Consider the following 118268-nt stretch of genomic DNA (forward strand, 5'->3'; position numbering starts at 1 on the left):
CAGACGACCCAGAGGTTAAGAACACACTGGTCTGTGCTCACGCAGTTGAGGAATGCGAAGAAGTAGTGCTGGAATTCCTACAGCACTTCTCATCCTGGTTTCGACTAAAAAGGGCGGTTGCATGGATGCTTAAAATCAAGAGTCTTCTGCTGCATCTGTGCCGCAAAAGGAAAGAGCTGAACGCAGTTAAAGCTCAGTCTGAAGTTGAAAAGGACATGAGAGGTTTCAAGCACAGCCTGCTTCAGGTGGGCACCAACAAACTAACTGTGGAGAACCTTGCAGAAGCTGAAGAAGCAATCATTCGCTTTTGCCAAGCAAAGACATTTTCCAAAGAGATCGCAGCAATTTCTAAAGGTCAAAGTGTGAAGAGGACTAGTAGTCTTTCCAAACTGAATCCAGTACTTGAACAAGGCATTCTCAGGGTCGGAGGACGACTCAGTAAAGCTGCCCTACCGGAGGAGTTCAGGCGCCCAGCAATCCTAAGTAAGGATCTTCACATCGCCAAGCTTATCTTCAGAGAAATTCATGAGAACTTGGGACATTGTGGTCGTAATCATGTCATCTCAAAGCTGAGAACAAGATTTTGGGTTCCTGGTGCCAACTCTGCAGTAAGGCAGATACTCTCTAAGTGTATTGCCTGCCGACGTGCACATGGAGTTGTAGGACAGCAACAAATGGCCGACCTTCCTCGAGACAGAGTTCTGCCAGACGACCCTCCATTTACTAACTCTGGAGTGGACTACTTTGGCCCATTCGAGATTAAACGTGGACGGAGTGTATTAAAAAGGTATGGTGTTATTTTTACCTGCCTAACTACTCGTGCAATACACTTGGAGATGGCAGCCTCACTGGACACAGATTCCTTTATTCATGCCCTTCGTCGCTTCATAGCCAGACGAGGCCAGGTAAAGATCCTTCGTTCTGACAATGGAACTAACTTCATTGGAGCAGAGCGTGAGCTTAGGAGAGCCATTAATGAATGGAACATGTCCAGTATTGAAAACCATCTACAACAACAAGGCATTCAGTGGATGTTCAACCCTCCCACAGGATCCCACCATGGAGGTGTATGGGAGAGATTAATAAAGTCGGTGAAGAAAATTCTAAATGTCACCCTGAGACTGCAGACACTAGATGAAGAGGGCTTACACACACTCCTGTGTGAGGCAGAGGCCATTCTTAATGGTCGTCCGATAACTAAAGTGTCCAGTGATCCGAACGATCTGGAAGTACTCACTCCCAATCACCTCTTACTCCTCAAGACCAAACCATCTCTTCCTCCTGGACTATTCAACAGACAAGATCTTTACGCAAGGAGGAGATGGAAGCAAGTGCAATATATGTCCGAAATATTCTGGAAACGTTGGGCAAGAGAATATTTGCCACTACCTCAGGAAAGGCAAAAATGGACCCGTCCGTCTCGCAACTTTGCCGTTGGAGACATCGTGCTTATCGTTGACGAAACAGCGCCACGCAACTCCTGGATTGCAGGAAAAGTAACTCAAACCATCTTAGACAGGACAGGAATGGTGCGTCAAGTAAGAATCAAAACCAGGACAAGTACACTGGACAGACCCATTACCAAGATTTGCCTTTTGCAGGAATCGAGCTGAATCAATCACTCACAGAGACTGTTAAGTTTGTTCCTGTTGTTTATGAAGTACATTTGGGTACTTTGGCTCCACAAGTTTAAATAGATAATTGTGCAATTGTGTCACAATTAGGGGCCGGTATGTGGGAGCCAAGTTAAGTTAGGTTATATATATATTATTTATTTTCCTGTAAACCTTATTTTGTTTAATTAGTAATGTAATAAGTAATGTTAAGGTTAAAATTTAAGTAAAATTATTTTACTACATTCCTGTTTTCATATTGGGATCTTGTTGTGAATAGGGTTTGAGTAAAAGCTGGGTTATAGTTCAAGCTCGTCACTTCGTGACTTTATGCAAATTAAGTGCAGCACTGGGGAGGGAGGGGGAGAGCTGGATAGCGCAGCAGCGTAAGACAGAGCCACACGGTTTTGCTACCGTAGTCTTGTTTAATGTGGAGGAAACTTAGGCCTGGATGCTCTTGTAAAAGGATGTGAACCTGTAAATAAACCTTTTTCTTTTTCCTTTCTACATCGGAGTACTGTGGAAGTTTTTCCTCTTTGAATTAACGGACACGAGTGAAACCCGGAACATTAACCTTGTGGCAGCATAGCAACTATGTGACAAATGATGTTTTGCCATATGATTAATTACACTAACTGCTGTCAAAGAAGCCAGTGTTTGTAGTAATTTAGCATTTAGCCCTAATTAGCAGGTATCAGAGTGAAAAAGCTTTCTTTTAATGGGTTTTCTCACATAGATTTTGCACCCACAGCAGAGTGAACTCTGCCCTGCTGACTGTGTGTTGGTGTGAGAGGCTCCATATTTCACACCATGTGTTATAAGTCACACTGTGTGCTAAAATAGACTTTTTTGTATTGAACAAACTGCAGAGATTGAGGCAGACTCAGCAGCACCATCTGTCACACATTTAGTCTGACACAGTACACTGTGAATCAGAGGATCAGTGTTTGAAGGAAAAAATGATAGATTATCAATCACTGATAACAGTGTGATGATGAGAATAGTAATAACACCATTTCCAGCTCTTGAGTTAGAAATAAGGCAGAGAACAGTGAATGCATTTATGGAGGAAAAATGACTTTTCACATGTCAATACTCCATATTAATGAGTAGCAATGAAGTCAGAGTTCCTTTGCCAAGAGGTGTGAGTGGATGAAGAATTAAAGCTGAGGACTTTCTTATTTCTTCCTTGTCTCGTTGTTTATTTCTACTGGAAAATTACTGCGCGCTCAAAACAGGTTTTTTCCAGCAGCTTGTAAATGACCAACGGGGCACAGAGCTCAGAAAGTAGAAGGCTGTTTTTCTGCTGTATCCATATATAACATGAGATTTCAGTGCATGCTGTTCACAGCGCTTTGCCCTCTTCATTCAGCAGTGGTGTGTAGCACAAAAATCAAGAAGGGGGTAAAAGGAAAAACCAATAAACTGACAGAAGAACAGAACAAGAATCTAACGTGCACAGCTGCTTCAGCCATAGTCACTCTTTAGTTATATCCACGCTCTGTATAACAGCTATCCATGACTTATATAGGTTTCCTCTGTCAGTGACCAGAGTGGGTTAACAGAACATCTCTGTAACAGCTTTGTTTCCTTCTGGTAGGTTTCCACACTGACACGGGAAGAAACAGCTAAAAACCATCTTTAGTTTCACTGCTTTACACAAGATTCATACTTTTACATAAAGTGATATTTGGAGGGCCAGAGAAAATGATTGTGAGGAATATTGTATCAGGAAGTCATTGTCCTTCCATTTCTTCACTACACAACAGCTTCCTCATGGACCATTGAGCCTTTGCAAGAACCAGCCTGGAAGTCTCATCATCACTGTGGTCAGTCATAAACGGCTGGAGCTGACATTACAGTTTTTCATGGTTTTAACCAGCGTCCCACTATGAGTACCAGACTGTAGCTTCAAGGATCCAAATGTGACAAAGAAAGCATTCATTATTCATCAGGTACCACAATTCTCAACATTTACAATGCTTGCTGAGACAGTTCCTCTCACAGCAGGTCAGTAAAAACAAGGCTTCTGTCATGGATGGCCGCTGCACAGGCAGGGAGGAGGACCCCAAAAGGCAGACCCAGGACGGGTGTAGATAACTCACACACGTTTATTTACACAATAGTACACGATAACCCTGAGCTCTCCCCGGGAACACACCAGATGGGGGAGAGATGCTAAACAGACTAGACTTCACAACTCAAACATACCAGCATACAGAACAGCGGATAACAATCATCACTAACAACAATGACGCGACAACAAGCATGGAAAACACAAGCCTTAAATACACAGAAGGTAATGAACAAATGGAAAACAGCTGGGAGGGAAGTACAAGACAAACTAAACCCAAAGCACACAGACCAGGAACCTACCAAAATAAAACAGGAAGTAACTTGACACCCAGACTAAACACCTAAGGACAGCACATCAGTATGGGGAGACAGACACCATAATAACATCAACTATACATGAACATAAACACTGGGCCACCGGCCCAGGACCATGACAGCTTCATGTAGAAGCATCCCTATGAAATATGTCATGATTAGAAAATTGATGGTGGTGACAGACAGTTACAAAGAAATGTAGCCTTTCCTGTCACTAAATGGTTAATGTAAAGCAACTGTAATGAATGACATTTCAATAAAAAACGAATAAAGTCTAAAGATGTCTAGAGCATCTAAAGCTATTCTCTTCCTTTGGCAGCCTCAATAAAGCGTTAAAGTTGTGATAGTCAGCAAATATAGAATGAAAGCAATAAATAAAAAGGATCTTGTAGGTTGCAGAAGTGAAGCTGCAGAATTGAACCTGTATGGTCCTAATCTGAACCCACATGCTTGTTAACTAACAGGCTGCTCATCATTAAACTCACTGCCACTGTGAATCAAGTCTGAGAAAAACAACAACATAAAAACATGACACATACAAACACTTTGGTCACTCAGTCTCAGTTTCCTGCAGCCAGAAATGCACAATGCCCCGATCCTCTCAACACACTGATTGATTTTTTTCAGCCAGATGAGAGAAACATAGTATTAATATAATAAGCAGCTCCAGGATGAAGAGCAGCTCGTTCCACCACAGGATTCATTCCAGCACGTTGGCCTCCAGTTTGCATTGAGAGAAGGCCTGAAGCTCAGCCAATCACAGCAGAGAATGAGGACAGGAAGTGATCAGCGGACACAGCTGCAGTGAGTGGAAGGTTCAGGTGAGGGTGTGAGGCTGCTTCATGCAGGTGTGAAACTATGAGGAACCTGAACGCCTCCTCTTCCCTCAGCAGGGATCTGTGGCAGTGAGAGCTCAGTGAGAGCTGCAGGAGGAACAAACTGATTCACTGAGAGGGTCAGCTCTGTTTGTGCTGCTCACACTCTTTAACACACTCAGCTTTAGTGTCAGTAACAGCAACAAATCATCATTCATCTACTGAGTGTACAAAGTTATTTGGAGCCCCTTTTGGGCCCCCGTCATACCACTTCATTGTCCCCTGAACTTAACTGTTATTAATTAATGCTGGAGGGTTAAAGTTGATTATTATTTTTTTTAGGATGCATTACTGTTTCAGTGTTTTCAATTCAATTTTATTTATACAGTCAGTGCCAACTCACAACAAACAGTCACCTCAATGCACTTTATACTGTAAGGTCATCCTAATCTTAAAAATAGAGAGGGTGTCTGTCTCCTGAATCCAAGCTGGGAGCTGGTTCCACAGAAGAGGGGCCTGAAAGCTGAAGGCTCTGTCTCCCATTCTACTCTTAAGTATCCTAGGAACCACAAGTAAGCCAGCAGTCTGAGAGTGAAGTGCTCTGTTGGGGTGATATGGTACTATGAGGTCTTTGAGATAAGATGGGGCCTGATTATTCAAGACCTTGTAGGTGAGGAGAAGGATTTTAAATTCTATTCTAGATTTAACAGGGAGCCAATGAAGAGAAGCCAATATGGGAGAAATCTGCTCTCTCCAAGTTCCAAGTTTTAGAATTTGCCATTTCTACTGACCTTTGCAGCTAATATGACAATAATAAAATGATAATAAAAGAGCTGTGCAATATATTTTAGCCTCTTTAATTGTCTGTAACTTGGTTGTACAAAAGCACAATAATAAAAACAAATAAATGGAACACAAAACTTCTTGGAATTGAAGCTCCAAATTTAATATCATTACTGAAAAACACATTATTATGAATATGATGATGAGAAATGAGTATTATCATTACTATTATTATTATTAGCAGTAGTAGTATCATAGAATGGATGGATTATTATTATTATTAGTGGAGAGTGTTACTACTTTATGGACCACATGTACAATATCCACTGAAAGAAAGGACACACTACACAATGTGCTGCCAGGTTTTTAGCTAATACCTTTAGGAAGCAAATTTTGGAGAAAAATGGCCCTTCTATTAGTGTTCTATTAGCTTTTAGGACAGCCTGATAATAATGAATTACAATAGTCCAGCCTAGAAGTAATAAATGCATGCAGCTTTTCAGCATCACTCTGAGAAAGGATGTTTCTAATTTTAGAAATATTGCACAAATGCAAAAAAGCGGTCCTACATATTTGTTTAATATGTGCATTGAAGGACATATCCTGGTCAAAAATGACTCCAAGATTTCTCACAGTGTTACTGGAGGCCAAAGTAATGCCATCCAGAGTAAGTATCTGGTTAGACACCATGTTTCTAAGATTTGTGGGGCCGAGAACAAGAATTTCAGTTTTATCTGAATTTAGAAGCAGGAAATTAGAGGTCATCCAGGCCTTAATGTCTTTAAGACATTCCTGCAGTTTAACTAATTGATATGCGTCATCTGGCTTCATTGATAGGTAAAGCTGAGTATCATCTGCATAACAATGAAAATTGATGCAGTGCTTTCTAATAATACTGCCTAAGGGAAGCATGTATAATGTAAATAAAATTGGTCCTAGCACAGAACCCCGTGGAACTCCATAATTAACCTTAGTGTGTGAAGAAGACTCCCCATTTACATGAACAAATTGGAGTCTATGAGATAAATATGATTCAAACCACTGCAGTGCAGTACCTTTAATACCTATAGTATGCTCTAATCTCTGCAATAAAATGTTATGGTCAACAGTATCAAAGCTGCACTGAGGTCCAACAGGACAAGAACAGAGATGAGTCCACTGTCAGAGGCTGTAAGAAGATCATTTGTAACCTTCACTAATGCTGTTTCTGTACTGTGATGAATTCTGAAACCTGACTGAAACTCTTCAAATAAACCGTTCCTCTGCAGATGATCAGTGAGCTGTTTTACAACTACTCTTTCAAGAATCTTTGAGAGAAAAGGAAGGTTGGAGATTGGCCTATAATTAGCTAAGACAGCTGGGTCAGTGATGGCTTTTTAAGTAGAGGTTTAATTACAGCCACCTTGAAGGTCTGTGGTACACAGCCAACTAATAAAGACTGATTGATCATTTTTAAGATGGAAGCATCAATAATTGGAAAGACTTCTTTGAACAGTCTAGTAGGAATGGGATCTAATAAACATGTTGCTGGTTTGGAGGAAGTAACTATTGAAGTTAACTCTGAAAGATCAACTGGAGCCAAAGAGTCTAAACAAATACCAGCAGTGCTGAAAGCAGCCGAACATGAAGATGGTCTTTGAGATGGTTATGAATAATTTTTTCTCTAATGTCTAAAATTTTATTTGTAAAGAAATCCATGAAGTCACTACTAGTTAACATGAAAGGAATACTCGGCTCTACAGAGCTCTGACTCTTTGTCAGCCTGGCTACAGTGCTGAAAACAAACCTGGGGTTGTTCTTATTTTCTTCAATTAATGATGAATAGTAAGATGTGCTAGCTTTACAGAGGGCTTTTTTTTATAGAGCAACAAACTCTTTTTCCAGGCTAAATGAGCATCTTCTAATTTAGTGAGACGCCATTCCCTCTCCAGCTTTCGGGTTATCTGCTTTAAGCTGTGTGTTTGTGAATTATACCACGGAGTCAGGCACTTCTGATTTGAAGCTTTCCTTTTCAGAGGAGCCACAGTATCCAAAGTTATACGCGGTGAGGATGTAAAACTATTGACGAGATAATCGACCTCACTGGGAGCAGAGTTTAGGTAGCTGCTCTGTACTGTGTTGGCACTGAAGAGCATAATAATGAAGGAATTAGATCCTTAAACTTAGTTACAGCACTTTCAGAAAGACTTCTACTGTAATAAAACTTATTCCCCACTGCTGTGTAATCCATTAAAGTAAATGTAAATGTTACTAAGAAATGATCAGACAGGAGGGGGCTTTCAGGGAATACTGTTAAGTCTTCAGTTTCTATGCCATATGTTAGGACAAGATCCAGAGTATGATTAAAGTGGTGGGTGGGCTCCTTTACATTTTGAGACAAGCCAATTGAATCTAATAATAGATTAAATGCAGTGTTGAGGCTGTCATTCTCAGCATCTACATGGGTGTTAAAATCACCCACTATAATTATTTTATCTGAACTGAGCACTAAATCAGATAAAAAGTCTGAGAAATCAGACAGAAACTCTGAGTAAGGACCAGGTGGATGATAGATAATAACAAATAAAACAGGTTTTTGAGTTTCCCAATTAGGACATGGAGGACATTTTAGAGTCTGTACCTGTTGATATGACCTGATGTGGTCACACAGCTGTATTGTTGGATTTAGACCTTTCCAACAAACTCTGTTTGGTGTTTCTGGGACAATCCAGGGAAAAACTGCTGAAAAGTATATGAGAACATTGATTATGGATTATCATATTTCTATTAACTGTGTTTGAAGAGCAGTATCAACATATTCACATTCTGTTTGTCAGATAAGGAGAGAAGCCCCTGCCCTCTGTTTTGGATGAGTCAATCCTGCCTCCTCAGCACCAAAGCCAGAGAGGTTATTTCCAGAAAGAGAAACCAACTGACTCCAAGACCTCTATAACCATCACCCACACAGTAATCAAGGCAGTTCACATGAATGAGTGAACCACACAAAACCAAGTTAAGGTGTTTTTGTTTCTATTCTTGGTAGTGTTCCCATTGGTAGTAGACACTGTTACAGGACAGCCATGAGGCCATCACAAATAGCTGAAATGACAATAAAGGTTTTGACCAACAGGGGGGGGGTTTGTGTGCACATGAAGCCTCAGTAATTAACCTGTTTTTGAAGCAACTGGATGGAAAGCTTCAAAGCTTCATTTGCCCATCACTAATTACACTGAGTACCTTCTGACAATAACAGACTTGTGTGGCAGTCACTGGGCTGGCCTTGTTTTCTTGTTGCCTTTTTCTGCATTTCTAGTGGGTGGAGCTGACCCAATTTCAGATTAAGCACACCTGAGCAGGTCAAGCACAGGTGTGCTTTAAAGCAGCCCTGCCAGCTGCTCTTGGCTCTCCTCTTTTCTTCATGGAGCCTGCTTGGCTGATGAAGTGTTTGGGTCTTGGGTTTGGTACCATCTCACTCATATACTTTCTACACATTCAAACATGGCATATATGTTGATATGCTGGTAAGCATTTGAGCTGTATTGTTTACACCTGTGCAAATTAATTTGGTTAGTTGTGACTTTGGGCTTGCCTGTGAAGAAAGTTTGAGTTAATTAGTCTCAGGTTTGGTAACTTGTGATGAGCTGATATTTTGTGTGCCAAGTATTGGTGTTTGGAGACCATATCATCTGAATGACTACACCACTTGTCTGTCTGGTTACTCTGCGAAGTTCTTTTCTGTTAAATGTTGTCAGCTGTTAATATTCTGGAGGTTGAGTTTTTGTGCTGTCTTGTATAAACTCAGTTTAGGACACTTGGAGCCATGTTGATTATTGGATGTGTGTAAGTTAAAATTGGTGCTTTCCCTGGTAGGCTGAAGGAACGATTCTCCTTTGGGATTCGTTCATTAAAGGTGTTAGTGTTGCAGTGAAAACAGAGCGGTTGGCTCGGGGGCACGTCCCTGCACTGTAAGACATTTCAAGTCAGTTAAACTTGCAAATGAAAGTCCACCTGCTGCCTTAAAATCGCATGTTAACTCAACTAGCAGTTTTTCATTGTTTCAACTCAGAAATGAAAGTTTAAAAAGTTGATTGTACTACACTGTTGTTGTTGTCTTAATGTAGTTCTTAAAGTTGTCAAAGTTGATTTAACTTTTTATCACTTGCTGTCTCAACTTGATACTTTGAGTTAAATCAAAACAATAAAATTAAAACAATATATTAAATGTCATCAATATAATATACTTTCTTTAGCTAGTTGAACAAACACACATTTCTGCATGATTGTAACTCACTGTTTTGAGTTCAAATAACTTACTATATGAAATACAACTCTCCCATTCAAGTTAAAAGAATTTAAATTTCAAATTTGTTTCAACTCTCATGATATATGACAGAACACACCAAATGCTTGCATTTATCCAAAATTACAACATTTATTAATAAAAAAATCTTCATAAACTTTAACACCATGCTTTCACAACCAAACAGCAAACCACATGGGAGGGGGATGGAGAAAGTAGGGTTGTAAAAAGAGAAGATGGGGTTGTGGGAACAGAGAGCGAGCAAGGGAGAGAAGAAGAAGGTTGTAGACATGGAGAAGGTGAGGTAGAGTTGTAGGCAGGTTCATAAAACCTTATGAACAAAGAACAAAAATGCCCAACTTTGTAAGCAATCAAAAAACATTTGTGATATTTAAACAAGTTAAATTTTTACAAGCGATATCTAAGCTGGACTCTTGCAGAGCATTGGTCTGGTTTAATGTTCATGATGACCTTCTGGAGGAACTCAAAGGAGTACCTCATATTTTGTGGGTACTCAAGGTTAAGGCAGTAGATGGTGCCCAGTAACATGGCAAAGCCAGTGGGCACATCTCTGATGTCATGTAGGATGATCTTTTCCTCTGCTACCACAGCCACATTGAAGACCTCTAAAGGGAATGCATCCTGTAGAGGGCCTTCGTGTCCAATCAGTAGTCCAACTTCCATCGCGCTCATTATCATGTCGAGAGTTTCGCCATGAGCCTAAAAACAAAGACAGAGGCATCTTTACTTCTCCAAATTTAAAACATCACTGACATAATAAATAAAGACTATATCTGTCTTTGAAGTGAGTGAGTGTGTCAGTCAGTGAGTGTTGTAACTAATGGAACTAAAACGCTGTGTATCAACCAATAATAAATAAAATGATTCCTGCAAGTGTAAGGTGTATTAAACTTGACTGAAAAAACTCAGGGACATGAAACTAATACTGTGTTGGGGTGATGGCCAAACTGCTTGAGAGACCACCATAATGATCCAGAATTCAAAGTCAGACAAGATTCCTCAGGAAGGATCTTTAGACTCTTCTTGGTGTAAATGTTTGCTGATGCTAACTTTTAATCACATTAGCTATTAAATAAATTAAGATTTCATTAGGACATTAGAAAAGAGTATCATAGCATGATTGACTAGTGGGTTAAATTTTTTCTATTGATTGCGTGTTACATAATAGATGTAAATTATTTAAGTCAATTTGCATGTCCCTGAGTTTTAGGTGCCGGTTACACGAAGCCGTTTTCACTGGAAACGGTGTCGTTTTGATGCGTTTCAGCCTTTCGTTTACACGATGGCGTTTCAGAAACGATCCGCGTTTACACGAGGACATGTGAAACGATGAAAACGATGTAGTTCCCATGCCAGGCCACAAGTTGGCGTTGGTTTTCTCTTTGCAAAGTTTGTTTACGCAAGACGCGCATGCGTGGAGGGACACAGTAGGTAGTGCGGCAAATTGTTCATTACTTACAAAAAGGCCAATGTGAGAGGTTTTGTGTGGACCGATGATGAGGTTGGATCGCTGCTGCACACAACGCTGAATTACAAAACGGTAAAAACACAGGAAAAGCATAAGAAGCACTCGTGAATCCGCGAGTACTGTTTATCAGTTTGCGCGTGCACGAAAAACTGGCCGTCGCAACCATAGTGCGCATGTGCGAGTCGAGCGTTTTCAAATCACCCCGGTTTCAAGTGTTTACACGAAAACGCAAGCCGGTGCGTTTCTGAAACGCTCCACTCTGGACCCCGTTTCTGAAACACATCGTTTTCACTCTGTTGTCGTGTAAACAGAAGGGCGAAACGCATCAAAACGACACCGTTGTCGTGTAAACGCAAGGCCGAAACGCATCAAAACGACACCGTTTCAAAATGAAAACGGTCTCGTGTAAACGGCACCTTAACCATGGAAGAGTAGTACAGAATATGTAAATATAGGGGCTTACATTACACATCCTGATTACGCTGGAGGAATCTTCTGAAAAGTAGCATGGGAGACCAAGAAGGGCAGCTGTTCTTTGGTTTTGGTTTGTGTCCTGTCAAAAAAGGAAATGGTACATGAGTGCAATACCAAAGCTGGAATAATAATCTTAGTACACATTGATAGAAAATGTTCTGTATACAGTACATACCTCCTTTTGAAGGCAATCCAGAACGCTGCTCAGGACCAACCTCCTGCCCGATGCAGCAGCTGCTTTGTAAAGTTGTAGAAGACTGGGCATGAAGGCATCAAGTCCACCCAAAAAGGATTCCAGCAGGTCTTTGGTGACAATTCTCCGGAACTCTGCAATTAGCTAAAGCAGATGGGTAACAAAATAGCACAGAAAAGGGCATGAGTGAGGGAAAATATAAGCAGCTTAGAACTGTGGGGAGAGAAAGTTATTGCAACAAAGAGTACATGTTTATTCACTAAATGCACACAAAATGTAAGATTTTTATGCCGTATTCAGTTGGCAAAGCATTACCTGTCGCTCACTAAACAATGCAGGCCATCTGTCCTTGACAAGAGAAATGAGAGGTTCATCACTGATTATTTCTTGTCTCCGCTGTGCAAATGTTGCGGTCATCAATTCATCCAGGACCTGTAAATCTGGATCCTTCTTCTGCACTTCTAGAGCCATGGTTTCACGATCCTTCTCTGCTTTGACTGCAGTTTGTCCCTCAGGTGGCTGTGGCAAATAATGGATCTCTCCCTTTTTTGACTTCTTGAGTGGTTTGCCATTTCCTTTTCCTCTTTTTCTTTTATTTACCAGAACTTCTGGGCATCCAGCTGCCATCATCCTCTGACGATAATTGCCCATCTTGAATACCAAGCTGAACTTCCAGCAATACCATCCTTGACCAGACCCTGGCTCCCTCAGGCAAGGGTGCTTGACCACAAGAGCTTTAGCCACACTTTCTATGTTGTCTCTAGTAGGATAGGGAGTGATTTTGGTGATGCAATCAGCCAGTCTGTCCAGAATTTCACTTTTCACACTCTTTGAGACAACAATCACAGCTCCATCACTGGCATAGGCATTATTTGCTACCCTCAGCTGATACTCAACATCATGAGAGAAATGTGGAATAACAAATGGTTCAGGCCATTCTGTTGGATCTGCACTACTTGGGGGACCAGGGCTTGCAGTACTACTGCTGGAGGGACTAGGGCTTGCAGTACTCTGGGAACCAAGGCTTGCAGTATCTAATGTTGAGTCAGAAAGTGGTTCAGATAACACAAACAGAACTTTCAGTGTGGCTCGTTCGGTTGGTAGATCCTTGATATCAGTCAAATTGCAGAGCTCATTCCCAAAGTCTGGATCTTCAAACTGTAAAATAAAGTTCCCTCTGAGTCCCAGAGTGTTGCGCAGCACTGTACATAGCTCATCGACGGATGGGGGAATATCTTGTAGGGTGACACGTCTTATTTCCTGAGGTGAGACTATGACTCGGAGAAGCATCATTAATGAGGCAGCAGTAACCGAAACAGAGAGGAAAAAGCAAGAAAAGACTTCATATAATAGTAAAAACTCAATCTAACATAAGTTCTAAATAAACAGTCAAAACAGTACAGGCTAGATAAAAGGACTTCTATCTCACACACACACACACACACACACACACACACACACACACACACACACACACACACACACACACACACACACAAATTCCACTACTACCAACACATCACAGCAGATCATCATCCCCTGAATTGGACCCCCCCCCCCCCCCCCCACACCACCTCATTTCTTCGTTCCTCTTGAGCCCTTGACCACTCCTGCTCATTGTTGCCTCACCCAAGTTTGATCTAACCCACCCCCCAAATTTCCAAGCTCCAAAGATTGAGTGTGTCTTTACATTTTAGCCAACCTGCCCAATCAAAGATTACCTTAATGTAACATGAACGTGCTTCAACAGGGTATGCAGCAAGGGGGGTGTAGTCATTGAGATTGTCAGGGTCAACAACCACAGCTGCTGCAGGGTCTCTTCTGGTGAGCTGGTAACACCTTAGATGCTCCAGGACGGTCACTGTGAATAGTTCCAAAATCACGAACTGGACATCATTGTTCACTTCTGTAAACAAAAATGCCATTTAGGAACTATATATTTAAAAAATTGGTTTCATTTTTTTTTTATCATTCAAGATAAAAAAAAAAATGAAACCAATTTTTTAAATATATAGTTCCTAAATTCTTAAATTGTTTAATCCTTAAAAATGTGACAATGTTTGCACTTTGTGATTTTTGCAAAAAATATGCCAAATATTACTGCTATTGAATTTCTACATTCTGACCATTTTTCATTTTAACATGCTACAAAAAAAAGCCATTTGCTTCTATTCTAAAATCAGTAGCATGATTGTCCCACATACTTTTTGTTCGCAGCAGACCTCCTAACGCTTTGTACTTAACAACACTAGAACTACATCAACTAGACTAATGAATTACAAACCGGACTAACAATTTATTTAACAATTAAGTGGCTGACAGTTTATTAGCAACAAAAAATATAACTACAGACATTCAACATGTAATTTCTAAAAACCCTTATTGTGTTAAGGTTAGCTAAAACGTATGCATTACATTGCAAAAACCCTGCAAGAATTACAAACTTTAATTTCAAATATTGACTTTTGATTTTGTTCTTAAATATTGCTCTTGACTATGTTTTCATCCAATGTTCAAATAAAGAGCACTTAGGACTGAAGCTCAACAAATTGCTGTCAGGATATGAACCAACATTAAGCATAGTGGAGCATCGTGCTGAAACTAGCTGATGACATGCCATCCAGTGTTAGATAAATGTCAAATTTCCACTAAACCATTTTAGATATAAAAATATAATTCTATTTAAAATGACTTTCGTTTTAACTTAATTAACTACTAATGAAAGCTCCTGTCTATGCAAAACACACTGAAGGGGCATCGAGAGCGGAAATCTCTGTTTAATGTGTTTTTGAAAAATCTCTTGTACCATCTCTTGAGGAATTTGGTTACATTTTACTGCTGTCATACATTAAACATTATTTTAACATGACAAAGTCAGCATCTGCTCTGCTATCTGCTGCAAGTACCCAGCAAATGTGCCTCACACACGCGCATGCACACAGGATGTGAAAAAGAAGACATTTCAAGGGAAGAAAAATGTGCTCAGAGTGGAGTTTTTTTACTCTACTGCATGAGCTGTACTAACACAAATTCTAACCAGCATAAAATCAGTTATCAAACAACATTAGCAAATTTTCCTAGTTTAGTGGTCAATACAAAAGGTTAGCAAAGCATGAGCGCTGTGCCCCATTTCTGATAAAGTTGTTTGATATTGAACATTCACAGTTGTATGGCCTTGACTGTTAGCTGATTAGCTAGCTCATGCTTCGGTGAAGGAACCGAGTGAAGAAATATAGCGGCACATGAACACAACGTTTATTGAGGTCAGTTTAAAACATTATACCAGTTATCTAACATGTTATGTTTTTTCAAAAAATGTGTGACCGAATACGATTAAATCTGTCCAACATGTGGGGGGTGGGGGGCAACTAATATCCAAAGCTGCAAATGTATTTTTCATGGCTACTAAAAACACAATCTACATAGTTACTGTTTTTATGTTACTGTACCAACAGTTAATAGAAAAGTAGTTAATTTAGGTTTATTAAACTTACCTGGCACTGATGCAGTTTGAAGAATCAAGGCACCGCTCCTCTTTGCCGGTATAGACAAGTGTTGTATTGCTCCGCCCTTCTGTAACAGGCCGTTGTCAGCAAAATAATCTTCTTCCGCTGGTGGAAGTAGTCCTTTATAATTTACCGTGAAATGTGTATATTTTGGACGGAATTCTATATATGACTTATCTGCAGTGTATGAATTATTATTCCCATTATTTCATGTTGCCTTGTTTGAAGAAGACAGTTACTCAAAAGTCACTGCAATTTTTCTTTCTGTAGCTGCAATTCCACACTCCCGCCTTTTTCCCCCCTCTCCTTTTTTCAAATTGATGACTTACAAATCCAAGTTCAATCAAATCTGACAAATTCCCAAATAGTCAGTACAACTTTAACTTTAAGTTTTACTTTCCCGCCTTTTATCCTCTCCTTTTTTTTCAACTTCTGACTTACAGATTCAAGTTCAGTCAACACATACAAATCTGACAAATTTCTCAAAAAGTCAGCACAATGGATAGCTGTAAGTTTTACTTTCTAAAACTCATAATGTAGAGTTCAAAATCAAAAAATTGTCAGAGCTCATGGTGTTAAAGAAATGTAGTAAGTAGATTTAACTAAATGAGGCTGCTATGTTTTACAGTGTGGAGTCGAGGGGGTCGCTGTTTGTGCAGTTGCCTTTCTCGCTCTGGTGGTTTTGAGTGCATAAATACCCACTGTGAGTAATTGCATGAAGACTAGGCTTAAGCTTAGTAAGTTTTTTGGGGGGGGTAGGTAGTTAGTGGGAAAGTACTAATTGCTGTTGCACATCAAGGACCAATACCTCATGGTGGTGGTTACAGTTGATGTATTTGGTCAGTCTCCATTGGAGGAACTTTTGAAACCTGTTGAACGTGTTGATATTGGAGATGAATGCTTTAAAGATGACTGCAAAGAACTGTTAAAAGCTGTTAGTAGATAAAGTGTTGCCAATTCAAATGCAGACTCTACTTGACAGTGTTGGTCAGTCGGTCACATCCAAGTTTGATGAAGACAGAGATGCCTGTTCATTTTATTTTGTGTGGCTGCCAGAAGCTGTCTGTGTGGTTATGCTGCAGTCTGTTCTGACTGGAAAAGGCCACAAAACGCTGCACTGACTGCAAATGATGGTCAAATATTGTAGTTAAAGCTGCAGTTCTGAAGGTATGAGTTGATCCTGGAAGCTTAAGGCAACATTTCAAATCATGGAGGGGTAGGGGTGAGCACCTTTCAGGACCTGTGTGATCTGATGGTGTTGGAGCATTTTAAATATTGCCTTCTACCTGCAGTTGTCACTCATATTGCTGAGCAGGAAGTAATGACTGTCTCTGAAGCTGCTAAATTGGTAGATGAATATATTTTGGCACATACAGGGCAGTTTGGTAGGAAGTGTTTCAGTCGGTGCTCCTGCTAAAGCTTTTGGTCAGCCTATGTTTTCTTCATCTGTCTGCAAAGGTCAGTCATGGTGTGATGCTGAATAGTTTTAGTCAAGCAAAGCAAGTTGACAGACTTGCTAGACCTGCTGCACTGAGCGTTCCTGCAGGAACAATACCAATGGACACTCTGTACACCATGTTGTGATGTGACTGTCAGCTACGTTATTTGGGAGTCTCCTTGTTACAGTAAAAATACTGTTCTGTTAAACTCTTCATAGATTCAACTAAAATGGGGAAACTCTGCATGAGATTTGAGTGTTGAAATAGTCATGGATTGTTCAACAACCCTGTCAAATATCTTAGACTAGAATGTGGCACTCAAACACAGAGGCAGTACTTCATTTTACCAGAGTGAACACTTGGATACCTTAATTATAAGCCACTAGCATGTGAAGCTACATGGACAGAAACACTAAATGTGCTGTCAGGTAAAATCACAGCTTGATGCTGTCAGCTCAGTCATCAGTTACTAGCTAGCATCAATGACAGGAACATTAGCTGTTGGTGAGGCTCTTTGCTTTTAAAGATTGCACAGTGAAGCCCAGGGTTATTTATGATGGCAGCTTTCAAAACCCTGTAGTTGGATTCAAAATGGCTGCTGCTTGGTGGCACGGACCAGCTGGGGGGAGATGGGCATGGTCGACTGCGACTGGGCTTGGAGTCCAGGAGGGTAGCCAACAGGTAAAGCAGCATTGCCCCAAGGACCCAGATAGAGGGCCTGGTCCTGGAGAGCTGTGCTCCTTAAGTTTGTCTCCATCATGGGCTGGTTGTAGCACTCGGAGTGTTACCAACAGCTCCAGTTCTGTTTGATTATGGGAGCTACTTATGAGGGACAGGTGGGGAGATGTTGCTTAAAGGTCCATGAAGTGGACAGTCCTTTCTTTCTTTGTCTCTCCTCCTAAATCTAGCTCTTGTGTTCTGAAACCAAGTCTTCACCTATAAAAAGGAAAAACAGATTAATGAGCCAGACATGAACATGAATTAAATTTAATATACTTGCATTGTAGCAACCTTCAAAGAATAAAAACACTAACCTGTTTGTAAGTCAGTCCTGTCATCTCTGCCAGCTCTTCCATTTCATCTGGTTTGCGATGAGTCTGCAGACTAAAGTGAAGATTAAGAATATGTAGTTGCCTCTCTGAGAAAACCACCCGGTACTTTCTCTTGGGTTTTTCTGCACTCTTCTCTGGAGCAGTGAAGGAAGCATGCAGAATCAAACCCGTGCTGCCATCCTCATTCTTTGGGACAGCAAGAACCTGTTTCTCCTCTGTGGCAGGGCTGCTGTTGCTTGTATCATTATGGAGAGCATTTTCAGCCCATGAAATGATGTCTGCCAGGGGGAGACTCCCTTCAGGGCTGCTGCCAGAACTCCACCAATCTGAGAGGGTAAAGAGAGCGAGGCCAAGTAAGAACAAGTCTATACAGTCCACATGGGTCAGTATGGTTCATTATGGAGAGCATTCTCAGCCCATGTAATGTCTGCCAGGTGGTGACTCCCTTCAGGGCTGCTGCCAGAACTCCACGAATCTGAGAGGGTAAAAAGAGTGAGGCCAAGTAAGCACAAGTCTATATGGTCCACATGGGCCAGTATATTTAATGACATGTTGGCACAAGTGACTTTAGAACAGCAATGAGATTCAAAGGGATAAATTGAGCAGCATACAGAATAGGGTATTTTCTCAGAGGTTGGCCAACTCTGTTAAAATTGGCTCACTGGGCAACAATGCTGAGTACATACCTGGTGAGAAGCAGACCTCCATGGGAGAGCTGAAAGTCATCTGTCTTCCAGTCTTCCATCTTTGCAGCAGATTTGGTTCATGCAGACTAAGTGTCTTAAGTAGCTTTGCTCAAATGGTGTAGAACCTACCAGGATGGCACATGTGTATTATCTCATTCTATCATCTGGATCCTGATCTTCCTAGTGATGGTCCAGCAGGGATCATTCCTTTGGATCCAAATCCACTGGCTACTTCCAGCTGCTCCTGAAAGGGCTTTGACCTTCTGTAGAGCCTGTTTAAGATCCCTGGGTTTTCTTAGCAGCTTGATGGTAGAAGCTGCACTAAACCCTCTGCACCCTACCTCCACAGGGAAACTTTAGGTTTTGTCCTGGTCAAAAAACAATTGGCCACCACCACTTGGAGAAGGCATTCAACTGCATTCCTTGGGGTATCCTGTTGGGGCTCCTATGCTAATATGGGGTTTGATCCATTGTTATGGACCGTTCAGTCCATGTCAGCTATAGCAAGAGCTTGGTCAGCATTGCCAGCAATAAATTGGACTCATTTCCAATGGGTATTGGATTCCACCAGGGCTTCTCTTAGTCACCAAATCTAATTACTTTGTCTATATAAAAGATAAATAATTTCTAAGCATAACCAAGGGGCAGAAGGCTTGCACCTTGGTGGCCTCAGAATCTCATCTCTGCTTTTTGCACATGTGATCCTGTTGGCTTGATCAAATGTCTTCCATGTCACACTGGAGTGGTTTCCAGCAGAGTGAAGCTACAGGTTCTGCTATTCCAACCCATCGTGGTGGAGAGCTGAGTGTAAAAGGCAAAGCTGTTTCACCAGTCACCTGATCTCCCTACACTCACAAGCTTTCAGTAGTGGTAGAACCAGACTGCAGATACAAGCGGCAGAAATGAGCTTTGTCCAAACGATAGTGGGGCTCTCACTTAGAGGGTGGAGAGTGTAGTCATCCAAGAGGCTCAGTAGAGCTGCTGCTCTTTTACATGTAAAGGAACCAGTTGAGGTGGTTCAGAATGTGACTGCGGTGCTTCCCGGGCATCACTTGGAAGAGGTGTTCCAGGCATGTCCGTGGCAGACCCAGGACGTGCTGGATTGTCTTGGATGGCCTGGGAACACTTTTGTTGGCTGGGGAAAGGGAGGTCTGGGTTTTTGTGTAGCTGCTGCCCCTGCAACCTGGCCCGGATAAAGGGAAGAAAATGCATGCATGGATGGCTCTACATAGGGTCTGTTTGGAGAGTAACTCCAAAGACTTGACATTTGTTATTTAAAAACAAAACTATTTCCTTGTATGTAAACATTTGCTGTATAAATTCATATGTGCCAGGATTCTGGTGTCTGAGTGACACGTGTAGCAGCAGTCTCTCTCAAACATGTAAAGAATCACCTTTAATGCTTCAACAGGTTGGATGTGAGTTTATTTTCAGAGGTAAGAAATGTCCTGAATGCAGGCGGGCTGGGGTTGAAATTCAGCCCGGGAGCTTGGTTTGGAGAGGCCTTTTATCTGATCGTACAACGGAGCAGCAAAAAAAAAGGGGGGGGAGATCGTCAACCCCCCTTAGCTGGTGTCTCGCCCTTCACCTCTCCTAATGGTGTGCTGGCTGGGCTGCAGTGTTAATTTTGACAACAAATTCTGATTTAGTTTTAGTCATAATTTAGTCATCTGAATAGTTTGTCAAGTTTTAGTCGACGAAATTATCTTAAGAATATAGTCGACTAAATCTACAGTCGATTCAGTCGACTAAAATATAAAGGGTGTAAAATACAAATGCTTTTTCTTCAGTTCCCTTGAGTTAGTCATTATACACTTACACAAAATTAAACATTTATTAAAAGTTACAGAATATTATTAATATTAGTGTTTCACCTGCTTCCACACACCTGATCATTAACACCACCTACTGAGATAATCCGAGTGTTTTACAGCAGGACGCTCTGAAAGGTACAGGGCAGTGTTCAGGACTAAGATTAGGAAAGGCTAATCCACCGCGGTGTGGAGATTTTCTCTAAACACAAACTGGGAAAAACACTTTACCCTGCAGGACATTAAAATGCTGACCTTTGCATGGAGATCTGGGTGACTGGTTTGCAGATGTTTAAGATTTGTCGTGTTTTTACCCGAGGTAAACATTAAATAAATGTTTAAATGATATTTTACATAACTCAGTTCTATTGGAAGTAAAGACAAATCACAGGCTAGTTTGTCCTTCCTGGGTTTAGAGCAAATTTGTGCAACTGTGCGTTTGATTGGATTTTTTTTCCCCTAACTTGTCCCGCCCTGTCACAAAATTAAATCAGTTCTGATTGGATTTCGTCCCTGCCAAGCATTTGTCTCGTTTTCATTCATTGACGAAAGTGTCAGTTAATTTCGTTATCGGTTTTTTTCCTTAGTTTTTATTCAGTTCTCGTTTTCGTCATGGAAAAAAGGGCCGTTGACAAAAACTATGACAAATATATCAACAAAATTAACACTGCTGGGCTGTTGTGTTTGTAGCCCCTCCTGATGAAAAAAGAGCCAGCTCTTAGAGCAGAAACGTTCGTGATCGACCATCACTGCCTGCACCTGTGAACGCGCGAGTGCTGCTGTGCTTAATTGGGTTTAAAAAAAATAAATAAATAAAAAATTCTGATCACCGGCCGATCCGGCCTGGAAACGACCGGCCATTCGGGAAACCTCCCGAACCTCCCGATGGCCACCCCGCCCCTGCCTGAATGTGATTCTTCTGAGCTGAAAATGAGTGACTCAAGACTAATACATATTTTAATATTTTCCCCCTGTATAATGTAGTTATTGGTCTTCACTGAGTGTCACTGCAAAGACTCTGTAGTATTACTGAGTATTCAAACTCTAAAGGTACTATTGATGCTTCTGAGAGACTATGGCTGCCTTCCGCCTGGTCTTGGAGCTACAAAGGCAGACTTTGCTTGGGCCGAGTCCTGCTTTATGAGACCTTTTGGTCACTTCACTGTTGCACCTTATCTTGTTTGTGGTGTTGCCTCAGAGATCCAGCAGTATGTTCTGCAGTGCTGTTATATTCCAGTTCAAACAAGTGTCCTATGCTTGTTGTGTGAAATAGATATCCAGTTTGGTAACTCTGCACTGCAGAGACACCAAGAAGTAGGTTTTGCTTTACTGCTTTTAAAATGTAAATGTGGAATCTCCTAAAAATACATATTTAAGGGGTGAACCAAAAACAACTGTCCATGGGCCAGATTTACTAACACTCTGCTCCACAGCTAAACCCTTGTTTGATGTTTAAAATCTGCTGTTGGGACTTAATGAAGACTTTTAGGACTGAAATTAGGGAACACAAATATTTTGGTGGCTGGCCTTATTGCGTATGTATTTTTACAAGTTTCTCTTCCACAGCACAAAACCTTAGAACCTTAGTTCAGCCTGTCACAGGTTGATCTGTGCTTCTTCCTCACACTAATACAGTTGGTGGATTTCGTTCAGTAGGAAAAATGGTTCCAACAATGTTAGTGGTTTATTTTTAGTTTAGTTCTGAGACTTGTTAATCTTCCAAATTAGAAGCTGTAAAATATCAGTCCCTGCCTCCATATCTGCTGTCAGTCATTGAACATCCAAATATTTTAGTCTTCAAGAATCCATCTTTGTTTTGAGCTACATTTTTCTCTATTCATAGTCAAGAGTTCATCTCCAGAATCTGAAGGATCTGTCCTCTTCAAATGGCTCTTGTAAATTATCCAAGAAAACCCTCTAAGAGCAGTCCTACCTTCATCCTTTCAGCTATTTCTGAGAAAACTAAACATGGTGGGGACCTGAAACTTTGCATATTTTCATATTGATAAGAGAAAATCAAGTTTGTGTCTAAAGCAGCCATCCTCAGACTTCTGTGTCCTGGTTGGAGATATGAAAATCTTCTGCAGCCCAGCCAAATCACAGCTCCTCACCATAAAAGCAGAACAGTCAGGATTCCTTTTGTCTTCTTTCATTTTGCTCTTCTGATTTCTTGTTGGAATTAGTTTGACTTTCCAACATAAGTTCACTGCAAATAAAAGGATTGAAGTCATTTTAAACCTCATGGTTTTGTTTCATTAGTTCATGTTCGTTTTCCAACCTAACTTTCATTTTAAAGTTACAGCCAAACCTTTGAGATTCTTTGGTTGGGAACCAATTTCAAATGCTTTAATGTAACCATTTATGATGACGGGCAGCTTTTGAGATTTTTGTGAATAAATTGTAAATATCTCTAGGGATGACATCCCCATCCCCCCCCCTATCCTTCATGGTTACAAGGGAAGCAAACCATAGATGGATTTTTATGGACTGGATTCACTGCTAAGTTGTGTTGAATTTCACTGTATTTGTGTAGTCATCGGTAATAAAGTCAGAGCTCTGTGAATTTGAGGCACCTCTTCAATTTTATTAATCTCCATGCACCTCAAGCTGTCCTGAAAACCCTTCATCATGTTAGCTGCTCATAAAAACATGGAGGCAGGATTTCATTCTACCAAAGTCCTCGTTTATTGGAAAACTCATTTCAGACACGACATGCAAACAGCCTCTGTTTTAATGAAGCAGCATCAACAGAAGGATATTGAAATGGCAGGAGGATCAGATTTACAGAAAAACCTCAGACAGTATAAAACATGGATGTAGCTTCCATGTTGGCAAAAACACAGCCAGTGTGGAAGTGCGGACCATGAAGCTGGTATCAGATGCTGCAGTCTGAACAAAATGCATTCACTCCTGTAGCAAATCCAACATTTTTCCCTGTTGGAAAGCATCCATCCCTGTTGTGCTAACATATCCCCTTTCATCATAACTGTGATCCCATCACCAAACTCATCTGTGATTGTTTGAATTCTCAAAGCACCGCTCTTCTATTTTCCTAACTCCTCATCACTTTTCCTACCCACTTTTCCTTGACCTTGATGAAAATCCCATCGAAAAGAGGTTAGTAAAAGAAGCTGGGAGGTACTTTAGGAATGAATGCATTTCTGTTTTCTGAGCCACAGAAACATACTTCAACTGTTTTCTAAATTCAGTTCCATCATTTCTTCATTCTGGTGATTTTTATGGACAAATGAGTTTCTTTGCTACATCAAATTTATGATGGAAATCTTATTTAAGCACACGTAACCAAAAGCTTTTCAAAAACATAGGAGGTAATGGTACAAAAAAAGCTTTAAAGCAGTAGGGATGGTTCAGACTGAACACCAAACAGTGTTTGGAAAGGTCTAAATCCAACAATACAGCCATGTGACCAAATCAACAGATACAGACTCTAAAATGTCCTCCATGTTGCGTGTGTGTGTGTGTGTGTGTGTGTGTGTGTGTGTGTGTTCAGGAGAGTCCTCAGGGCGGCTTCTCTCGGTGGATGGAGTGCTTTCATTTAATGTGTAACTACTGTTGTGTTATTTGGATTAATGAACACTTACTTTGTACCTCTGAATACTCTCCTGAGTTGAAGGATCTTTGAGGGACATGTAGTTTTGGGTACTTGGATCCTTGTGGGACAGATTTACTAACACTCTGCACCACAGCTAAACCCTTGTTTGGTGTTAAAAATCTGCTTTTGGGATTTAATGAGGAATTTTATGACAAACACGTGGACACAAATATTTTGGTAGCTAGCCTTATTGAACATGTATTTTTACAAGTTTCCCTTTCCCAGCACAAAACTTTAGCAGAATATTTCAATGAATCATCCAAATGTGATTTATGAAAGTTTAAGACCAAATATAAGTGAAAAAAGCATGTGTTACTTTGGGTGTGGGATCTGTGATAGTTGGAGTGTTCATTTATTTGGAATGAGAGGGGAAAATGTTATGAGTGTAATTGTCACCCGAGGATGGCTCAAAGCTGTGAGCTCAGTGCTGAAACTTTGACTCTGTCCTGTAACTCTTCGCTGAGTCTTCACGCTGAGGGTTCACAGGTTTGTGCTGCTGCAGACGTTAGTAAATCTGAACTGAATATCCAGATGACAGCCCTGAACACTCGTTTTGCCTTAAGTAACTTTATTAAATGAAACACTCTGAAAGTGATAATCTTTAAATACAATTGGATTTTTTTTCCTTGTTGACCTGTGTCTGATTTCTTATCCTTCAGCTGGCATGATTGATGTGAACATGAAGAATTTAATCCAGGTATGAATGAAGATGTCTCAAAATAAAGCAAATTATACCAAAACTACATCCAAATACTGACTTTCAGCACTAATTTAGAACTAAAGTCAGAATATTTGTTGGTGCAGGTCATTTGGAGAAGGTTCATGAATAACAAGGCTAACTGCCCTCATCAACCCCCGCAGACACTTCGTCTGGCCCATTCAAAATCAGAAAAGACACCCAGTTCAGCCAGAGGCCACTAAACATACGCTAATGTGTCTGTTAGAGTCCCTGCCTCACATCCTGCTACCACTGATGGGATTAATTACCAAGTCAATGCAGACAGAAACCTGGGACCACAAACGGCACCAGGGCCATAAGGAACATAATGGGGGTAAAGGTGTTTGTATTAGGACGTGTTAGACTCAATAAAAAGAAAGTTGGTAGGGAAACATGTACTGGCCAACAGCATCCACCCAGCTGCTGCTGGAGGTCCCAAGCATTTGGGATTGTGGAGGTCTCCAACTTCTCTCTAAGCCTGTGTCAATGTGGCTTTAATAACACAGAAGTCAGTTCTGGGTTGAAATTAAAAATGGCTCAAAGTCAAAAATGTAAGCAGCAGAGAATCTGCTGCAACAATGATGGGCTTCAAAGTGGCTTTTGTTGAGATTTAAGCAGAGACTAAAATCCTGAGCCTTTGTGCTGTTTAGCAGAGAAACTAAAGTGTAAATAATGGATCAACTAAAGTAAGAAAAGCAAAGCTAATTCAACAAAACTACACAATCCCTTTAGTGTAGCTGTCCAGTTTGCCTTTATAATAATACAGCTAAATTTGCCTTGTGGCCGCCTCAGGTTTGTAATGTTAATCTTTGTCAAACCACACAGGTTTATCAAAGTCTTAGTCACAGGTTTATCAAAGTTTATCATTTATAAACAGACTCAGTATTGTTCTTAAGTCAGTCTTTGGCCACCTTTACAACTTATGCTTTAAATCTTCCAAACAATCATGACTCCATGAATCTGAGTCTGTGAAATTATACTTTGTCTTTTCTTGATGAATCGGTGAGTAAAATCATAAAGTCATTCTGGGCATTCAGAGTTTAATATTTTGGAAAGTGTAAGCTGGAAGGATTTGGTAAGACTCATTTATATGGCTGCTTTCTAACTGCAATTTATTTCCTTTCAAACCTGAGAAATCGTTTTAAATGAATGCAAATGATGTCAGCTGATGGCACCGGCACGACTGCTTTGTAAAGCGACTCACAAAGAACGGCTCAACACCCCCCACCCACCCCCACACACCTCCTTAAAAGCCCGCTCAGGAGCACTGCTCTTGAGTCAGTCTTCCGACACAGAGCGCCATCCTGCTTGGTTTGAAGTTTTTCTTGTGTTGATCTACAAACACCAAATCTGCTGCAAAGATGGAGGACTGGATGAATTTCCACTTTTCCATGGAGGACTGCTTCTCACCAGGTATGTACTCAGCATTGTTGCCCAATGAGCCAATATTAGCAGAGGTGGCTAAACTCTGTGTTTAAGGCCTGATACCAGAAGTCACCATTTCTCCCTCCACAGCTGAGCAGAGAGTCCTCTTCAGGTCCGTCTTGGTTTTGAAAGACTTTCCAAATATCCAAACAGTTTTTTAACCTTCTGTTTTTAAAGTGGTGCCATCTGGTGACAAAGTTTAAGAATGCAGCCAAACTAAAATGCAGAGAAAGTTTGTGGGAGTGTGAAACTGTTCTGTATAAACTTCATCAAATTATCTTTGTATCATTTCTGTTCTAAAGTATCTTATGCAAACACATCAGTAACCATACTGACTGATGTGGACTGTATAGACTTGTTCTTACTTGGCCTCGCTCTCTTTACCCTCTCAGATTGGTGGAGTTCTGGCAGCAGCCCTGAAGGGAGTCTCCCCCTGGCAGACATCATTTCATGGGCTGAAAATGCTCTCCATAATGATACAAGCAACAGCAGCCCTGCCACAGAGGAGAAACAGGTTCTTGCTGTCCCAAAGAATGAGGATGGCAGCACGGGTTTGATTCTGCATGCTCCCTTCACTGCTCCAGAGAAGAGTGCAGAGAAACCTAAGAGAAAGTACCGGGTGGTTTTCTCAGAGAGGCAACTACATATTCTTAATCTTCACTTTAGTCTGCAGACTCATCGCAAACCAGATGAAATGGAAGAGCTGGCAGAGATGACAGGACTGACCTACAAACAGGTGAGTGTTTTTATTCTTTGAAGGTTGCTACAATACAAGTATATTAAATTTAATTCATGTTCATGTCTGGCTCATTAATCTGTTTTTCCTTTTTATAGGTGAAGACTTGGTTTCAGAACACGAGCTAGATTTAGGAGGAGAGACAAAGAAAGAAAGGACTGTCCACTTCATGGACCTTTAAGCAACATCTCCCCACCTGTCCCTCATAAGTAGCTCCCATAATCAAACAGAACTGGAGCTGTTGGTAACACTCGGAGTGCTACAACCAGCCCATTATGGAGACAAACTTAAGGAGCACAGCTCTCCAGGACCAGGCCCTCTATCTGGGTCCTTGGGGCAATGCTGCTTTACCTGTTGGCTACCCTCCTGGACTCCAAGCCCAGTCGCAGTCGACCATGCCCATCTCACCCCAGCTGGTCCGTGCCACCAAGCAGCAGCCATTTTGAATCCAACTACAGGGTTTTGAAAGCTGCCATCATAAATAACCCTGGGCTTCACTGTGCAAGCTTTAAAAGCAAAGAGCCTCACCAACAGCTAATGTTCCTGTCATTGATGCTAGCTAGTAACTGATGACTGAGCTGACAGCATCAAGCTGTGATTTTACCTGACAGCACATTTAGTGTTTCTGTCCATGTAGCTTCACATGCTAGTGGCTTATAATTAAGGTATCCAAGTGTTCACTCTGGTAAAATGAAGTACTGCCTCTGTGTTTGAGTGCCACATTCTAGTCTAAGATATTTGACAGGGTTGTTGAACAATCCATGACTATTTCAACACTCAAATCTCATGCAGAGTTTCCCCATTTTAGTTGAATCTATGAAGAGTTTAACAGAACAGTATTTTTACTGTAACAAGGAGACTCCCAAATAACGTAGCTGACAGTCACATCACAACATGGTGTACAGAGTGTCCATTGGTATTGTTCCTGCAGGAACGCTCAGTGCAGCAGGTCTAGCAAGTCTGTCAACTTGCTTTGCTTGACTAAAACTATTCAGCATCACACCATGACTGACCTTTGCAGACAGATGAAGAAAACATAGGCTGACCAAAAGCTTTAGCAGGAGCACCGACTGAAACACTTCCTACCAAACTGCCCTGTATGTGCCAAAATATATTCATCTACCAATTTAGCAGCTTCAGAGACAGTCATTACTTCCTGCTCAGCAATATGAGTGACAACTGCAGGTAGAAGGCAATATTTAAAATGCTCCAACACCATCAGATCACACAGGTCCTGAAAGGTGCTCACCCCTACCCCTCCATGATTTGAAATGTTGCCTTAAGCTTCCAGGATCAACTCATACCTTCAGAACTGCAGCTTTAACTACAATATTTGACCATCATTTGCAGTCAGTGCAGCGTTTTGTGGCCTTTTCCAGTCAGAACAGACTGCAGCATAACCACACAGACAGCTTCTGGCAGCCACACAAAATAAAATGAACAGGCATCTCTGTCTTCATCAAACTTGGATGTGACCGACTGACCAACACTGTCAAGTAGAGTCTGCATTTGAATTGGCAACACTTTATCTACTAACAGCTTTTAACAGTTCTTTGCAGTCATCTTTAAAGCATTCATCTCCAATATCAACACGTTCAACAGGTTTCAAAAGTTCCTCCAATGGAGACTGACCAAATACATCAACTGTAACCACCACCATGAGGTATTGGTCCTTGATGTGCAACAGCAATTAGTACTTTCCCACTAACTACCTACCCCCCCAAAAAACTTACTAAGCTTAAGCCTAGTCTTCATGCAATTACTCACAGTGGGTATTTATGCACTCAAAACCACCAGAGCGAGAAAGGCAACTGCACAAACAGCGACCCCCTCGACTCCACACTGTAAAACATAGCAGCCTGGTTTCAGAACACAAGAGCTAGATTTAGGAGGAGAGACAAAGAAAGGACTGTCCACTTCATGGACCTTTAAGCAACACCCCCCCCCCCCCCCCCCCCCACATGTCCCTCATGTAAGTAGCTCCAATTATTAAACACACGTGATCTGTTTCTATTTCAGTCATTATCTGGGGAATTGATTGGATTTCATGAAATGTAGTGCCTTTAATTTGAGACAAGAGCTCTGTATTGTGGTTTTACTGACAGTCTGCCTCTCTGTGATTCAGCTTCAGGGCTATGGACAGACCCCCCCCCAGGGAGCAGTGCAACCAGCCGGGGATGGATACAAACTTTGTTCATAGCCAGGGCCTCTATCTGGCTTCTCTGGGCAATGGTGTTGTACCTGCTGGGCCCCCCTCCTGGACTCTGAGCACATCACAGTCAGCTGTTCCCAGCTTGCCACAGACGGTCGGCTCGTCCGTACCTCAAACGTTTCCACCATCTTGGTTGCGAAACCCCAAATGTGATGAGGAGGGCTGAATCTGCACACTGGCTTTCAGACAGAAAACAGACTTAAAGCACTTCCACATGGTTGCATTTTTCCATCGTGGAAGCTACATCAGTGTTTTATATTGTCCGAGGTTTTTCTGTAAATTTGATCTTCCTGATATTTAAATATCCTTCTGTTGGTGACGATGTTTGTTTTTAGCAGTGATGTGCGGTGAGGTTTGTGACGGTGAGGCACTGACTCATTTGGAGTCGGATGTTCACATGCATGAACCCAAATTAGAAGCTTATATTTTTAATTATACTAATGATTAATTGTGCTTTAATCAACTGCATACAGTTCAAAATTGATGGCAAGAATAACATAATATTTAATGTAAGGTCAAACTCTGGCACATCAGCATGTGTAGCACATGTGTAATCAATCATGTATATTGGCGATATAAAGACAGACAGCAATGGGCATGCACCAAACGCCTGCTTCATTTATTGTATGTGACACAGCGCCCCCAGAGGTGAGCCAGGGCACTGCACTGGATCACCCCGCATTTCTTCCGTGTGTGTGAACAGGAAGTGCATAAATTCCACGATTTTGACCATTAAAGTGTTGAAATAATTCAGAAAACACTTTTAACTGTTTTATAAACTGTTTTATAGAACAGTCAAGTGGTCAAATGTATTTTCTCTTATTATTGTTAGTATTTTACTTGTCATGATGACAGGGTGACAGATGGAGGGTTTTCAGGACAGCAACAAGTCTTGAAGTGCATGAAGCTCAAACAAAGTTCAAGAGGTGGCTCAAATTCCCAGAGCTCTGACTTCCTTTATTACTGATGATTATAAAACACGACCTAGCAATGATTACAGTCCACAAAAATCCACCAAGAAAAATCTTTTATTTGCTTAGTTTGCTTCCCTTCTAACCATGTGGATCATTCTTAAAATTATTTACGATTTATTTGCAAAATCTCAAAAGCTGCCGAAATTAAACCCTCGAATGAATAACATAACAGTCGACCAATTCTGCCTCCTCCAGCAAAAGCACTCCACCCACCAAGAGAAGTCACCCTGAAGGCTCTCCTGAATCGACCCACACACACACACACTCACACACACACACACACACACACAGTGCGCATCACGACATCCATTTGAGCTGTTTAGCTTCACAGCTAACAAAAACATGAATGTAAAGCTGAACACTGAACTGATGTACTTTCTCAAAAGGATGATCATCATAACATCAAAGATATCAACCTTCTAAAAACTACTATTAATCCACTGTGATTAACTACAGTGTGTGCACTGGAAAATAGTGATGGTGTTATTCTCAGCATGTGCTTTTTACTTCTTTAATTTGTGTGAAATGATTCTTCAAAGCACCCGTGGCCATGAATGGCGTCAGCGGCTAAGAGCATGGATGGAAGGATGGATGCAGACAGTGGAGTGAGCGCTCAGGACTGAAGCAGCAATACTAAAGTTTCACCACTGAAACTCCAGAGACTGCAGAGAGAAAAATAAAATCACATTTTATGGTTGGAACCAAAACTGCTTTTTTCACAAATAGTGTTTTCAAAACATCAACCAAATCTCTGAAATCATTTAAAGTATCCGCTGCTGTAGTCTAACAATAGCTAATAATTAGTGTTGTAGTACTCGAGATCGGTCTTGGTCTCGAGACCGGTCTCGAGACCGCTTTTTGATGGTCTCGGTCTTGTCATGGACTCGGCCGCATTTGGTCTCGGTCTTGTCATGGACTCGGACCTTGCGGACTCGGGATTTTATTTCAAGACCAGTCAAGACCACAGCTGTGGAAATATCACTAAATTGCCAGAATACTGTCCAATTTATTTGTTAACATCTTTGCTTTTATTGGATGCAAAACGTACTGATTCAAATCCCACAAAGATTGAGCTCCTCTGCCTCTCAAAGGAGCGCACCTCACAGACTCCGCCCCGGCTAGGTCGCTGCTATTATCGCTGCTTACGCCTGTATCATTTCACCGCAGTTTGCAATCTACCACAGAGCACGGACAGTTTCATTCACAGTGTGTACGTTTGATCTCACTATGGTCACGCGTGTGCTGCATAAATCGAAATAACCGCATGAACACGAAGAGAAGTAAGAGGGAAAATGAAGATCAAAGGAAAATTTCAGGCTTCCGATTCAACAAAAAAATCCCAGCATGAAAGGTAAATACCAACCTTCATGTATTTTGATACACAAACTAAAAATTTAATGCAAGTTTTAGGGCTGCAACGATTCTTGGAATAACGCAATTCGATTATTAAAAATCCTCGACACAAATTTGTTGCTTTGATGTTTTGTTTCAGCTCTGCAGCTCAGGTGTCTCCGTGTAAGCGGAGCATTTCCAAAAAAACCAAAAACGACCCTTTAACACGAGTGGATCGCTGAGATGTTTTTTCACGCCCCCACTTCTCTGTGCTGTGAGTGCGCATGTTTGAATGTGCGCACGTGTTGTGCAGAGGATGTCAGCTGTTATTTTTTTCTTTACGTCAGCTGTAGCCACCAGAACAGATCAATAACCACAGTGTACTGGGGAAAGGGGGGCTGCCATTAGCACTAGCAATCGTTCGGTGCCCCCTCCACCACCTTCAGTACAGAGGGGCCCCTTCAAAATGTTTTTATCAACCACCTGATCAGCAACATGAAGAAGAGAGAACTTTGTAGCTGCTCCATCCACCCTGTTTGTTTCACACAGAGAAACATCTGCAGTACGGAAGTTAAAATATGCTGATGAATTGTTAAAATGAAAAATTATTTCTTATCCAATTACTTGATTAATTGACGGAGTAATCAATTGAATACTTGATTACTAAAATAATTGATAGTTGCAGCCCTACTTGTATTCAGAAAGCCATAGTCAAACATTAGTTTTCAGCACCAGTAGAGCTATGAGAGGCCTTCAAGAATAAAATATTACAGTTCCCAGCAAGATGATGTCACTTCCTATTGTTGCATTAAAAACGTGATAGTTTATGCTCACAATATGGTGGCTGATATTCAAATGTAGGAAATGCTATTAGCAGCTGAGGAATCTGGATTATGTTTTTGTTGTGTATTTTTTTATGTGATTTCTGCAAACACAGTGGAAGGAAACGGCACTCTGGGACACATTAAATACTTGATGTATAAATGTAACTTTTCTGGATTATATGCAAAAATTATCATTCTATCGATCTAATAAGGCCTGATTTAGAGTTCTGCATTGGTCCTTTGTGTATAACTGAAAATCCTCTCTGAAGCAAACCTGACATGCACCTCGAGAAATGTAACTACACGTCCAAAAAAACTGATTACTGCTTTCTGGTTATGTCTTAGGCCCCATCACTCAACTAACAAGTGGGAGCGGCATTTGGTGGTTAGCATTAGCTTACTAATTAGCATTAGCATTAGTGCTGGGGTGAGGAATATTTCTTACTAGAACCCGGAAGTTAACCATGGCCACCACCAATGGTAACAGCAGAGAAGTAAGTAAGTTGTTTCTCCGCCATTAGTACATTGAGCTAGTGGTGGGCAGATTGATCCTAATATCGATAATATGGATGCCAACGTTGGTATTGGTATTGATCAATATCAGTGTAATGAGATCGATACTTTGGCTTCAGTTTCTCTCCTGTATGCAGTGCTGAGGTTTCATCAAAGATGCGAGCTGACTGTCTAAGTGTCGCTCCTGTCACAGCACAGAGAACTTTGCTCCCCCCCTCCCCACAGTGTTTTGTTATACTGTCATGTGATGCATAACATATTTTATTTGGGAAAAAAAAGGATTTTGCTATGAAACATTTAAATCAAATTTAAATTTAAATTTGTAGAAAATTAGTGAATGAAGGAACATTTTTTATTAAATTTTTTTATTATACTTTCTGAAAAATCTACCTGGAAAAAAGTTTGCATTTGTTCTTGAGTGATGATTTTGTACACTTCCAGACAAATCCAGACATCAATTTATGGGGAAAATTGTTTTGTTCTATTGTTTTAGAACAATAACTTTTATTTTGATAAAGTATTTTCTACTTACATATAAACTTTGCCCAATTCTATCCTGGGTTTTAACTAATTAATGATCCAAAGGAAAAAAATCTCAAACCAGTTAAACTTCATGGAAATTCTTCATAATTATTAAAAAGTATTGGTATCAGTATCGGTGATAATGGCCCTTTGTTTACTTTACATAGGATCGATACCAAATCTTGAAGTGTCGCACACAACTACACTGAGCAGCATACACCAGGAGTGATTGACAGTGCTAAGACCCTCCTCCTGGCTCTGACTGGTTGTTTTTGACTGGGAGCGGTTCAGGGAGGAGGTGGATGAGCTCCATTTTTTTCGCAGATTATCGGTCTCATACTGTCGTGATATGGTGACAGTTTTAACAAATATGTAAAAACCAGATTTTTTATAAAAGTTACATCCTGCAGCTTTAATCTGTATAAGATTAAAGGCTTTAGTTCTTACTGTTGATGAGTGTTTGCCATTTTTTCAGTTTTACACATTTAGCTATGTGGTTTTGAAAAAGCACCCATTTTTACAAAGATTGTTGGTTTAAAAACAACACAACTTTATGCATAGTTTATGAAAGGCAGAGAAAAGTTAAGACTATTGTGATGAACTATGAATAATTGTTTTACATTCTGTGATAAATGATGGAAGTCACCCAGGAGTATTAAATAAAGATGGTTATATTTATTTGAGCTGTGAGTGTTTAATATCAGGATGATTTTATGGGAATGCGGATCTTTCAGATCAATTTGAGAAGTGATTTTGATCATGTTTCACATTTTATTGTGTCATGTAGTGTCAGGCACTGGTCTTGGTCTTGTCTCGGTCTCGCCCCCCCTCGGTCTTGGTCTCGACTGGTCTCGGACCCTAAAAGTCTTGGTCTTGTCTCGGTCTCGGGTTAGGTGGTCTTGACTACAACACTACTAATATTGAAGGTTCTGCATAAGCTTTCATTAATGGAGCAGTAATGTGAAGAAGTACCAGTTAAGATCCTCTTTAACAGAAGGTTTGAAACAAGCCCTTATTTAAAGACTCTAACCCTTCTTTAAGGTTCCTTTTTACAAAGTGCTTAAAATGTCTTTATTCCATGTTGTGAACATCAGTTTCCAAGAAAAAGTCAACTGAAGTGATGCTGGACTGAATCACTCTCTGATTGGTCAGTGATTCTCAGAGGACCATCTTCTCCCCTTTTCAATGACCTGAACATGATCTGCATACTGAGAGTCTCCTCTGGTGTCCTCAGGAAGTGAAGGATTTTAGCCGTGTTGGCTGCATTCAGGACCGCAGAGCTTCGATTCAGAGTGATCTTTAAAACTGCTGCACTGAGATGCCTTTCTGCTGTGATCTGCAGGCTAAAGAAGGAAATCAAACTATTATAGAACACCAACTTCCTTCCTGTTCACAGCATTGATGTTCAAGATGGGCACATCTTCATTGTATACATGTGTACAATGATAATAAAGTTGAATCTAATCTAATCTAATCTAACATGGAAACAGTACAGAGTGTCCTCGGCTTGGAGCGGGCCACAACAGCAACCCTCAGACAGAATCAGGAAACCCAGGCTGCCCGCAGCCACTCATGAGTATTGAAGACCCGAGACCAGACATCCCGATGACAACCGTGTGTCCATCCCCAGAGCAGGAGGAGGGCGGTCCCAGCCAGGGCCCCCACAGCCAAAGGGCAAGAGCCCCAGAGATCCAGTGACAATGGGCAGCTGCCCCCACCACCGCACGAGCCAGGGGAGGGCCCCAGGAGCCCAAGACCCACCCGACGCCAAGCAGAGGCCCGCGCAGAAGTAGCCAGCACCCACCCAAACCACAACCCCCAAGGTAGCAGTCCAACAACCACGTCAAAGCACCCAGCCTCGTGCCCCAGAATCACTGAGTGCCCATCTCCCGGGCGGGTAGCAACGACCAGTGGGGAGCAAACATGTCTCACAGAAGCAACCCAGGACCAGCCATGCATGCACATATGCACACATGCATGCATGCTCACACAAGGATGTGCATGCATATTTTGTTATGTCATGCTCTCATGATTCTGCCATTATGCAACAGAATGTGTGCACACTTTTACCACACTTTTACCAGCTATAGTATTAAAGTAATGCTTACACAGCTAGGTAGTGTAAAATTGTGACACTTACATCCAGTCTAATTTGGTGTCTTTATGTTTTCAAAGCTCTTGTGGGTTCAAATGGTTATTCATGGAAGCAGCAGAGAAGATTTGCTCTTCATACACTCAGAAACTTTGGTCTGGGCAAGAAGACCCTGGAGTTATCCATCCAGCAGGAGTGCCAGTATATCTCAGAAGCTTTCACACAACACCAAGGCAAAACAATCTTTGCTGTTTTACTGTTGTATTTGGTTTTTTAAATATTTCACTGCTTATTACATGGACTTGTTTAGTTTTTCCTGCAAAATGTAAACAAATTAGTGCATGGGAAAGAAACCGAGTTAAAAGAAAATCACCATCCTCTATGATAGAGCTGAAGTTATGAGACTGATTTGCACAAGTCAATAGCATTTGCTTACTTTGATTTGATATGGGGTGCATCTCATGTGTCATATCCAAATGTTCTGTTTTCATTTACAGGAAAGCCCTTTAATGCCCAGCCACTGATAAACAACACTGTGTCAAACATCATCTGCTGTTTGGTGTTTGGGAATCGATCTGAGTACACTGACAAGCAGTACCAGTCCATTACTCATAACTTCAGTGAAATGTTGCGCTTACAGGGAACCATGTCAACACAGGTAAACCTCTTTTGAACATGCCACATGATGCAATGATCATATTAAATCAGGATTTATACAAAATGCATGTCACATTCACTTATATCTACTGTGAATTGATTTCCTTCTTCGGTCTTTCTCAGTTTAAGTGGAGTGTGAATCCCAGTGATCCTGGGAGTTCTGTTTTTAGGAGCACAGTCTCCTGGTAGAGTAGAGAGTAGAGTATCTGATTACAAATATCCTAATTTTTACATCAGAATCCATCAGCTCATAAAGGGAAGTAAGTGCAGCCATAGTGCTTCTTGAAGCAGTTCTTGACATTTTTAAGCCATGTTAAAACTCCTTATTTAGCTTATCTGGGCAGTTATTTTCAAGCCTTATATTGCTATAAATGAAGGACAACCTTTTATGCTTTAAAAGTAACAATTTATTATTTTTTTCTTTAGAACTTTGTACATTTGCAAATATTTACAGTTTTGATTCAATGCTGTGAAGTTGTTTCAACATGGTGAGGAGAGGAGGGTGAAGAGAGATGGAAGAGGCATGGTGTGAGAAGGGGTGAGTGTGAAAGAGATGGGGTAATAGACAGAAAAGGGAATGGGAGGGAGAAGGAAAGAGAGGGAGGAGGAACAGAGGAGGGAAAGAGAAAGAGGAAGTGGAGGGGTGAAGGTGGAGAAGATGATGAAAAAGTGAAGAGAAACTGCTGCTCAGTCTGAGAGAAACCATCACTCTCCTCAACCTTTGCATTGTTAGGACACACTTCACATCACATTGTCCTCTTCCAGGTTCTTTAAAAGGGGCTGCTCTTCCTCGTCCACTTTCAGTTTTAGTTTCTTCTTGGCCTTGTCCACTTTCAGGCTGAACTTCCTCTTTGCCTCGTCCACTTTCAGGTTGAGCTTCTTTTTTGCTTCTTTTATTCGCCTTTTCATACTGTTTTTCCCCTCTATGTCCGTCATTACGTTCTCTGCCATGTCCATCTTTATCAAACCTTCTATTTTTTGTTCAATTGCTTGCTGTACTGCCAGTAATTCCTTCTTCACGTTTTCTGCTTTCTTCTTTAGGTTTTCTTTGGCCAGCAGCTTTTCTTCTTCAGGATCCTCTTTCAGACAGGCATTTTCAGCCTTCATGGCTTTAAAGGACACAGTTTCAAAGACTGAGGTGCTCAAAAGTGTTGCTGTGAAGATTTTATTGTTCATCGTGGAAATTAAGCTACAGATAAGGACAGAATCACATAAAAACTCTGCATTAGGCCCACATTTTTGCAGTACTGCTTTGTAAGGGTTTGCTCCAAATACAAATAAATCTGATGCCTTTTGCACAGGTGAGTGTGAGTTATGAAAAAATGCTTTAACTGTTTGGAAAACTGAATTAAGAGTGGTGAAAATCACTTTTCTGCTGTGACAAATGTGCCAAATCAATTGAGAAAAACTTAAATCAGGGGAAGAAATTAGTAAGAGAGGAAATGAAGCTACCTGTCAAATGTTCAGAGCAGAGCTGATGCTGTGTCTGACCAAAGTCTTCTGCAGTACTTTGTATATGTGTTGCTGTAGCTTCTGATGCTGCTGATGTTGCCTAGCTTTTGTTTTCCTAATTTGAAAAATGCTGAAACTAAGCGATTGAACGTTCTGTCTCTTTTGAAATTTGGAGCATGCCCCACCCACATAGAACAGTACTCTCAGGTGCTACTGTTGCCTAGCAGCAACACCTGTTACTGACTGATGGACACCCCAGTAATAAAGAAATGTTATTGGTTTGTTTCATTCATCCATTTCCTTCTTCATATCTTTTTAAGGGTTGCAGGGGGCTGGAACTCATCCCAGCTGTCATAAGGCGAGAGGCAGGTTACACCCTGGTCGAGTCACCAGCCGGTCATAAGGCTAACACACAGAGACACACAACTATTCACACTCACACCTGTGGGCAATTTAGAATCAGCATTTAACTTAACTCCACAAAGTACATATCTTTGGACCATGGGACAAAACCAGAGTGCTCACAGGAGACCGACACAAACACGGGGAGAACATGCAAACTCCACACAGAAAAGGTGCCGGCCAAGGTGGACCCGAGCCCCGGACCTTCTTGCTGCGAGGCAACAGTGCTAACCACCACACGACTCACTTCTTTCAATCTTTTTTTTAAAGAAAACATGTCCATGTATTCTTGAGCTGGAATCATCATCACTACACTTATTTTTCCTTATGTAGCAGAGCCAGGGTCCTCCTAAGGAAAGTTGGAGGGTTTCGTGCATCCTGGTGAACTTTTTCACCAAATGTAGTTTAACATCTCAGATGTGTTTCAGCAGTATTTCTGCTCATGTTAAAGCATTTCTGTACTTTTACGTCCTTCTTCCTTCCTTCTAGCTTCTCCATCGCTCCGTCACACTGTGTGTATGAGTGTGTGCAATGGACACTGAGAAATATGAACTGCATTTAAACAATCACAAGTTAAATCTTATTGAAACAAACAAACAAAGCTTGGTGACTGTTCCCCCAAATATTTTCCCCTTTGGAAGTTATATTTCTACCACCACCTCTGCTGTTTTCTGTTAGATTTCAATTCTTTGACTACAATGTCTCTTTCTATGTGGTGCACACAGACGTGGATCTCTCTTTGAATGTTAGTGTTTATTTATTCATTAAAAGATGACTTCATCAGATTTAATAACTGTTCTCCTGTTTTGTAGATGTACAACGCAATGCCCTGGCTGATGAAGTGGCTGCCTGGACCTCATAAGAAGATGCTGACTCTGGTACAACAGATAAATGACTACATAGAAATCAGGATCAGAGAACACAAAGAAAACCTTAACCCAGCATTACTATATTGATGCCTTTGTGATAGAGATGGGAAAGGAGAGCTTTGGGCTTGAATTCTATTGTGTTTGTTCTGTTTGGTCTTGTAATGAAATATACCAACAGATTTTAATTTCTGCTGTTTGTGTCTCTGATAGGATGAGAACAATGATTCAAGTTTTACTCTCAGCAACTTACGTGCTTGCAGCATGGACCTTTTGCTGGAACTGAAACTACCACCACTACTTTACACTGGGGGCTGCTTTTCATGATCTATTACCCTGACATACAAGGTGTCTGCTAGGCCTCATCGCAACTAATTTTGTACTGAACTGACACCATGTGTGTGCCATCTTCCATATAGTAACTTCTGACTCCAAAGAACCAACATGGTGGCCAAAACCAAAGGATGACTTCACAGTGGCTGTGTCCATCTTTTAGTCTGTTTTTGTGCCCTCACTGTTTGGTTTTTCATTTCTGTGCTGCTGTAGGTACTTGTAGTGAGACAATATGGTGGGCCAGATAAAAATCAATTCCCCATAAATGAAAGGCTTCTTCTGCAATGATTCATAAATACACACAGTGAGACTCTTATGGCCCTTCAGTAGACTGATGACCTTTCAGGATGTACCCTGTCTTTTGTCCTATGACAGCTAGGATAGGCTCCAAATCCTAAAAAAAAATCCAGCATTTTATCAAAACATCTGGCATCACCTGGTAAAGTCACACAATCTTCAAAACCAATTTAGATTTTTTTCTGTTTTAGTATTTCAGTTCTTACAATTATTGTTAATATTTTTTCAGGGCACCATGATCCTGGCTACCCTGGACTCAGTCCTACATGATGAGTCAGTGTGGGAAACTCCACACTCTTTCAACCCTCCACACTTTCTGGACAGGGATGGTAAATTTGGCAAGAGAGATGCCTTCCTTCCATTTTCTGCAGGTTGGTTGGATGTTAACACCCCTGTTTTAGACAAAATATCATGGTAAATGGACTAGTTCTTATATAGCGCTTTTCTACTCAGTACGAGCACTCAAAGCGCTTATACAATGGTTCATTGGCTTGTTGCAGAAATGCAGTAAAATCTGTGATACAAGTGGATATCTTGTAAATTGCTTGAATAAAACTTGTGTTTTGTGAATTCTCAGGTAAGCGTGTGTGTCTTGGAGAACAGCTGGCCCGGATGGAGTTATTTTTGTTTTTCACCTCCATCCTTCAAAGCTTCTCTCTGTCACCACCTGCTGGAGAGCAGCCCAGTCTGGAGTTTAGGTTGGGAGGCACCCGTTGTCCCAAACCTTACCGCCTCTGTGCTGTAACACGTTGATACATCAGCTGCCTTAACCCGATTATGTCTTTTTCTCGGCACAATGAATTACTGTCTTCCATCACATTTGTCATATAATGCATTATATATATCTGCCATACTATTTTCATCCTATAGCATCAGTAACAAACAATTTGTAAATTTTCTTCATTTTACCCTGGAGACCAAAAACTAGTAAAATTAAGTGAGGGGAAAAGGAGAAATGACATTATTTCACCACATTCCAATCATGTCTGATCCATGTGCACAATTAAATCAAGTTCATTCAAAAGACTTTCTGTAAAGGCTGATTGGATTGAGGGTAACAAGTTTTGAAGGTGTTTTACTAAAAATGGAACTGTATGTTACTCTAAGAAAAATAAATGTGCTGCCATTTTGTGCCATTGCAGCTGTACTGTGTGAATCTATGTAGAAATCTTTTTATCATAGTCTGATATTTGCACTTTTTAGCTTCATTCACACTGGGCAGAGGACAGACTGAAGATTTTGCTGGTTTCCCTCAAAACAAAATATTATTTATTAAAAAGTAGGTAAATGACTATTTTTTTTAAAGGGAACCTCACCATTACCTGTGAATTTACTCAAATTTACCATAAGATCCAGATAAAGAAAAATGCTCTTTTAAAAGAAAAGTGTCCAGGCAGATTTAGAGGGTTTTGCATTTGGACTCTTCATGTTTCTACATTCATTTAAAAAAATCTACAACAAAAACGCCTTCTGAAAAGTAGATTGTGCATAGATAAACTCATTGCTCTCATGTAACATTTTATTGTTTCCTGTGCTCGTCATATCTATAATGAAAACAACGGCACACAATTGCGGTGTCTCCATAACAACCGTCAAAGGAGAAGAACATGTAAGTGCAAGACTTGCACATCACATCAGTAAAACTTGTATAAATTTGAAAGGAAAACTGATATATCAGATATATTACTTAGGATAAAATTAGATCATTTTATTTTTTTATTCTTTTAATTTTATTTTAACTTTACAAGAGCATCTCGCCCTCACACTGTGTGCCAAGAAAGATTCTGGCCCTTGGATAAATGTAGTTGATGACCCCTGCTATAGAAGAACCCCTCTCAGCCCCTTGTAGGAAAGACTTCAAATTATTATACAAACTCAAAAACCAAAATGTTTCTCATGCCCACTATGTTTTGTGGCATCAGGTCTGACACAGAAAAAATGCAGATGCAGACTCACATTAGTATTGTACTTGTCACATCACAAGTATGCACGTGTCTGCTTGGGTCCAAGTACTGAAAAAGTGTTTTTCATTGGAGGAAGCCCCCATCCAAACATCGGTGTCCTTTCATTTTGTTGTGACTGCGAAGTTGTCCACACAAACACTACACTACAAGGGTCGTCATGAGCCACCCAGGAATTCATGGTGTAAAATGTGGAAAAATGGAAAATCTTGTGGATTTGTACACTGATGATTTGCTTATTAGCTCATCTGAAAAAACAGTGTCTGTCCCCAACCTCCTCCAGTTTTACAAATGCATTTGTGCTTTAGCCTTTTTGTTGCCAACATGATTTGTTTCGTCCACTTTTAATTAGTTTTGCTGTGATTTTTATTGCAGGTGTCACTGGATGCTACAGGCACGTTCAAGCTAATAAAGACGGAACTGGTGGAGCAGGGCATCAACCCAAATGAACATGGCTGCACATTTTAATGACAAGGTGTAAAAACATTTTTTTGTCTTTTCCTCCGGCAGATCCAGGCTCAGGGAGGGGCGGTCATCTGCGTGACCGGTTGGGGTTGTTGGTTTCTGTTCTCTGCAGTGGGTCCTGAAGAAGCTTCTTGATGGCAGAGTGAATGCTCTTCAGGAACAGTTCATTGCCTCTCTGGGTGAAATGGACTCCATCCCCCTGAAATATCTGATTGTCGTAATATTTCAGCTGAGGATGTTCAATGACGACACCTCCAAAGGAGTCGACAGCCTTTCTCACACTCGAATTGACAAGCTTCCTGTTGCTGTCGATCCACCGTGGACTTCCGTAACGCCATGCTTGGCGCTCATTGACGCTGGAAAAGGCAATTTTCATGGCGGGGAAGTCTGCATGCAGCTGCCTCAGTTGGGTCGTCATTACAGTTTCTGGGCGGATGTGAGTCCCAGATCGTTGCCTCCAGCATGGATCACCAAAACGTCAGGGGGCCTCTGTGAGGAGAGCTCGGCATAGAAATGGGGAAGGACGCCGTCCCAGCGCATCCCACCTTTTCCACACCACTTAACTGTGGCGTTGAGTCCAAAATTGTGCCCAAACTGCTGGTGTGCTGCCTCCTCTCCTCGTTTGATGTAGCTGGATCCAATGATCCAAACGTTAGCTACTCCCTGCTTTGGCTTCCTCTGCTTCTTTCTTTGGCTGCTTTTGGAGCTTCTGGCATTTTCCCAAATTTGCAGCCGCGTTGCAGCGGAGGAGCTAAACTGAGCAGGAAGCAGGAGTCTATGCGCTGACGTGCATAAACAGTATTTACAATGTTTTTTCTCGCCAACGGATTATCAGAATGCATCAAAAACAGACTACATTTATTCAGCGAAGTGACTAAATGACTCACGAGAGTGGATTATTTTGTATTAGAGGATTTTATTGCTGATTCGACCGGTTTTATCGCTGCAAACGAACACCTGTTATTCAGAAGGCGATTCATAGTAAGTAAGTTTTTATTCTCAGCCCGTCCTCAGATTATATGCCGTTCTGATGTAAATATGTATGTAATGGTGAGCTTGGCATGCACCATTACACAGAAAATATAACTGTGCGCTGCTGTGGCGCCACTTATATTGTGTGTCTGTGTGGGCGCGGCGTGATTTACAAATTGAAATTTGCAAGAGTCCAGGTGTTTGTAAAATAACAGGTCACTGTTCTGCAACTGTGTGCTGTAGTTACAATATAACAGATCATATCAATAAAAATAAAATAAATACAAAAGCCTGTGTGTGTGTGTGTGTGTGTGTGTGTGTGTGTGTGTGTGTGTGTGTGTGTGTGGATTTGGATGGGTGCAGGGGGGGTGCTAAAAATGTGTCTACATGCACCTCAGAAAGTATATAGCTGCGCTCCTGCATCTGGCTGCCTGGATGACTGAGACTCTTCATTAAACCAAGCCTCCAAAAAGCAAACTCATGCATAAGGAAATGAATAAGCTAAAGAAATGGATCATTGTGTGATGGCCCAAACTCTGCCTCATGGACGAGCTCCTGGATTTGAATTCTTATCCATGACTGCTTTGGTGGAGCAAACTCCTCGTGGCTGGAGCTAATCTGAGCAGGAAGTGTGTTGTGTCATCCCTCCGGGCTCCCTCCTTCTCTCTCTCTACCTCCCTGACTTCCTTCCTCTTCAAATCCTCCTCCATCATCTCGTCACTACTCTTCCTCTGTGCCTTGCCTCGTCTGGGGGTCGCTGCGGTCCCCTCTCCTGCGCTCTCTGCCTGATCAGATAGCTCCCCTGCTGCTTCTGCCTCTGTCTCCTCCTCATCCTGGCCATGTGGATTGCTCTGTGTGGCCAGGATGAGGAGGAGACATGATCTTTCTGTCTGTAGCGTGATGGACTGCAGAGCAGCCAAAACATCGACTTTCATCGGGCTGCTCACGACTTCTGGTGAGCAGTTGATCAAGTGTATTTGATTATCAGCTCCTGGCTGTCACTTTCCTGCTTAATTGCCATGTAAAAATGAAGGCTATACTTATTCTGACCCTGCATTTGAGCTTTGTTTACTGAATAATGACACAGTCTAATGTCATGCTGTTAATTTGAACTTGGATTTGAAGACGTTTACAACCTGAAAAAGACCAGAGGATTTTTTTAGAATAGCCTGACATGTAAAAGCTTTGAATTGAAAGAGGACGTTTTTCTTATTTCACACGAGTATCTGTGGCAGCATCAAGCTTCAGCACTGCATCCATCCAGCTTGGTTTGTCTTTGTTTTCTGGCTGCAGAAAGGATCGTGCCCGTCCACAGTGAACACCTGATGGTTAACGGGGGTCTGCGAGCTGAACCGGTGCCCACACTCGCTTTAAGTTCCAGCTCCATGAGCATCGTGTCCATGTGTGACTCCATCCCATCCTGAGTACGCTCTGCAGTCATACCTGGACTCTCACACTCTTCATCAGCCAGGCAATGCACCATGGATTTTATTGATATGTATGCAGACACACACTGTTTTACAGAAGATCTCAACACTGCCGTACCTTCATACTGGACGAGTGATTGGATCATTTCAATCTGTTTCACCAAAAAGCTTTTGAAAGTTTAACCGTGTGTCTTTGTGTGCACTGGGCTTTACCTGTTATTTTCTTCTTAATGAACCACAAGCAGTTGTTGGTTGTAAAATGTCATTTCTCATGTGTTGTACCATATTTTTAATAGTGAAGTTCTGCCAACCACAGCTGCCAGTATTTTACCATAAAACAGTATATACAGTATATATGAAATCATTCACACAGATACTTTGATTTTTTTTCTTTTTTTTTATTAAATTTGGTCTCAGGGTCCTAAAAGTCATATTGATAAACAACCAAACGTGACTCAGCAAAGATGTTTTAAATGGATGATTCCTGACATCATGGCAGTCATGTCATGATTGTGAGGAGTCATCCGTTTACATATTTGCTGAGTCTGAAATGTAATGCCAGTGAACTGATCAGTGGTTGGTTTAAAGAGCCCCCCAACAATCAGAAGATCCCCTCCTCTGAGCGAGCCCTTGGCGACAGTGGGGAGGAAAAACTCCCTTTAACAGGAAGAAACCTCCGGCAGAACCAGGCTCAGGGAGGGGCAGCCATCTGCCGCTGCCGGTTGGGGGGGAAAACAAGGAATGATTTGTTACCGTACCTCTAACAAGTTCACTGACATATTATGTTGTGTATAAATGTGATTTTTAGGACCAAAAAAATCAGATTTTTAGGACTTGATTCTGCTGAATAGCCTAAGCAGCCAATTGCGCTTCTTCTTCTTCTTCTGCTTGGGTTGTTCCTCAAGCTTCTCCAGCTTGGTGGTGAGGATCTTCTCATTTCCTTGTTGTGTTTTCAAAGACTCCTGCAAAGATCTCACAGTTTCCAGCAGTGAGTCTCCTTTTCCTGCCTTTGATTGATCATCAGCAGGCTCCTGCAGAGACAAGGAAGTCTGCGGCACTTCCTTTTCTTGCTCTGTGCCTTGCTTTTCTTCAGCAGGCTCCTGCAGAGACAAGGAAGTCTGCGGCACCAAGTCCACTTTTCCTTCCTTTCCTTTTTCCATGTCTTGCTTTTTCTGCAGAGGCTCCACAGTCTGCGGCAGGAATTCCTTCTCTGCCTCTGCTTTTTCCAGTGGAGTTCCCATGCTGGTCTTTTCTTCCTTCTCCTCCTCCATGACTTTAGGGTAGAAAGCATGAAGGTTCTTGTAGTTAGTCAGCAGGGATTTTACCTCATTCATTTCAGACTGGAATTTCTCTCTCTCCTGTCTGTGTTGGATTGCCTGCTCCTCCAGTTGTCTCTGAGATTCCTGGAGCTGCAGCTGGAGCTGCTGCTGGAGCTGCTGGATCTGTGCTTGCTGTTTGCCACACTTGAGTTCAAGGTCAGCCTCTTTGGCAGATCTGAAGTCAGCCTGTGAAGCCTTCGTGGCTCGGCGGGAAGGCTCTGCACTCAGTACTGCAGCAGTTTGTACTGCAGCAGTACTTTGTTCCTTCAGGTTTCGTGGTGAACGAGCCTCTGCCAGCTGTTTCTTCAGCTCACTAATGGTGCGCTCTGAAACCACTTTGTTGTCATCAAATTGCTTGAGCTGCAGCTGGAGCTGCTGCTGGAGCTGTTGGATCTGCGCTTGCTGTTTGCCACACTTGAGCTCAAGGTCAGCCTCTTTGGCAGATCTGAAGTCAGCCTGTGAAGCCTTCGTGGCTCGGCGGGAAGGCTTTGCACTCAGTACTGCAGCAGTTTGGCTACTTTGTTCCTTCAGGTTTCGTGGTGAACGAGCCTCTGCCAGTTGTTTCTTCAGCTCATTAATGGTGCGCCCTGAAACCACGTTGTTGTCGGAAAATTGACTGGCAAGCATATGATGCTCTTCTGTCATATCCTTAATGGTTTTCTCTAAATGTGTGTTGTTGGCTTCGAGCTCCTTTACTTTGGTCTGAGATTCGAGCAGCTGGCTCATCAGAACGGTTGTGTCCTCTGAATTATCGGTGCCAAGGAAACAATTCTGAAGTTCATTTAGTTTACGCTCAGTTTCCTTCAGTTTCCGTGTCAGACTGGTAATTTGTGCCTTTGTGGCTTTTTGGTAGTTATGGTGAGTAATGCTCAGCTTATTGTACTGGTCTTGTACCATTGAATGATCTGAAGAAGAAGAAGAATTGACACTATAAAGGCAAAAGTTTGAGGCAGTGCATTCACTTTCCCAATCTTCTGCCTTTTCCTGGGATTCCAGCTGCTGCTTCGGAGCTGCGATCTGCTCCCTCGCATTATAGTTCACACCCGTCTGCATGTTGCCTTTCTTTGGTCTTCGTGGGTGTGACATCTTTGCAGGTGCTTCAGAGTTTTGCCTTCTCAGGTTTGCTTCTGTGGTTTAAGCGTCTGATTGCTTTGGGTCTGACAGCCTTCTTGGTTTGTGCTTCACTAACTGTCTGAATGTTGAGCCTGTTTATACGTTCTAAGATCAAAGGCTTTATGCCTTAGATGCACTCTGGAATGAATTCTGGAATTCCTTTCAAAAGAAAACACCCACAGACCTACTGTAAGGAATAAAGAATCTCTTTGATGTGATTCTTTATCCCTTTCAAAATAAAACACCCACAGACCTACTGTAAGGAATAAAGAATCTCTTTGATGTGATTCTTTATTCCTTTCAAAATAAAACACCCACAGACCTACTGTAAGGAATAAAGAATCTCTTTAATGTGATTCTTTATCCCTTTCAGAATAAAACAGACCTACTGTAAAGAAGCGCCTTTATTTTGTAGTATATGCTGTCTGTAGTATGTGCTCCTTCACCTCCCCTCCTCATGCCCCCCCCCCCCCCCCCACACACACACACACACAAACACACAAAAGGCGCTCCAGCACGCGCTTTCGAGAATGCGCTCGATCACGACTATTTTATTAGAATCCTCTCTAGAGATGATTGAACAGGCAGAGAAGGAGAGGCACAAAGAAAGGGCACAAATCAGAAACTGAAGAAGGAGAGGGATCAAAACGTTGTTGGGATGGAAAAAGCTTTTCAAAGTGCTTCAAACACAGTCGGTGTGTTATGTCAGTGTATCAAGAGGAGGCTTTGAAACAGTGGCGGCTCCACAAATAACTTTCTGCAGGAGCTAAGGGGGGGGCTAAGCATTTTACTGAGGGTGCTGTGACTTTTCCAGGGGGGGCTATAGCAGCCCTCACACAAACACAGTGAGAACATGCAGACGTCGCTTGGAAAGGCCTCGGCCGAGGTGGATTCGAACCTGGGACCTCCTTGCTGTGAGGCAGCACAAGTTACCATAATGACACTGAACACTCAGACTTAGCAGCATAGCTGGCTAACATTTCATAGTACAACCCCTTTATGATGCTTCGTGTCTGTCTGCACCAACAAATCTTTTTGAAATTTCATCCCCTAACATGAAGCCAAGTCCTTCAGATCATTCCCACTATCTTTTTTGAACATTATTTTTGGCCTATTTTAGCCTTTATTCTGTTAGCACAGTGGAGAGAAGATAGCAAAGCTGCGGAGAGAGAACAAGGGAAGACATGTACTAATGGCTCTGGGGTACATTTGAATCCAGGCCTCTGCAATAGCCTTGTGGCAGACACACAAGCCAGTGCGCTAAACTGGCTCCCCTGGAGGTCTTTTTATCACGATCCTTCAGGCTAATGCAACAGACAGTGAATGGAAATGTGTTCCACACTCGATCTGTAGAAGAGTCGAGCTGCTGGACACTTCACATAAAGATGAACTATTATAGTGAAAGATAAGGCTCAAGCTCTGCTAATTATGAAATGAGTGCGCATGAATGATCTAAAATGATCATAATCACCATCTATTTAGCATACTGTAACATTTCAGAGTTAATATTTCTGTTTTCTAATGTATTAGGATTTACTTTGTAGCCATTCAGGTAAAAAAGGAAAGAAAAGAGAGACAATACTGACTTAACATTAAAGTTGATTTTTAAATATATTATGTGCCTCTCAGCTCCCTGAACTATATTTGTTTTTTCATTTTCACTTTATTAAGGCACTGTGCCTGGACACTATAAAATATTGGCAGAGCTGGGGTTACTCTTTATTTTGAAGGTTAAAGGTTACATTCTGCCAGTTGACTAGCAGCTGGTATAAGTTGAGATATACTAACAACTATGCCAAGATTTTATGGTGCTGCTTAAAATGTTTGAACAAAATGTCCCCAGAATCCCAGAAAAGGATAATGACTGTGTGTAGATCAGTTTTTAGATGACTTTCTACACATCATTTACACCCTGCCTTTACTTCATGAGTAAAAACAGAGTGTTGAACCTTCTGTTGTTACTGTAGATTTGAACCCATTTTAACTGAAGTGATCAGTGTCAGAAAGATCTCAACACTGGTTGTGCTTGTGACTGACATGAAATAATAATGTTAAAACAGAAACATATGTAATGTCAGCAGTACCAAAGAGACAGAGTAAATGCTACAACAATACACAACTTTGTACAAACCTTTTTAATTTCAATTTAACTGATCAACTTATGGAAAAGTAAAGTTGATCGGGGTGGCTGGAGCTCAGTAGGTAGAGCAGGTCACCTACTGAAGATACTTAACCCCAAGTTCCTCTCTGACGCACCTGTTGGAGTATGAATGTGTGTGAGTGTTAGATAAATAAAGTGCTTAATTAATCATGGAAGTGCTTGTATGAATGGGTGTGTGTGGGTAAACGTGTTGTGTAAGTGCTTTGAGAGCTCATACTGAGTAGAAAAGCACTATATAAGAACTAGTCCATTACCATTTACTAAGTCTTCTATTGGGTTGAGGTCAGGACTCTGTGCAGGCCAGTCAAGTTCTTCCACACCAAACTGGCTCATCCATGTCTTTATGGAGCTGCTTTGTGCTCTGGTGTGCAGTCATGTTGGGGCCATCCCCAAACTGTTCCCACAGAGTTAGGAGCAGGAAATGGTCCAAAATGCCTTGGTATGTTGAAGTATTAAGAGTTCCTTTGACTGGATCTAAGGGGCCGAGCCCAACTCCTGAAAAACACCCCCACACTACAGTATACTCCCCCTCCACCAAACGTTACACTTGGCACAATGCAGGTACTGTTCTCCAGGCAACTGCCAAACCCAGACTTATCCATCTGACTGCCAGAGATTTGTCACTCCAGAGAACATCTCTCCTGCTTGACATCACCATATACAGAACTTTGCATTGTGCTTGGTAATGTAGGGCTTGGATGCAGCTGCTCAGCCATGCAAAGCCATGAAGCTCTACACACTGTTCTTAAGCTAATCTGAAGGCCACACAAGTCTGTAGTGATTGACTCTGCAGAAAGTTGGTGACCCCTGCACACTATGTGCCTCAGCATCCGCTGACCCCACTCTGTCATTTTACGTGGCCTACCACTTTGTGGCTGGCTTGGTGTCATTTCCAATCACTTCCATTTTGTTATAATACCCCTAACAGGAAATTTCATGGTTGGACTTGTTGCACAGGTGGTACCACGCTAGAATTCACTGAGCTCCGAGGAGCAACCTGTTCTTTCTCAAATGTTTGCATGCATAGGTGCTTGATTTTATCCACTTATGGCCGTGGAAGTGATTGGAACACCTGAATTCAGTGATTTGGATGGGTGAGTGAATACTTTTGGCAGCATATTGTATATGTGATTATATGAGCGTGCAGAAAGACATTGGAGGAAGGAGAAGTTGAAGGTGAGATTGCCCAAGGTCCAAATAAATCCTAACCTCTGACTCAATACTTTGCTGCATTTGCTGAGACGCACAGTGCAATAAAGTTGCCAATGCTGTGCTGACTCAGTGACTGCAGAGATTCAAATCTCCCCTGGCATCAACAAAAGCACAAAAACTGTGCTGATACCTGCAGATGGGTTTCCATGGCTGAGCAGCTCATGTACTTGTATTGTGTACATGCCCAGTACTGTTCTCCATATAGTTTAGCTATCATATGCCTGTACATTTACAATGATCATTATTATACACAGTGGGTCTAACTGTGTCAGTGTGCACACTCTTCTTGAGTGGCTTTCTTGACATTATTATGGCTGCCAAACACAGTTTTTAAGCAGTAGTAAGCCCCCTGTGTCTCTGATCTGTTTCTATAAAGAAAATAAAAAGAAAGCACGTCCTCTCAGGGTTCTAGCCACAAATGGCTAATGCTAACCCCTTGTTAACTGAGTGACGGGGCCTAACTGGAAAGCACCTCTGAAGGCTAGGCGGTAATCACAGTTTTTGTGGACATGTGGTTACATTTCTCAATGTGCGTGTCAGGTTAGGTTCAGAGAGGATTTTCAGTTATGTACGTAGGACCGACGCAGAACTCTAAATCAGGCCTTCTTAGACAGATATTAGACGCCGGTTGTCATTTGGATTTCTGTAGCCCGCAAAATCAAGTGCAGGCACGACCTTAGCGAGATCAAATGTGCACATTGTCAATGAAACTGCCTGTGCTCTGTGGTAGAGTGCAAATGCAAGTGGCAATAACAGCAGCAACCTAGCCGGGGGGGGCGGAGCCCACGGGGGTGCGCTCCGGTTTGCTAAATGCAGTGACAGCAGAGCTCCCAAAGTGAAGCGCTGACATCCTCAGCCCTGCGCAAGGACGTCTCAGCACGGTGCAGTGCCTGCCATCAACCACTAGTTAGAACACTGGCCTCTTACAAGACAAGGTTTTACATAGTAGCACCAAATTTGAAAGAGTCATCTGGTCCTCAGCAGGTACTAGTACTGTGCCATTATTTCTGGAACAGAAACCATACCAAAATACAGAAGCTGTGCGTCAAACATTAAACACACCATGACTCAATAGCTTGTAGTACCACCCTTATCAACAATCATTTGAAATCATGCTTTTCTGAATGACTGCATCAGTTTGTCACATCATCGGTGAGGAATTCTGACCCACTCTTCTTCAGTTCGTTGAGGTTTGTGGGCATTGGTTTATGCACAGCTTTCTTAAGTTTCTGCCACAGCATTTCAATGTGGATGTTGACCGAACCATTACAGCACCATTCTTTTCTTTTTCAGCCATTCTGCTGGACAAGGTAGGTCTGCACTGTGTCCCAGTAAGAAGCAAACTACCTTTGTAATACACTGAAACCCTCCATCAAACCAGCAGCTACCTTGTTGAGCCCCTAATCCTTCTTTGTAGGTGGGCCTCCAGAGCCATTTCAGGCAAGTGGCAGCCTCCTGGGCTTAAACATGAAACTACTGTGGAAGTGCCAAAAACTGCACTTCCTTGAATGGCCACTTGTCTCCAGTTGATGATTAAAAGCCCATTACAATGATAAGAAAGAAGAATATTATTATAGCTGCAGAAGATGAAAATAGCTGTTTCCATTAGCTGTCTGCTAGGCTTCACTTTAACTTATTAAAGCCATAAAACAGGAAATCTCTGCTCAGTTTGTCATGTCGAGGCCTTTTTGGAGCATTTTTAATGCAACTATGTGACAAATGATGTTTTGCCATATGATTAATTACACTAATTACACTTCCTGTGCAGACAGAGGAAACAGTGAATTCTCTCTGCTAGGCCTCATCTCAACTAATTTTGTACTAAACTGACACCATGTGTGTGCCATCTTCCATATAGTAACTTCTGACTCCAAAGAACCAACATGGTGGCCAAAACCAAAGGATGACTTCACAGTGGCTGTGTCCATCTTTTAGTCTGTTTTTGTGCCCTCACTGTTTGGTTTTTCATTTCTGTGCTGCTGTAGGTACTTGTAGTGAGACAATATGGTGGGCCAGATAAAAATCAATTCCCCATAAACAGGTGGGAAGTAACGAAGTACAAATACTTCGTTACTGTACTTAAGTAGATTTTTCAGGTATCTGTACTTTACTTGAGTATTTATTTTTCTGACTACTTTTTACTTTTACTCCCTACATTTTTACACAAGTATCGGTACTTTCTACTTCTTACATTTTCAAACAGACTCGTTACTTTTTAACACGTCAGAAGAAGTTTGCATTTCCGTTCAGTGCGCAGTCAAACATCAAACGATCTGAGCCTAAACGGAGGAATAATAACACATAAGAGACAATCGTACTGGCGTATCCTCCATCATCGGGGCTTATCTCGTACAAAGGGATTAAATACGCAAACCCCTATAATTAATGTATCATTTATAGCGCTATAATCGGGCCGGACCGAGTCCGTAAGTTGCGCTGCGGCACATAAACAGCTTAGCTAGCGCTACTGAAGAGGAGCGAGCACGAAGGGAGTAACGTGTGGCAGGTAAATGCAACGTTTGTAAATGCTCAACAAATATCAGCAAACACACAAAGTGTGTGCAGTTTGTCACACAGTGTGTCTGCGAGCTAAAAGAAGAGCTGCTGCATGTCAGGGAGAGCAAAGAGCGAGAAGTTCACTCAGAGATGGAGAAAGAGGACAGGAGAGGAAGAAGAGGTTAGAATTAAAGGTAAGGACTGGAAAATAAACTGAAGTATGCTGACTTTGTGTAATTCAAAGATTCTATGAAAATACTGCAGTTTAGTGTGTAATAAATAGGTTAGCTTGTTGTACTGTATTTACAGTAAAGCTCTGTGTTGGACTGGAGCACAGTGTTTGTGTTCATGGTCAGAGTTACAGGTTACATCAGTGCAGCAGAGATGAGTTTGAATCAAAGCTGCTGATGCTGAGATTCATTCACTGAATCCAACATTTCTACAGCCTGTATGCTGTCAGTGTAGGGGATGGAGAACCGCTCAGAGAGCTGTGAAATACTGGGTTACATCTTTGTGAATTCAGTTCATCCACACAGAGCAGTAAACCTCAGAGCAGCAGCAGCAGCAGGTCAGCTGATCACAGTCTGCACACCAACATCATTTACTGGAGCTCACAATAGAAAGTTGTGATTCTTCTCCCCATACAGAGCCACTACAGCTGATCTTAGGGTTCCTCCACCTTCTGAATCCCACTGTAACCCCTGAGTATCCTCATGTTGGTGTTTAGGTGGAGGCACAGTCACCCTCTACTATGGAGGACATGGAGAATAGAGCTGTGTTTAAATTCCCTTTAACAGTTTGTGTCCTACATAACAGATTCAAGCTGAGTGCATTCATTAGGATTAAAATTTAGATTGGAATAATGTTTGCATTCTCATGTAATTTTATTTTATATTATTACAATAATATATAACGAGGTTCGGTTAGTTTTACACAAAAATAGCAGGTAGAAACGTCCTCCAAATAAATTACTTTTACTTTCTTACTTTGAGTACATTTCAGAGCCTGTACTTTTTTACTTTTACTTAAGTAGAGAAGTTGAACCAGTACTTCGACTTTTACTAAAGTATTTTTTAACATAAGTACTTGTACTTCTACTTAAGTACAGAATGTCAGTACTTTTGCCACCTGTGCCCATAAATGAAAGGCTTCTTCTGCAATGATTCATAAATACACACAGTGAGACTCTTATGGCCCTTCAGTAGACTGATGACCTTTCAGGATGTACCCTGTCTTTTGTCCTATGACAGCTAGGATAGGCTCCAAATTTAGAGGGTTTTGCATTTGGACTCTTCATGTTTCTACATTCATTTAAAAAATCTACAACAAAAACGCCTTCTGAAAAGTAGATTGTGCATAGATAAACTCATTGCTCTCATGTAACATTTTATTGTTTCCTGTGCTCATCATATCTATAATGAAAACAACGGCACACAATTGCGGTGTCTCCATAACAACCGTCAAAGGAGAAGAACATGTAAGTGCAAGACTTGCACATCACATCAGTAAAACTTGTATAAATTTGAAAGGAAAACTGATATATCAGATATATTACTTAGGATAAAATTAGATCATTTTATTTTTTTATTCTTTTAATTTTATTTTAACTTTACAAGAGCATCTCGCCCTCACACTGTGTGCCAAGAAAGATTCTGGCCCTTGGATAAATGTAGTTGATGACCCCTGCTATAGAAGCACCCCTCTCAGCCCCTTGTAGGAAAGACTTCAAATTATTATACAAACTCAAAAACCAAAATGTTTCTCATGCCCACTATGTTTTGTGGCATCAGGTCTGACACAGAAAAAATGCAGATGCAGACTCACATTAGTATTGTACTTGTCACATCACAAGTATGCACGTGTCTGCTTGGGTCCAAGTACTGAAAAAGTGTTTTTCATTGGAGGAAGCCCCCATCCAAACATCGGTGTCCTTTCATTTTGTTGTGACTGCGAAGTTGTCCACACAAACACTACACTACAAGGGTCGTCATGAGCCACCCAGGAATTCATGGTGTAAAATGTGGAAAAATGGAAAATCTTGTGGATTTGTACACTGATGATTTGCTTATTAGCTCATCTGAAAAAACAGTGTCTGTCCCCAACCTCCTCCAGTTTTACAAATGCATTTGTGCTTTAGCCTTTTTGTTGCCAACATGATTTGTTTCGTCCACTTTTAATTAGTTTTGCTGTGATTTTTATTGCAGGTGTCACTGGATGCTACAGGCACGTTCAAGCTAATAAAGACGGAACTGGTGGAGCAGGGCATCAACCCAAATGAACATGGCTGCACATTTTAATGACAAGGTGTAAAAACATTTTTTTGTCTTTTCCTCCGGCAGATCCAGGCTCAGGGAGGGGCGGTCATCTGCGTGACCGGTTGGGGTTGTTGGTTTCTGTTCTCTGCAGTGGGTCCTGAAGAAGCTTCTTGATGGCAGAGTGAATGCTCTTCAGGAACAGTTCATTGCCTCTCTGGGTGAAATGGACTCCATCCCCCTGAAATATCTGATTGTCGTAATATTTCAGCTGAGGATGTTCAATGACGACACCTCCAAAGGAGTCGACAGCCTTTATCACACTCGAATTGACAAGCTTCCTGTTGCTGTCGATCCACCGTGGACTTCCGTAACGCCATGCTTGGCGCTCATTGACGCTGGAAAAGGCAATTTTCATGGCGGGGAAGTCTGCATGCAGCTGCCTCAGTTGTGTCTTCATTACAGTTTCTGGGCGGATGTGAGTCCCAGATCGTTGCCTCCAGCATGGATCACCAAAACGTCAGGGGGCCTCTGTGAGGAGAGCTCGGCATAGAAATGGGGAAGGACGCCGTCCCAGCGCATCCCACCTTTTCCACACCACTTAACTTTGGCGTTGAGTCCAAAATTGTGCCCAAACTGCTGGTGTGCTGCCCCCTCTCCTCGTTTGATGTAGCTGGATCCAATGATCCAAACGTTAGCTACTCCCTGCTTTGGCTTCCTCTGCTTCTTTCTTTGGCTGCTTTTGGAGCTTCTGGCATTTTTCCAAATTTGCAGCCGCGTTGCAGCGGAGGAGCTAAACTGAGCAGGAAGCAGGAGTCTATGCGCTGACGTGCATAAACAGTATTTACAATGTTTTTTCTCGCCAACGGATTATCAGAATGCATCAAAAACAGACTACATTTATTCAGCGAAGTGACTAAATGACTCACGAGAGTGGATTATTTTGTATTAGAGGATTTTATTGCTGATTCGACCGGTTTTATCGCTGCAAACGAACACCTGTTATTCAGAAGGCGATTCATAGTAAGTAAGTTTTTATTCTCAGCTCGTCCTCAGATTATATGCCGTTCTGATGTAAATATGTATGTAATGGTGAGCTTGGCATGCACCATTACACAGAAAATATAACTGTGCGCTGCTGTGGCGCCACTTATATTGTGTCTGTGTGGGCGCGGCGTGATTTACAAATTGAAATTTGCAAGAGTCCAGGTGTTTGTAAAATAACAGGGCACTGTTCTGCAACTGTGTGCTGTAGTTACAATATAAAAGATCATATCAATAAAAATAAAATAAATACAAAAGCCTGTGTGTGTGTGTGTGTGTGTGTGTGGATTTGGATGGGTGCAGGGGGGTTCCTAAAAATGTGTCTACATGCACCTCAGAAAGTATATAGCTGCGCTCCTGCATCTGGCTGCCTGGATGACTGAGACTCTTCATTAAACCAAGCCTCCAAAAAGCAAACTCATGCATAAGGAAATGAATAAGCTAAAGAAATGGATCATTGTGTGATGGCCCAAACTCTGCCTCATGGACGAGCTCCTGGATTTGAATTCTTATCCATGACTGCTTTGGTGGAGCAAACTCCTCGTGGCTGGAGCTAATCTGAGCAGGAAGTGTGTTGTGTCATCCCTCCGGGCTCCCTCCTTCTCTCTCTCTACCTCCCTGACTTCCTTCCTCTTCAAATCCTCCTCCATCATCTCGTCACTACTCTTCCTCTGTGCCTTGCCTCGTCTGGGGGTCGCTGCGGTCCCCTCTCCTGCGCTCTCTGCCTGATCAGATAGCTCCCCTGCTGCTTCTGCCTCTGTCTCCTCCTCATCCTGGCCATGTGGATTGCTCTGTGTGGCCAGGATGAGCAGGAGACATGATCTTTCTGTCTGTAGCGTGATGGACTGCAGAGCAGCCAAAACATCGACTTTCATCGGGCTGCTCACGACTTCTGGTGAGCAGTTGATCAAGTGTATTTGATTATCAGCTCCTGGCTGTCACTTTCCTGCTTAATTGCCATGTAAAAATGAAGGCTATACTTATTCTGACCCTGCATTTGAGCTTTGTTTACTGAATAATGACACAGTCTAATGTCATGCTGTTAATTTGAACTTGGATTTGAAGACGTTTACAATCTGAAAAAGACCAGAGGATTTTTTAGAATACCCTGACATGTAAAAGCTTTGAATTGAAAGAGGACGTTTTTCTTATTTCACATGAGTATCTGTGGCAGCATCAAGCTTCAGCACTGCATCCATCCAGCTTGGTTTGTCTTTGTTTGCTGGCTGCAGAAAGGATCGTGCCCGTCCACAGTGAACACCTGATGGTTAACGTGGGTCTGCGAGCTGAACCGGTGCCCACACTTGCTTTAAGTTCCAGCTCCATGAGCATCGTGTCCATGTGTGACTCCATCCCATCCTGAGTACGCTCTGCAGTCATACCTGGACTCTGACACTCTTCATCAGCCAGGCAATGCACCATGGATTTTATTGATATGTATGCAGACACACACTGTTTTACAGAAGATCTCAACACTGCCGTACCTTCATACTGGACGAGTGATTGGATCATTTCAATCTGTTTCACCAAAAAGCTTTTGAAAGTTTAACCGTGTGTGTTTGTGTGCACTGGGCTTTACCTGTTATTTTCTTCTTAATGAACCACAAGCAGTTGTTGGTTGTAAAATGTCATTTCTCATGTGTTGTACCATATTTTTAATAGTGAAGTTCTGCCAACCACAGCTGCCAGTATTTTACCATAAAACAGTATATACAGTATATATGAAAACATTCACACAGATACTTTGATTTTTTTTCTTTTTTTTATTAAATTTGGTCTCAGGGTCCTAAAAGTCATATTGATAAACAACCAAACGTGACTCAGCAAAGATGTTTTAAATGGATGATTCCTGACATCATGGCAGTCATGTCATGATTGTGAGGAGTCATCCGTTTACATCTTTGCTGAGTCTGAAATGTAATGCCAGTGAACTGATCAGTGGTTGGTTTAAAGAGCCCCCCAACAATCAGAAGATCCCCTCCTCTGAGCGAGCCCTTGGCGACAGTGGGGAGGAAAAACTCCCTTTAACAGGAAGAAACCTCCGGCAGAACCAGGCTCAGGGAGGGGCAGCCATCTGCCGCTGCCGGTTGGGGGGGAAAACAAGGAATGATTTGTTACCGTACCTCTGACAAGTTCACTGACATATTATGTTGTGTATAAATGTGATTTTTAGGACCAAAAAAATCAGATTTTTAGGACTTGATTCTGCTGAATAGCCTAAGCAGCCAATTGCGCTTCTTCTTCTTCTTCTGCTTGGGTTGTTCCTCAAGCTTCTCCAGCTTGGTGGTGAGGATCTTCTCGTTTCCTTGTTGTGTTTTCAAAGACTCCTGCAAAGATCTCACAGTTTCCAGCAGTGAGTCTCCTTTTCCTGCCTTTGATTGATCATCAGCAGGCTCCTGCAGAGACAAGGAAGTCTGCGGCACTTCCTTTTCTTGCTCTGTGCCTTGCTTTTCTTCAGCAGGCTCCTGCAGAGACAAGGAAGTCTGCGGCACCAAGTCCACTTTTCCTTCCTTTCCTTTTTCCATGTCTTGCTTTTTCTGCAGAGGCTCCACAGTCTGCGGCAGGAATTCCTTCTCTGCCTCTGCTTTTTCCAGTGGAGTTCCCATGCTGGTCTTTTCTTCCTTCTCCTCCTCCATGACTTTAGGGTAGAAAGCATGAAGGTTCTTGTAGTTAGTCAGCAGGGATTTTACCTCATTCATTTCAGACTGGAATTTCTCTCTCTCCTGTCTGTGTTGGATTGCCTGCTCCTCCAGTTGTCTCTGAGATTCCTGGAGCTGCAGCTGGAGCTGCTGCTGGAGCTGCTGGATCTGTGCTTGCTGTTTGCCACACTTGAGTTCAAGGTCAGCCTCTTTGGCAGATCTGAAGTCAGCCTGTGAAGCCTTCGTGGCTCGGCAGGAAGGCTCTGCACTCAGTACTGCAGCAGTTTGTACTGCAGCAGTACTTTGTTCCTTCAGGTTTCGTGGTGAACGAGCCTCTGCCAGCTGTTTCTTCAGCTCACTAATGGTGCGCTCTGAAACCACTTTGTTGTCATCAAATTGCTTGAGCTGCAGCTGGAGCTGCTGCTGGAGCTGTTGGATCTGCGCTTGCTGTTTGCCACACTTGAGCTCAAGGTCAGCCTCTTTGGCAGATCTGAAGTCAGCCTGTGAAGCCTTCGTGGCTCGGCGGGAAGGCTTTGCACTCAGTACTGCAGCAGTTTGGCTACTTTGTTCCTTCAGGTTTCGTGGTGAACGAGCCTCTGCCAGTTGTTTCTTCAGCTCATTAATGGTGCGCTCTGAAACCACGTTGTTGTCGGAAAATTGACTGGCAAGCATATGATGCTCTTCTGTCATATCCTTAATGGTTTTCTCTAAATGTGTGTTGTTGGCTTCGAGCTCCTTTACTTTGGTCTGAGATTCGAGCAGCTGGCTCATCAGAACGGTTGTGTCCTCTGAATTATCGGTGCCAAGGAAACAATTCTGAAGTTCATTTAGTTTACGCTCAGTTTCCTTCAGTTTCCGTGTCAGACTGGTAATTTGTGCCTTTGTGGCTTTTTGGTAGTTATGGTGAGTAATGCTCAGCTTATTGTACTGGTCTTGTACCATTGAATGATCTGAAGAAGAAGAAGAATTGACACTATAAAGGCAAAAGTTTGAGGCAGTGCATTCACTTTCCCAATCTTCTGCCTTTTCCTGGGATTCCAGCTGCTGCTTCGGAGCTGCGATCTGCTCCCTCGCATTATAGTTCACACCCGTCTGCATGTTGCCTTTCTTTGGTCTTCGTGGGTATGACATCTTTGCAGGTGCTTCAGAGTTTTGCCTTCTCAGGTTTGCTTCTGTGGTTTAAGCGTCTGATTGCTTTGGGTCTGACAGCCTTCTTGGTTTGTGCTTCACTAACTGTCTGAATGTTGAGCCTGTTTATACGTTCTAAGATCAAAGGCTTTATGCCTTAGATGCACTCTGGAATGAATTCTGGAATTCCATTCAAAAGAAAACACCCACAGACCTACTGTAAGGAATAAAGAATCTCTTTGATGTGATTCTTTATCCCTTTCAAAATAAAACACCCACAGACCTACTGTAAGGAATAAAGAATCTCTTTGATGTGATTCTTTATTCCTTTCAAAATAAAACACCCACAGACCTACTGTAAGGAATAAAGAATCTCTTTAATGTGATTCTTTATCCCTTTCAAAATAAAACAGACCTACTGTAAAGAAGCGCCTTTATTTTGTAGTATATGCTGTCTGTAGTATGTGCTCCTTCACCTCCCCTCCTCATGCCCCCCCCCCCCCCACACACACACACACACAAACACACAAAAGGCGCTCCAGCACGCGCTTTCGAGAATGCACGCGATCACGACTATTTTATTAGAATCCTCTCTAGAGATGATTGAACAGGCAGAGAAGGAGAGGCACAAAGAAAGGGCACAAATCAGAAACTGAAGAAGGAGAGGGATCAAAACGTTGTTGGGATGGAAAAAGCTTTTCAAAGTGCTTCAAACACAGTCGGTGTGTTATGTCAGTGTATCAAGAGGAGGCTTTGAAACAGTGGCGGCTCCACAAATAACTTTCTGCAGGAGCTAAGGGGGGGCTAAGCATTTTACTGAGGGTGCTGTGACTTTTCCAGGGGGGGCTATAGCAGCCCTCACGCAAACACAGTGAGAACATGCAGACGTCGCTTGGAAAGGCCTCGGCCGAGGTGGATTCGAACCTGGGACCTCCTTGCTGTGAGGCAGCACAAGTTACCATAATGACACTGAACACTCAGACTTAGCAGCATAGCTGGCTAACCCATTACATTACATTTCATAGTACAACCCCTTTATGATGCTTCGTGTCTGCACCAACAAATCTTTTTGAAATTTCATCCCCTAACATGAAGCCAAGTCCTTCAGATCATTCCCACTATCTTTTTTGAACATTATTTTTGGCCTATTTTAGCCTTTATTCTGTTAGCACAGTGGAGAGAAGATAGCAAAGCTGCGGAGAGAGAACAAGGGAAGACATGTACTAATGGCTCTGGGGTACATTTGAATCCAGGCCTCTGCAATAGCCTTGTGGCAGACACACAAGCCAGTGCGCTAAACTGGCTCCCCTGGAGGTCTTTTTATCACGATCCTTCAGGCTAATGCAACAGACAGTGAATGGAAATGTGTTCCACACTCGATCTGTAGAAGAGTCGAGCTGCTGGACACTTCACATAAAGATGAACTATTATAGTGAAAGATAAGGCTCAAGCTCTGCTAATTATGAAATGAGTGCGCATGAATGATCTAAAATGATCATAATCACCATCTATTTAGCATACTGTAACATTTCAGAGTTAATATTTCTGTTTTCTAATGTATTAGGATTTACTTTGTAGCCATTCAGGTAAAAAAGGAAAGAAAAGAGAGACAATACTGACTTAACATTAAAGTTGATTTTTAAATATATTATGTGCCTCTCAGCTCCCTGAACTATATTTGTTTTTTCATTTTCACTTTATTAAGGCACTGTGCCTGGACACTATAAAATATTGGCAGAGCTGGGGTTACTCTTTATTTTGAAGGTTAAAGGTTACATTCTGCCAGTTGACTAGCAGCTGGTATAAGTTGAGATATACTAACAACTATGCCAAGATTTTATGGTGCTGCTTAAAATGTTTGAACAAAATGTCCCCAGAATCCCAGAAAAGGATAATGACTGTGTGTAGATCAGTTTTTAAATGACTTTCTACACATCATTTACACCCTGCCTTTACTTCATGAGTAAAAACAGAGTGTTGAACCTTCTGTTGTTACTGTAGATTTGAACCCATTTTAACTGAAGTGATCAGTGTCAGAAAGATCTCAACACTGGTTGTGCTTGTGACTGACATGAAATAATAATGTTAAAACAGAAACATATGTAATGTCAGCAGTACCAAAGAGACAGAGTAAATGCTACAACAATACACAACTTTGTACAAACCTTTTTAATTTCAATTTAACTGATCAACTTATGGAAAAGTAAAGTTGATCGGGGTGGCTGGAGCTCAGTAGGTAGAGCAGGTCACCTACTGAAGATACTTAACCCCAAGTTCCTCTCTGACGCACTTGTTGAAGTATGAATGTGTGTGAGTGTTAGATAAATAAAGTGCTTAATTAATCATGGAAGTGCTTGTATGAATGGGTGTGTGTGGGTAAACGTGTTGTGTAAGTGCTTTGAGAGCTCATACTGAGTAGAAAAGCACTATATAAGAACTAGTCCATTACCATTTACTAAGTCTTCTATTGGGTTGAGGTCAGGACTCTGTGCAGGCCAGTCAAGTTCTTCCACACCAAACTGGCTCATCCATGTCTTTATGGAGCTGCTTTGTGCTCTGGTGTGCAGTCATGTTGGGGCCATCCCCAAACTGTCCCCACAGAGTTAGGAGCAGGAAATGGTCCAAAATGCCTTGGTATGTTGAAGCATTAAGAGTTCCTTTGACTGGATCTAAGGGGCCGAGCCCAACTCCTGAAAAACACCCCCACACTACAGTATACTCCCCCTCCACCAAACGTTACACTTGGCACAATGCAGGTACTGTTCTCCTGGCCAAACCCAGACTTATCCATCTGATTGCCAGAGATTTGTCACTCCAGAGAACATCTCTCCTGCTTGACATCACCATATACAGAACTTTGCATTGTGCTTGGTAATGTAGGGCTTGGATGCAGCTGCTCAGCCATGCAAAGCCATGAAGCTCTACACACTGTTCTTAAGCTAATCTGAAGGCCACACAAGTCTGTAGTGATTGACAGAAAGTTGGTGACCCCTGCACACTATGTGCCTCAGCATCCGCTGACCCCACTCTGTCATTTTACGTGGCCTACCACTTTGTGGCTGGCTTGGTGTCATTTCCAATCACTTCCATTTTGTTATAATACCCCTAACAGGAAATTTCATGATTGGACTTGTTGCACAGGTGGTACCATGCTAGAATTCACTGAGCTCCGAGGAGCAACCTGTTCTTTCTCAAATGTTTGCATGCATAGGTGCTTGATTTTATCCACTTATGGCCATGGAAGTGATTGGAACACCTGAATTCAGTGATTTGGATGGGTGAGTGAATACTTTTGGCAGCATATTGTATATGTGATTATATGAGCGTGCAGAAAGACATTGGAGGAAGGAGAAGTTGAAGGTGAGATTGCCCAAGGTCCAAATAAATCCTAACCTCTGACTCAATACTTTGCTGCATTTGCTGAGACACACAGTGCAATAAAGTTGCCAATGCTGTGCTGACTCAGTGACTGCAGAGATTCAAATCTCCCCTGGCATCAACAAAAGCACAAAAACTGTGCTGATACCTGCAGATGGGTTTCCATGGCTGAGCAGCTCATGTACTTGTATTGTGTACATGGCCCAGTACTGTTCTCCATATAGTTTAGCTATCATATGCCTGTACATTTACAATGATCATTATTATACACAGTGGGTCTAACAAACTGTGTCAGTGTGCACACTCTTCTTGAGTGGCTTTCTTGACATTATTATGGCTGCCAAACACAGTTTTTAAGCAGTAGTAAGCCCCCTGTGTCTCTGATCTGTTTCTATAAAGAAAATAAAAAGAAAGCACGTCCTCTCAGGGTTCTAGCCACAAATGGCTAGAACGCAGAACTCTAAATCAGGCCTTCTTAGACAGATATTAGACGCCGGCTGTCATTTGGATTTCTGTAGCCCGCAAAATCAAGTGCAGGCACGACCTTAGTGAGATCAAATGTGCACATTGAAACCGCCTGTGCTTTGTGGTAGAGTGCAAATGCAAGTGGCAATAACAGCAGCAACCTAGCCGGGGGGGCGGAGCCCACGGGGGTGCGCTCTGGTTTGCTAAATGCAGTGACAGCAGAGCTCCCAAAGTGAAGCGCTGACATCCTCAGCCCTGCGCAAGGACGTCTCAGCACGGTGCAGTGCCTGCCATCAACCACTAGTTAGAACACTGGCCTCTTACAAGACAAGGTTTTACATAGTAGCACCAAATTTGAAAGAGTCATCTGGTCCTCAGCAGGTACTAGTACTGTGCCATTATTTCTGGAACAGAAACCATACCAAAATACAGAAGCTGTGCGTCAAACATTAAACACACCATGACTCAATAGCTTGTAGTACCACCCTTATCAACAATCATTTGAAATCATGCTTTTCTGAATGACTGCATCAGTTTGTCACATCATCGGTGAGGAATTCTGACCCACTCTTCTTCAGTTCATTGAGGTTTGTGGGCATTGGTTTATGCACAGCTTTCTTAAGTTCCTGCCACAGCATTTCAATGTGGATGTTGACCGAACCATTACAGCACCATTCTTTTCTTTTTCAGCCATTCTGCTGGACAAGGTAGGTCTGCACTGTGTCCCAGTAAGAAGCAAACTACCTTTGTAATACACTGAAACCCTCCATCAAACCAGCAGCTACCTTGTTGAGCCCCTAATCCTTCTTTGTAGGTGGGCCTCCAGAGCCATTTCAGGCAAGTGGCAGCCTCCTGGGCTTAAACATGAAGCTACTGTGGAAGTGCCAAAAACTGCACTTCCTTGAATGGCCACTTGTCTCCAATTGATGGTTAAAAGCCCATTACAATGATAAGAAAGAAAAATATTATTATAGCTACAGAAGATGAAAATAGCTGTTTCCATTAGCTGTCTGCTAGGCTTCACTTTAACTTATTAAAGCCATAAAACAGGAAATCTCTGCTCAGTTTGTCATGTCGAGGCCTTTTTGGAGCATTTTTAATGCAACTATGTGACAAATGATGTTTTGCCATATGATTAATTACACTAACTGCTGTCAAAGAAGCCAGTGTTTGTAGTAATTTAGCATTTAGCCCTAATTAGCAGGTATCAGACTGAAAAAACTTTCTTTTAATGGGTTTTCTCACATAGATTTTGCACCCACAGCAGAGTGAACTCTGCCCTGCTGACTGTGTGTTGGTGTGAGAGGCTCCATATTTCACACCATGTGTTATAAGTCACACTGTGTGCTAAAAAATTTTTTTGTATTGAACAAACTGCAGAGATTGAGGCAGACTCAGCAGCACCATCTGTCACACATTTAGTCTGACACAGTACACTGTGAATCAGAGGATCAGTGTTTGAAGGAAAAAATGATAGATTATCAATCACTGATAACAGTGTGATGATGAGAATAGTAATAACACCATTTCCAGCTCTTGAGTTAGAAATAAGGCAGAGAACAGTGAATGCATTTATGGAGGAAAAATGACTTTTCACATGTCAATACTCCATATTAATGAGTAGCAATGAAGTCAGAGTTCCTTTGCCAAGAGGTGTGAGTGGATGAAGAATTAAAGCTGAGGACTTTCTTATTTCTTCCTTGTCTCGTTGTTTATTTCTACTGGAAAATTACTGCGCGCTCAAAACAGGTTTTTTCCAGCAGCTTGTAAATGACCAACGGGGCACAGAGCTCAGAAAGTAGAAGGCTGTTTTTCTGCTGTATCCATATATAACATGAGATTTCAGTGCATGCTGTTCACAGCGCTTTGCCCTCTTCATTCAGCAGTGGTGTGTAGCACAAAAATCAAGAAGGGGGTAAAAGGAAAAACCAATAAACTGACAGAAGAACAGAACAAGAATCTAACGTGCACAGCTGCTTCAGCCATAGTCACTCTTTAGTTATATCCACGCTCTGTATAACAGCTATCATGACTTCTATAGGTTTCCTCTGTCAGTGACCAGAGTGGGTTAACAGAACATCTCTGTAACAGCTTTGTTTCCTTCTGGTAGGTTTCCACACTGACACGGGAAGAAACAGCTAAAAACCATCTTTAGTTTCACTGCTTTACACAAGATTCATACTTTTACATAAAGTGATATTTGGAGGGCCAGAGAAAATGATTGTGAGGAATATTGTATCAGGAAGTCATTGTCCTTCCATTTCTTCACTACACAACAGCTTCCTCATGGACCATTGAGCCTTTGTAAGAACCAGCCTGGAAGTCTCATCATCACTGTGGTCAGTCATAAACGGCTGCAGTTGACATTACAGTTTTTCATGGTTTTAACCAGCGTCCCACTATGAGTACCAGACTGTAGCTTCAAGGATCCAAATGTGACAAAGAAAGCATTCATTATTCATCAGGTACCACAATTCTCAACATTTACAATGCTTGCTGAGACAGTTCCTCTCACAGCAGGTCAGTAAAAACAAGGCTTCTGTCATGGATGGCCGCTGCACAGGCAGGGAGGAGGACCCCAAAAGGCAGACCCAGGACGGGTGTAGATAACTCACACACGTTTATTTACACAATAGTACACGATAACCCTGAGCTCTCCCCGGGAACACACCAGATGGGGGAGAGACGCTAAACAGACTAGACTTCACAACTCAAACAGACCAGCATACAGAACAGCGGATAACAATCATCACTAACAACAATGACGCGACAACAAGCATGGAAAACACAAGCCTTAAATACACAGAAGGTAATGAACAAATGGAAAACAGCTGGGAGGGAAGTACAAGACAAACTAAACCCAAAGCACACAGACCAGGAACCTACCAAAATAAAACAGGAAGTAACTTGACACCCAGACTAAACACCTAAGGACAGCACATCAGTATGGGGAGACAGACACCATAATAACATCAACTATACATGAACATAAACACTGGGCCACCGGCCCAGGACCATGACAGCTTCATGTAGAAGCATCCCTATGAAATATGTCATGATTAGAAAATTGATGGTGGTGACAGACAGTTACAAAGAAATGTAGCCTTTCCTGTCACTAAATGGTTAATGTAAAGCAACTGTAATGAATGACATTTCAATAAAAAACGAATAAAGTCTAAAGATGTCTAGAGCATCTAAAGCTATTCTCTTCCTTTGGCAGCCTCAATAAAGAGTTAAAGTTGTGATAGTCAGCAAATATAGAATGAAAGCAATAAATAAAAAGGATCTTGTAGGTTGCAGAAGTGAAGCTGCAGAATTGAACCTGTATGGTCCTAATCTGAACCCACATGCTTGTTAACTAACAGGCTGCTCATCATTAAACTCACTGCCACTGTGAATCAAGTCTGAGAAAAACAACAACATAAAAACATGACACATACAAACACTTTGGTCACTCAGTCTCAGTTTCCTGCAGCCAGAAATGCACAATGCCCCGATCCTCTCAACACACTGATTGATTTTTTTCAGCCAGATGAGAGAAACATAGTATTAATATAATAAGCAGCTCCAGGATGAAGAGCAGCTCGTTCCACCACAGGATTCATTACAGCACTTTGGCCTCCAGTTTGCATTGAGAGAAGGCCTGAAGCTCAGCCAATCACAGCAGAGAATGAGGACAGGAAGTGATCAGCGGACACAGCTGCAGTGATTGGAAGGTTCAGGTGAGGGTGTGAGGCTGCTTCATGCAGGTGTGAAACTATGAGGAACCTGAACGCCTCCTCTTCCCTCAGCAGGGATCTGTGGCAGTGAGAGCTCAGTGAGAGCTGCAGGAGGAACAAACTGATTCACTGAGAGGGTCAGCTCTGTTTGTGCTGCTCACACTCTTTAACACACTCAGCTTTAGTGTCAGTAACAGCAACAAATCATCATTCATCTACTGAGTGTACAAAGTTATTTGGAGCCCCTTTTGGGCCCCCTTCATACCACTTCATTGTCCCCTGAACTTAACTGTTATTAATTAATGCTGGAGGGTTAAAGTTGATTATTATTTTTTTTAGGATGCATTACTGTTTCAGTGTTTTCAATTCAATTTTATTTATACAGTCAGTGCCAACTCACAACAAACAGTTGCCTCAATGCACTTTATACTGTAAGGTCATCCTAATCTTAAAAATAGAGAGGGTGTCTGTCTCCTGAATCCAAGCTGGGAGCTGGTTCCACAGAAGAGGGGCCTGAAAGCTGAAGGCTCTGCCTCCCATTCTACTCTTAAGTATCCTAGGAACCACAAGTAAGCCAGCAGTCTGAGAGTGAAGTGCTCTGTTGGGGTGATATGGTACTATGAGGTCTTTGAGATAAGATGGGGCCTGATTATTCAAGACCTTGTAGGTGAGGAGAAGGATTTTAAATTCTATTCTAGATTTAACAGGGAGCCAATGAAGAGAAGCCAATATGGGAGAAATCTGCTCTCTCCAAGTTCCAAGTTTTAGAATTTGCCATTTCTACTGACCTTTGCAGCTAATATGACAATAATAAAATGATAATAAAAGAGCTGTGCAATATATTTTAGCCTCTTTAATTGTCTGTAACTTGGTTGTACAAAAGCACAATAATAAAAACAAATAAATGGAACACAAAACTTCTTGGAATTGAAGCTCCAAATTTAATATCATTACTGAAAAACACATTATTATGAATATGATGATGAGAAATGAGTATTATCATTACTATTATTATTATTAGCAGTAGTAGTATCATAGAATGGATGGATTATTATTATTATTAGTGGAGAGTGTTACTACTTTATGGACCACATGTACAATATCCACTGAAAGAAAGGACACACTACACAATGTGCTGCCAGGTTTTTAGCTAATACCTTTAGGAAGCAAATTTTGGAGAAAAATGGCCCTTCTATTAGTGTTCTATTAGCTTTTAGGACAGCCTGATAATAATGAATTACAATAGTCCAGCCTAGAAGTAATAAATGCATGCAGCTTTTCAGCATCACTCTGAGAAAGGATGTTTCTAATTTTAGAAATATTGCACAAATGCAAAAAAGCGGTCCTACATATTTGTTTAATATGTGCATTGAAGGACATATCCTGGTCAAAAATGACTCCAAGATTTCTCACAGTGTTACTGGAGGCCAAAGTAATGCCATCCAGAGTAAGTATCTGGTTAGACACCATGTTTCTAAGATTTGTGGGGCCGAGAACAAGAATTTCAGTTTTATCTGAATTTAGAAGCAGGAAATTAGAGGTCATCCAGGCCTTAATGTCTTTAAGACATTCCTGCAGTTTAACTAATTGATATGCGTCATCTGGCTTCATTGATAGGTAAAGCTGAGTATCATCTGCATAACAATGAAAATTGATGCAGTGCTTTCTAATAATACTGCCTAAGGGAAGCATGTATAATGTAAATAAAATTGGTCCTAGCACAGAACCCCGTGGAACTCCATAATTAACCTTAGTGTGTGAAGAAGACTCCCCATTTACATGAACAAATTGGAGTCTATGAGATAAATATGATTCAAACCACTGCAGTGCAGTACCTTTAATACCTATAGTATGCTCTAATCTCTGCAATAAAATGTTATGGTCAACAGTATCAAAGCTGCACTGAGGTCCAACAGGACAAGCACAGAGATGAGTCCACTGTCAGAGGCTGTAAGAAGATCATTTGTAACCTTCACTAATGCTGTTTCTGTACTGTGATGAATTCTGAAACCTGACTGAAACTCTTCAAATAAACCGTTCCTCTGCAGATGATCAGTGAGCTGTTTTACAACTACTCTTTCAAGAATCTTTGAGAGAAAAGGAAGGTTGGAGATTGGCCTATAATTAGCTAAGACAGCTGGGTCAGTGATGGCTTTTTAAGTAGAGGTTTAATTACAGCCACCTTGAAGGTCTGTGGTACACAGCCAACTAATAAAGACTGATTGATCATTTTTAAGATTGAAGCATCAATAATTGGAAAGACTTCTTTGAACAGTCTAGTAGGAATGGGATCTAATAAACATGTTGCTGGTTTGGAGGAAGTAACTATTGAAGTTAACTCTGAAAGATCAACTGGAGCGAAAGAGTCTAAACAAATACCAGCAGTGCTGAAAGCAGCCGAACATGAAGATGGTCTTTGAGATGGTTATGAATCATTTTTTCTCTAATGTCTAAAATTTTGTTGGTAAAGAAATCCATGAAGTCACTACTAGTTAACATGAAAGGAATACTCGGCTCTACAGAGCTCTGACTCTTTGTCAGCCTGGCTACAGTGCTGAAAACAAACCTGGGGTTGTTCTTATTTTCTTCAATTAATGATGAATAGTAAGATGTGCTAGCTTTACGGAGGGCTTTTTTTTATAGAGCAACAAACTCTTTTTCCAGGCTAAATGAGCATCTTCTAATTTAGCGAGACGCCATTCCCTCTCCAGCTTTCGGGTTATCTGCTTTAAGCTGTGCGTTTGTGAATTATACCACGGAGTCAGGCATCTCTGATTTGAAGCTTTCCTTTTCAGAGGAGCCACAGTATCCAAAGTCATACGCGGTGAGGATGTAAAACTATTGACGAGATAATCGACCTCACTGGGAGCAGAGTTTAGGTAGCTGCTCTGTACTGTGTTGGCACTGAAGAGCATAATAATGAAGGAATTAGATCCTTAAACTTAGTTACAGCACTTTCAGAAAGACTTCTACTGTAATAAAACTTATTCCCCACTGCTGTGTAATCCATTAAAGTAAATGTAAATGTTACTAAGAAATGATCAGACAGGAGGGGGCTTTCAGGGAATACTGTTAAGTCTTCAGTTTCTATGCCATATGTCAGGACAAGATCCAGAGTATGATTAAAGTGGTGGGTGGGCTCCTTTACATTTTGAGACAAGCCAATTGAATCTAATAATAGATTAAATGCAGTGTTGAGGCTGTCATTCTCAGCATCTACATGGGTGTTAAAATCACCCACTATAATTATTTTATCTGAACTGAGCACTAAATCAGATAAAAAGTCTGAGAAATCAGACAGAAACTCTGAGTAAGGACCAGGTGGACGATAGATAATAACAAATAAAACAGGTTTTTGAGTTTCCCAATTAGGACATGGAGGACATTTTAGAGTCTGTACCTGTTGATATGACCTGATGTGGTCACACAGCTGTATTGTTGGATTTAGACCTTTCCAACAAACTCTGTTTGGTGTTTCTGGGACAATCCAAGGAAAAACTGCTGAAAAGTATATGAGAACATTGATTATGGATTATCATATTTCTATTAACTGTGTTTGAAGAGCAGTATCAACATATTCACATTCTGTTTGTCAGATAAGGAGAGAAGCCCCTGCCCTCTGTTTTGGATGAGTCAGTCCTGCCTCCTCAGCACCAAAGCCAGAGAGGTTATTTCCAGAAAGAGAAACCAACTGACTCCAAGACCTCTATAACCATCACCCACACAGTAATCAAGGCAGTTCACATGAATGAGTGAACCACACAAAACCAAGTTAAGGTGTTTTTGTTTCTATTCTTGGTAGTGTTCCCATTGGTAGTAGACACTGTTACAAGACAGCCATGAGGCCATCACAAATAGCTGAAATGACAATAAAGGTTTTGACCAACAGGGGGGGTTTGTGTGCACATGAAGCCTCAGTAATTAACCTGTTCTTGAAGCAACTGGATGGAAAGCTTCAAAGCTTCATTTGCCCATCACTAATTACACTGAGTACCTTCTGACAATAACAGACTTGTGTGGCAGTCACTGGGCTGGCCTTGTTTTCTTGTTGCCTTTTTCTGCATTTCTAGTGGGTGGAGCTGACCCAATTTCAGATTAAGCACACCTGAGCAGGTCAAGCACAGGTGTGCTTTAAAGCAGCCCTGCCAGCTGCTCTTGGCTCTCCTCTTTTCTTCATGGAGGCTGCTTGGCTGATGAAGTGTTTGGGTCTTGGGTTTGGTACCATCTCACTCATATACTTTCTACACATTCAAACATGGCATATATGTTGATATGCTGGTAAGCATTTGAGCTGTATTGTTTACACCTGTGCAAATTAATTTGGTTAGTTGTGACTTTGGGCTTGCCTGTGAAGAAAGTTTGAGTTAATTAGTCTCAGGTTTGGTAACTTGTGATGAGCTGATATTTTGTGTGCCAAGTATTGGTGTTTGGAGGCTATATCATCTGAATGACTACACCACTTGTCTGTCTGGTTACTCTGCGAAGTTCTTTTCTGTTAAATGTTGTCAGCTGTTAATATTCTGGAGGTTGAGTTTTTGTGCTGTCTTGTATAAACTCAGTTTAGGACACTTGGAGCCATGTTGATTATTGGATGTGTGTAAGTTAAAATTGGTGCTTTCCCTGGTAGGCTGAAGGAACGATTCTCCTTTGGGATTCGTTCATTAAAGGTGTTAGTGTTGCAGTGAAAACAGTCAGAGCGGTTGTCTCGGGGGCACGTCCCTGGAGTCGAGGGGGTCGCTGTTTGTGCAGTTGCCTTTCTCGCTCTGGTGGTTTTGAGTGCATAAATACCCACTGTGAGTAATTGCATGAAGACTAGGCTTAAGCTTAGTAAGTTTTTTGGGGGGGTAGGTAGTTAGTGGGAAAGTACTAATTGCTGTTGCACATCAAGGACCAATACCTCATGGTGGTGGTTACAGTTGATGTATTTGGTCAGTCTCCATTGGAGGAACTTTTGAAACCTGTTGAACGTGTTGATATTGGAGATGAATGCTTTAAAGATGACTGCAAAGAACTGTTAAAAGCTGTTAGTAGATAAAGTGTTGCCAATTCAAATGCAGACTCTACTTGACAGTGTTGGTCAGTCGGTCACATCCAAGTTTGATGAAGACAGAGATGCCTGTTCATTTTATTTTGTGTGGCTGCCAGAAGCTGTCTGTGTGGTTATGCTGCAGTCTGTTCTGACTGGAAAAGGCCACAAAACGCTGCACTGACTGCAAATGATGGTCAAATATTGTAGTTAAAGCTGCAGTTCTGAAGGTATGAGTTGATCCTGGAAGCTTAAGGCAACATTTCAAATCATGGAGGGGTAGGGGTGAGCACCTTTCAGGACCTGTGTGATCTGATGGTGTTGGAGCATTTTAAATATTGCCTTCTACCTGCAGTTGTCACTCATATTGCTGAGCAGGAAGTAATGACTGTCTCTGAAGCTGCTAAATTGGTAGATGAATATATTTTGGCACATACAGGGCAGTTTGGTAGGAAGTGTTTCAGTCGGTGCTCCTGCTAAAGCTTTTGGTCAGCCTATGTTTTCTTCATCTGTCTGCAAAGGTCAGTCATGGTGTGATGCTGAATAGTTTTAGTCAAGCAAAGCAAGTTGACAGACTTGCTAGACCTGCTGCACTGAGCGTTCCTGCAGGAACAATACCAATGGACACTCTGTACACCATGTTGTGATGTGACTGTCAGCTACGTTATTTGGGAGTCTCCTTGTTACAGTAAAAATACTGTTCTGTTAAACTCTTCATAGATTCAACTAAAATGGGGAAACTCTGCATGAGATTTGAGTGTTGAAATAGTCATGGATTGTTCAACAACCCTGTCAAATATCTTAGACTAGAATGTGGCACTCAAACACAGAGGCAGTACTTCATTTTACCAGAGTGAACACTTGGATACCTTAATTATAAGCCACTAGCATGTGAAGCTACATGGACAGAAACACTAAATGTGCTGTCAGGTAAAATCACAGCTTGATGCTGTCAGCTCAGTCATCAGTTACTAGCTAGCATCAATGACAGGAACATTAGCTGTTGGTGAGGCTCTCTTTGCTTTTAAAGCTTGCACAGTGAAGCCCAGGGTTATTTATGATGGCAGCTTTCAAAACCCTGTAGTTGGATTCAAAATGGCTGCTGCTTGGTGGCACGGACCAGCTGGGGTGAGATGGGCATGGTCGACTGCGACTGGGCTTGGAGTCCAGGAGGGTAGCCAACAGGTAAAGCAGCATTGCCCCAAGGACCCAGATAGAGGGCCTGGTCCTGGAGAGCTGTGCTCCTTAAGTTTGTCTCCATCATGGGCTGGTTGTAGCACTCCGAGTGTTACCAACAGCTCCAGTTCTGTTTGATTATGGGAGCTACTTATGAGGGACAGGTGGGGGGATGTTGCTTAAAGGTCCATGAAGTGGACAGTCCTTTCTTTCTTTGTCTCTCCTCCTAAATCTAGCTCTTGTGTTCTGAAACCAAGTCTTCACCTATAAAAAGGAAAAACAGATTAATGAGCCAGACATGAACATGAATTAAATTTAATATACTTGCATTGTAGCAACCTTCAAAGAATAAAAACACTCACCTGTTTGTAGGTCAGTCCTGTCATCTCTGCCAGCTCTTCCATTTCATCTGGTTTGCGATGAGTCTGCAGACTGAAGCGAAGATTAAGAATATGTAGTTGCCTCTCTGAGAAAACCACCCGGTCCTTTCTCTTGGGTTTCTCTGCACTCTTCTCTGGAGCAGTGAAGGGAGCATGCAGAATCAAACCCGTGCTGCCATCCTCATTCTTTGGGACAGCAACAACCGGTTTCTCCTCTGTGGCAGGGCTGCTGTTGCTTGTATCATTATGGAGAGCATTTTCAGCCCATGAAATGATGTCTGCCAGGGGGAGACTCCCTTCAGGGCTGCTGCCAGAACTCCACCAATCTGAGAGGGTAAAGAGAGCGAGGCCAAGTAAGAACAAGTCTATACAGTCCACATGGGTCAGTATGGTTCATTATGGAGAGCATTCTCAGCCCATGTAATGTCTGCCAGGTGGTGACTCCCTTCAGGGCTGCTGCCAGAACTCCACGAATCTGAGAGGGTAAAAAGAGTGAGGCCAAGTAAGCACAAGTCTATATGGTCCACATGGGCCAGTATATTTAATGACATGTTGGCACAAGTGACTTTAGAACAGCAATGAGATTCAAAGGGATAAATTGAGCAGCATACAGAATAGGGTATTTTCTCAGAGGTTGGCCAACTCTGTTAAAATTGGCTCACTGGGCAACAATGCTGAGTACATACCTGGTGAGAAGCAGACCTCCATGGGAGAGCTGAAAGTCATCTGTCTTCCAGTCTTCCATCTTTGCAGCAGATTTGGTTCATGCAGACTAAGTGTCTTAAGTAGCTTTGCTCAAATGGTGTAGAACCTACCAGGATGGCACATGTGTATTATCTCATTCTATCATCTGGATCCTGATCTTCCTAGTGATGGTCCAGCAGGGATCATTCCTTTGGATCCAAATCCACTGGCTACTTCCAGCTGCTCCTGAAAGGGCTTTGACCTTCTGTAGAGCCTGTTTAAGATCCCTGGGTTTTCTTAGCAGCTTGATGGTAGAAGCTGCACTAAACCCTCTGCACCCTACCTCCACAGGGAAACTTTAGGTTTTGTCCTGGTCAAAAAACAATTGGCCACCACCACTTGGAGAAGGCATTCAACTGCATTCCTTGGGGTATCCTGTTGGGGCTCCTATGCTAATATGGGGTTTGATCCATTGTTATGGACCGTTCAGTCCATGTCAGCTATAGCAAGAGCTTGGTCAGCATTGCCAGCAATAAATTGGACTCATTTCCAATGGGTATTGGATTCCACCAGGGCTTCTCTTAGTCACCAAATCTAATTACTTTGTCTATATAAAAGATAAATAATTTCTAAGCATAACCAAGGGGCAGAAGGCTTGCACCTTGGTGGCCTCAGAATCTCATCTCTGCTTTTTGCACATGTGATCCTGTTGGCTTGATCAAATGTCTTCCATGTCACACTGGAGTGGTTTCCAGCAGAGTGAAGCTACAGGTTCTGCTATTCCAACCCATCGTGGTGGAGAGCTGAGTGTAAAAGGCAAAGCTGTTTCACCAGTCACCTGATCTCCCTACACTCACAAGCTTTCAGTAGTGGTAGAACCAGACTGCAGATACAAGCGGCAGAAATTAGCTTTGTCCAAACGATAGTGGGGCTCTCACTTAGAGGGTGGAGAGTGTAGTCATCCAAGAGGCTCAGTAGAGCTGCTGCTCTTTTACATGTAAAGGAACCAGTTGAGGTGGTTCAGAATCTGACTGCGGTGCTTCCCGGGCATCACTTGGAAGAGGTGTTCCAGGCATGTCCGTGGCAGACCCAGGACGTGCTGGATTGTCTTGGATGGCCTGGGAACACTTTTGTTGGCTGGGGAAAGGGAGGTCTGGGTTTTTGTGTAGCTGCTGCCCCTGCAACCTGGCCCGGATAAAGGGAAGAAAATGCATGCATGGATGGCTCTACATAGGGTCTGTTTGGAGAGTAACTCCAAAGACTTGACATTTGTTATTTAAAAACAAAACTATTTCCTTGTATGTAAACATTTGCTGTATAAATTCATATGTGCCAGGATTCTGGTGTCTGAGTGACACGTGTAGCAGCAGTCTCTCTCAAACATGTAAAGAATCACCTTTAATGCTTCAACAGGTTGGATGTGAGTTTATTTTCAGAGGTAAGAAATGTCCTGAATGCAGGCGGGCTGGGGTTGAAATTCAGCCCGGGAGCTTGGTTTGGAGAGGCCTTTTATCTGATCGTACAACGGAGCAGCAAAAAAAAGGGGGGGGGGGGGGGGGAGATCGTCAACCCCCCTTAGCTGGTGTCTCGCCCTTCACCTCTTCTAATGGTGTGCTGGCTGGGCTGCAGTGTTAATTTTGACAACAAATTTTGATTTAGTTTTAGTCATAATTTAGTCATCTGAATAGTTTGTCAAGTTTTAGTCGACGAAATTATCTTAAGAATATAGTCGACTAAATCTACAGTCGATTCAGTCGACTAAAATATAAAGGGTGTAAAATACAAATGCTTTTTCTTAAGTTCCCTTGAGTTAGTCATTATATACTTACACAAAATTAAACATTTATTAAAAGTTTGTCAAATGAGGTCAAGTGAAGATTGAGATCTTGGTTGCCTGCTAGCCTAAGCTTGGTGCTGCACGTACGATCATAATTCAAATTTATAGAACCGTTAGAGAATGAAGTATATGATTTATGATCAAATGATGTGTGTGAGTGTAACAGAAGTGATGGTTGAAGCAGTGAGCTGAGGAAGTTGTGCAACTGAGCCAAGGATAAAAAGAGGAACTGAAACTGTTGCCCGGAGACGAGCAGAGCAAAGTTAGAAAAATGTCCAGGCATGTTGTTCAGAATGGAAAAGTACCTAAAAAGAACCTAAAAGGCCCAATGAAGTAATGGTTAAGCCCAACCATCCCATAAATGGGTATGGACAGTGGGGTGATAACTAGAAATGAAGTAATGTCTAAGACAAACCCCCTACAAGGATATCAGGAACGGGGTGATAACTGTCATGATGATGTTTTGAAAATTAGGCTTGGTCTTAGAATTGAGACTATAAATTATGCTGCACAGAGGTATTATTTGAGAATCACAGGAGTTTTCTCCCCGGACAAGAACTGCTCCACGGAGAGGACTGCCCCAACCCTCTGTGGATACTAATTCGACGATAAACAGTTCTGCCGGTATTCTCCCTGCCAGTTCGAGTGATGCTGGACGTGCCTTCGCTGTGGAAATTCTGTCTTGTGGACTTTGTGTTGAGTCAGAGAAGATTTCTGGATTACAGCGCGAGGATTATAAAGGGACGGTTGACCAAGGAAAATATCTTTCTTTCGACTTCCCCTTTTCCCTTCTTCACCGAGGCAGTAAGGACTGGACTTTGGGTGTGGTCGCTTTGGCCGAGTGACTCACTTGAATGCAGTCTCTTCAAAAAGGATTTTTGGACAGATTTGGACATTATCAAGCCCCTCATCAACATCCCAGCTTAAGTATAACATCTTGAATCAGATTTAGCCATTCTGACAGTTATGCTCCATGAACTGATTACTTTTGATTCTGAAATTGATTTCTAGACAGAACGTTGATTTAGATGAATTGATTAAGAATTGATATTGAGCTATATGCAAACTGCTTGAGCTGAAACCTGCATAATAATAAAATTTGACCCTAAAAAGTCAGTATAATTCGTTGAGAGTTACTTCCCTTTTTACGGTACCCTTACGTTCATGCAATCAGTAAAATAATAGGCAAGATAAGCTATAACATCTGGTTCTATTTGGACACACTAGTCTTTAGTAATCCACTTCAACTTTACTTATGTCCCTTGGGCTCACTCCGAGCCGATAAAAGATTCTGGTCGGTTACAAGTGCACTGATCAAGGGGCTGGCTGCTATAACTATCTGTACTCTGTTTTGGGTCGTCTGTGTGAGCCTTCCTGAACGATAGCATCAGAACAAAGAGGTAGAGGGGCAGATGATAGGATTATTAGCAGTTAGAGCCAGACGAGCAGCCCCGCCACAGCTTAAGTAGTGTCACAACTATCAGAAGAGGGTAAGACCCCGCTGCAGGTGTGGCCATGACCCTATGAAACGGAGTAGCTGTCACAGAGGTAAAATACCTGTGGGATCAAACAAGTTACAGAATATTATTAATATTAGTGTTTCACCTGCTTCCACACACCTGATCATTAACACCACCTTACTGAGATAATCCGAGCGTTTTACAGCAGGACGCTCTGAAAGGTACAGGGCAGTGTTCAGGACTAAGATTAGGAAAGGCTAATCCACCGCGGTGTGGAGATTTTCTCTAAACACAAACTGGGAAAAACACTTTACCCTGCATGACATTAAAATGCTGACCTTTGCATGGAGATCTGGGTGACTGGTTTGCAGATGTTTAAGATTTGTCGTGTTTTTACCCAAGGTAAACATTAAATAAATGTTTAAATGATATTTTACATAACTCAGTTCTATTGGAAGTAAAGACAAATCACAGGCTAGTTTGTCCTTCCCGGGTTTAGAGCAAATTTGTGCAACTGTGCGTTTGATTGGATTTTTTTTCCCCTAACTTGTCCCGCCCTGTCACAAAATTAAATCAGTTCTGATTGGATTTCGTCCCTGCCAAGCATTTGTCTTGTTGTCATTCATTGACGAAAGTGTCAGTTAATTTCGTTATCGGTTTTTTTCCTTAGTTTTTATTCAGTTCTCGTTTCGTCATGGAAAAAAGGGCCGTTGACAAAAACTATGACAAATATATCAACAAAATTAACACTGCTGGGCTGTTGTGTTTGTAGCCCCTCCTGATGAAAAAAGAGCCAGCTCTTAGAGCAGAAACGTTCGTGATCGACCATCACTGCCTGCACCTGTGGCCGCGCGAGTGCTGCTGTGCTTAATTGGGTTAAAAAAATAAATAAATAAATAAAAAATTCTGATCACTGGCCGATCCGGCCTGGAAACGACCGGCCATTCGGGAAACCTCCCGAACCTCCTGATGGCCACCCCGCCCCTGCCTGAATGTGATTCCTCTGAGCTGAAAATGAGTGACTCAAGACTAATACATATTTTAATATTTTCCCCCTGTATAATGTAGTTATTGGTCTTCACTGAGTGTCACTGCAAAGACTCTGTAGTATTACTGAGTATTCAAACTCTAAAGGTACTATTGATGCTTCTGAGAGACTATGGCTGCCTTCCGCCTGGTCTTGGAGCTACAAAGGCAGACTTTGCTTGGGCCGAGTCCTGCTTTATGAGACCTTTTGGTCACTTCACTGTTGCACCTTATCTTGTTTGTGGTGTTGCCTCAGAGATCCAGCAGTATGTTCTGCAGTGCTGTTATATTCCAGTTCAAACAAGTGTCCTATGCTTGTTGTGTGAAATAGATATCCAGTTTGGTAACTCTGCACTGCAGAGACACCAAGAAGTAGGTTTTGCTTTACTGCTTTTAAAATGTAAATGTGGAATCTCCTAAAAATACATATTTAAGGGGTGAACCAAAAACAACTGTCCATGGGCCAGATTTACTAACACTCTGCTCCACAGCTAAACCCTTGTTTGGTGTTTAAAATCTGCTGTTGGGACTTAATGAAGACTTTTAGGACTGAAATTAGGGAACACAAATATTTTGGTGGCTGGCCTTATTGCATATGTATTTTTACAAGTTTCTCTTCCACAGCACAAAACCTTAGAACCTTAGTTCAGCCTGTCACAGGTTGATCTGTGCTTCTTCCTCACACTAATACAGTTGGTGGATTTCGTTCAGTAGGAAAAATGGTTCCGACAATGTTAGTGGTTTATTTTTAGTTTAGTTCTGAGACTTGTTAATCTTCCAAATTAGAAGCTGTAAAATATCAGTCCCTGCCTCCATATCTGCTGTCAGTCATTGAACATCCAAATATTTTAGTCTTCAAGAATCCATCTTTGTTTTGAGCTACATTTTTCTCTATTCATAGTCAAGAGTTCATCTCCAGAATCTGAAGGATCTGTCCTCTTCAAATGGCTCTTATAAATTATCCAAGAAAACCCTCTAAGAGCAGTCCTACCTTCATCCTTTCAGCTATTTCTGAGAAAACTAAAGATGGTGGGGACCTGAAACTTTGCATATTTTCATATTGATAAGAGAAAATCAAGTTTGTGTCTAAAGCAGCCATCCTCAGACTTCTGTGTCCTGGTTGGAGATATGAAAATCTTCTGCAGCCCAGCCAAATCACAGCTCCTCACCATAAAAGCAGAACAGTCAGGATTCCTTTTGTCTTCTTTCATTTTGTTCTTCTGATTTCTTGTTGGAATTAGTTTGACTTTCCAACATAAGTTCACTGCAAATAAAAGGATTGAAGTCATTTTAAACCTCATGGTTTTGTTTCATTAGTTCATGTTCGTTTTCCAACCTAACTTTCATTTTAAAGTTACAGCCAAACCTTTGAGATTCTTTGGTTGGGAACCAATTTCAAATGCTTTAATGTAACCATTTATGATGACGGGCAGCTTTTGAGATTTTTGTGAATAAATTGTAAATATCTCTAGGGATGACATCCCCATCCCCACCCCTATCCTTCATGGTTACAAGGGAAGCAAACCATAGATGGATTTTTATGGACTGGATTCACTGCTAAGTTGTGTTGAATTTCACTGTATTTGTGTAGTCATCGGTAATAAAGTCAGAGCTCTGTGAATTTGAGGCACCTCTTCAATTTTATTAATCTCCATGCACCTCAAGCTGTCCTGAAAACCCTTCATCATGTTAGCTGCTCATAAAAACATGGAGGCAGGATTTCATTCTACCAAAGTCCTCGCTTATTGGAAAACTCATTTCAGACACGACATGCAAACAGCCTCTGTTTTAATGAAGCAGCATCAACAGAAGGATATTGAAATGGCAGGAGGATCAGATTTACAGAAAAACCTCAGACAGTATAAAACATGGATGTAGCTTCCATGTTGGCAAAAACACAGCCAGTGTGGAAGTGCGGACCATGAAGCTGGTATCAGATGCTGCAGTCTGAACAAAATGCATTCACTCCTGTAGCAAATCCAACATTTTTCCCTGTTGGAAAGCATCCATCCCTGTTGTGCTAACATATCCCCTTTCATCATAACTGTGATCCCATCACCAAACTCATCTGTGGTTGTTTGAATTCTCAAAGCACCGCTCTTCTATTTTCCTAACTCCTCATCACTTTTCCTACCCACTTTTCCTTGACCTTGATGAAAATCCCATCGAAAAGAGGTTAGTAAAAGAAGCCGGGAGGTACTTTAGGAATGAATGCATTTCTGTTTTCTGAGCCACAGAAACATACTTCAACTGTTTTCTAAATTCAGTTCCATCATTTCTTCATTCTGGTGATTTTTATGGACAAATGAGTTTCTTTGCTACATCAAATTTATGATGGAAATCTTGTTTAAGCACACGTAACCAAAAGCTTTTCAAAAACATAGGAGGTAATGGTACAAAAAAAGCTTTAAAGCAGTAGGGATGGTTCAGACTAAACACCAAACAGTGTTTGGAAAGGTCTAAATCCAACAATACAGCCATGTGACCAAATCAACAGATACAGACTCTAAAATGTCCTCCATGTTGCGTGTGTGTGTGTGTGTGTGTGTGTGTGTGTGTGTGTGTGTGTGTATTCAGGAGAGTCCTCAGGGCGGCTTCTCTCGGTGGATGGAGTGCTTTCATTTAATGTGTAACTACTGTTGTGTTATTTGGATTAATGAACACTTACTTTGTACCTCTGAATACTCTCCTGAGTTGAAGGATCTTTGAGGGACATGTAGTTTTGGGTACTTGGATCCTTGTGGGACAGATTTACTAACACTCTGCACCACAGCTAAACCCTTGTTTGGTGTTAAAAATCTGCTTTTGGGATTTAATGAGGAATTTTAGGACAAACACGTGGACACAAATATTTTGGTAGCTGGCCTTATTGAACATGTATTTTTACAAGTTTCCCTTTCCCAGCACAAAACTTTAGCAGAATATTTCAATGAATCATCCAAATGTGATTTATGAAAGTTTAAGACCAAATATAAGTGAAAAAAGCACGTGTTACTTTGGGTGTGGGATCTGTGATAGTTGGAGTGTTCATTTATTTGGAATGAGAGGGGAAAATGTTATGAGTGTAATTGTCACCCGAGGATGGCTCAAAGCTGTGAGCTCAGTGCTGAAACTTTGACTCTGTCCTGTAACTCTTCGCTGAGTCTTCACGCTGAGGGTTCACAGGTTTGTGCTGCTGCAGACGTTAGTAAATCTGAACTGAATATCCAGATGACAGCCCTGAACACTCGTTTTGCCTTAAGTAACTTTATTAAATGAAACACTCTGAAAGTGACAATCTTTAACTACAATTTGGATTTTTTTTCCTTGTTGACCTGTGTCTGATTTCTTATCCTTCAGCTGGCATGATTGATGTGAACATGAATTTAATCCATGTATGAATGAAGATGTCTCAAAATAAAGCAAATTATACCAAAACTACATCCAAATACTGACTTTCAGCACTAATTTAGAACTAAAGTCAGAATATTTGTTGGTGCAGGTCATTTGGAGAAGGTTCATGAATATCAAGGCTAACTGCCCTCATCAACCCCCGCAGACACTTCGTCTGGCCCATTCAAAATCAGAAAAGACACCCAGTTCAGCCAGAGGCCACTAAACATACGCTAATGTGTCTGTTAGAGTCCCTGCCTCACATCCTGCTACCACTGATGGGATTAATTACCAAGTCAATGCAGACAGAAACCTGGGACCACAAATGGCACCAGGGCCATAAGGAACATAATGGGGGTAAAGGTGTTTGTATTAGGACGTGTTAGACTCAATAAAAAGAAAGTTGGTAGGGAAACATGTACTGGCCAACAGCATCCACCCAGCTGCTGCTGGAGGTCCCAAAAGCATTTGGGATTGTGGAGGTCTCCAACTTCTCTCTAAGCCTGTGTCAATGTGGCTTTAATAACACAGAAGTCAGTTCTGGGTTGAAATTAAAAATGGCTCAAAGTCAAAAATGTAAGCAGCAGAGAATCTGCTGCAACAATGATGGGCTTCAAAGTGGCTTTTGTTGAGATTTAAGCAGAGACTAAAATCCTGAGCCTTTGTGCTGTTTAGCAGAGAAACTAAAGTGTAAATAATGGATCAACTAAAGTAAGAAAAGCAAAGCTAATTCAACAAAACTACACAATCCCTTTAGTGTAGCTGTCCAGTTTGCCTTTATAATAATACAGCTAAATTTGCCTTGTGGCCGCCTCAGGTTTGTAATGTTAATCTTTGTCAAACCACACAGGTTTAACAAAGTCTTAGTCACAGGTTTATCAAAGTTTATCATTTATAAACAGACTCAGTATTGTTCTTAAGTCAGTCTTTGGCCACCTTTACAACTTATGCTTTAAATCTTCCAAACAATCATGACTCCATGAATCTGAGTCTGTGAAATTATACTTTGTCTTTTCTTGATGAATCAGTGAGTAAAATCATAAAGTCATTCTGGGCATTCAGAGTTTAATATTTTGGAAAGTGTAAGCTGGAAGGATTTGGTAAGACTCATTTATATGGCTGCTTTCTAACTGCAATTTATTTCCTTTCAAACCTGAGAAATCGTTTTAAATGAATGCAAATGATGTCAGCTGATGGCACCGGCACGACTGCTTCGTAAAGCGACTCACAAAGAACGGCTCAACACCCCCCACCCACCCCCACACACCTCCTTAAAAGCCCGCTCAGGAGCACTGCTCTTGAGTCAGTCTTCCGACACAGAGCGCCATCCTGCTTGGTTTGAAGTTTTTCTTGTGTTGATCTACAAACACCAAATCTGCTGCAAAGATGGAGGACTGGATGAATTTCCACTTTTCCATGGAGGACTGCTTCTCACCAGGTATGTACTCAGCATTGTTGCCCAATGAGCCAATATTAGCAGAGGTGGCTAAACTCTGTGTTTAAGGCCTGATACCAGAAGTCACCATTTCTCCCTCCACAGCTGAGCAGAGAGTCCTCTTCAGGTCCGTCTTGGTTTTGAAAGACTTTCCAAATATCCAAACAGTTTTTTAACCTTCTGTTTTTAAAGTGGTGCCATCTGGTGACAAAGTTTAAGAATGCAGCCAAACTAAAATGCAGAGAAAGTTTGTGGGAGTGTGAAACTGTTCTGTATAAACTTCATCAAATTATCTTTGTATCATTTCTGTTCTAAAGTATCTTATGCAAACACATCAGTAACCATACTGACTGATGTGGACTGTATAGACTTGTTCTTACTTGGCCTCGCTCTCTTTACCCTCTCAGATTGGTGGAGTTCTGGCAGCAGCCCTGAAGGGAGTCTCCCCCTGGCAGACATCATTTCATGGGCTGAAAATGCTCTCCATAATGATACAAGCAACAGCAGCCCTGCCACAGAGGAGGAACAGGTTCTTGCTGTCCCAAAGAATGAGGATGGCAGCAAGGGTTTGATTCTGCATGCTCCCTTCACTGCTCCAGACAAGAGTGCAGAGAAACCTAAGAGAAAGGACCGGGTGGTTTTCTCAGAGAGGCAACTACATATTCTTAATCTTCGCTTCAGTCTGCAGACTCATCTCAAACCAGATGAAATGGAAGAGCTGGCAGAGATGACAGGACTGACCTACAAACAGGTGAGTGTTTTTATTCTTTGAAGGTTGCTACAATACAAGTATATTAAATTTAATTCATGTTCATGTCTGGCTCATTAATCTGTCTTTTTCCTCTTTATAGGTGAAGACTTGGTTTCAGAACACAAGAGCTAGATTTAGGAGGAGAGACAAAGAAAGGACTGTCCACTTCATGGACCTTTAAGCAACACCCCCCCACATGTCCCTCATGTAAGTAGCTCCAATTATTAAACACACGTGATCTGTTTCTATTTCAGTCATTATCTGGGGAATTGATTGGATTTCATGAAATGTAGTGCCTTTAATTTGAGACAAGAGCTCTGTATTGTGGTTTTACTGACAGTCTGCCTCTCTGTGATTCAGCTTCAGGGCTATGGACAGACCCCCCCCCAGGGAGCAGTGCAACCAGCCTGGGATGGATACAAACTGTGTTCATAGCCAGGGCCTCTATCTGGCTTCTCTGGGCAATGGTGTTGTACCTGCTGGGCCCCCCTCCTGGACTCTGAGCACATCACAGTCAGCTGTTCCCAGCTTGCCACAGACGGTCGGCTCGTCCGTACCTCAAACGTTTCCACCATCTTGGTTGCGAAACCCCAAATGTGATGAGGAGGGCTGAATCTGCACACTGGCTTTCAGACAGAAAACAGACTTAGAGCACTTCCACATGGTTGCATTTTTCCATCGTGGAAGCTACATCAGTGTTTTATATTGTCCGAGGTTTTTCTGTAAATTTGATCTTCCTGATATTTAAATATCCTTCTGTTGGTGACGATGTTTGTTTTTAGCAGTGACGTGCGGTGAGGTTTGTGACGGTGAGGCACTGACTCATTTGGAATCGGATGTTCACATGCATGAACCCAAATTAGAAGCTTATATTTTTAATTATACTAATGATTAATTGTGCTTTAATCAACTGCATACAGTTCAAAATTGATGGCAAGAATAACATAATATTTAATGTAAGGTCAAACTCTGGCACATCAGCATGTGTAGCACATGTGTAATCAATCATGTATATTGGCGATATAAAGACAGACAGCAATGGGCATGCACCAAACGCCTGCTTCATTTATTGTATGTGACACAGCGCCCCCAGAGGTGAGCCAGGGCACTGCACTGGATCACCCCGCATTTCTTCCGTGTGTGTGAACAGGAAGTGCATAAATTCCACGATTTTGACCATTAAAGTGTTGAAATAATTCAGAAAACACTTTTAACTGTTTTATAAACTGTTTTATAGAATAGTCAAGTGGTCAAATTTATTTTCTCTTATTATTGTTAGTATTTTACTTGTCATGATGACAGGGTGACAGATGGAGAGTTTTCAGGACAGCAACAAGTCTTGAAGTGCATGAAGCTCAAACAAAGTTCAAGAGGTGGCTCAAATTCCCAGAGCTCTGACTTCCTTTATTACCGATGATTATAAAACACGACCTAGCAATGATTACAGTCCACAAAAATCCACCAAGAAAAATCTTTTATTTGCTTAGTTTGCTTCCCTTCTAACCATGTGGATCATTCTTAAAATTATTTACGATTTATTTGCAAAATCTCAAAAGCTGCCGAAATTAAACCCTCGAATGAATAACATAACAGTCGACCAATTCTGCCTCCTCCAGCAAAAGCACTCCACCCACCAAGAGAAGTCACCCTGAAGGCTCTCCTGAATCGACCCCCACACACACACACACACACACACACACACACAGTGCGCATCATGACATCCATTTGAGCTGTTTAGCTTCACAGCTAACAAAAACATGAATGTGAAGCTGAACACTGAACTGATGTACTTTCTCAAAAGGATGATCATCATAACATCAAAGATATCAACCTTCTAAAAACTACTATTAATCCACTGTGATTAACTACAGTGTGTGCACTGGAAAATAGTGATGGTGTTATTCTCAGCATGTGCTTTTTACTTCTTTAATTTGTGTGAAATGATTCTTCAAAGCACCCGTGGCCATGAATGGGGTCAGCGGCTAAGAGCATGGATGGAAGGATGGATGCAGACAGTGGAGTGAGCGCTCAGGACTGAAGCAGCAATACTAAAGTTTCACCACTGAAACTCCAGAGACCGCAGAGAGAAAAATAAAATCACATTTTATGGTTGGAACCAAAACTGCTTTTTTCACAAATAGTGTTTTCAAAACATCAACCAAATCTCTCTGAAATCATTTAAAGTATCCGCTGCTGTAGTCTAACAATAGCTAATAATGAAGGTTCTGCATAAGCTTTCATTAATGGAGCAGTAATGTGAAGAAGTACCAGTTAAGATCCTTTTTAACAGAAGGTTTGAAACAAGCCCTTATTTAAAGACTCTAACCCTTCTTTAAGGTTCCTTTTTACAAAGTGCTTAAAATGTCTTTATTCCATGTTGTGAACATCAGTTTCCAAGAAAAAGTCAACTGAAGTGATGCTGGACTGAATCACTCTCTGATTGGTCAGTGATTCTCAGAGGACCATCTTCTCCCCTTTTCAATGACCTGAACATGATCTGCATACTGAGAGTCTCCTCTGGTGTCCTCAGGCAGTGAAGGATTTTAGCCGTGTTGGCTGCATTCAGGACCGCAGAGCTTCGATTCAGAGTGATCTTTAAAACTGCTGCACTGAGATGCCTTTCTGCTGTGATCTGCAGGCTAAAGAAGGAAATCAAACTATTATAGAACACCAACTTCCTTCCTGTTCACAGCATTGATGTTCAAGATGGGCACATCTTCATTGTATACATGTGTACAATGATAATAAAGTTGAATCTAATCTAATCTAATCTAACATGGAAACAGTACAGAGTGTCCTCGGCTTGGAGCGGGCCACAACAGCAACCCTCAGACAGAATCAGGAAACCCAGGCTGCCCGCAGCCACTCATGAGTATTGAAGACCCGAGACCAGACATCCCGATGACAACCGTGTGTCCATCCCCAGAGCAGGAGGAGGGCGGTCCCAGCCAGGGCCCCCACAGCCAAAGGGCAAGAGCCCCAGAGATCCAGTGACAATGGGCAGCTGCCCCCACCACCGCACGAGCCAGGGGAGGGCCCCAGGAGCCCAAGAACCACCCGACGCCAAGCAGAGGCCCGCGCAGAAGTAGCCAGCACCCACCCAAACCACAACCCCCAAGGTAGCAGTCCAACAACCACGCCAAAGCACCCAGCCTCGTGCCCCAGAATCACTGAGTGCCCATCTCCCGGGCGGGTAGCAACGACCAGTGGGGAGCAAACATGTCTCACAGAAGCAACCCAGGACCAGCCATGCATGCACATATGCACACATGCATGCATGCTCACACAAGGATGTGCATGCATATTTTGTTATGTCATGCTCTCATGATTCTGCCATTATGCAACAGAATGTGTGCACACTTTTACCACACTTTTACCAGCTATAGTATTAAAGTAATGCTTACACAGTTAGGTAGTGTAAAATTGTGACACTTACATCCAGTCTAATTTGGTGTCTTTATGTTTTCAAAGCTCTTGTGGGTTCAAATGGTTATTCATGGAAGCAGCAGAGAAGATTTGCTCTTCATACACTCAGAAACTTTGGTCTGGGCAAGAAGACCCTGGAGTTATCCATCCAGCAGGAGTGCCAGTATATCTCAGAAGCTTTCACACAACACCAAGGCAAAACAATCTTTGCTGTTTTACTGTTGTATTTGGTTTTTTAAATATTTCACTGCTTATTACATGGACTTGTTTAGTTTTTCCTGCAAAATGTAAACAAATTAGTGCATGGGAAAGAAACCGAGTTAAAAGAAAATCACCATCCTCTATGATAGAGCTGAAGTTATGAGACTGATTTGCACAAGTCAATAGCATTTGCTTACTTTGATTTGATATGGGGTACATCTCATGTGTCATATCCAAATGTTCTGTTTTCATTTACAGGAAAGCCCTTTAATGCCCAGCCACTGATAAACAACACTGTGTCAAACATCATCTGCTGTTTGGTGTTTGGGAATCGATCTGAGTACACTGACAAGCAGTACCAGTCCATTACTCATAACTTCAGTGAAATGTTGCGCTTACAGGGAACCATGTCAACACAGGTAAACCTCTTTTGAACATGCCACATGATGCAATGATCATATTAAATCAGGATTTATACAAAATGCATGTCACATTCACTTATATCTACTGTGAATTGATTTCCTTCTTCGGTCTTTCTCAGTTTAAGTGGAGTGTGAATCCCAGTGATCCTGGGAGTTCTGTTTTTAGGAGCACAGTCTCCTGGTAGAGTAGAGAGTAGAGTATCTGATTACAAATATCCTAATTTTTACATCAGAATCCATCAGCTCATAAAGGGAAGTAAGTGCAGCCGTAGTGCTTCTTGAAGCAGTTCTTGACATTTTTAAGCCATGTTAAAACTCCTTATTTAGCTTATCTGGGCAGTTATTTTCAAGCCTTATATTGCTATAAATGAAGGACAACCTTTTATGCTTTAAAAGTAACAATTTATTATTTTTTTCTTTAGAACTTTGTACATTTGCAAATATTTACAGTTTTGATTCAATGCTGTGAAGTTGTTTCAACATGGTGAGGAGAGGAGGGTGAAGAGAGATGGAAGAGGCATGGTGTGAGAAGGGGTGAGTGTGAAAGAGATGGGGTAATAGACAGAAAAGGGAATGGGAGGGAGAAGGAAAGAGAGGGAGGAGGAACAGAGGAGGGAAAGAGAAAGAGGAAGTGGAGGGGTGAAGGTGGAGAAGATGATGAAAAAGTGAAGAGAAACTGCTGCTCAGTCTGAGAGAAACCATCACTCTCCTCAACCTTTGCATTGTTAGGACACACTTCACATCACATTGTCCTCTTCCAGGTTCTTTAAAAGGGGCTGCTCTTCCTCGTCCACTTTCAGTTTTAGTTTCTTCTTGGCCTTGTCCACTTTCAGGCTGAACTTCCTCTTTGCCTCGTCCACTTTCAGGTTGAGCTTCTTTTTTGCTTCTTTTATTCGCCTTTTCATACTGTTTTTCCCCTCTATGTCCGTCATTACGTTCTCTGCCATGTCCATCTTTATCAAACCTTCTATTTTTTGTTCAATTGCTTGCTGTACTGCCAGTAATTCCTTCTTCACGTTTTCTGCTTTCTTCTTTAGGTTTTCTTTGGCCAGCAGCTTTTCTTCTTCAGGATCCTCTTTCAGACAGGCATTTTCAGCCTTCATGGCTTTAAAGGACACAGTTTCAAAGACTGAGGTGCTCAAAAGTGTTGCTGTGAAGATTTTATTGTTCATCGTGGAAATTAAGCTACAGATAAGGACAGAATCACATAAAAACTCTGCATTAGGCCCACATTTTTGCAGTACTGCTTTGTAAGGGTTTGCTCCAAATACAAATAAATCTGATGCCTTTTGCACAGGTGAGTGTGAGTTATGAAAAAATGCTTTAACTGTTTGGAAAACTGAATTAAGAGTGGTGAAAATCACTTTTCTGCTGTGACAAATGTGCCAAATCAATTGAGAAAAACTTAAATCAGGGGAAGAAATTAGTAAGAGAGGAAATGAAGCTACCTGTCAAATGTTCAGAGCAGAGCTGATGCTGTGTCTGACCAAAGTCTTCTGCAGTACTTTGTATATGTGTTGCTGTAGCTTCTGATGCTGCTGATGTTGCCTAGCTTTTGTTTTCCTAATTTGAAAAATGCTGAAACTAAGCGATTGAACGTTCTGTCTCTTTTGAAATTTGGAGCATGCCCCACCCACATAGAACAGTACTCTCAGGTGCTACTGTTGCCTAGCAGCAACACCTGTTACTGACTGATGGACACCCCAGTAATAAAGAAATGTTATTGGTTTGTTTCATTCATCCATTTCCTTCTGCATATCTTTTTAAGGGTTGCAGGGGGCTGGAACTCATCCCAGCTGTCATAAGGCGAGAGGCAGGTTACACCCTGGTCGAGTCACCAGCCGGTCATAAGGCTAACACACAGAGACACACAACTATTCACACTCACACCTGTGGGCAATTTAGAATCAGCATTTAACTTAACTCCACAAAGTACATATCTTTGGACCATGGGACAAAACCAGAGTGCTCACAGGAGACCCACACAAACACGGGGAGAACATGCAAACTCCACACAGAAAAGGTGCCGGCCAAGGTGGACCCGAGCCCCGGACCTTCTTGCTGCGAGGCAACAGTGCTAACCACCACACGACTCACTTCTTTCAATCTTTTTTTTAAAGAAAACATGTCCATGTATTCTTGAGCTGGAATCATCATCACTACACTTATTTTTCCTTATGTAGCAGAGCCAGGGTCCTCCTAAGGAAAGTTGGAGGGTTTCGTGCATCCTGGTGAACTTTTTCACCAAATGTAGTTTAACATCTCAGATGTGTTTCAGCAGTATTTCTGCTCATGTTAAAGCATTTCTGTACTTTTACGTCCTTCTTCCTTCCTTCTAGCTTCTCCATCGCTCCGTCACACTGTGTGTATGAGTGTGTGTAATGGACACTGAGAAATATGAACTGCATTTAAACAATCACAAGTTAAATCTTATTGAAACAAACAAACAAAGCTTGGTGACTGTTCCCCCAAATATTTTCCCCTTTGGAAGTTATATTTCTACCACCACCTCTGCTGTTTTCTGTTAGATTTCAATTCTTTGACTACAATGTCTCTTTCTATGTGGTGCACACAGACGTGGATCTCTCTTTGAATGTTAGTGTTTATTTATTCATTAAAAGATGACTTCATCAGATTTAATAACTGTTCTCCTGTTTTGTAGATGTACAACGCAATGCCCTGGCTGATGAAGTGGCTGCCTGGACCTCATAAGAAGATGCTGACTGGTACAACAGATAAATGACTACATAGAAATCAGGATCAGAGAACACAAAGAAAACCTTAACCCAGCATTACTATATTGATGCCTTTGTGATAGAGATGGGAAAGGAGAGCTTTGGGCTTGAATTCTATTGTGTTTGTTCTGTTTGGTCTTGTAATGAAATATACCAACAGATTTTAATTTCTGCTGTTTGTGTCTCTGATAGGATGAGAACAATGATTCAAGTTTTACTCTCAGCAACTTACGTGCTTGCAGCATGGACCTTTTGCTGGAACTGAAACTACCACCACTACTTTACACTGGGGGCTGCTTTTCATGATCTATTACCCTGACATACAAGGTGTCTGCTAGGCCTCATCGCAACTAATTTTGTACTGAACTGACACCATGTGTGTGCCATCTTCCATATAGTAACTTCTGACTCCAAAGAACCAACATGGTGGCCAAAACCAAAGGATGACTTCACAGTGGCTGTGTCCATCTTTTAGTCTGTTTTTGTGCCCTCACTGTTTGGTTTTTCATTTCTGTGCTGCTGTAGGTACTTGTAGTGAGACAATATGGTGGGCCAGATAAAAATCAATTCCCCATAAATGAAAGGCTTCTTCTGCAATGATTCATAAATACACACAGTGAGATTCTTATGGCCCTTCAGTAGACTGATGACCTTTCAGGATGTACCCTGTCTTTTGTCCTATGACAGCTAGGATAGGCTCCAAATCCTAAAAAAAAAATCCAGCATTTTATCAAAACATCTGGCATCACCTGGTGAAGTCACACAATCTTCAAAACCAATTTAGATTTTTTTCTGTTTTAGTATTTCAGTTCTTACAATTATTGTTAATATTTTTTCAGGGCACCATGATCCTGGCTACCCTGGACTCAGTCCTACATGATGAGTCAGTGTGGGAAACTCCACACTCTTTCAACCCTCCACACTTTCTGGACAGGGATGGTAAATTTGGCAAGAGAGATGCCTTCCTTCCATTTTCTGCAGGTTGGTTGGATGTTAACACCCCTGTTTTAGACAAAATATCATGGTTCATTGGCTTGTTGCAGAAATGCAGTAAAATCTGTGATACAAGTGGATATCTTGTAAATTGCTTGAATAAAACTTGTGTTTTGTGAATTCTCAGGTAAGCGTGTGTGTCTTGGAGAACAGCTGGCCCGGATGGAGTTATTTTTGTTTTTCACCTCCATCCTTCAAAGGTTCTCTCTGTCACCACCTGCTGGAGAGCAGCCCAGTCTGGAGTTTAGGTTGGGAGGCACCCGTTGTCCCAAACCTTACCGCCTCTGTGCTGTAACACGTTGATACATCAGCTGCCTTAACCCGATTATGTCTTTTTCTCGGCACAATGAATTACTGTCTTCCATCACATTTGTCATATAATGCATTATATATATCTGCCATACTATTTTCATCCTATAGCATCAGTAACAAACAATTTGTAAATTTTCTTCATTTTACCCTGGAGACCAAAAACTAGTAAAATTAAGTGAGGGGAAAAGGAGAAATGACATTATTTCACCACATTCCAATCATGTCTGATCCATGTGCACAATTAAATCAAGTTCATTCAAAAGACTTTCTGTAAAGGCTGATTGGATTGAGGGTAACAAGTTTTGAAGGTGTTTTACTAAAAATGGAACTGTATGTTACTCTAAGAAAAATAAATGTGCTGCCATTTTGTGCCATTGCAGCTGTACTGTGTGAATCTATGTAGAAATCTTTTTATCATAGTCTGATATTTGCACTTTTTAGCTTCATTCACACTGGGCAGAGGACAGACTGAAGATTTTGCTGGTTTCCCTCAAAACAAAATATTATTTATTAAAAAGTAGGTAAATGACTATTTTTTTTAAAGGGAACCTCACCATTACCTGTGAATTTACTCAAATTTACCATAAGATCCAGATAAAGAAAAATGCTCTTTTAAAAGAAAAGTGTCCAGGCAGATTTAGAGGGTTTTGCATTTGGACTCTTCATGTTTCTACATTCATTTAAAAAAATCTACAACAAAAACGCCTTCTGAAAAGTAGATTGTGCATAGATAAACTCATTGCTCTCATGTAACATTTTATTGTTTCCTGTGCTCATCATATCTATAATGAAAACAACGGCACACAATTGCGGTGTCTCCATAACAACCGTCAAAGGAGAAGAACATGTAAGTGCAAGACTTGCACATCACATCAGTAAAACTTGTATAAATTTGAAAGGAAAACTGATATATCAGATATATTACTTAGGATAAAATTAGATCATTTTATTTTTTTATTCTTTTAATTTTATTTTAACTTTACAAGAGCATCTCGCCCTCACACTGTGTGCCAAGAAAGATTCTGGCCCTTGGATAAATGTAGTTGATGACCCCTGCTATAGAAGAACCCCTCTCAGCCCCTTGTAGGAAAGACTTCAAATTATTATACAAACTCAAAAACCAAAATGTTTCTCATGCCCACTATGTTTTGTGGCATCAGGTCTGACACAGAAAAAATGCAGATGCAGACTCACATTAGTATTGTACTTGTCACATCACAAGTATGCACGTGTCTGCTTGGGTCCAAGTACTGAAAAAGTGTTTTTCATTGGAGGAAGCCCCCATCCAAACATCGGTGTCCTTTCATTTTGTTGTGACTGCGAAGTTGTCCACACAAACACTACACTACAAGGGTCGTCATGAGCCACCCAGGAATTCATGGTGTAAAATGTGGAAAAATGGAAAATCTTGTGGATTTGTACACTGATGATTTGCTTATTAGCTCATCTGAAAAAACAGTGTCTGTCCCCAACCTCCTCCAGTTTTACAAATGCATTTGTGCTTTAGCCTTTTTGTTGCCAACATGATTTGTTTCGTCCACTTTTAATTAGTTTTGCTGTGATTTTTATTGCAGGTGTCACTGGATGCTACAGGCACGTTCAAGCTAATAAAGACGGAACTGGTGGAGCAGGGCATCAACCCAAATGAACATGGCTGCACATTTTAATGACAAGGTGTAAAAACATTTTTTTGTCTTTTCCTCCGGCAGATCCAGGCTCAGGGAGGGGCGGTCATCTGCGTGACCGGTTGGGGTTGTTGGTTTCTGTTCTCTGCAGTGGGTCCTGAAGAAGCTTCTTGATGGCAGAGTGAATGCTCTTCAGGAACAGTTCATTGCCTCTCTGGGTGAAATGGACTCCATCCCCCTGAAATATCTGATTGTCGTAATATTTCAGCTGAGAATGTTCAATGACGACACCTCCAAAGGAGTCGACAGCCTTTCTCACACTCGAATTGACAAGCTTCCTGTTGCTGTCGATCCACCGTGGACTTCCGTAACGCCATGCTTGGCGCTCATTGACGCTGGAAAAGGCAATTTTCATGGCGGGGAAGTCTGCATGCAGCTGCCTCAGTTGGGTCGTCATTACAGTTTCTGGGCGGATGTGAGTCCCAGATCGTTGCCTCCAGCATGGATCACCAAAACGTCAGGGGGCCTCTGTGAGGAGAGCTCGGCATAGAAACGGGGAAGGACGCCGTCCCAGCGCATCCCACCTTTTCCACACCACTTAACTTTGGCGTTGAGTCCAAAATTGTGCCCAAACTGCTGGTGTGCTGCCTCCTCTCCTCGTTTGATGTAGCTGGATCCAATGATCCAAACGTTAGCTACTCCCTGCTTTGGCTTCCTCTGCTTCTTTCTTTGGCTGCTTTTGGAGCTTCTGGCATTTTTCCAAATTTGCAGCCGCGTTGCAGCGGAGGAGCTAAACTGAGCAGGAAGCAGGAGTCTATGCGCTGACGTGCATAAACAGTATTTACAATGTTTTTTCTCGCCAACGGATTATCAGAATGCATCAAAAACAGACTACATTTATTCAGCGAAGTGACTAAATGACTCACGAGAGTGGATTATTTTGTATTAGAGGATTTTATTGCTGATTCGACCGGTTTTATCGCTGCAAACGAACACCTGTTATTCAGAAGGCGATTCATAGTAAGTAAGTTTTTATTCTCAGCTCGTCCTCAGATTATATGCCGTTCTGATGTAAATATGTATGTAATGGTGAGCTTGGCATGCACCATTACACAGAAAATATAACTGCGCCGCTGTGGCGCCACTTATATTGTGTGTCTGTGTGGGCGCGGCGTGATTTACAAATTGAAATTTGCAAGAGTCCAGGTGTTTGTAAAATAACAGGTCACTGTTCTGCAACTGTGTGCTGTAGTTACAATATAACAGATCATATCAATAAAAATAAAATAAATACAAAAGCCTGTGTGTGTGTGTGTGTGTGTGTGGATTTGGATGGGTGCAGGGGGGGTGCTAAAAATGTGTCTACATGCACCTCAGAAAGTATATAGCTGCGCTCCTGCATCTGGCTGCCTGGATGACTGAGACTCTTCATTAAACCAAGCCTCCAAAAAGCAAACTCATGCATAAGGAAATGAATAAGCTAAAGAAATGGATCATTGTGTGATGGCCCAAACTCTGCCTCATGGACGAGCTCCTGGATTTGAATTCTTATCCATGACTGCTTTGGTGGAGCAAACTCCTCGTGGCTGGAGCTAATCTGAGCAGGAAGTGTGTTGTGTCATCCCTCCGGGCTCCCTCCTTCTCTCTCTCTACCTCCCTGACTTCCTTCCTCTTCAAATCCTCCTCCATCATCTCGTCACTACTCTTCCTCTGTGCCTTGCCTCGTCTGGGGGTCGCTGCGGTCCCCTCTCCTGCGCTCTCTGCCTGATCAGATAGCTCCCCTGCTGCTTCTGCCTCTGTCTCCTCCTCATCCTGGCCATGTGGATTGCTCTGTGTGGCCAGGATGAGGAGGAGACATGATCTTTCTGTCTGTAGCGTGATGGACTGCAGAGCAGCCAAAACATCGACTTTCATCGGGCTGCTCACGACTTCTGGTGAGCAGTTGATCAAGTGTATTTGATTATCAGCTCCTGGCTGTCACTTTCCTGCTTAATTGCCATGTAAAAATGAAGGCTATACTTATTCTGACCCTGCATTTGAGCTTTGTTTACTGAATAATGACACAGTCTAATGTCATGCTGTTAATTTGAACTTGGATTTGAAGACGTTTACAACCTGAAAAAGACCAGAGGATTTTTTTAGAATAGCCTGACATGTAAAAGCTTTGAATTGAAAGAGGACGTTTTTCTTATTTCACACGAGTATCTGTGGCAGCATCAAGCTTCAGCACTGCATCCATCCAGCTTGGTTTGTCTTTGTTTTCTGGCTGCAGAAAGGATCGTGCCCGTCCACAGTGAACACCTGATGGTTAACGTGGGTCTGCAAGCTGAACCGGTGCCCACACTCGCTTTAAGTTCCAGCTCCATGAGCATCGTGTCCATGTGTGACTCCATCCCATCCTGAGTACGCTCTGCAGTCATCAGAATCAGAATCAGAATCAGAATCAGAAGGTTTTTATTGCCATATGGGTGAACAGGTTCACAGCATTAGGAAATTGCTGCGGTACTTCGTGCTTACAGAAAAAAACAAATAAGTATAAAAACTATAAGACAATATACAAGTATACAATTGCAAATATACAGAGATATTAGAGCTATAACTATAGCACAATATTACAAAATTACAAAATATACAGTGCAGAGACTAATTAAAAGATAAAAGAATGTAGACTATATTCCACTAATATGTACATCAGTGCAATCAGACAGGTGCATAGACATAGGGTCATCAGCGTTTGTGGAAGGTGGTAGTAACAGTCTTAGGGTAATTGTTCATGAGTCCAACAGCAGAGGGGAAGAAACTGTTCTTATGGCGGGAGGTTCTGGTCCTTATGGACCGTAGCCTCCTGCCTGAGGGGAGAGGGTCAAAAAGTCTGTGCCCAGGGTGAGAGTGGTCGGCTGTGATCCGACCTGCACGCCCCAGTGTCCTGGAGGTGTACAGGTCCTGGAGAGATGGGAGGTTACAGCCAATCACCTTCTCAGCAGAGTGCACAACGCGCTGTAGTCTCTGTTTGTCCCTAGTGGTGGCTCCAGCGTACCACACAGTGATGGAGGAGGTAAGGATGGACTCAATGATGGCAGTATAGAACTGCACCATGGTCCTTGCTGGCAAGTTGAATTTCTTCAACTGCCGCAGGAAGTACATCCTCTGCTGGGCCTTTTTGACAACAGAGGTGATGGTGGGCTCCCACTTGAGGTCCTGGGTGATGGTAGTTCCCAGGAAGCGAAAAGAGTCCACTGTGGTGATGGGGGTGTCAGTCAGGATGATGGAGGGTAGAGGGGCTGTGTGCTTCCTAAAGTCCACTATAATCTTCACTGTCTTCTGGGCGTTCAGTACCAGGTTATTGTGGCTGCACCAGGACACCAGACGTTTGACCTCCATCCTGTAGGCCGACTCGTCCCCGTCTGAGATGAGTCCGATGAGAGTCATGTCGTCTGCAAACTTAATAAGCTTGACAGACTGGTGGTCAGAGGTGCAGCAGTTGGTATACAGGGAGAAGAGCAGAGGAGAGAGGACACAGCCCTGAGGAGTGCCAGTGCTGATGGTCCGGGAGTCCGAGACATTCTTCCCCAGCCTCACGTGCTGCTTCCTGTTCATCAGGAAGTCAATGATCCACCTGCAGATGGGATCTGGCACGTTCATCTGGGACAGCTTGTCTTGGAGGAGATCAGGGATGATGACTCTGCAATAGTTGGATGTATCAGCAGGGGTGATGAGGATGAGTACAGGAGGACAGTGAAGGACTTTGTCACATGGTGCAAGCGGAACCATCTAGAGCTCAACGTGACAAAGACAAAGGAACTGGTGGTGGACTTGAGGAAAGACAAGGCACCGGTGGCCCCTATGTCCATCGGAGGGGTCAGTGTGGACACCGTTGAGGACTACAAATATCTGGGAGTACACATTGACAACAAACTGGACTGGGCTAAGAACACTGATGCCCTATACAGGAAGGGCCAAAGTCGCCTCTATTTTCTGAGACGCCTGAGGTCCTTCAACATCTGCCGGACTATGCTCAGGATCTTCTATGAGTCTGTGGTGGCGAGTGCCATCCTCTATGCTGTTGCATGCTGGGGCAGCAGACTGAGGGCGGCAGACGCCAACAGACTCAATAAACTGATCCACAAAGCCAGTGATGTGGTGGGAGTGGAGCTGGATTCGCTTATGGCAGTGTCGGAGAGGAGGATGCTGTCTAAGCTGCAGGCCATTATGAACAATGGCTCCCACCCACTCTACAACACAGTGATGGGACACAGGAGCACATTCAGTGCAAGACTCATCCCACCAAAATGCACCACAGAGCGCCACAGGAGGTCATTTCTACCTGTGGCCATCAGACTCTATAACTCCTCCCTTAATAGGTGACATTGTGGTTCATCAGTGTCATTCACTTATCAGTATTCAATTGTACATAAAATTGTTTAAATTTCCATATACATTGTACATACACTATATACATTGTACATTGTACATACACTTATACATTGTACAAAAAAGGACTGTGCATATATATATAATGACACCTATTTAAAAATTTTTGCACTCACAATTCTCATATGTGTATAGATTTAGATGTGTATATAGTCAAAATATCTCTTTAGTCTTTATACTTTTATGCCTTTAGTGTATGTTATTGTGTTTTAGGTTTACTCGTTTAAATGAAACGGTTGCAGCTGTAACAGTAGTAATTTCCCTTTGGGATCAATAAAGTATTCTGACTGACTGACTGACTGATGGTGTTGAAGGCAGAGCTGAAGTCCACAAACAGGATCCTGGCGTAGGTTCCCTGGGAGTCTAGATGCTGTAGGATGAAGTGCAGAGTCAGGTTGATGGCGTCGTCCACAGACCTGTTGGCTCTGTAGGCAAACTGCAGGGGGTCCAGAAGGGGGGCTGTGAGGGACTTGAGGTGGGACAGCACCAGACGCTCAAATGACTTCATGACCACAGAAGTCAGTGCCACAGGTCTGTAGTCATTTAGTCCAGTGATCCTTGGCTTCTTGGGGACAGGAAAAATGGTAGCGGTTTTAAAGCAGACAGGCACGTGGCAAGCCTCCAGTGAGGAGTTGAAGATGTTCGTGAACAATGGGGCAAGCTCGTTAGCACAGTGTCTCAGTGTGGCAGGTGAGACACCATCTGGACCTGGAGCTTTGCGAGCTTTGACACTCCTGAACTGCTTTAGCACCTGGTCCTCCTGAATACAAAAGACTGTGGGGGTGGGGGAGGAGGGGGACTCTGGGGTGGGAGTCCTTGATGATGTGGGCTTCTCTGAGGTGTGGGGAGTGGGGGAGGTTGGGGGGTGAATATTTGTGTTGGCTGTATTGTAGTTGGGACTGGTGGAGGTGTGAAGGCTGCTGAACTGACCATCAAAACGACAATAGAACTCGTTCAGTCTATTTGCAGTTTGTAGGTCGTCTGTGGAGTGGGGGGTTTTAGGCTTGTAGTTGGTAATCTGCCTAAAACTTTTCCATACAGAGGCCGCGTCGTTCTCTGAGATCTGCTGCTGTATATTCTCAGAGTGATGTGATCTAGCAGTGGCCACTTCCTTGCTAAACCTGTACTTGGCCTCTTTGTAGCAGTCTTTGTCCCCACTTTTAAAAGCCTCCCTCTTCTCTATCCACAGCTGCTTCAGTTTGGGAGTAAACCAGGGTTTGTCACTGTTATAACTCACCCTGGTGCGTGATGGCACAATGCTGTCCTCGCAGAAGTGGATATACGAGGTTACAGTGTCCGTGTAGTCATCCAGACTGTCACAGGCAGCCCTCATACCTCATACCTGGACTCTCACACTCTTCATCAGCCAGGCAATGCACCATGGATTTTATTGATATGTATGCAGACACACACTGTTTTACAGAAGATCTCAACACTGCCGTACCTTCATACTGGACGAGTGATTGGATCAGTTCAATCTGTTTCACCAAAAAGCTTTTGAAAGTTTAACCGTGTGTCTTTGTGTGCACTGGGCTTTACCTGTTATTTTCTTCTTAATGAACCACAAGCAGTTGTTGGTTGTAAAATGTCATTTCTCATGTGTTGTACCATATTTTTAATAGTGAAGTTCTGCCAACCACAGCTGCCAGTATTTTACCATAAAACAGTATATACAGTATATATGAAAACATTCACACAGATACTTTGATTTTTTTTCTTTTTTTTTATTAAATTTGGTCTCAGGGTCCTAAAAGTCATATTGATAAACAACCAAACGTGACTCAGCAAAGATGTTTTAAATGGATGATTCCTCACAATCATGACAGTCATGTCATGATTGTGAGGAGTCATCCGTTTACATATTTGCTGAGTCTGAAATGTAATGCCAGTGAACTGATCAGTGGTTGGTTTAAAGAGCCCCCCAACAATCAGAAGATCCCCTCCTCTGAGCGAGCCCTTGGCGACAGTGGGGAGGAAAAACTCCCTTTAACAGGAAGAAACCTCCGGCAGAACCAGGCTCAGGGAGGGGCAGCCATCTGCCGCGGCCGGTTGGGGGGGAAAACAAGGAATGATTTGTTACCGTACCTCTGACAAGTTCACTGACATATTATGTTGTGTATAAATGTGATTTTTAGGACCAAAAAAATCAGATTTTTAGGACTTGATTCTGCTGAATAGCCTAAGCAGCCAATTGCGCTTCTTCTTCTTCTTCTGCTTGGGTTGTTCCTCAAGCTTCTCCAGCTTGGTGGTGAGGATCTTCTCGTTTCCTTGTTGTGTTTTCAAAGACTCCTGCAAAGATCTCACAGTTTCCAGCAGTGAGTCTCCTTTTCCTGCCTTTGATTGATCTTCAGCAGGCTCCTGCAGAGACAAGGAAGTCTGCGGCACTTCCTTTTCTTGCTCCGTGCCTTGCTTTTCTTCAGCAGGCTCCTGCAGAGACAAGGAAGTCTGCGGCACCAAGTCCACTTTTCCTTCCTTTCCTTTTTCCATGTCTTGCTTTTTCTGCAGAGGCTCCACAGTCTGCGGCAGGAATTCCTTCTCTGCCTCTGCTTTTTCCAGTGGAGTTCCCATGCTGCTCTTTTCTTCCTTCTCCTCCTCCATGACTTTAGGGTAGAAAGCATGAAGGTTCTTGTAGTTAGTCAGCAGGGATTTTACCTCATTCATTTCAGACTGGAATTTCTCTCTCTCCTGTCTGTGTTGGATTGCCTGCTCCTCCAGTTGTCTCTGAGATTCCTGGAGCTGCAGCTGGAGCTGCTGCTGGAGCTGATGGATCTGTGCTTGCTGTTTGCCACACTTGAGTTCAAGGTCAGCCTCTTTGGCAGATCTGAAGTCAGCCTGTGAAGCCTTCGTGGCTCGGCGGGAAGGCTCTGCACTCAGTACTGCAGCAGTTTGTACTGCAGCAGTTCTTTGTTCCTTCAGGTTTCGTGGTGAACGAGCCTCTGCCAGCTGTTTCTTCAGCTCACTAATGGTGCGCTCTGAAACCACTTTGTTTTCATCAAATTGCTTGAGCTGCAGCTGGAGCTGCTGCTGGAGCTGTTGGATCTGCGCTTGCTGTTTGCCACACTTGAGCTCAAGGTCAGCCTCTTTGGCAGATCTGAAGTCAGCCTGTGAAGCCTTCGTGGCTCGGCGGGAAGGCTCTGCACTCAGTACTGCAGCAGTTTGGCTACTTTGTTCCTTCAGGTTTCGTGGTGAACGAGCCTCTGCCAGCTGTTTCTTCAGCTCATTAATGGTGCGCTCTGAAACCACGTTGTTGTCGGAAAATTGACTGGCAAGCATATGATGCTCTTCTGTCATATCCTTAATGGTTTTCTCTAAATGTGTGTTGTTGGCTTCAAGCTCCTTTACTTTGGTCTGAGATTCGAGCAGCTGGCTCATCAGAACGGTTGTGTCCTCTGAATTATCGGTGCCAAGGAAACAATTCTGAAGTTCATTTAGTTTACGCTCAGTTTCCTTCAGTTTCCGTGTCAGACTGGTAATTTGTGCCTTTGTGGCTTTTTGGTAGTTATGGTGAGTAATGCTCAGCTTATTGTACTGGTCTTGTACCATTGAATGATCTGAAGAAGAAGAAGAATTGACACTATAAAGGCAAAAGTTTGAGGCAGTGCATTCACTTTCCCAATCTTCTGCCTTTTCCTGGGATTCCAGCTGCTGCTTCGGAGCTGCGATCTGCTCCCTCGCATTATAGTTCACACCCGTCTGCATGTTGCCTTTCTTTGGTCTTCGTGGGTATGACATCTTTGCAGGTGCTTCAGAGTTTTGCCTTCTCAGGTTTGCTTCTGTGGTTTAAGCGTCTGATTGCTTTGGGTCTGACAGCCTTCTTGGTTTGTGCTTCACTAACTGTCTGAATGTTGAGCCTGTTTATAAGTTCTAAGATCAAAGGCTTTATGCCTTAGATGCACTCTGGAATGAATTCTGGAATTCCTTTCAAAATAAAACACCCACAGACCTACTGTAAGGAATAAAGAATCTCTTTGATGTGATTCTTTATTCCTTTCAAAATAAAACACCCACAGACCTACTGTAAGGAATAAAGAATCTCTTTGATGTGATTCTTTATCCCTTTCAGAATAAAACACCCACAGACCTACTGTAAGGAATAAAGAATCTCTTTGATGTGATTCTTTATCCCTTTCAGAATAAAATGCCCACAGACCTACTGTAAGGAATAAAGAATCTCTTTGATGTGATTCTTTATTCCTTTCAAAATAAAACACCCACAGACCTACTGTAAGGAAGCGCCTTTATTTTGTAGTATATGCTGTCTGTAGTATGTGCTCCTTCACCTCCCCTCTTCATGCCCCCCCCCCCCCCCCCCCCACACACACATACACACAAACACACACAAACACACAAAAGGCGCTCCAGCACGCGCTTTCGAGAATGCGCTCGATCACGACTATTTTATTAGAATCCTCTCTAGAGATGATTGAACAGGCAGAGAAGGAGAGGCACAAAGAAAGGGCACAAATCAGAAACTGAAGAAGGAGAGGGATCAAAACGTTGTTGGGATGGAAAAAGCTTTTCAAAGTGCTTTAAACACAGTCGGTGTGTTATGTCATTGTATCAAGAGGAGGCTTTGAAACAGTGGCGGCTCCACAAATAACTTTCTGCAGGAGCTGGGGGGGGCTAAGCATTTTACTGAGGGTGCTGTGACTTTTCCAGGGGGGGCTATAGCAGCCCTCACGCAAACACAGTGAGAACATGCAGACGTCGCTTGGAAAGGCCTCGGCCGAGGTGGATTCGAACCTGGGACCTCCTTGCTGTGAGGCAGCACAAGTTACCATAATGACACTGAACACTCAGACTTAGCAGCATAGCTGGCTAACCCATTACATTACATTTCATAGTACAACCCCTTTATGATGCTTCGTGTCTGCACCAACAAATCTTTTTGAAATTTCATCCCCTAACATGAAGCCAAGTCCTTCAGATCATTCCCACTATCTTTTTTGAACATTATTTTTGGCCTATTTTAGCCTTTATTCTGTTAGCACAGTGGAGAGAAGATATCAAAGCTGAGGAGAGAGAACAAGGGAAGACATGTACTAATGGCTCTGGGGTACATTTGAATCCAGGCCTCTGCAATAGCCTTGTGGCAGACACACAAGCCAGTGCGCTAAACTGGCTCCCCTGGAGGTCTTTTTATCACGATCCTTCAGGCTAATGCAACAGACAGTGAATGGAAATGTGTTCCACACTCGATCTGTAGAAGAGTCGAGCTGCTGGACACTTCACATAAAGATGAACTATTATAGTGAAAGATAAGGCTCAAGCTCTGCTAATTATGAAATGAGTGCGCATGAATGATCTAAAATGATCATAATCACCATCTATTTAGCATACTGTAACATTTCAGAGTTAATATTTCTGTTTTCTAATTTATTAGGATTTACTTTGTAGCCATTCAGGTAAAAAAGGAAAGAAAAGAGAGACAATACTGACTTAACATTAAAGTTGATTTTTAAATATATTATGTGCCTCTCAGCTCCCTGAACTATATTTGTTTTTTCATTTCCACTTTATTAAGGCACTGTGCCTGGACACTATAAAATATTGGCAGAGCTGGGGTTACTCTTTATTTTGAAGGTTAAAGGTTACATTCTGCCAGTTGACTAGCAGCTGTTATAACTTGAGATATACTAACAACTATGCCAAGATTTTATGGTGCTGCTTAAAATGTTTGAACAAAATGTCCCCAGAATCCCAGAAAAGGATAATGACTGTGTGTAGATCAGTTTTTAGATGACTTTCTACACATCATTTACACCCTGCCTTTACTTCATGAGTAAAAACAGAGTGTTGAACCTTCTGTTGTTACTGTAGATTTGAACCCATTTTAACTGAAGTGATCAGTGTCAGAAAGATCTCAACACTGGTTGTGCTTGTGACTGACATGAAATAATAATGTTAAAACAGAAACATATGTAATGTCAGCAGTACCAAAGAGACAGAGTAAATGCTACAACAATACACAACTTTGTACAAACCTTTTTAATTTCAATTTAACTGATCAACTTATGGAAAAGTAAAGTTGATCGGGGTGGCTGGAGCTCAGTAGGTAGAGCAGGTCACCTACTGAAGATACTTAACCCCAAGTTCCTCTCTGACGCACTTATTGGAGTATGAATGTGTGTGAGTGTTAGATAAATAAAGTGCTTAATTAATCATGGAAGTGCTTGTATGAATGGGTGTGTGTGGGTAAACGTGTTGTGTAAGTGCTTTGAGAGCTCATACTGAGTAGAAAAGCACTATATAAGAACTAGTCCATTACCATTTACTAAGTCTTCTATTGGGTTGAGGTCAGGACTCTGTGCAGGCCAGTCAAGTTCTTCCACACCAAACTGGCTCATCCATGTCTTTATGGAGCTGCTTTGTGCTCTGGTGTGCAGTCATGTTGGGGCCATCCCCAAACTGTCCCCACAGAGTTAGGAGCAGGAAATGGTCCAAAATGCCTTGGTATGTTGAAGTATTAAGAGTTCCTTTGACTGGATCTAAGGGGCCGAGCCCAACTCCTGAAAAACACCCCCACACTACAGTATACTCCCCCTCCACCAAACGTTACACTTGGCACAATGCAGGTACTGTTCTCCTGGCAACTGCCAAACCCAGACTTATCCATCTGACTGCCAGAGATTTGTCACTCCAGAGAACATCTCTCCTGCTTGACATCACCATATACAGAACTTTGCATTGTGCTTGGTAATGTAGGGCTTGGATGCAGCTGCTCAGCCATGCAAAGCCATGAAGCTCTACACACTGTTCTTAAGCTAATCTGAAGGCCACACAAGTCTGTAGTGATTGACAGAAAGTTGGTGACCCCTGCACACTATGTGCCTCAGCATCCGCTGACCCCACTCTGTCATTTTACGTGGCCTACCACTTTGTGGCTGGCTTGGTGTCATTTCCAATCACTTCCATTTTGTTATAATACCCCTAACAGGAAATTTCATGGTTGGACTTGTTGTACAGGTGGTACCACGCTAGAATTCACTGAGCTCCGAGGAGCAACCTGTTCTTTCTCAAATGTTTGCATGCATAGGTGCTTGATTTTATCCACTTATGGCCGTGGAAGTGATTGGAACACCTGAATTCAGTGATTTGGATGGGTGAGTGAATACTTTTGGCAGCATATTGTATATGTGATTATATGAGCGTGCAGAAAGACATTGGAGGAAGGAGAAGTTGAAGGTGAGATTGCCCAAGGTCCAAATAAATCCTAACCTCTGACTCAATACTTTGCTGCATTTGCTGAGACGCACAGTGCAATAAAGTTGCCAATGCTGTGCTGACTCAGTGACTGCAGAGATTCAAATCTCCCCTGGCATCAACAAAAGCACAAAAACTGTGCTGATACCTGCAGATGGGTTTCCATGGCTGAGCAGCTCATGTACTTGTATTGTGTACATGGCCCAGTACTGTTCTCCATATAGTTTAGCTATCATATGCCTGTACATTTACAATGATCATTATTATACACAGTGGGTCTAACAAACTGTGTCAGTGTGCACACTCTTCTTGAGTGGCTTTCTTGACATTATTATGGCTGCCAAACACAGTTTTTAAGCAGTAGTAAGCCCCCTGTGTCTCTGATCTGTTTCTATAAAGAAAATAAAAAGAAAGCACGTCCTCTCAGGGTTCTAGCCACAAATGGCTAATGCTAACCCCTTGTTAACTGAGTGACGGGGCCTAACTGGAAAGCACCTCTGAAGGCTAGGCGGTAATCACAGTTTTTGTGGACATGTGGTTACATTTCTCAAGGTGCGTGTCAGGTTAGGTTCAGAGAGGATTTTCAGTTATGTACGTAGGACCGACGCAGAACTCTAAATCAGGCCTTCTTAGACAGATATTAGACGCCGGTTGTCATTTGGATTTCTGTAGCCCGCAAAATCAAGTGCAGGCACGACCTTAGCGAGATCAAATGTGCACATTGTCAATGAAACTGCCTGTGCTCTGTGGTAGAGTGCAAATGCAAGTGGCAATAACAGCAGCAACCTAGCCGGGGGGGCGGAGCCCACGGGGGTGCGCTCTGGTTTGCTAAATGCAGTGACAGCAGAGCTCCCAAAGTGAAGCGCTGACATCCTCAGCCCTGCGCAAGGACGTCTCAGCACGGTGCAGTGCCTGCCATCAACCACTAGTTAGAACACTGGCCTCTTACAAGACAAGGTTTTACATAGTAGCACCAAATTTGAAAGAGTCATCTGGTCCTCAGCAGGTACTAGTACTGTGCCATTATTTCTGGAACAGAAACCATACCAAAATACAGAAGCTGTGCGTCAAACATTAAACACACCATGACTCAATAGCTTGTAGTACCACCCTTATCAACAATCATTTGAAATCATGCTTTTCTGAATGACTGCATCAGTTTGTCACATCATCGGTGAGGAATTCTGACCCACTCTTCTTCAGTTCATTGAGGTTTGTGGGCATTGGTTTATGCACAGCTTTCTTAAGTTCCTGCCACAGCATTTCAATGTGGATGTTGACCGAACCATTACAGCACCATTCTTTTCTTTTTCAGCCATTCTGCTGGACAAGGTAGGTCTGCACTGTGTCCCAGTAAGAAGCAAACTACCTTTGTAATACACTGAAACCCTCCATCAAACCAGCAGCTACCTTGTTGAGCCCCTAATCCTTCTTTGTAGGTGGGCCTCCAGAGCCATTTCAGGCAAGTGGCAGCCTCCTGGGCTTAAACATGAAACTACTGTGGAAGTGCCAAAAACTGCACTTCCTTGAATGGCCACTTGTCTCCAATTGATAGTTAAAAGCCCATTACAATGATAAGAAAGAAGAATATTATTATAGCTACAGAAGATGAAAATAGCTGTTTCCATTAGCTGTCTGCTAGGCTTCACTTTAACTTATTAAAGCCATAAAACAGGAAATCTCTGCTCAGTTTGTCATGTCGAGGCCTTTTTGGAGCATTTTTAATGCAACTATGTGACAAATGATGTTTTGCCATATGATTAATTACACTAATTACACTTCCTGTGCAGACAGAGGAAACAGTGAATTCTCTCTGCTAGGCCTCATCTCAACTAATTTTGTACTAAACTGACACCATGTGTGTGCCATCTTCCATATAGTAACTTCTGACTCCAAAGAACCAACATGGTGGCCAAAACCAAAGGATGACTTCACAGTGGCTGTGTCCATCTTTTAGTCTGTTTTTGTGCCCTCACTGTTTGGTTTTTCATTTCTGTGCTGCTGTAGGTACTTGTAGTGAGACAATATGGTGGGCCAGATAAAAATCAATTCCCCATAAATGAAAGGCTTCTTCTGCAATGATTCATAAATACACACAGTGAGACTCTTATGGCCCTTCAGTAGACTGATGACCTTTCAGGATGTACCCTGTCTTTTGTCCTATGACAGCTAGGATAGGCTCCAAATCCTAAAAAAAAAAATCCAGCATTTTATCAAAACATCTGGCATCACCTGGTGAAGTCACACAATCTTCAAAACCAATTTAGATTTTTTTCTGTTTTAGTATTTCAGTTCTTACAATTATTGTTAATATTTTTTCAGGGCACCATGATCCTGGCTACCCTGGACTCAGTCCTACATGATGAGTCAGTGTGGGAAACTCCACACTCTTTCAACCCTCCACACTTTCTGGACAGGGATGGTAAATTTGGCAAGAGAGATGCCTTCCTTCCATTTTCTGCAGGTTGGTTGGATGTTAACACCCCTGTTTAAGACAAAATATCATGGTTCATTGGCTTGTTGCAGAAATGCAGTAAAATCTGTGATACAAGTGGATATCTTGTAAATTGCTTGAATAAAACTTGTGTTTTGTGAATTCTCAGGTAAGCGTGTGTGTCTTGGAGAACAGCTGGCCCGGATGGAGTTATTTTTGTTTTTCACCTCCATCCTTCAAAGGTTCTCTCTGTCACCACCTGCTGGAGAGCAGCCCAGTCTGGAGTTTAGGTTGGGAGGCACCCGTTGTCCCAAACCTTACCGCCTCTGTGCTGTAACACGTTGATACATCAGCTGCCTTAACCCGATTATGTCTTTTTCTCGGCACAATGAATTACTGTCTTCCATCACATTTGTCATATAATGCATTATATATATCTGCCATACTATTTTCATCCTATAGCATCAGTAACAAACAATTTGTAAATTTTCTTCATTTTACCCTGGAGACCAAAAACTAGTAAAATTAAGTGAGGGGAAAAGGAGAAATGACATTATTTCACCACATTCCAATCATGTCTGATCCATGTGCACAATTAAATCAAGTTCATTCAAAAGACTTTCTGTAAAGGCTGATTGGATTGAGGGTAACAAGTTTTGAAGGTGTTTTACTAAAAATGGAACTGTATGTTACTCTAAGAAAAATAAATGTGCTGCCATTTTGTGCCATTGCAGCTGTACTGTGTGAATCTATGTAGAAATCTTTTTATCATAGTCTGATATTTGCACTTTTTAGCTTCATTCACACTGGGCAGAGGACAGACTGAAGATTTTGCTGGTTTCCCTCAAAACAAAATATTATTTATTAAAAAGTAGGTAAATGACTATTTTTTTTAAAGGGAACCTCACCATTACCTGGGAATTTACTCAAATTTACCATAAGATCCAGATAAAGAAAAATGCTCTTTTAAAAGAAAAGTGTCCAGGCAGATTTAGAGGGTTTTGCATTTGGACTCTTCATGTTTCTACATTCATTTAAAAAATCTACAACAAAAACGCCTTCTGAAAAGTAGATTGTGCATAGATAAACTCATTGCTCTCATGTAACATTTTATTGTTTCCTGTGCTCATCATATCTATAATGAAAACAACGGCACACAATTGCGGTGTCTCCATAACAACCGTCAAAGGAGAAGAACATGTAAGTGCAAGACTTGCACATCACATCAGTAAAACTTGTATAAATTTGAAAGGAAAACTGATATATCAGATATATTACTTAGGATAAAATTAGATCATTTTATTTTTTTATTCTTTTAATTTTATTTTAACTTTACAAGAGCATCTCGCCCTCACACTGTGTGCCAAGAAAGATTCTGGCCCTTGGATAAATGTAGTTGATGACCCCTGCTATAGAAGAACCCCTCTCAGCCCCTTGTAGGAAAGACTTCAAATTATTATACAAACTCAAAAACCAAAATGTTTCTCATGCCCACTATGTTTTGTGGCATCAGGTCTGACACAGAAAAAATGCAGATGCAGACTCACATTAGTATTGTACTTGTCACATCACAAGTATGCACGTGTCTGCTTGGGTCCAAGTACTGAAAAAGTGTTTTTCATTGGAGGAAGCCCCCATCCAAACATCGGTGTCCTTTCATTTTGTTGTGACTGCGAAGTTGTCCACACAAACACTACACTACAAGGGTCGTCATGAGCCACCCAGGAATTCATGGTGTAAAATGTGGAAAAATGGAAAATCTTGTGGATTTGTACACTGATGATTTGCTTATTAGCTCATCTGAAAAAACAGTGTCTGTCCCCAACCTCCTCCAGTTTTACAAATGCATTTGTGCTTTAGCCTTTTTGTTGCCAACATGATTTGTTTCGTCCACTTTTAATTAGTTTTGCTGTGATTTTTATTGCAGGTGTCACTGGATGCTACAGGCACGTTCAAGCTAATAAAGACGGAACTGGTGGAGCAGGGCATCAACCCAAATGAACATGGCTGCACATTTTAATGACAAGGTGTAAAAACATTTTTTTGTCTTTTCCTCCGGCAGATCCAGGCTCAGGGAGGGGCGGTCATCTGCGTGACCGGTTGGGGTTGTTGGTTTCTGTTCTCTGCAGTGGGTCCTGAAGAAGCTTCTTGATGGCAGAGTGAATGCTCTTCAGGAACAGTTCATTGCCTCTCTGGGTGAAATGGACTCCATCCCCCTGAAATATCTGATTGTCGTAATATTTCAGCTGAGAATGTTCAATGACGACACCTCCAAAGGAGTCGACAGCCTTTCTCACACTCGAATTGACAAGCTTCCTGTTGCTGTCGATCCACCGTGGATTTCCGTAACGCCATGCTTGGCGCTCATTGACGCTGGAAAAGGCAATTTTCATGGCGGGGAAGTCTGCATGCAGCTGCCTCAGTTGGGTCGTCATTACAGACGCAAGTTTCTGGGCGGATGTGAGTCCCAGATCGTTGCCTCCAGCATGTATCACCAAAACATCAGGGGGCCTCTGTGAGGAGAGCTCGGCATAGAAACGGGGAAGGACGCCGTCCCAGCGCATCCCACCTTTTCCACACCACTTAACTTTGGCGTTGAGTCCAGCACAAACTGCTGGTGTGCTGCCTCCTCTCCTCGTTTGATGTAGCTGGATCCAATGATCCAAACGTTACTCCCTGCTTTGGCTTCCTCTGCTTCTTTCTTTGGCTGGTTTTGGAGCTTCTGGCATTTTTCCAAATTTGCAGCCGCGTTGCAGCGGAGGAGGGGGCCTCCGTGTCCCTGCTGAGTCATCGGCACTCGTTTTTATCGGCTTTCTATTGCTACTATGCTTAACACTAACCCCGAATCAGACCTTTCTTCTCTGGAGACGAGTGGATTCTTGGTTAGTGGAGACCGACTCCTGGGTGGAATCTTCATTAAGATGTAAAGCCTGCTGCTTTATCACCAGGGCCTCCATTTCCTCTGAGAAACTCATCATCTTGTTGATTTTTTCAGGGATGTTTCTCATAGGTTTAAGGCAATAGAAGACGTTTGGAAATCCAAACTTCGAGCTCTGACTTTCGCTGTGCACTCACAATAGAAAGACAGTGAAATGACTTGTGCTTTGGAAGTGTCAGCTTTATAATCAGAAAAGTCCTGTGATCTTTAGAATGTTCTTTCCTTTCATACATTATCATTCTATGGAACTCTCAGCATGCAGATTGATGAGGTCATAATGAAACACAGTTTGGTTTCTTTTGCTTTTCTTACTATTGTTACAAAATACTCGTGTATTGTATTAAACTTGGAGCACCAAGACTGAAAGGGACAATTCCAGGGCTTTTTCCTATTACAAAAAATGTTGCCACAATACAAAAGAATAAATATAGTCAAGCAGTATTTACTGTGAATGCTTTGCAGCATTCACAGTATTGTTCTTGTACTCCAAAAACCTTCGGTCGCTAAAAACTCAAGCAGCGTTTGGGCTACAGACACCGTTCTGTATCAAAACATTCAGCCTGTTCTGGAGATTTGTGCTATTACTAACCTTTATACTTTTTAAGATATTGAACTTTTTATAATCTTCCTTTTTGCCATTCAAAATGAATGGGGAAGTTTCAAATCCTTTTCAAATCCTTTCAGGCTTTAAAAGCTAATAACTTCAGCATACTGTCAGCTAGAAAAACCATTTAAGCTTTAAAATGAAGCCAAGCCTTTCAGCTATTTAGCTTTTACTTGGTGTTTCAAAATCTTTTACGGTTTAAGCACAGTGAGCGTTTAAGTTGAAGGAGTTTTTTCAGCCGTTTCAGAGTTTATAATGGTTGTGTATTGCGTTTGCTAGAGTGGGAGCCTGATTAGTAGAGTGGGAGACTTCAAAACTTTCAGGTGGAAAATGTATTTTTAAACTGCCACTGTGTCCACTCTCTTCGTGCTACAGCCATTATTGTATGCTCAAAATGTAGAGCTGCTTCTCTACTTTCAAACAATGTGTCTCTAAACCCTGTCAAATGTACACTTTTTAAACTGTAAGCATTCAAACTTCATTAACCTCCATAGTAATTTCAGAGAGCTGATTTTCTCCAAAGCAGAAATGAGCACCTTTTTTAAACTGCTCCCATGGCCACACTTTTGAGCCCAGAAAAATAAAAATTACACCACTGTTTAGAACAGGTCCTTGTGACGCTCACAGTTCAAAAATGACTTTGATAGGAGCTACAGTTTTTGACTTAGAAGCAGTTATTTGACAGGTGCACTGAGGCAAATTTGACAGAGTGCATGCATCTCAGCAGGTAAGCAGTGCACCTGGCAGGTGTTTTCAATTGGCGCATTTACAAGCACTCAGCTTGGCAGAGCTCTCCAATATGTATGCTTGCAAACCTCACTGCTTGTGTGACACTACTGTTGGCTCAGTGGTAGAAAAGGGGACCATGAATGCACAAGAAGCAGACAGAGCAGGTTCAAGTCCCACTTTACTCTAAACTTTAAAAATTTTCCATTGAGCATTCATTCACCAGCTTAAACTCTTTGAGCCAGATTTAAGCTCTTTGGAGCATTTACTGGCATTTCAGCTAGAGACACCATTTAGGCTTTAAAATAAAGCCAACCCTTTCACAGAACCGCGCTGGTACCACGGAGAGCGCCAAATGCTCAGCCCACGGAGACATGCTGGTACCACGGACAGGGCCAAATTTTCAGCCCACAGAACCGCGCTGGTACCACGGAGGTACAACGGAGAGCGCCAAATTCTCAGCCCATGGAGCCGCGCTGGTTCCACGGAGAGCGCCAAATGTTCAGCCCACAGAACCGCGCCTGTACCACGGACAGCACCAAATACTCAGCCCACATAGCCGCGCTGGTACCACGGAGGTACCACGGACAGCGCCAAATGTTCAGCCCACAGAGCCGACTGGTACCACGGACAGCGCCAAATGCGCAGCCCACAGAACCACGCTGGTACCACGGAGGTACCACGGAGAGTGCCAAATGCTCAGCCCACAGAACTGCGCCGGTACCACAGACAGCACCAAATGTTCAGCCCACATAACCACGCTGGTACCACGGAGAGCGCCAAATGCTCAGCCCACAGAGACGCGCCGGTACCACGGACAGCGCCAATGCTCAGCCCACAGAACCACGCCGGTACCACGGACAGCGCCGAATGTTCAGCCCACAGAGCCGCGCCGGTACCACGGAGAGCGCCAAATGCTCAGCCCACAGAACCGCGCTGGTACCACGGAGAGCACCAATTGCGCTCTCCATGGTACCAGCCCACAGAGCCGCGCTGGTGCCACGGAGAGCGCCAAATGTTCAGCCCACAGAACTGCAGTGGTACCACGGAGAGCGCCAAATGCTCAGCCCACAGAACCGCGCTGGTACCACGGAGAGCGCCAAATATCAATCCTCTGGACGCCAGGACCCATGTACCATCTCTCTGTGACTGCTGAGGCCAGAGGGGCCCGGTCCCTGAAGCCCTCGTGTCCACTGTGGACTGAGATGATGACCACCATGGGGGTGCACACATTCTGCTTCCTTAACCTGAACAGTAATGACATGAGAGAATGAACAAAGAACAGCCCACACAGTTAGTCATGGAGTTCCACAGGGTTCTGTACTGGGACCAGTCCCATTTACATTAATCATGCTTCCCTAAGGTAATATTAGAAGACACGGCATACATTTGCAGATACCCACCTCCTGTGGATCTCCATGACTAACTTTTGCATGCGAGGAAGACGCCCCGTTAATAAAAGCAAATCAGAATCTATCAGTGATCATGGAGAGAGAATATTTCTTCTGTATTAGTCTCTCATTACTGGCTAAGTGTCAGATTTCTGTCTGTATCTGTAACACAGACTAGCAGCCTTTGCTGTCTGCCATTTATGCAGACTGATGACATCTTGATCCAATAATTAAAACTAATTTATAGCGCCATGCCACGAGCTCGCCTAGAAGACTGAACACTCATTACCTGAGGCCAGGGCGGCTGCCCGGGACGGGCCGCATGCTCCACAGTAAACCCATGGGTTCTTTTCCCGTGTACGTGCCTCCAAAACTCAAATCCTCTGATACTACAAGAGAAAAAAACCCAAAAGTTTAGTCAGTTTTATTTTGCTTTATTGAATCTGAGCCATAAGTGAAGTAATTCAGATATTCCAAGTTAAATAATAGAATGTGTGCAATAGAAACACATGACAAGCACTGAATTTAAATCTCTGAAATGTAACAAATATTTTCCGATATTCCAGTCCAGAATTCCTGGACATCCTGGCCTAGCACAGTGGTTTTCACATGGTGTCAAACATTATTCTTACTAATTATTGGATTAGCACAAAAAGTAATGAATTAAAAGAAAAGAGAAAAGGTGTGACAGGTGAGTAACAGACAGGTTGTCCTGTCAGTGATTTATAGGTTGAAGTTACTGTGGCCACAGTCTAAACATCTGCCCACAGAGGAGGGAATCCATGTTTGTTTGCACTCTTTGTTTTCATCATTAATAATCTACATCACACATGCCGAGTGTACTGCAGAAGGGAGAAATTTCAGGAAGAAACAAAGACCAACTGTAATTGGAAGCAAATACTCCTCCCTTCTCATGTCAACCCTCTGCATCTCCTCCACCCCATCCATGAACCTTCAGAGGTCTTCCTCTTTTCCTCCTGCCTGGCAGCTCCACCCTTTGTCCAGTAGAGCCACCATCTCTCCTCTGCACATGTCCAAACCATCTCAGCCTCGCCTTTATGAGCAGACCTGTCCCTCTGATGGACTCCTTTCTAATCCTGTCCATCCCCCAGTGAAGATCCGAACATCTTGAGCTTTGCCACCTCCAAGTTGTCCTCATGTCTTTATGTCAGCGCCACCGTCTCCAAACCATCCATCATAGCAGGTTTCACTGCCATCTTGCAAACGTTCCCTTTCACTCTTGCTGCCATCCTGTCACAAATCACCCCTGACACTCGTCTCCACCCACTCTCTTCTTCACTGTCAGTTGATTTGGATGGTTGACCCCAGGTATTTAAACTCAAGCAGCTTCACAACCTACTGGAAACACACAGCTGCTGGAAGCCAGAGCTGTCACTGAAATTAGAGGGTGAATATTTGCACATTCCTAGTTCCACTGCACTGGAGAGAAAAAAAATCATGGAAAATCAGCCTGCTGGTAAGGCCTGGTCACACGCCTCAGAGCCGCTCTGCTAAAAACATCTCTTTGCACCCAAAGACACAGATAAGCAGCCGCACTGAGCAGACGGCCTGTTGCTGTGACACGTCAGTGCGTCCACCATATTGAATGTGGCAGATCTGTGATATAAACTAATCGAAGTGAATGGACTGAACTTCATAAAGCGCCTTTCTACAAAGTTATTTAGTTAGTGCATTTCATTCACACATTCAAATATGCACTAATAAACACTGGGAAACTGCCAGGCACAAAATACTTCCTTAACTCCCTCTGATAATTAAAAATGTTAAATCCACGTATGTTATAGGGTGCAGCATATTTGTATTTCTAATATTTTTATGAGTCTTTACAGCTACTGATGTTTGTAACACTGTTACTGTGATGATAAACGTCTACAATAACCAGATCCTGACATGTAGATATAACATCTGCAGGTTTATGAATTCAAAAAGGCATTTTTTATTCACCGATTTTTATCAATTTAAGTATTAATGATGATCTTTAAGGAAAAAAAATGAACAAAGTTTACAAATTAAATAAGAAACTGCAATACAAACTGATCTACTTCATTTTCTTTTAACAGTAAAACTGTATACTAAAATTATAATCCATGTTATTGCATACAATAAAAAATTATAGTTAAAGGTAAAACAACAACAAAAAAAGCGCTGTATCCAATTTTTGTAAAGTGCTTCAGAAATTAAATGCTCCTATTATTACTACTACACAAAAACAAGGGCCAAGAAGCACAAATGCAAAAATACTCAGCAGCAAACAGGTCTGATTTGACCTTAATCAGTCTGTATTTGTATCAGAGTAGTTAGTTCGGCCCAATGTAGATTGACTTCATTGTTTGGAGGTGCACCGCAGGACTCCATAGTGTCACTGCAGCGTCTGAAAATCCTGTTTTCAAAATGCTAGAATGGCCAAATACGATCAAATCAATTCTTCAGTCTTACCTGTGAAAGGTAAAACCATGTGAGCGCAGCATCTCTGTCATGTTATGTTTGCCGATTTTGCCACATCCAATATGGCGGCGGTCTAAGTGTGTATGTCTATGGCTGCACGCACTCGAAACCTTTCACTCAAACTGCAGCTTAAAGTTCACTTTGACTATTTTGCTTATCTCTGAGTCTCCGTCACATGCTTTCCCACGTCACCTCCACCCTGACAGCAGTTTGATCCCAGCCCAGATGAAGTACCCAGCTTATCTGAAAGTCACCCACAGTTTAACGAAAGCGTGCTTCATTCACACCCCACGTGTAAAAATCACCGCTGCGCTCCGTTAGTTCCTAATCACACACAAACGATATTCTCTTGAATTACAAAGAACTGCGTCTTAAGGCAAAGGCCCACCTGTGCACTTTGTGGAGAAACTTCTTCTTCTTCCCTCTCTTTCTTCCTCTGTTTCTCTTCTAGAGACACATTTAGGCTTTAAAATAAAGCCAAGCCTTTCAGTATCAGCTGTTCAGCAGTTCAGCTGTTGAAGCTCATTCAGCAAATAAAGTTTAGCTCTTTGAAGCATTTCTTAGCATTTCAGCTACAATCTTTTAGCATGCAGCATTCACAGTGCATTTTCTTCAGGAAATGCTTTTTGTAGTTAGGTATTGTGATTCTACATGCCATAGGTGTGAATGTGAGTGTAAATGGTTCTCTCTCTCTCTGTGTGTTAGCCATTCTTTTTGCCACACATCCAGGAATGTATAAAAACACATTAGTATGCTGTATAGGCCTAGGCTTGCTGGTGGGGGGGGGGGGGGGGGGGGTTGGGGGTGGTTCTTTGTATTGCACTGTTTCTTTTCATTGACCTTATTTACTTTGTTATACTCCACTCTGCATTTAATCATAAATTATTTTAATCTCTGGCTCTCTTGCACAGCATGTCTTTTTTCTCTCCCCTCAGCCCAACCCGTCGCGGCAGATGACCCCCCTCCCTGAGCCTGGTTCTGCTGGAGGTTTCTTCCTGTTAAAGGGAGTTTTTCCTTCCCACTGTCACCAAGTGCTGCTCATAGGGGGTCGTTTTGACTGTTGGATTTTCTCTGTTTCTCTATTGTAGGGTCTTTACCAACAATTAAAAAGCACCTTGACGCGACTGTGATTCGGCGATATATAAATAAAACTGAATTGAATTAAATATGAGACAAGCTTAAATTTGTCAAAGGCTCTTTTTTTTTTTTTTTACATCTTTTTTTGTAGCCTTGATTATGTATACAGCCAGGTTGCCTCTCTTTGTGGCCAGTTTGCAACATATTCGGATCATTTGAGGTCTCATATTTGGATTGACATCTCGTTATCAAGCACGTCACAGGGACCACGTGATAGCATTGCTTACTGTAGTCTAACAGGGAACTGGAATATTGTCTTGTCTGGTCAGGCACTTAATAAACTGTCTATATTTGGGCACTTCCAGGCTGAGGTTTCCTCTGTTACAGTCACCAAGTACAATAACTAAGGAGTGCCACTTTATCTGCTCCACATTTATTTGATGGGCGAGTGAACGCTGTGCCTCCTGCATGTTGGTTTGCGGTGGAATGGTGACCCTCACCAGCAGTGTTGGTTGTAATGCATGAATGTAATTACATGACATTTTTCAGTAACAAAATAACATAACTCATTACTGTGCTAAATTCACTAATGACATTACAGTTGCAATTATGTTAATGCAACTGTAATGTCATTAGTGAATTTAGCACAGTAATGAGTTATGTTATTACTGTGCTAAATTCACTAATGACATTACAGTTGCAATTATGTTAATGCTTGGGTCCTCCAGTTATCTGCACATCGGGCAGGCAAAAAGGGAAAATAAAAATAAAACTACATGCTTTTTCTTCCTGCTACAATCAGCTGACTTGAGCTCCTGTGCAGGAGGATGAAAACGGTGGAGCCGTCTACAGCTTTTCATCAGAAGAGTATGTGGACAATACTTTTT

The 118268-nt window shown here is 42.2% G+C and overlaps 1 protein-coding gene and 1 pseudogene across 1 annotated transcript; one reads left to right on the forward strand and one right to left on the reverse strand.

Annotated features, from left to right (window-relative positions):
• Positions 1–10289: 10289 nt before the first annotated feature.
• LOC115777818 (uncharacterized) lies at positions 10290–15582 on the reverse strand. The gene is made up of 6 exons (XM_030725818.1): positions 15532–15582; positions 13759–13898; positions 12353–13347; positions 12020–12181; positions 11834–11923; positions 10290–10601 (listed from the first exon to the last, which is right to left on the reverse strand). The coding sequence occupies exons 3-6, from the start codon at positions 13328–13330 to the stop codon at positions 10290–10292; spliced, it is 1542 nt and encodes a 513-aa protein (XP_030581678.1). The 5' UTR covers positions 13331–13347; positions 13759–13898; positions 15532–15582.
• Positions 15583–27298: 11716 nt separating this feature from the next.
• On the forward strand, positions 27299–92808 carry LOC115777819 (cytochrome P450 2J2-like; annotated as a pseudogene).
• The last annotated feature ends 25460 nt before the right edge of the window (positions 92809–118268 follow it).

This window comes from Archocentrus centrarchus, unplaced genomic scaffold, assembly GCF_007364275.1.
Source record: "Archocentrus centrarchus isolate MPI-CPG fArcCen1 unplaced genomic scaffold, fArcCen1 scaffold_79_ctg1, whole genome shotgun sequence".
Lineage (NCBI taxonomy): Eukaryota > Metazoa > Chordata > Actinopteri > Cichliformes > Cichlidae > Archocentrus > Archocentrus centrarchus.

Coding starts and splice junctions, on each gene's coding strand:
- LOC115777818 (XM_030725818.1), bottom strand. CDS start 13,330: ATGATGCTTCTCCGAGTCATAGTCTCACCTCAGGAAATAAGACGTGTC. Junction 12,182..12,352: donor CATTGTTTAGTGAGCGACAG/GTAATGCTTTGC, acceptor CATCTGCTTTAG/CTAATTGCAGAGTTCCGGAG. Junction 10,602..11,833: donor GCGTAATCAGGATGTGTAAT/GTAAGCCCCTAT, acceptor CTTTGTTTTTAG/GCTCATGGCGAAACTCTCGA.